Source organism: Schistocerca nitens, chromosome 11 (genome assembly GCF_023898315.1).
Source record: "Schistocerca nitens isolate TAMUIC-IGC-003100 chromosome 11, iqSchNite1.1, whole genome shotgun sequence".
NCBI lineage: Eukaryota > Metazoa > Arthropoda > Insecta > Orthoptera > Acrididae > Schistocerca > Schistocerca nitens.
The window spans coordinates 49,173,771-49,317,949 of record NC_064624.1 but is presented as its reverse complement, the minus strand read 5'-3'; the positions used below and the strand labels follow the sequence as shown (position 1 = coordinate 49,317,949).

General features: G+C 41.2%; 1 protein-coding gene across 1 annotated transcript; it reads right to left on the bottom strand.

Moving 5' to 3' along the window:
• Positions 1–23,136: 23,136 nt before the first annotated feature.
• LOC126213040 (zinc finger protein 708-like) lies at positions 23,137–142,935 on the bottom strand. Its single transcript, XM_049940613.1, has 8 exons — positions 142,918–142,935; positions 141,856–141,944; positions 128,384–128,446; positions 128,210–128,269; positions 101,226–101,318; positions 100,434–100,526; positions 55,010–55,047; positions 23,137–25,316 (listed from the first exon to the last, which is right to left on the bottom strand). Exons 2-8 carry the CDS (start codon positions 141,925–141,927, stop codon positions 23,303–23,305), a joined length of 2,433 nt encoding a protein of 810 aa, XP_049796570.1. The 5' UTR covers positions 141,928–141,944; positions 142,918–142,935; the 3' UTR covers positions 23,137–23,302.
• Positions 142,936–144,179: the final 1,244 nt, after the last annotated feature.

The window sequence follows — 144,179 nt, the reverse complement described above, 5'->3', positions numbered from 1 at the left end:
TCCTTGAACGTGGCTGGGCATTAAGGAATCTTTGTTCAAAATGGGCCATGTGAGGCAGTGGCTGTGGGGGAGCCCTCGGCCAACTCCATATTTCATTCGTAAGTTTGTTCCCCTAATTAGAAATAAGACTACCAATTATAATTTCGTAAGATCAGCAAAGCTCGCAGTCGTCTTGAAAAGTAGTGCCTCCAAATTTTTTATTCTGTCCTCAATATTGGTTGAGATTTTATATGTCATGCATAGCACTTGGTGAACCTTCCGGCTCTTCTGACACAAGCTGCGACCCTCTGCTACTAGAGGGTTCCTAATTGTAGCGTGTAGCATGACAGCATGCAACACAACTATGTCAATGTATGAAGATCCCTAAGAAACGGGAAGTACGAATTCCAAGAGTTTGCCCACACATGGAGCATCCTCACCTGGAGCATTCTCTTCAGCATTACACTGCCAGACCACACACGAGGGCTGAGGCATCTGGAATAATCCGACGCCTGGAGCTCACACTAGTTCTCTCTTTCACAATGGTGTGTGATAATATTTTAATTTTTTAAAAATTTTGGTACCACTTACCACTGGATATGGTCACCAGCTCACACTTTGGGCCGGCCGCGGTGGCCGTGCGGTTCTGGCACTGCAGTCCGGAACCGCGGGACTGCTACGGTCGCAGGTTCGAATCCTGCCTCGGGCATGGGTGTGTGTGATGTCCTTAGGTTAGTTAGGTTTAAGTAGTTCTAAGTTCTAGGGGACTTATGACCTGAGATGTTGAGTCCCATAGTGCTCAGAGCCATTTGAACCATTTGAACCATCACACTTTGGTCTAGTTCATACCATTCTGACAGCGAGAATGGTGTCAAGGCGATGCTTAGGTGAAGCGTTGCTGCCAAGGGAACTCTTTTAGAAAACCCTCCAGCAACAAATCAGAGAACTGCAAATGGTAATGTGGGGTCTGACCTGACTCGCTCTTGGCAGCTAGCATCCGACTGGATCGTCCATCCCTCTCTTGAAAAATAGGCCCTGTTTGTCACCTCCCGAGCGCCACTTGTATCCGGTAGACGTTGATTTCAGAAATAAAAATCAGACAGTTGTTTTGAACCACAATCCACTTGTCATTTTTGAAAAATTCTCTCAATTTTCATGGACTCCCAGACGCCCACATCCTGAAATTGCCTTGCCCTCACCAATTCCTGTACGCAGAAGTCATCTGCAGGATTGTAATACACTGTCCATTTCGACATACTGATATTTTGTTTTGCCGATGGATGCCACGTCTCTGTCATCGAGTTTGTTGCAGGTCGTTAGCGCATAGTAACAAAACAGCGTCCTATACACGTGATGAGATCGGCCAGACTACGCTGTGAATCGTTTTCCCACTTTTTCTTGTCATTCAGATATGTCCACATATGCCGCGCTCCGTGAACACTCGCGTGGACCGCTACTCCCCAACGTTCCGGCCACAGAGGCACATCCTCTACGCTGCACTGCCACCACATCGTTGTGGGAGGCAGCCCCTCCCGAGCCACCGCCTCCGTCGCTATTCTTTCATTCAGCGAGAGTTCCAGTGACCACCGTGGGTCGGTGCCACATTTTAGGGGGCCCTGGTCGTCGTCCCTGCTGTCGACTTGCCGTTACTGACGTCGATGCCGTCGCCGGCGCACCTTTCCCTGCCGAGAAATTAAAGTAAGTCCCGCTATCCATGCTTACACTTTGTCGCCGCTTCTCAGCGAGCTGCCTTTGTTGTAAATCGTTGTAGGTAGGACCTAATTTTCATTCGAATGTTGTGACATCATTCTTGTCAAAGTTACGTGGTTTTCAAGTAACTCCTTTTCCTTCTGGAGGGATTCGTGTTCAAGAGCGACCAAAGTAGCAGCTGCTGAGAATGGCAACACGGACCCTTTCCATACGCCAGCTGAACATATCAATATACTTACCTGTCAGAATTTAGTGTTACAGGAATAATGTGAAGAACTGGCGCGAAGGGATGAAACTGAGCACAGAGCCCGTCGTACAGCTGCAAGTTTTTGAGGAACCCCTACACCATCTGTAGCAGCCATTGCAAGCAGCTCCCCTGCAGCCTCTTTTACGCCTACATTTTCGGGAAAGCAGAATGGAAGTGTTAAAGTGTTACTACTTTCTTATAGAATATTCACGATGTGTGGCATCTTTGGACTTAACCGAATGGAGTTTTGCTAAACATATTGAGGTTAAAGTTGTCAGATGACAGACGTAAGTACGTTGAGTATGTTTTTTCATTATAAGATGCAATAAAATTTGAAGCAATTCAGTTCAATTCAATTTAGTTCATTCCTACGAATTTTACATCTGTTTTCTGGAAACTCTAAACAGGTCATACATATTCGTTAATAATGGTGACACACAATGTTTCATATTGTATATGTAGTAGTAAATCATGTTAACAGCAACCACTTGTAATATTAACGTAGAATCGAAACAGAACATTTTAAAAATAAGAATTAATTTAAAAAAACGAAAATAAGGGGAATTAACTCAAGATCCAAGTCAATGACTTCTGTCTTAAGAACCTCAGGTTTGCCAACTAACTACAGCTACACCTACTTCTGAACCTGTCGTTGCTGCACTGTTCTACATCACCCACATTGGTATGTGCATGACTTAGCAATCCTCATGTCAATGCATACCCGTGTGGGTGGTCTCTTAATTACATGTGTATGTGACTATTATTATCTATAACTGAAAAAATGCTTTTTGTGAACTGTTGACATTATTTTGATACTCATAGCGTCCACCTGATCATGCAGACTGAACGTTAAGCAGTTGCCTTTTGGATATCTTATGTCCTATCATATTGATTTCAGACTTAAAATTTTGGTATCTTTCAATTGTTTGCAGATTGCTATCTAATTATCTGCAATCTCTCTATACCTGAAAAAGGGGACATCTGAGGACGACATGATAACCACAATCCTCCTCTCCACATTCACAGATTCGTGTGTTACTACATCCCACAAGGTGCAGATTTTTGGGATATGGACCGTGTTCTCGACCTCTACCTCGTGCACCATACCTAGTTATGCTATTTGAATATGTTCCTGATGCTTGACTATATGTGTGACACACTCCTTGTAGTGCTCCTAACATCCCAATCAGACAGCTATTCATCTAACTTCGAGGCTCATAAAAGTCTTTTATCAATAATATGCATACCTGTGATCTCATACACATGATCATATTGCTCACACCCTAACCGAAACAGCACTGCCCTGTAACATACCACGATATCCATCAGACATATCCTGATTATCACGAATAAACCCTCTATAGATGTAGTACGAAAGGCACAGTGAGCTCCACTGAATTTGTCGCAGTATTGTTTTGTTGCTCCCTAGTCTAAGATGATGACTCAAGATGCTGGTAGTGACGTCCATAATGGTGTTGAAGTTAACTTCGTGATATAACCATACTACATGAAATGGTAATTTATAGTCAGCAGTCGCAGCACAGGCAATATTATGCATAATTTTGGCCGCTTTCTGAGTAACAGTTTTTTAGTGTTCCAGATAGTTTCTTTTCTCGACTACAAGAAAGCCTAAATATCTACTAGCAGTTCTGCATTTTTCAGATATTCCATCAAGCCTCAGGGAAGGATTCCTACTAAGATAAAGCCTTCCCTTCAGAAGTATGTATGTGGTTCTATGAACAGCATTAGTCAGTTTGTTGCTCTTGCACCGACACTGCATCTGAGGAAGAACATCGCTCGCCTTTGCCTTAAGTCTCGCCATGGAATCTGCAGACACACCTACAAGGATGTCACAGATGTAACTGGGTTCAATACTAAGATCTCAAACCAGTGGACTATTTACAGAACTTTGAGGTTAGCCCTTGGCAATATTTTTAATTACCTTTCTCTGAAGCCCTGGCATACGATTTAGCAGAGCACTACTCCAACAAATGACAAGTCAGCTACTACAGAGACCATTTATCCACTTTAAGGCACAAGATGAATGAAGATTTTGAAGTGTTTGCTGATCAGATATGAGCTGTGTCAGGTGGCACGTATGTGTTAGGGTGGGATGCCACATGTAATGGCGTGTTAATTGAGGTAGCTAGAGCCATAACAATTGACGTCTTCATATGTGGAATAAATCTGCAGATATATAGAAAAGCAAAGGTGGTCTCACCTACTTCACTACATGAAGCAGTAAGACTGATACTTTTTTGCAAGGTGGCTGCAAGGTTCGTCTCTACTCTGTCGCAAAGCAATAAGCTGCGCTACGTTTTTGTAAATTTTACGAATTCCAAACACTGGTATGCAAGTACTGCCTGCCCAAAAGATCAGAGACTGAATCTTCAATAGCTGAATTCTCCACGTATTAATAGGAAAAAGTGTGAGTACACGTTGGGGAAATGGTCAGGGATCAGGAATCACCACCCATCCTCCACGCAATGTGGGCAATGTATCCAGCCCAAGACAGAAGTGTAAATGAGGTGGCAAACAGTTTTAAAGGCCAATATCAGAGGAAGAGCTGCCAAAGTGTCAGTAGACAGAGGGACTCAAATTAAAGCATTATTTGTTTCTCTTAATAATAAGAGTGCACTTAAATCGTTGCGCTGTAACATTAGTTGATTAAGAGTAGAAGTAATACTGCCCACGGGAATATGTTCTGTAAGCTTGCAGATGTATGGTAAGAACTATGGTTTTGTTATGCAACTTGGGAGAAGAAGCAGAAGGGATATCAGTTTAATTCTAGAGAAGGATTTCCTACACTGGCACTGAGTGGTGGCAGATTATGGGACGCATATTATTCGATTCAGTGAGGCAGCTATTTCTGTGGAACTCGCGACCCTCAATCGCTAGGAATTTGTGGAATGAGGCCTCTTCCACAACCTCCAACAGAACTACATACATGGGAATTTGGAATTTACACAACTGGTAACAATCAGCGCCTGGCACAGGACAGACTCCACGATCCAAATACTGCCTAGATTGGACTTTCTCGTTGGTACACTCAGTCTAAACAACGTTCTATACAGGTCATAGATTCATGTGAGAAGTAGTGTAAATAAAATAGAGAGACTGGTAAAGAAGTTTTGTGCTCCAGTATTTATTGATGATTTTCGGTAAGGTGATATAGACATTACACGTGGAACAATACTTGCTAGTGCTCAGGAAGTTGTAGAGGAATAATTTCAGTGAGAAAATAAGTTAAAGTGTAAGAGCAAGAAGCAGCTGACAGAAGGAGAATTTGCACGGTAGCGACCTTACTTAAAAATCAGGCCTGTGGGAAGTTAGCACATTTGCCAGTGTCAGAGAACTTTTTTGCACTTGACATTAAGGGAATATGCTTGGTTGTTCGAGGAACAGCAGTATATGTCCGTCACTGACATTGTACAACACGGAATTCAAACTTAAGACATTAGGCCACTTGCTTACAAACGGGCCAGTTCGGAACCGGACAGATTCCTATTTTATCTACAATCTATTGTTCAGGATGTTACACAACAACTGCTGGCTGCAGGGATAGATCAATCCTCTGCGAACTCCTGCTAGGTTCCTATCGTTGTGGTACCCAAAAAGGCAATCAGTAGAGAGAAAGCCTATCGCCTATGCATTAACGTACAAGCAGTAAACAAGGTAACTACCACTGATACCTACCCTCTACCCCATATCGACGGAACATTAGACAGACTGGGAAACTGTAGGTATTTTACTACCTTTTATATGTATTCTAATTACCACCAAATTCTGATTGCACCAGAATACCTAAAAACCGCATTTGTGGTTCCATGAAGGTTGTATGAGTTTTTGCACATGCCTTTCAGCCTTACAAATGCGCCTGTCACTTTCCAAAGATACGCTGACTTGTTACTAAGATGATTGAAGCCTACAACGTCTTTAGTGTATTTGGATGATATCATATTTTCAAGGAGTACTGAGGAACATTTGGTGAGATTGAGGTACGTTTTACCAAGGTTACAGCATACACATTTGAATTTAAAGTTGTTTTTTCTGCACAATCAAAGGTTAAGTACCTGGGACATATTATCAGTTCAGATGAGGTTAAGACAGATCCACAGCTATCCAAAGCAGTTGAGACTCTTCCAGGCCCACTAATGTTAAGGAGATGCAATTTCTCTTGGCCTCACTAATTATTATCATCTTTGGTAAAGGATTGTGCTATGACACCCAAACGATTAACTAAGTTGTTAAAGTAAGTTGCAGTGCTTGAGCGGAATTGAATTGGCTACGAGGAAACTTAAATATGATTTGACAGGTTCACATTATTAATATACTGATTCTGAAAAGCCTTTTGTCCTTTGAACAGGCACCTCGAATATCCTATAAGTGCTGTTCGTTGTCAGGAATAATTGCTAGCACTTAAATTCGGAGTCAACTATTTTAGATGTTATTTCTACAGAAGAAAATCCACTGTGGTCTCTGGTTATACTGCTCTTTTGTAGAGGCTCAGTTTAAAGGACCCCAGTAGTCATTTGATTCGTTGGGCATTAAAACCATCAAAAAAGGATTATGACGTATGCCACAAACCAAGCTGTTCACACCTGAGTACTGATGCACTGAGTCATAAGGTCAAAATGATTCAGACTGACAATGTTTTAATAGAAGCATTGAGAGATGTACAGTGTCACTGGTACAATTCTCTTCTACATTTTGTCACAGTTGATCATATTCCATGACACATAAATCCCCCTGATCAACAGAGTCATAATTGCAGAAAGAGTTGCAAGCATGTATAATAGCTCAGTATCATGGCACTTTGCAGGCATGTCATAATGGACAAAAACCATGAATGCCAGAATAAACACACGGCATTGATGGGAAGATAGACGGACTAATGTTCAGAAGTACATCCAAAACTACTTGCCTTGTTGTCAGAGGTCAGTCCCGCCAGGAACTTAATTTGCCTTGCAAACACTTCTAGACGCTACAGACGTTGCAAACCCGTTTCAGAATGTTGCCTTAGACAATGTCAAGCCGTTCCCACAGACCACAAAAAATAATAAATATATCCTATCTACACTCCTGGAAATTGAAATAAGAACACCGTGAATTCATTGTCCCAGGTAGGGGAAACTTTATTGACACATTCCTGGGGTCAGATACATCACATGATCACACTGACAGAACCAAAGGCACATAGACACAGGCAACAGAGCATGCACAATGTCGGCACTAGTACAGTGTATATCCACCTTTCGCAGCAATGGAGGCTGCTATTCTCCCATGGAGACGATCGTAGAGATGCTGGATGTAGTCCTGTGGAACGGCTTGCCATGCCATTTCCACCTGGCGCCTCAGTTGGACCAGCTTTCGTGCTGGACGTGCAGACCGCGTGAGACGACGCTTCATCCTGTCCCAAACATGCTCAATGAGGGACAGAACCGGAGATCTTGCTGGCCAGGGTAGTTGACCTACACCTTCTAGAACACGTTGGGTGGCACGGGATACATGCGGACGTGCATTGTCCTGTTGGAACAAGAAGTTCCCTTGCCGGTCTAGGAATGGTAGAACGATGGGTTCGATGACGGTTTGGATGTACCGTGCACTATTCAGTGTCCCCTCGACGATCACCAGTGGTGTACGGACAGTGTAGGAGATCGCTCCCCACACCATGATGCCGGGTGTTGGCCCTGTGTGCCTCGGTCGTATGCAGTCCTGATTGTGGCGCTCACCTGCACGGCGCCAAACACGCATACGACCATCATTGGCACCAAGGCAGAAGCGACTCTCATCGCTGAAGACGACACGTCTCCATTCGTCCCTCCATTCACGCCTGTCGCGACACCACTGGAGGCGGGCTGCACGATGTTGGGGCGTGAGCGGAAGACGGCCTAACGGTGTGCGGGACCGTAGCCCAGCTTCATGGAGACGGTTGCGAATGGTCCTCGCCGATACCCCAGGAGCAACAGTGTCCCTAATTTGCTGGGAAGTGGCGGTGCGGTCCCCTACGGCACTGCGTAGGATCCTACGGTCTTTGCGTGCATCCGTGCGTCGCTGCGGTCTGGTCCCAGGTCGACGGGCACGTGCACCTTCCGCCGACCACTGGCGACAACATCGATGTACTGTGGAGACATCACGCCCCACGTGTTGAGCAATTCGGCGGTACGTCCACCCGCCCTCCCGCATGCCCACTATACGCCCTCGCTCAAAGTCCGTCAACTGCACATACGGTTCACGTCCACGCTGTCGCGGCATGCTACCAGTGTTAAAGACTGCGATGGAGCTCCGTATGCCACAGCAAACTGGCTGACACTGACGGCGGCGGTGCACAAATGCTGCGCAGCTAGCGCCATTCGACGGCCAACACCGCGGTTCCTGGTGTGTCCGCTGTGCCGTGCGTGTGATCATTGCTTGTACAGCCCTCTCGCAGTGTCCGGAGCAAGTATGGTGGGTCTGACACACCGGTGTCAATGTGTTCTTGTTTCCATTTCCAGGAGTGTATAACTGATTTTTTCTTAGATATGTAATTCTAGTACAAGTTGCAGATATGACTACAGGAACAGCTTTGTTAATAGTTAAGTTTTATCATTAGGAAGTCCTGATAATATTTTGACTGAACGGAAGAATAATTTCATATTCACCCTGTTTTTACAAGTGTACAAATTACTACGAAACAAAAAAACAGAGAAACACTCCTTTTCGTCCAAAAGGTAATAGCCACCTCCAATGTGTTCATCAAACAACAGTTCGGCTGTTGTCTTACTACATAAACCACTCAATGACTGGGACAGGTAGGTTGCCTATGTAACTTCTGCGTAAAATAGTCATATACATGAATCAACTAGGCATATATCCTACGAGGAAGTATATGGACGGCCTATGAGCTCCCCATTTTAACATGATAAACTCCAGTCTGTCGTGGATCTGGCAGAAGTTGTCACCTCAAGGTTATCCGGAAGGAGATAAAGCAAAATAAATATAAGCAACCCAGAAAACAAAATGAACGAGGTAACAAAGTGGCTGTGCTTTCTCAGTATAAACCTGGGGACCTACTTTTGATTCGTAAGCCCATGATTAAGAAAGGGAAGACTAAGAAATTCATGCCTCAATACGAAACCCCTTTTTCGATCATACGTGTAACGTCTGTTAATGCAGACCATACAGTGGTAGTACATTCTGTCTGGTTACAACTGTATAATGATAAAGCTCTGCCACCCTCTGCAGTGTCACTTAGTCTAGCTCAAAACAATTTATGCAGAAATGCAGGAAAAAAGGACAAGTTGCTGTCAGCATATACTCAGTATGCCTTGAGGTCATGGGACTGAGGTATTGTTTGTTTAAACGAGTTTCATGTGACATTTTATTCTGTATAGGAGTGATTTCACTGTGGGAAGAAATGTATTTTATTGATGCAGTTGTGAGTAATAATTCTGTCGTCCAGTCAGTCATTTTGACTGACTAGTGCAAATGAATTGTGCTAGACTGTGAACCAGTCTCCAGTTGAGGCTAGTTTGCCATCTCTCTTTTTTACGCAAGAAGCTGCGAGAGTTGCTTTCTAAAGTAGGAGTGTGCCTTGCTGTATTCTAAGTTACTGTATATTAATAGCAAAAGTAACGAGAGCAATGATAACATAAAAGATTAAAGTGTGACCGGAAGTAATTGCTTATACAGTGGACAAGAGTTTAGAGAGATCAGTTGTTTTACAATTATAATGTACCAGTAAAAGAGAATGTGAGAGGCTGCTATTCATCATCATCAGGAGGTTACTATGTTACTCCGTAAAGCTTTAGAAGCTCCTTTAAGTGAGAAACGCACTGTGGTGATACATGAAATGACTGTTAGTTTTGCGTTATGTGCACTAAAGATTTTATACCATGTGAAACGGACTTTTTACGAACGCATTTACACTAGTGAAAGCGAGGTTTAATCAGTACTACATTGCTATAAGATGAGAATTACAGTTTTAAAGTAGAAGAATTATAATGTACCAGTAAAAGAGAATGTGAGAGGCTGCTATTCATCATCATCAGGAGGTTACTATGTTACTCCGTAAAGCTTTAGAAGCTTCTTTAAGTGAGAAACGCACTGTGGTGATACATGAAATGACTGTTAGTTTTGCGTTATGTGCACTAAAGATTTTATACCATGTGAAATGGACTTTTTACGAACGCATTTACACTAGTGAAAGCGAGGTTTAATCAGTACTACATTGCTATAAGATGAGAATTACAGTTCTAAAGTAGAAGAATGTTTTAATTAACGAGCTCATAAGCAGCGTTGAATTGAAATAGATAATTGGAAACGTTAAAAACAAAGTGTCTTTCCAGTAACTGCTATTAATTGAATGGTTTCTTTACAGCAATACATATTTTTCTTTTGCCGAGTTTTGTACGAAAAACACAAACACCATATTTTCACTTATTATCAGATGTCATGCTTCACTATCAAAATTTACTTTAGAATTCATAGTTCTCTTGTCCATAATAGGCAAGTAAAGTTCTTAATTAAATACATGAAGAGACAAGAGATAGGTGCATTCATTTATATAACAGTTAGGAATCGAATTTGGAACAATCAGAGGACCTCTACAGGGTGGTCCATTGATAGTAACCAGGCCAAATATCTCACGAAATAAACGTCAAACGAAAACACTACAAAGAACGAAACTCGTCTAGCTTGATGGGGGAAACCAGATAGTGCTATGGTTGGGCCGCTAGTTGGCGCTGCCATAGGTCAAACGGATATCAACAGCATTTTTTAAAAATAGGAACTCCCATTTTTTATTACATATTCGTGTAGTACGTAAGGAAATATGAATGTTTTAGTTGGACCACTTATTTCGCTTTGTGACAGATGGTGCTGCAATAGTCGCAAACGTATAAGTACGTGGTATCACATAACGTTCTGCCAGTGCGGACGGTATTCGCTTCGTGATACATTACCCGTGTTAAAATGGATCGTTTACCAATTGTGGAAAAGGTCGACATCTTGTTGATGTACAGCTATTATGATCAAAATGCCAAACGGGCGTGTGCTATGTAAGCTGCTCGGTATCCTGGACGATATCATCCAAGTGTCCGGATCGTTCGCCGGAAAGTTACGTTATTAAAGGAAACAGGAAGTGTTCAGCCACATATGAAACGACAACCACGACCTGCAACAAATGACGATGCCCACGTAGGTGTTTTAGCTGTTGCCGCGGCTAATCCGCACATCAGTAGCAGACAAATTGCGCGAGAATCGGGAATCTCAAAAACGTCGGTGTTGAGAATGCTACATCAACATCGATTGCACCCGTACCATATTTCTATGCGGCAGGAATTGCATGGCGACGACTTTGAACGTCGTATACAGTTCTGCCACTGTGCACAACAGAAATTAAGGGACGATGACAGATTTTTTGCACGGGTGCTATTTAGTGACGAAGCGTCATGCACCAACAGTGGTAACGTAAACCGGCATAATATGCACTATTGGGCAACGGAAAATCCACGATGTCTGCGCCAAGTGGAACATCATCGACCTTGGCGGGTTAATGTATGGTGCAGCATTATGGGAGGAAGGATAATTGGCCCCCATTTTATCGATGGCAATGTAAATGGTGCAATGTATGCTGATTTCCTTCGTAATGTTCTGCCGATGTTAGTACAAAATGTTTCACTGCATGACAGCATGGCAATGTACTACCAACATGATGCATGTCCGGCTCATAGCTCGCGTGCGGTTGAAGCGGTATTGAATAGCATATTTCATGACAGGTGGATTGGTCGTCGAAACCATACCACAGCCCGTACGTTCACCGGACATGACGTCCCCGGATTTCTTTCTGTGGGGAAAGTTGAAGGATATTTGCTATCGTGATCCACCGACAACGCCTGACAACATGCGTCAGCGCACTGACGATGCATGTGCAAACATTACAGAAGGCGAACTACTCGCTGTCGAGAGGAATGTCGTTACACGTATTGCCAAATGCACTGAGGTTGACGGACATCATTTTGAGCATTCATTAATGTGGTATTTACAGGTAATCACGCTGTAACAGCATGCGTTCCCAGAAATGATAAGTTCACAAAGGTACATGTATCACATTGGAACAACCGAAATAAAATGTTCAAACGTACCTACGTTCTGTATTTTAATTTAAAAAACCTACCTGTTACCAACTGTTCGTCTAAAATTGCGAGCCATATGTTTGTGACTATTAGAGCGTCATCTATCACAGAGTGAAAAAAAGTGGTCCAAATAAAACATTCATATTTCTTTACGTACTACACAAATATGTAATAAAAAATGGGAGTCCCTATTTTAAAAAACGCAGTTGGTATCCGTTTCACCTATGGCAGCGCCATCAAGCGGGCCAATCATAGCGCCATCTGGTTTGCCCCTTCAAGCTAGACAAGTTTCGTTCTTTGTAGTTTTTTCGTTTGACGCTTATTTAGTGAGATATTTGGCCCAGTCACGATCAATGGACCACCCTGTATATCAAGTGTTTGGAATTAACACTAAGGACTAATTTATGCAATGAGTAACCTATATAGATCCTGTACTTGACACACTCGCTTAAAATCTGGAAACCACAGCTATTTTAAATTACCCAAGATACTCGTAATACACACTGGTGGGAAGTTATAATGTATAAAACAGTATTATCTGGAGGTTGTGCTAGCCTTTTGTAAACAAAGAATAACTCACGCTGCAAAATTTTACTAGTAGTCAGGCAAACGCATGCATATAGTGTAGCATACGTTACTGTTTGGCAGCACCTATGCACGTCAGATGATCTATATTCTTTGTATGTAAAGGATAAAATGGTTCAAATGGCTCTGAGCACTATGGGACTTAACTTCTGAGGTCATCAGTCCCCTAGAACTTAGAACTACTTAAACCTAACTAACCTAAGGACATCACACACATCCATGCCCGAGGCAGGATTCGAACCTGCGACTGTAGCGGTCGCGTGATTCCAGACTGCAGCGCCTAGAACCGCTCGGCCACTACGGCTGCTTAATCCTGGTCTTCGTAATTTGTGGTGGAATGTATCGTACCCCATGTGGACTGATCTTGTGAAACAAGCGATTTATGGTTATGAATTTTGTCATATGACATTATAGAAAATGTATTACGCCTTTAAAAACTACACTTTCCTCGATTCTCCACCTACTTTAGCATAGACTTCAGACTTGAAATTCTGAACATCACAGGTAAGTCCATTGTCAGAAGACACTGCTACGTGTTGAGAACACAGATCCAGCATGACATAAATACGGGGTATCAATAGTAGGTCAGGAGAACGAAAGCATAGATAAGTTGAATTATATAGTGCTTCTGTATCACAAATAACTTCATTACCAGACAATGATACTTGAAACGCACTAAAGACACAGAGGGTGTCAAACGTAGTTTCCCAGCAATGGTTTGTGAAAAGTAATGTTCTATATGAAGTTAAGAGAGAAACAATTTTCAAACAACAGTAGCACCTTCACTGTCGTACTGATGAACAAGAAATACTTACGGTTTTGCAAAGAAGGGTAGATGCATTGATTATTGTAATTACACAGTGATGGGTTAACTGTTCTTGTCACTGCGACAGTTACTGTGAAAGCATGCCATTCATAAATGTTCATTTGCATTTAACTTTAAATATTTCCATGAGTACCTCTTTTTATGCTTTGTGGTACTTTTTTCTGTATTTTGTTTACTGTATTTCATGTGTGATAGAAATGATGTCATGATAGTCACTGTGCTCTGAGACTTGCCAAAAACAGTGAGAGCGTTTGTTGTACTAATATGTGGTAGATTACCTTTCTTTAAGCTTTAACACAGTATTTCATTTGATATACTCTGATCGTCAGTGTGCATCATTCTTATACAACAATGATTTTATTTCTTCCTTTTGTGGGTAAGCCAGTGACTGTGATTTAATATCCTTCTGGGAAAACTTACTTATTACGTGCACTGCAGTGACGCATGTTATCTTTCCATCCACTTTTGGTATCATGAACTACACTGCGTGTACTCTGGCCAAGTAATACAGTACTATTTCTTAATTGTAGTTGAGCTTTTACTGCATCTACCAGTATTCAAATGTGTATGCATAATTAAAACGAGTTATTCCCACAAGACCTGATGGGAGTTACCTGTATTAGAAATGGTTAATATCCAAGTGGACATAATTTTGATACAACTCCACAGATATGAATAAAGGTATGCATGGATCCATGGTTGTACTATTTTGCTGTTAGACAATCCTATGGTGCTTGCACGTGATAATGAAGATTATGCTAGCCTTTTTTTAACCTGGCTATCTGCTAAAAATGCATGTAGAGTCACTGATTCTCATTCTCAGTAAACAAGGAGGAATAGGGACAATCTCTCAATGACATGGTTTCTTACACTATTGCTAATGTGCGACGGACAGTCACCCTGTACTGCTGGAGAAATTCTGTAGTCACATATCATTGCAGTTAGTTTCTTAACCCTTCCCTGTTACTCCTGTCCCCACTATCATGTCCCTCAATCTGTTCTGTCCTTCTTCTTCCGTTAAGAAGGGACTAGTCTGAGCACATCTCGACCATGTGACTCTCATAGTACGATAGGTCCAGTTCTATTTCACTATTCCAGCCAATACTATGAGTTATCGCTGCTGCCTTGTTGCAGTGTCTGCTTTAACTATTCTCCAAAGACTTATTGCACGGTATGTGCCGTCTCTCAATTGGTTAGTCGAGCAAGGAGCCAATGTTATTTTCTAGAGGAATGATTCGGCACATCAGTTGTCAAACAGTAAGTGTTTTATCAGTGACAGGAATATAGCTAAGTACTTCATCTAGGCCACCAATAAACCTACCTATGATTTATCCACATCATCTTGGCTCATATATCTTAGCAATAGGAAAATCACCACTCCATTCATGTGTTTCACAAATTAGATGTATGCCTTGTTAATTATGGGCTTACCACTCCATAAGAGAACTATCTGGAACCTTGATCATTCTTTTAAGATATTCATATGGTATGTTTCAATTGGACAAAGGTGATTCCAGAAAGTTTAGAACTGCTTCCAATGTGCATCATAGTCTGAAAGTAATAGTACTGCTCTCTCTTACACTGTATTTCTTTACAACAACTTACATTTAACATAAGGATGTAAGACCATTGAACAATGATATAGTGTGAGAAATGTGATATGCCTTGTTCGATGTACAGCCACCCTGTTTATTCCATATCATTAACTGCTCAACAATTTATGTGTGAAAGGAACCAATGAGACTCGCTAGATATGCAGTTAGTGTCTTTCAACATCTACCCATGCAAATGAGACAGGAGGATGTTGCTTGGCCTTCTGGTTCCTCCAGAGGCGTCCTCCTAACACGGTGTGGTTAGCCATCACAGACTCTGGTCTGGTCTCAGCACTTACTTATGATTTGTCTTTGTACTATGGTCCTTTCTACCATCATTCATCTTGCTGTCACACAAAAACATGAGTGCCCCACTTGCACACTGAAAACTACAGTACCTCACTTATGGTTGTAGTGGCTCCACTCACACACAACACAAACACCTATGAAACACAACATTCGCTCTTGGAGCCTTACAGAGTGTTCCCTGAACGGGTAACTATCTCTAATTCATACACTATCATGTTATTTTGACTCATCATGTTTCACCTACCAATGACACTGCTTTGAATACTATGCGTACACAGGCAATAATGTTCCACATTGTTTCCAGTCTGAACACTGATCCGTCCTTGGGTATCTATCTCTTTAGTATATTTTTAAAATAATACTGTAGCCTCCATTTGATGCTTATGAACACTTGTGCTACATTACTCGTCGTCATTGAGCAAAAGGGGACCTCAGAGATTATCTCCATATTCCACTGAATGAAATGTGTCATTCAGCAGTACATAATCACATTTATCAAGCAGTTCCTGGCTGATGCACCTGGCACCACAACAATTTCAACCTTGCTCACTCCTTCAAGAAGAAATATGAATAATGATGCCTTTTCCCAATGTGGCCGCCACAAATGTTATCAGTTACGCTCATACTCTAATTAAATACTCACTAACCACAATTTTGTGCATTTATCCCTCCAGTGATGTGTTTTACCTACCAATTAGGCTCTGCTATTTTGATGACATGAGTGCAAACACATCTGATGACCACCATTCCGTGTATGGAAAGATTTAGAATGCTTCAAGCAATCTGTTCAACTGCTCTGTGCTTGCCCATCTCTCACTAAGCATGAGAGCAGTGTCTCTGTATATGCATAAATTACTGATACTGGTTACTTTTGTGACTCTTTCATTTCCACTAATACGTACCACATTATGCATTCACATGTAGTACACTATAAACAGGTATACAGTTGGACACACCCCAGTGCCATACACACCTACAAAGATAATGTACTACTTGCCAGCATTGCATCACTGAGAAAAACTATGAATGCTTTGCCTCTTTTAACTCATTTACTTACCTCATGTACCTATAGGCGTTTCTGCTCATTTCACATTCCTTTACTACCTTTAGCTTTGACATATTTTTATAGCACCAGAATAAAATTCTATGGCTTTACGACACAAATCTTGTATGGCAGCAGCACACTCACTTCGATTCCTACAACTCATAAGTTCATTACACCTTGATAGGCTGATGAGATGACGAAAAACGACTGATTCATCTAGCAACAAGCTCCTGCCCTTCCTATTACTTCCCTTTATGATTAAATGTAAGTTGCAGTAATTGTAGTGCATGATGTCACCTCTTTTCCTGTTAATGTATTTGTTTCTCACTTCATACTGTCATGTTCTGCCATCTGTTTATAATCACCTAATTTAATTAGGACTGGCTTGGACCAGTTAGGTCCCTCAACAGTCACAAGACTAGAATCCTTTTCAAAAATTGACTACTGTGAACACCTGTTTTCAGTCCATTACATAGGCTACCCTGCATGGTGCACAACATGCTGGTTTGCTTGAGACATCACGAGCATGGACAGTTGATCATGATTCCCTTCCTAGTTCACCTCCCATCCTTATTACACCATCTGTTATATTTTAATACATTATAATTATAACTGTAACCAATACCAGCAACTTTAATTTCGTTACAGACAATTGAAGCTGGTTTGGCCATTTTCCTATTAGGTTAGCCCTCTACTCTTTCCCATAGCTCACCAAGGAAGGTATCACCACTGGGTAGGTCTACTGGCTCCTATTTTGACATCCTTGTCCTAAATCTAACATTTCCATATTCATGCCAGTTTACATAATGGACACTTCCAAAATGTGGTTTCATTCTCATTAGATTTTCAGAAAAGTGGGGATAGAAACTCACATTCGATTTAACAACATAGTATATAATTAGTACAGTTACAGTAAACCATACACATTAGCCAACTGTTGACCAAATTCTGCAATATGCTAGGCTATAACGTCTTATGTCCCTTCTAAAAGGATGCCAAAAGCAACTGGCTGTGAATTCAGTCCTCTCAACATTCAGCCCTACTCAACATTAATCATTACTATTTTTTCGAAAGAATACCGAACTTTTAAACTTGTGCAAAGTTTCAAGACAACTAGCACCTGTGAACAAGCTATAAATACTGCTGATCAATCATCTTCACTGTAAAGCCATCGAACCTTGGTACCCTGTTGAAGTTACCTCCACATGAGTGCTAACTTTTGCAGCATGCAAGCAGAAATGACCAGACAATGGGTACTACCATCTCTGTCTTTTCATACTGATTTAATTTTCCTTCACTACATTATAGACTCTGTTCATCATGTGAACAACCAGTAACAGTACCACTCTGCCATGCTATGCGAGTTTCGTTTAATGGATGTGCAGCTGTGCTGAAAACAAATTTGGTATTCCTGATCAGACTGACGCTGATCGCTGTGATAAAGCTCCCCAGCGAGCTTCATTCTTTGTTACGCAGTATCATGAAATTCTAGTATGCTTGCATGTATGGCTCACTCACAATGAAGACAACCTTTCAGCTACCAACTGACAAACCCATAATATAGTCACTGTGCTAATACTGCAATATTAGGGACTTAAAAACGCGATCCAGCGTGACTTGATAACAATTCGCAGGGAACTGTGCAAACTCACCGCTACTCTGGAAATAACCAAAGCCTTACAGATCTTGTTGTATAACACCCAAGCAACAGTTGAATGTTCAAAACCCTGTTCACTACCATTCAGCCATGACTGCAAGAGAGACTCAGCCCTAACTTAGTGCCAGCTGAAACCTTCCAGCAAACCATAACTAATAATTCATTTCATGCATCAGTACACATGCAAATGATCTACTCCATATAGGGATCAACCTTGCTGTATTATTGCACTGATGCTATTGTACAACTGTCATGATCTACAGATGTGTTAAATGTGCAGATATCCCTGCCCATGATTTGCACCAGTTGCAAATTTGAATGTTATCACCTTTTCTTTCCTTGTCGCCTATGTAGCTACTTATGAACGCCATGTTTGGCAAATGGACGTCCTGTTTGTTTGCAAGTGTTGTTCATCAGACTGTCATGTAGTTCGAGTTTCAACTGTGCATTTATAATAATTATTACAAGAGGCCTAACTTATTACTCTGCGCCAATGTCAAGAATTGTGAAATTGCATTGCTTTTAAAGGGTCCTAAATAATTCCGTTGCTCTAGCACAGTTGTTGCAATCCACAAATCTTTATTTATGCCCACTGGGAACAGATTACCGTATTTGGTAGCACAGTCAACTATAGCAGCAGTTCTCTGCTGTAACCATACATTTACACTTCTGACTTATCGAGTTTCTCTAACAGTAGACTTTTATCTAATGTTCTTACTATGATGTATCACACCCACCATTAGCTGATCTGCTCATTTAACTTACACACACAACAGCTTTAAACTTTTTCTGCTAATTTGCCTGAAACACCTTTTGTGATGGCACCAAACCGACAGCCTGTCTACACTACCAAACAAATCAAAGACTCGCTTTCTGCAAACCACTGACGAATACTAGCTTGGGAAAATTGTAAGTTACCACTGACCACAGCAAGGCACACTTCACTGAGTGGAGTAAGCTGGAATACCTACATACAGTGGTTGCCCTGGTGTCATCTCTCTTGCAGTCACTGTAGTTGTCCTCAGAATTGTTATATGGATCATATGTAATCAAGGATATTGTGAAGTATTCAGATCACCAAAACCAGTGGTGCACAGGCAGCAGCTGTTGGGTAATTTTACACTTAACTGGATTTTGGATCCTGGCACAATTCAGTCACGACTCTCGTTTACGACTAAGCATTAGGAGAAGGGATGCTAATATGTATTAGTTTGTTTCCATTGTATGATTTTGTCATTTGTCTTATTCTGTAACATGGGAGAGTTACATTCCACTCAGTTAAGGACCAAACCAATGAGGTGGGATTTAACAATCAGTACCAATTGAGTACATGAAATAAGATTTAATAAAACAATGATAGTGCTACGGTTGTCTTAATGAGATTAGCTTATTATGGATATATAATCAGTTTGTAATGTATCCTTCAATAACTTTGTAATTTTAACTTTTATACTACAAACTGCAGAGATTATAGAAAAAATATGAATCTTATCAATATTATTTAGCTAAACCTCCTTTTGTATTGATATACCCAGCCCGCCTTTGCTGCTGCACCCCTTCGATGCAGTGTTACAGTCTTTCATGATGTTCACAACTGGTAACAACAAATGGTGGCCCCAATTGTGTCATTCCTGACCACAATACTGTATCACTGCCCACGGGAATCACCATTGCAGCAGCCTAGCCACTGCACAGCTGATGCATCTTGACAGCCCCCATGCTGTCCCAGAACGTGGTTGGCACATCAGTTGCCTCTGCACTACAACACCACTGTACCAGTGCATCATCTCACTTGGCTGTATATATTTATACAATAACCAAAATCAGTCAATTCGAACTCATAATTATTGTACTATTATCTGTAACTTCTTAAATACTTTTGATTTTTCTATTCCTGTCCACTTTTTTTAGTGTATTTTGGAAATTCTTTGTTTCCCATATTAGAAGATCCCTTAGCAAGAGCCACCCGTCCAAAGGATCATTTTAAAACATTAAACTACTACTTTTGTAATTTTGAAATAAGTAGCCTGCTGCTATGGGTTGAGAGTGAAATGTGTGTGGTAGAATGACAGACTGAGTGGGAAACACTTCATGAAATATGTTTCACTGCAGAGCTGTGGCTGGCAGGGGCTGGTTCTGTACCAGTTACCACTGTATATGCCTTGTTCGGATTCATACCATTCTGACAGGGAGGATTCTGATGGGTTACACTTCCAGGAAGCATTGCTAGTGAGGAAAAATTCTAGAAACCCACCCAGCAACCAATCAGACAGCTGTTAATGGTCACACAGTGTCATAGAGCATAGCCAGGTTCAATTTGGCTCTCTTGCAACCAGATTTCAGTCTGATCAGATGTGCCCTTCCACCCCATTCTCCAGCACTATGCCCTCAGTCTGTTAGTGACCTTACAGGTAGGAGTTCTGATGTAAACACCAGTCAGAACTTTTAAAGCACTCTTCATTGTTGTTTTTTTAAACAATATGCTTGTTTGCCATTTGTTCCTGGATCCACATCCTACAATTGACTTTTTCTTGACAATTCTTGTACAATAATTTATTCTGTAGTGATTAGCTTAGGTAATTATTTAAATAGGTGCAGTTACACTCTTTAATTTATGGGTATGTACTGTGTTTATGTAGACTCAGTTCTTTGAGTGGTTTTCCACACAACCACTGAATATGTTTATTTTTTGCTTACATCTCTTGTACTAGAGAAACGCTACATAACCCATCTTTAGCTGACACACATAGATATTCAGTCCACATTGTGAACCTTTTTTAACACGTTACTACAAATTTTACTGTTTTGCTTAAAGATTCATAATATGTAAAGTCACCACACTTAGTAGTATATTTTCAGATTCATCTGAATATAAGGCTATTGTCCAGAAGCCTGGTATTTCTTTCCTTTTATTGGAAAATATTTAGTAAAATATTTAAAACTAAATAATAAATAATAAAAATAAAAAATAAACAAAAATATTTAATAAAAATGCATCTGGATGTCCTATCATGAGCACGATGGAATAAATGTAATCACATCTCTACAAAGTGTAGTAAAATAGAACAGTGCCAATCACTTAATTATAACCAACCCCAGTTGTTACACATATGATGGAACATGTACAAAACCACTTTCACCAATAACAAATAGGTAGGGAATCAAAAATAAAAACAATCGTTCTGAAATTAAAAATGAAGCATAAGTACACATTTCCTAAAACGTCATGTTTATTTACACAAATTAAGGAAAATATCCAGAATGGAAACATCTTTGAATATAACACTAGTCATATTTAGTACTCACGTTCTCAGCTCTCACAAGTGTTGTTCTTGCATGTACCTTACACAGTATTAAAGCTTAACAAAGAATTAAGAGCTTTGGTGTATAACACTTATCTACAATATCTCTGAATTATGTACAGAGCTTTGTGAAACAAAAAAATTTCACAAAAAAATATAGCTATTGTGCACTGGTGTAAATGGTAACCAAGCACAATGATTTTGTTAGATTACACATTTTCCCATCTGACCCATTTACATGACGATGCATTGATGAGCAAAAATATCATGCACACTGCCTGTGAGGAGAATGAATGCCATGTTGTACACACATGATGCAGTAAGCAGATTACAAGTATAGCAGATCAGAGATTAAGAAGGAATTGTTCTACCAATTAGATAGGTTGTGAACATGTAAATCCAATGACATAAGTCACTTTAGCAAAGGACAGGTTACAGTGGTATTGCAGTTGGGAACTAGCACCTCAAAAGTGGTGAAGCTGGTTGGCTGGACCTATGCTACTGTTGTGAAGATCCAAAGAAAGTGGTTGAAAGGTGATAAATCCATAACCTTACGAAAAGATGTAATACATCTATACCTCATCACAAATCATGGAGATCAGAGGCTTGTCTGCTCTGTAAATGATGTATCCATCCAATATGAGGCATACCTAATGACAGAAAATAGTGCTGGAGAGGCCATACACATTTTAAAACACATAAATCAGTGTACATTTTTGAACATAGGGCTCCACAACATATGGTCTCTGTATGTTTCCATACTAACCCACCAAATTGTTCAAACTCAACTGCATTGCGCAAGGGATCATTGATGCTGGAATGAAGTTCAATGCTAATGTCAACTGCCAACCGTCAGGCCGAGTGACATTTCTTGTTACACCAGGTGAGATGCCACATCCAGATATGCAGTCATGTAGGTGAATGGCACCAGATCGAGGGCCCGTTATGCTATGGGGCAAGTCACTTGGGCTCCTTTGGGACATCTGATAATAATTGAAGGCATCGTGACAGTTGCAGACTATGTCACCTTTATTGCAAAACATAGATTCCTTCATGCCTGATGTGCTCTCCCACAGTGAAGGCAGCTTTCAGCAGGTAACTGTCCATGTCACAATGACAGAACGACTACACAGTGGTCTGAGTAGCATGGTAACTAACACTGATGTCTCGACCACACCATTTAGCTGATCTGAATGTGTGCAATACAACTGGTGCAACATACATCCAGAAATATGAAAACGACATTTCAAGTCCATATCATGTAGAACTGTTCATGTATTGTGTTCCAAAAGTGGACAAACATGCTCTTAAGTAGATTGTTATATTTGTTGTTACGTTTACAAATGTAGGATTAATATGAACAGAACATAAAAGTACACACTATTAATGACACACACAGCAGATCTCTTGAGAAAACATACATTAGTAAAATAATGCCATAATCACGTTTCTCCAGTGTCGAGTTTACTAGCCTTTGTGAAGGAAGTGCCACGGATATATTTTTGATAACATTGTTTTTAAAGTGCAGTTACAAGTACTACATAATGACTATGTCTGGAATATTAATCAGCAAGTCATCACATTTCCTTGGCCTTATACTGAATATTGCATTCTACTTATGATGACTGACGAAGATAAGGATTTATCACAATCTTCTTGTCTCAAGATCGATAGGAAAAAGCAGCAGTGTTAATGACAAAAACACATTTGATTCATGTCTGTAGTGTATTTAGTAATACAAGTTCTTGACATCACAATCTGTAGATATGGATTTTTATATTGTCACATTATCTGTTATCATTCAATAGTACACACCATTGCACATTTTTTTCCACAATTCTACCACATTTTAATGTTATTTCACAGGAACTGCAATTTATTGTCCCCTGTTACATCCATTACTTTATAGGCCTTGAGGGCACAAACCAGGAAAACCTATTTGTGTAAACCAACACTTACTTGTAGTTTCTTTCTGATGTGAAGTAATGCATGTGTCTTGAGAGTACCCAATTTAGTGAAACTTTTGCCACAGACATCACATTTGTGAGGTCCCCTTCCAATGTGTTCTAATGCATATGTCTTGAGATCGCCTGACATAGCAAATGATTTCCCACTAATCTCACATGTGTGAGGTTTCTTTCTAATGTGAATTAATGCATGGGCTTTGAGAATGCTGGACACAGCAAAAGATTTCCCACAAATCTCACATTTGTGAGGTTGCTTTCCAATGTGAATTAATGTGTGGGCCTTGAGATTGCCTGCCCTAGCAAAAGACTTCCCACAAATATCGCATTCGCGGGATTTCTTTCCAGTGTGAATTAATATATGACTCTTGAGAGCATTCAAGAAAGCAAAGGATTTCTCACAAATATTACATTTGTAAGGTTTCTTCCCAGTGTGAATTAATAAATGTTTCTTGAGATAACTTGACAAAGCAAAACATCTCCCACAAATCTCACATTTGTGAGGTTTGTTTCCAGTGTGAATTAATAGGTGAGACTTCAGATTGCCTGCCTGGGCAAACGATTTGTCACAAATCACACATTTGTGAGGTTTCTCTCCAGTGTGATTTAATAAGTGAGATTTGAGATAGCGTGACCTAGCAAAAGATTTCCCACAAATCTCACATTTGTGAGGTTTCTTTCCAGTGTGAACTAATTCATGTGTCTTGAGACTATCTGACCTACGAAAAGATTTCCCACAAATCTCACATTTGTGAGGTTTCTTTCCAGTGTGAATTAACACATGAGTCTTGAGACTACCTGACTGGGCAAACGATTTGTCACAAATCACACATCTGTGAGGTTTGTTTCCAGTGTGAATTAATTCGTGTGTCTTGAGATTGCTTGACCAAGCAAAACATCTCCCACAAATCTTACATTTGTAAGGTTTCTTCCCAGTGTGAATTAAAATGTGAGTCTTGAGATTACCTGCCCTACCAAAAGAGGTCCCACAAATCTCACATTTGTAAGGTTTCTTTCCAGTGTGAATTAACTTGTGAGTCTTCAGATTGCCTGCCTGGGCAAACGATTTGTCACAAATCACACATTTGTGAGGTTTGTTTCCAGTGTGAATTAATTCATGGCTCTTGAGAATGCTCGACCTAGCAAAACATCTCCCACAAATCTTACATTTATGAGGTTTGTTCCCAGTGTGAAATAATTCTTCTGTCTTGAGATGACCTGACTGAGAAAACCATTCCCCACGAATCTCACATTTGTGGGGTTTCTTTCCACTGTCAAGTAATTTCTCTCTCTTGGGATTACCTGACCTACCACACAATTTACCACAAATACCACATTTGTCTGTACTGTTTGCAGTAAGTAGATCACCCTGGGCACTGACGTTAACAGCTGTAGACAAAGTTCCATAGTCACTTATTTCGTCAGCATCATTTCCCATAGGTATGTTACACACATCATTAGAGGACTTCTTTGAAGCTTTCCAAGTTTCCTTGAATGAAGACCACACATTGTGTTCTGTAACAGAAACTTCTGGGAAACTATCCAAAAGGATACTGCTTTGATGCTCATCACTAAAGCCATATTTTTCATGGTTGCCAGCAGTTAAGACGTGATAATTCTCACTCATTCTCAGATGTTTTTTCAAACTAAATTTAGTGTCAAATATCTCACCACACCACTTACAAACATACAAAGGTGGTTGCATGCCATCAATGTGCATAAACACATGCTTTATGAGTCTATATTTTGAAGGTAAGCCCTGTTGGCAGAAATTACAGCTATATACATGTAATTCCTTTTCCCTTGCACTACAGTCATATTGGGTAGCAACTGAGCATTCTTTATCTAGAGTCACATCTCCTGTATGGGTAACAAACTCGTATGTTGACTTCTCCATATCTATCACGAACTCATCCTGGACCAGTCGATGATGACACGTTTCTTCACATGATATGCCACACTTCCCACCAGTACTCTGAGTCAATCTGAAGAGTGAGGAACAGAATGTTACATGTTGATATATATGTAACAAAGAAACAATATTTGAATGTCCATAAATCCAGTACTATAGGGCACAAGTCATAAAAGTGCATAAGAAATTATATATTTACTGTTAGCGATTTAAAATTATAATATTCCACCAGAAGGAAAGAAGTGATGAGGTAAAAATGGTTTAAAACGAAAATAACCAGAGGAAATTCAATAATGATTAATCTGAGTCACTGTCACTTTGATTTGAAATTTTTACATCAGAATTAAAATAATTGCATGTGTTACAATCTTCTTAAAATACATTGCTACAAGTTAATAGTCTACACAAATTTATTAAATTTATCAAAAGATGTATCACTTACATGTTATAATTCAAAATTCTTAAGTTCAAGGCATTTAAGATTTAAATAAGAGGAATAATTTTTAAATGTTCCTCTTCCATTATCTTAGCTCGTTAAGTGCCTTTTCTTTGTTTTGCAGACACTTTCTGGCAATGATAAATTTATTTCACCTAGTAAACAGATTTAATTTTGGTTTGATTCCCAGTGATTCAGGAACTAGTGCAAACTTCAATATTTTGATTAGGTACCTAGTATGGATGTTAATTAGGTGGATAATGACTGTTCATGAACAAGAATCAATGTCACAGGAATCAAGGGGAAAAACTGCAAACTGATGAATGAATGTCAATGGTACACTTGCAGATGGTTTCAATCTAAGACTGCGTTAAATGATGACTAACTGACAACCTCAGCTGCCGACAGGTGTTGTTGTTATACCTCGATGTGAACAGCTGAAAATGTGTGCCCCGACCGGGACTCGAACCCGGGATCTCCTGCTTACGTGGCAGACGCTCTATCCATCTGAGCAACTGAGGACACAGATGAATACCGCGACTGCAAGGACTTATCCCTTGCACGCATCCCGCGAGACTCACATTCCCAACTGTCCACAATTCTACATATGTGTTGTACCTTATAGACATTTGCCCACCCACTCATTACTCGCGCACGCTTTGGCGATTCCCGTAAGAGTTTGGGCAACCTGTGTGCATTCACACAGACGAAGGTCAATGGCTGGGTAGCCTTTAACTATATATACGAAAACAGTAACTAGCTCTCGAAGGAACAGTTACTGTTGATGACCGTGCAGCTTTTCCCTGGAATACATGATGACTAACTGACAACCTCAGCTGCCGACAGGTGTTGTTGTTATACCTAGATGTGGACAGCTGAAAATGTGTGCCCCGACCGGGACTCGAACCCGGGATCTCTTGCTTACATGGCAGACGCTCTGTCCATCTGAGCCACTGAGGACACAGATGAATAGCATGACTGCAGGGACTTATCCCTTGCACGCTTCCCGTGAGACTCACATTCCCAACTGTCCACAATTCTACCTATGTATTGTACCTTATAGACATTTGCCCACCCACTCATTACTCGCGCACGCTTTGGCCATTCCTGTAAGAGTTTGGGCAACCTGTGGTATAACAACACCACCTGTCGGCAGCTGAGGTTTTCAGTTAGTCATCATTTATTCCAGGGAAAAGCTGCACGGTCATTAACAGTAACAGTTCTTTCGAGAACTAGTTACTGTCTTCGTATATACGACTGCGTTTTTGGAACTGGAACCTATATGAGGCCTTGAACAAATGGAAATACTGTCTGAAAGGATGGAAATGGTTGTAAATTTTCCAGTACATTTTCAGTGAGCCTTTTTGAAATGTTCTACATCTTCCCAACATCTGGTCATCTGACATTGCAGAACACCATTGACTGAAAGACACACATATTAATGGCCACATCATCACCCATTAAACACTGCAGGCTGACACTTCTTACTGAGTGGCAGTGATAACAGCTGATGCATGAGCTACCCCTGTACTATCTGGGTACCATTATTCCACCTGCAGTTAAACCCTTTCCCACAGATCAGAATTGTGATGTCTTTCAGGTCCCCAGTATGTGGAACATGTTGGAAATAAAAGATTACAGATACTGAAGGCGTGCCTGCTCCAGTGTTTTCTTTTGTTCTGACTGTAACTTTTCACTTTTTTGCAATGTGTTGGGTATATAGTTTTGTTTGGCATGGGTCTGGTAAATTTCGAGTGTTCATAAACTTGTAATTGGGATCACACGATTTTTCAACATAACTGAGATCATGGTGCATGTCAGATTCTAGAAGTTGACAAGTGAATCACTAAATGTTGTTATTTCTTTTTAACTCAATTAGATACAACATAGGAAAGTGAAGTAACTGAATATTAATAATGAAGAAAGAAATCGAAAAAAATATGCAAGTAAAGTTTCAAACAAATACCTTTCTGTTTCTCAAAGTACTAGAAATGAGACTTACAATTAAAATTTTATGCTATGTCAGTCAACCGTAAACAAACAAGAATAATGAAGAGAATTTGTCGAAAAGTTCAACAATACATAAATTTTGATGTTACTTATTTATCAATTGTTTTAGAGACCTCCATGTAAGCATTGTGTAGGTACTGGGTACTTGTGTCAAATCCTTAATCTTCACTGCACAACAATTTTTGTTGCAGGTACATTCATACACTATTCATGCAGTGTCAATGAAAGTGCACATATATTTTATCGACACACATACTACACCCTGGACAATAACACTGCTAATGGTTTAGACCACATATGTTATAAACGTTGGCACTACAGCTGTTACCTCTACTTTATTCCTTCATTGTCTCGATTCTCAAACCAAAGAGCTATCATTATGAACAAAAACCCTTTCTTACATTGTATCTATCTACTCTGGTACCCCTCTATCCAACAACTAGTTAGGTCAGGGGATTAATAGGACTTCGCCACCTTTACTTGGTCTTTCGGCCGAAGCTGGTTGCGAAGTCCCACTGCATATATATAAGCTAGTATTACAATGGGGTCACCACTCCCGAAGACTACCAACCCCCCCTCAATAATCAATATACGTTGAAGTACGGTTCTTTTAGTCTCAGAACTCATGGATGATGGTGTTTGGTTTGTGGGGCACTCAACTGCACGGTCGTCAGCACCTGTACAAAGTCCTACTTTCTACATATTCTATTTTTTTACACAGTCAAAGGTAGCCACTGTCACAGATGATGATGAAGAAATGAGGACAATGCAAATACCCAGTCACTGGGCAGAGAAAGTCCCCAACGCGGCCAGGAATCAACCCTGGGACCCCATGATCTAGAAGCAGCAATGCCAGCTACTAGACCATGACTGCAGATAGAACTCATTGAGAATAGTAAGTCTGTTCAGGCTGGTTTGAATCGTTAGAGAGATGTGGGACACGCTGCATGTTGTAAAAGACACTGGCAGCAGTCACCACAGTTACTACATTGTAATAACAATAAACACATACTGTTGATAAAAACCCCTGCTGAGTAGCAATCATATAATGAGTGTGGTATCTCTGCAAGACATCATAGCAACTTTATTATGACTCTACTGAGGACAAAATTGTCTGAACAGCACCCTGTTTTCTTGACAAGAAGTCGATCTGCGGCGTTTCAAGTGATTATAATTAAACTGACAGTGTTCTGGGTGCTGCAGTGTGGGCTCTATACCTTGCAGGATGCTGTAACATTGTATAGGTGTTCATTAACTGGTGTCCTCACCAAGTACACTGAAAAATAATTTTTCAATTTCCGCCACCAGGTGAAAATATGGCGCTGTAAGCAGTGAGAATGAGGTATCAGTGCAGGAAAAAAAAGAGGAGAAACGATCAGACCAATGATAATGGTGGTTCTGATATGTTTATTAGGATATGATCAGAAGTTACATGTTCAAAATGGTCTACTGAATCTACAACATGCTGATCCATGACGACATGGTTAGCAGTTGCCTACAGCACATCCAGTTTAATAAGGTTGATTGTCATTATATGATATCCTTCTCATCAGGAGTATCTGGATACACCCCCAAAAAATCTTTCACATATCCCAACATCCACATGTCGCATCAACTTACGTCAGGGGATCTCGAAGGCCACATATCTTTAAACTACATAGATATAACGTGGATGATACCGAAGGTTTCATGAAACCAATCGTTCACTCAACAACTGACATATCATGCCACCCCATCTCACATCAAAATAATGTCACAGACACTATTATGTTCTTGAAATGATGGAATCTCGTTGCATAACAAGGTCTTTATAAGGTTCAGATGTGGCTTGTGAAATCACACCACACTGTCACGTAAGCTGAGTGGAGTGGATGTTCCTGCACAAGATTTGGGAGGACAACCCCATATGTGACAGTTCTGTGTATTCACAGCCCCATGCAGAGTAAAATATGCCTTGCCCACCCAAAGAATATTCCCCAGCAATAGGTCACTCATTTCCATGCATGCCAAAAATGAAAGCAAAGTCACAGCGTTGTATCCTATCATGGGCTTCCTTTAGTCATGGGGGTTTCTTTAGCAACACATTCTGAGCCTTATAGAGATACTAGTCTACAATGTGCCACAAAATGTAGTGAACTGTTGATTGGGGTGAGGCACAGTCAGAGGCAGAGTGAGAGTGTAAGCACTGTAGCACTTACTGCAGAATTTGAGCCATCTGCTGCATGGTCGGTTGTACTAAAAGCAACTTCAGCAACCACTATGAGTGTCTGCTGCACCACTCAATTCACCTATTTCTTCAAATTTCTTGATTGTATTCTTCAACACATTTATTTCAATAATATTCCTCCAATGCAGTGCCGCTGGTCTGATAAAACAAGTGTCCCACTAGTGCACAGTGTTTCTTGTCAATAGCCACTTCATTGCATATGGAAGGCCTAAACCTTAACTAGGGGGTATACTTTGGCAAGAAAAAGTTTCCCGGATTTCCCAATTAGAAAGGCGCTTTCTAGGCTGAAAAACTTTTTACTGGATGGAAGTACATTCTTCCATATCAAAAGATGGTATCATTTCCCTAGGAGCTGTAAACCTTATCAATCCCTTGAATGGTTATGGATTTATAAACCTGTGCATAACTTCCTGGCAATTTATGAATCTCAGCCTTGCATGGAAACATGTACACTACATATTTTTGTATCACGTAAGTATAAACACAAATTCCATCAATTACATTACGCTAGCTTCCAAAGCACTGAAATTATGATTGTGGCGTGCTTTTGCCAGCCAAGCATTGCTCTTGTCACATGATCTCGCCAAAGACGGCAGAAATATTTAGAGCATAGGCAATGATGTAGTCACCCAATGACAACATGAATGTTAAGATGTGCAAACACACAAACGGAAGAAGTTAATGATTTAAATCAATATACATCAGTACAACTACAAGAAAAGCTTAGTGTTGATATTAATATTGACTTTTCAAAAGTTTTCGCTGTTTTTTTCGAGGTGTGGTAAGGCAGGACCCTAAGAGCACCAGCTTCAATTTTAGCAGCTTTATATTTCTGACAAGCACGATTATGTGTGTGTGTGTGTGTGTGTGTGTGTGTGTGTGTGTGTGTGTGTGTGTGTGTGTGTGTGTGTGTGTTTGTGTGTGTTTGTGTGTGTGTGTGTGTGTGTGTGTGTGTGTGTGTGTGTGTCTGTGTGTGTTTGAGGTTTACGGGCGTTAAACAGCGTGGTCATCAGCGCCCAAACGCATAAAAACAGGAACAGATGCAGCACGATTATAAATGTCACTGATGTGCACTGGACACTTCGTGGGTTACATGGCTGTTTACATGTTCTGTACACCACTGACGTTTCCCATAGTAAAGCTTGTTACATGTGAAATCACTCAAGTACTTACTTCAGTATTGTTTTTGAAAAGGCAACTACACTTTTTGCCAGCATTAATGCATAATTTGTAATCAATGAAAGAACAATAATAATTATGAGAGACTAAACTAGAAACTTGGTCATTTTTGTGTGTATTATCTTTTCAAGATATATGAAATGCAAGTGTGCCACCAAAATTTAAAATTATCGCATAAATTGCTGGTCTTTTGGGACCAAATTTTTCAACATTGCTGGTCCTAAGCGTTAAGTCTTGAATGAGAATATAATGCTCCATGATTTAAGGAATTCATCACACAGTCTGACCCACATCATCATCTTACATTTACATTGAAAGAAACACTTCTGAAACCTACATTCATGATATTTCACCATGTCCTGTTAGAAATGTAAGCAGCTGTGACGTCACTAATCAAAATCAGCCGAGGAATGAGACATACTGAAAGCGGTTCGTTGTTAGAAAATATTGCAGAATTTTTAACATCGATGTCGGCAGATGCCTGTGTGTGCACTCGTTTTGCGTTTTGAATGGCGCATTTTCTTTGCAACAAAAGATTTCTTTTGGTGATACTCCCTCATATTTGTTTTATTGCTGCAGTATTACTCTGCAATGGCGGGATAATGTAATTTTTTTATTAGTGTATCAGGTCTTAGCAATCAGAATTACAAAAATTTAACTGAAAAATATAATAATAAATTACTGCAATTCTGAAACATCCCCAATCCGAATCTGAGCAGATCCGAGTCCTTTTTGTGTGGCTATATTAAAGACAACACCAGCCCGGTTGGCCGTGCGGTCCAACGCACGGCTTTCTGGGCAATAAGGAGCACCTGGTCTGCAGCACAAATCCGCCAGGTGGATTTGTGTCGAGGTCTGGTGATCCGGACAGTCTGTGGATGGTTTTTAGGCGGTTTTCCATCTGCCTTGGTGAATGCCGGCTGGTTCCCCTTATTCCGCCTCAGTTACACTATGTCGGCGATTGCTGTGCAAACAAGCTCTCCACGTATGCGTACATCACCATTACTCTACCACAAAAACATAGGGGTTACACTCGTCTGGTGCGAGACGTTCCCTGGGGGTTCACCGGGGTTCGAACCGCACAATAACCCTGGGTTCGGTGTGGGGTGGCAGAGGGGTGGGCTGTCGTAGTCGTCGTGGGGTTGTGGACCACTGCAGCTGCAGTGGGGATGGAGCCTCTCTGTCTTTTCTAGGTCCCCAGTTAACATACAACACAATATTAAAGACACGGTGTACAGCAGATTCCTCGACTTGCGCCATAGGGTGGTCGGGTTTCGGGTTCCTCTGGATAGGTCAGGAGTCCACTACACGCAGCAAGCAGCTACATGGGTAGCAGGGGTTGTGTGGCGTGGACTGGGCGGTTTTTTTTAGGTTAGATGGCCTCGGGCAAGTACAGAAAGGGCAACAGCCTCAAAGGGTGCGGGGCAAAGTCTGGACATGCGGGGACCAAGCAGCAATCGGTATTGTAATTGTAAACTGTCGAAGCTGCATTGGTAAAGTACCGGAACTTCAAATGCTGATAGAAAGCACTGAAGCTGAAATCGTTATAGGTACAGAAAGCCGGCTGAAGCCAGAGATAAATTCAGCCGAAATTTTTAAAAAGGCACAGATGGTCTTTAGAAAGGATAGACTGCATGCAACCGGTGGTGGCGTGTTTGTCGCTGTTAGTAGTAGTTTATCCTGTAGTGTAGTAGAAGTGGATAGTTCCTGTGAAATATTATGGGTGGAGGTTACACTCAACAACCGAGCTACATTAATAATTGGCTTCTTTTACCGACCTCCCGACTCAGCAGTATTAGTTGCAGAACAACTGAGAGAAAATTTGGAATACATTGAACATAAATTTTCTCAGCATACTATAGTCTTAGGTGGAGATTTCCATTTATCAGATATAGACTGGGACACTCAGATGTTTAGGACAGGTGGTAGGGACAGAGCTTCGACTGACATTATACTGAGTGCACTATCCGAAAATTACCTCGAGCAATTAAACAGAGAACCGACTCGTCGAGATAGCGTCTTGGACCTGCTGATAATAAAAAGACCCGAACTTTTCGGCTCTGTAGGTGCGGAGCAGGGAATCAGTGATCATAAGGCCGTTGCAGCATCCCTGAATATGGAAGTTAATCGGAATATAAAAAAAGGGAGGAAGGTTTATCTGTTTAGCAAGAGTAATAGAAGGCAGATTTCAGACTACCTAACAGATCAAAACGAAAATTTCTGTTCTGACACTGACAATGTTGAGTGTTTATGGAAAAAGTTTAAGGCAATTGTAAAATGCGTTTTGGACAGGTATGTGCCGAGTAAAACTGTGAGGGACGGGAAAAACCCACCGTGGTTCAACAACAAAATTAGGAAGCTACTGCGAAAGCAAAGAGAGCTTCACTCCAAGTTTAAACGCAGCCAAAACCTCTCGGACAAACAGAACCTAAACGATGTCAAAGTTAGCGTAAGGAGGGCTATGCATGAAGCGTTCAGTGAATTCGAAAGTAAAATTCTATATACCGCCTTAACATAAAATCCTAGGAAGTTCTGGTCTTACGTTAAATCAGTAAGTGGCTCGAAACAGCATATCCAGACACTCCAGGATGATGATGGCATTGAAACAGAGGATGACACGCATAAGGCTGAAATACTAAACACCTTTTTCCAAAGCTGTTTCACAGAGGAAGACCGCACTGCAGTTCCTTCTCTAAATCCTCGCACAAACGAAAAAATGGCTGACATCGAAATAAGTGTCCAAGGAACAGAAAAGCAACTGGAATCACTCAATAGAGGAAAGTCCACTGGACCTGATGGGATTCCAATTCGATTCTACACAGAGTACGTGAAAGAACTTGCCCCCCGTCTAACAGCTGTGTACCGCAAGTCTCTAGAGGAACGGAAGGTTCCAAATGATTGGAAAAGAGCACAGGTAGTCCCAGTCTTCAAGAAGGGTCGTCGAGCAGATGCGCAAAACTGTAGACCTATATCTCTCTGACGTCGATCTGTTGTAGAATTTTAGAACATGTTTTTTGCTCGGGTATCATGTCGTTTTTGGAAACCCAGAATCTACTCTGTAGGAATCAACATGGTTTCCGGAAACAGCGATCGTGTGAGACCCAACTCGCTTTATTTGTTCATGAGACCCAGAAAATATGAGATACAGGCTCCCAGGTAGATGCTATTTTCCTTGACTTCCGGAAGGCGTTCGATACAGTTCCGCACTGTCGCCTGATAAAGTACGAGCCTACGGAATATCAGACCAGCTGTGTGGCTGGATTGAAGAGTTTTTAGCAAACAGAACACAGCATGTTGTTATCAATGGAGAGACGTCTACAGACGTTAAAGTAACCTCTGGCGTGTCACTGGGTAGTGTTATGGGACCATTGCTTTTCACAATTATATATATATATATATATATATATATATATATATATATATATATATATATATATGACCTATTAGATAGTGTCGGAAGTTCCATGCGTCTTTTCGCGGATGATGCTGTAGTATACAGAGAAGTTACGGCATTAGAAAATTGTAGCGAAATGCAGGAAGATCTGCAGCGGATAGGCACTTGGTGCAGGGAGTGGCAACTGACCCTTAACATAGACAAATGTAATGTATTGTGAATACATAGAAACAAGGATCCTTTATTGTATGTTTATATGATAGCAGAACAAACACTGGTAGCAGTTACTTCTGTAAAATATCTGGGAGTATGCGTGCGGAACGATTTGAAGTGGAATGATCATATAAAATTAATTGTTGGTAAGGCAGGTACCAGGTTCAGATTCATTGGGAGAGTCCTTAGAAAATGTAGTCCATCAACAAAGGAGGTGGCTTACAAAACACTCATTCGACCTATACTTGAGTATTGCTCAACAGAGTGGCATCCGTACCAGATCGGGTTGACTGAGGAGATAGAGAAGATCCAAAGAATAGCGGCGCATTTCGTCACAGGGTTGTTTGGTAACCGTGAGAGCGTTACGGAGATGTTTAGCAAACTCAAGTGGCAGACTCTGCAAGAGAGGCGCTCTGCATCGCGGTGTAGCTTGCTCGCCAGGTTTCGAGAGGGTGCGTTTCAGGATGAGGTATTGAAGATATTGCTTCCCCCTACTTATACCTCCCGAGGAGATCACATATGTAAAATTAGAGAGATTCGAGCGCACACGGAGGCTTTCAGACAGTCGTTCTTCCCGCGAAACATACGCGACTGGAACAGAAAATGGAGGCAATGACAGTGGCACGTAAAGTGCCCTTCGCCACACACTGTTGGGTGGCTTGCGGAGTATAAATGTAGATGTAGATAGCAGTAACCCCAAAACCTTTACTGAGCTGAAAACCGACATTGAGGGGGTCATCGACGACACTGATGTTCCGATACTTCAGTGGGTATTGCAGATTTATGCACTCTGGCTGTACCACAGCATCGTCAATGCTGGCAGGCATATCAAACATGCCATAATCTAAATCAGAATATCTGTAGAAAAGTTTACATGTTGAATAAAGTGTGTAAACGCTGTAGTTTGCAACTAATTTACGATTTTTTTCATACATTTTGATAATTATCACCTATCTTTGCTAAGTGACAGACTGGGCACTGGACTAAGTGCTCCATATCCATCACTGCTACCTGTGTTTTGACTGAGCTATTCAATTACAAATGTTGGTGTGGCTTTCTGCCCTAGTTGAGAGTGAGGTTATTATTTCCTTTGTCATAATCGTAGGAAGTTGAAATCACTGTGAATGTTCATCATCCTTCCCCCACAGTATCTCCCTGATATCCTTTACTCTCTGATTCTTTCATGGAAACAATTTGTGATAAAGAGAAAAATTAAGGGAGCACCCATTGAAGCTTTCCGCTTTTGGTGAGGTTTGTTTACTGGAGAGTGTACGTCATCCGTGTACGTACACACACACACACACACACACACACACACACACACACACACACACACACACACACACACACACACACACACATACTCTCTCTCTCTCTCTTTAGAACCTTTTAGTCTAAATAAGTGTACAGTCCCTGCCTGGTTTCGTGATATGATATTACATTACATTACATTACATGAGTTTAACTTTAGGTTTCTTTACACAACGAATATTTTCTATTTTACAATTACTATTTTATAATTAAAAATTCATCTGCTGAGTAGGCGATGTCATCATTCATAAATTCTTTTGATTTATTTTTAGATGCTGGTTGGCTATCTGTCAGGCTGTTAATGCTACCTGGTAAACGACCAAACAATTTTGTGGGAGCACAATTCATCTCTTCCAGTGCCAAAGTCAGATTTAGCCCACTGCACTTTTCTGTTATCTTTGAACTGTGATTCATCATTAATAACAAGTTCCGTAAGTTAATGTACATATTGTAAATGTACTGCTGATACCTCCAGTTCCTTAAGTATCTGCAAGGTGATCTTGGGTGCTCTCCACCTATTATTATGATTATGCACTTTTGTGCAATGAATACTTTTTCTCTTAATGACGAGTTAATTTACTGATATGTTTGTCACCAAAATTTCAATAACCCTTAAAGCATAAGATGCTGAACTGAAATGTTTCATCAGCTCATTGATGCATTTCTTCAAATTAATTTTTCATCAATGCACACACCCAGAAATTTCGAATATTCTGCTTAGCAACAGAATTCTGTTCCAAATCTATATTTATCAATGGTATTAAGCCATTTACTGCACAGAACAGTATATACCGTTTTCTCAAAATGTTTTGTGAGATTATCTGCAGACTACCACTTCAATTCCTGAATGACATAATTCACAATTTCCTCAGCTAATTATTGTTTGGGTGTGATTACTGCATCATTAGAAAAAGAACTAGTTTTGCGTCTTCATGAATGTAGAGTGCCAAGTCATTGACATATATTAAAAAAAATTTGGGGAACAAAACGAACACTGTGGGACATTGTTCTTGATACCTCCCCGGTTAGAGGACCGCTGACTTTACTGTTACTGTTAATTTCTACCTTCTGGATTATTCCACTTAAATATGAATTAAACCATTAGTGCATTTCCTACTCACAACAGGCTTTCAGTACTCTGCTGGAAGTGCTATCAGTTCCATGCGAGCTTTTACTTTGAGTGAATTTATTATTTTCCTAATTTCAGTTGAGGTGGGTTGAATTTCCATTCTATCAAATTGCATAGGTACTGCTTCTTCCATGTACAACCTATTATTTCCTAATAAACATCTGGATCCTATTTTCTTTACACCATTTACAAAATGATTATTGAAATTACTTCTTACTTCTGGTTTTTGTTAAACTTTTCATTGAGTTTGATAGAAATACAGTCTTCCTGTGATTTCGACTGTCCTGTTGCCTTTCTAGCAATATCCCAAAGTGTTTTTTATCAGAGGTACGAATCTGAGACATGCACACAATTCTTGACTTTTTAATACCATTTCTTAATACAGTGCAACAGTTTCTTTTTAATGCTTGGCTCTTTCTGGTTAATTATCCTTCTGGCTGTAATATAAATTTCCATTTTCTGTATGCAACATATTCTTATCTGTTTACTAAGTCACAGCTTTTTAGATTGTTTCTTACGATTACGTTTTGTTGTTTCCTTAGGGAAATTATTTTCACATTAAATTTGAAATTGGCATCAGATTCCCTGTAGATCTCATCCCATACTCTTGCTAGCTTAGCAATTGTTAAATTAAATGTGCTATTTTGGATGACTGTTTTGCATTATTTGCATGGAACTATGTGATGTAGTATAACTAGCTCTGCATCATGATCAGATGGACCATTGTCAAAAGAAAAAGTATTTATTTGATTAAATTTATATTCAGTTTATAACATCTCTCTGAGTGCTGTTTTCCTGTACTACCTGTGCAGCAAAATCACTAATTTATGTCACATTGAAAGAACAAAGTAATTACTTAAGGTCGTTCTTTCTATCACATTCTTTCGGAAAATCTACACACACACACACACACACACACACACACACACACACACACACACACACACACACACAATAATATGCTTCTCTCTTACTACCAGATGGCACAATAAAGAATATAAGTATTTCAGAAATCGTTGGAAATTTCTGAATGGGGGCCTACACACAGCTACAATTATAAAAATGCCATTTAATTTATGCTCACAGGCACATGCGTCTGCATGTTGCTCTAAGCATCTTTTCTTTTTTTTTTTTTTTTACTTTCTAAACTTTTCATAGATCTGCACGACAGGCAGTAAGTGTTTCCTTTGCTGTACAGTACTTTCAACCCATCATTGCTTTTTGAAGCTTGTCACATATTGTTTATTACACTACTTTGTTTGAGCCACATCAGATCAAAATAAATAATACAGAAACGATTATTTCTTTTCCTGATGCTTTGAATTTACCTCAGAGGAGGAGCACTATTTACTGCAGTATTGGATCCTCCAATGTAGTGCATCTTTCATCACTGCATTTGCTGTACGTGTGTGACAAAGGTTTCAGAATTCTTCCTCTTGATAGGTCGCCCCTGTGAAAGCTATTTTACAATTTAAAACTAAACCTACATTTTGCCTTTTAGGATTATCGCTATGGTCCTGAAATTTCAATACACTACAATGAAGAACATCTTCCTGGAGATCGTCCAATTCCGTTTCCTGGACACAGGTTTCCATCGACTGCACTTCTGCAAATATTCTCAGTAAACACCAGATAACTATGTTGTTGAACTCAGGAGAGTTGATAAGACTTCCTCTCTTTCCCCTTTCTTTAAGGCCATGAAGAAATTCGTTTACCATGTATATAACACTTTCTGCTGGCTCTGTGTGTTTTGGAACCTAGTCATCTTAACTCAGAAATAAAAACTGCAATACTAATAAATGAAAATCTCTGTTCTCTTATCAAATATACGCTTCTGTCCAGTGTGCACACTGACAGTGACTGTCAAAAAATCTGCAAAGCCATGTCAACAGCAGCATGAATTAAGCAAAGCATTACCATATGACCTTGTCTGTCTGGTACCCACTGCTTATTATGCTATTCGGAAGGCACCTGTGGTGGAAATGACACTGCAGCGAAGGTATGAGCTTAGAGACATGCACCAAGTCAAAATAGGCCAAAGAGAGCTTGTTGGCATCCAAAAAATGGAGGGAAGATGAAGGCTGTGAAAACTGGCATAACACTCTCAACCACCACTTGTATGATGTAGAGCAGCACAAACTTTATGCAAGAAAGCAATCTTGTTGCCTTTCACAAGTTACGTTGGAAAAGTTTTTGCAAGCCCAGTGCATGTTGTGACTTGGCAAGACAGCCAAGCCACTATGAGGTAGCTGAAAGGCACGCGTTTAAGCTCACGCAGGCTGGCGTGAGGTCTGGAACAGCTAAAGGAGTTGAGTCTACTAAAAAAAGTACGTAGCTTCTGGAATACTTAACGTTAATCCATAATTGGTGAACATCGGTCTGACGGTACATGCATCACAAGATAAATAGCAATTGATAATGGCTCCTTGCTAGGTCATAGCAAATGACGTAGCTGAAGGCTATGCTACCTATCGTCTCGGCAAATGAGAGCGTAATTTGTCAGTGAACCATCGCTAGCAAAGTCGGCTGTACAACTGGGGCGAGTGCTAGGAAGTCTCTCTAGACCTGCCGTGTGGCGGCACTCGGTCTGAAATCACTGGTAGTGGCGACACGCGGGTCCGACGTACACTAACGGACCGCGGCCGATTTAAAGGCTACCACCTAGCAAGTGTGGTGTCTGGCGGTGACACCACACATGTCTTGGCCAAGTGATACATGATATAGGGTCATTGCGCAAGGGTTTAACAAAGCAGGATGACCATGTGATAATGGGTGGAACAGAAACCAATATTGACATCGATCAAGTCTACAATACTGAGTATGACCTGTTAAAATAGCATCTACAACGAATTGTACAGATGTGGGCTTGGTTGCTGCTTTCATGTGGGCGGAGAGAGAGAGAGAGAGAGAGAGAGAGAGAGAGAGAGAGAGAGAGAGAGAGAGAGAGGGGGGGGGGGGGAGAGAGAGGGGGGGAGGGAGAGAGAGAGGGGGAGGGAGGGAGAGAAGACAGTAACGGAACTAGGGCCTGAGGTGCACAGGATGAAAAGGGGATATTTGGGCGGAAGTTGGAAGGAAACCAATGACAGGACCTTCCTGCCTCCTCCATGTGCTTCTGCTGATTGTACATGTAGCAGCTCCTGTTCCAAGTGGCCTCTGCTCTGCATTCACAGGGTCAAAATTCCGCTTAGTTGAGGTGCATGTCATTTTTCACTGATATCAGCGTTAGCATCCAGCCATGAACACGACCACACCCATGGCCACTGCTCCAGCAACTTACGAAAGCACACACTGTCCCGTTCTCCTTACATCTCTGAGCCCATCATGTCATATCACATTACTACAACTAACATGAATTAAGTGTTGCGTACGTTTGAATTGTTTAAAATGCCTGTCCATACAACGAACGTTTAAGTACTGATGTACCTGCAACTCTTATTATGTTTCGTTACTATTGTGTCAGTAGTGGGTGGTACTTTCTTTTTTAAATATCTATGTACAACTCTCTCACAGCATTTGCATCTTGATAATAACTGATGAAGACGTCTACTATGTATTATATACAGTTAATACACTTTTTGGCCATGGCATGCTGTAATGGGAGTGGTGGTGATGAAGATACTGAAGCAACTTGCTGCTATTGCTGTTGTATTCCAGAAAATGAAATGAGGGTACAGTTGGTAAATATGTGAAGAGCAACTGGCTTTGAGACAGTTATCAGCCACACCACCTAAACGTTCTAAGCCAACGAGCATAGACATATGTATGTGAGGAATTGAGTCAAAAACCTTCTGTAAATCGAAAAATATGGAATCCATGTAATGTCATCTGTCCAAATCAGCCATTACTTTGCGAGAATACAGAGCTTGTTATGTTTCACAAGAATTATGTTTGTCGAATATGTGTTGGCTGTTTGTCAATAAATGATGTCTTCAAGGTAATTCATAATGTTCAAACAGATAATATTTTCCAAAAACCTATTGCAAAGCGACTTTAGTGGAATATGTCGGCATTTCATCAGATTACTCCCATTTCCTTTCTGGGTTCTGGTGTAATTTGTGTAAATATCCTGTCTTCGGGTACCTATCTTTCTGCAGTTGAAGAGTTGTATATGACTGCTAAGTATAGAGCTATTGTATCAGCATATTCTGATAGGAACCTGAATGGTGTACAATCTGGACCACAGGCATTGCTTTTCTTAAGCGTTTTAAGCTGCTCCACTACGTTTAGGATACCCACTTCCAAGTTACTCATGTAGGCAGTTATTCTTTATCAGAATTTAGGAATACTTACTTTGCTTTTCCTGTGAAGGAATTTAGGAAATTCGTCTTCACTAACTCGCTTTAGTAGCACTGTCGTCTGTAACTTTACCATTGTTATCACGCACTGAAGGTACTAATGCACCATGTCAGCTGTATACTTTACATACAACCAGAATTTCTTCGGGTTTTCATCCAGATTACGAGACGGAGTGTCGTTCTGGAAACTATTAAAAGGCTCTCTCATTAAAATTCGAGATAAATTTCGAGCTTCTGTGAAACTCCGCCATACTTGTGGTTCTTGCACTCTTTTAAATTTGGCATGTGTATTTCATTGCTTCTGCACCAAAGGGCTGACTTGTTTCGTGTCAGCACCACCTCTTAATTTGACACTTATCTCTCAGTTATTACTTATTTTACTTTAAACAACATCTGGACTATGTTTAGAAAAATTTATCTGGAGGAGTGGAAACTGTCTCTTCGGAATGTGTCAAGCGAATTTTTATCTGCTTTTTCAAGCGCATAAATTTTGTGTTTATTTTAGTGAGTTTCGATGTTACAGTGTTCACTCTTGTGAATTCTTCATGGCTCCAGAACACTGCGGTCACTAATCGCTTTATCTGTTATGCTCCCTGTTTGGTCAGGGTTATTAAGGTATCAATGATGTTTTCGCAACCATTTACACTTCAATTGGGCTCCTGAGCTCTTTGTTCGAAATAATTTTCAGAAAGGCCGTTCAGAACGGTTTCGAACGACGTTTTATGCCTACCACTGACATTAAACATTTATTTTCGCCAATATATAGAGGGTAGATTGAAATCCCCACTAACTATAATTGTACGATTGGCATACCTATTTGAAATGACAAGTTTTCTTTGAACTCTTCACCAACTGTTTCATCGAAGTCACAGTGTCGGTAAAGGGAATTTATTAATTTACTCCAGTCAGTAGGTATAAGCTCCACCCGTACTAATCATAACGTGTTGGCTTTCAGGCAGCATCTTCATCTTCATTAGTTAAAACGTCTGGCCTCAGAGGCTGTGGTCGATCTGTGAAACTACTACTTCATGACATTTCATTGCCAACTGCCGGCAACAACTTCCGAGGTGAGTCAACGACTGGCTATCAGGCCGTGCAGGTGCCAACATTGCCTGTCCACGACTGATTTCCAGTATGATAATGAGTTCCACGAACAAACATAAGGCATGGCCACGGGCATCCCTCTGAGTCCAGATGTTGATAATCTTTTCATGGAATTTTTTGAACAACAGGCGCTGCAGTCTGGCAGTAAAACCCCTTTAAAGTGGTATCGATATGTGGATGAGACTTCTGTGATATGGTTCAAATGGCTCTGAGCACTATGGGACTCAACTGCTGAGGTCATAAATCCCCTAGAACTTAGAACAAGTTAAACCTAACTAACCTAAGGACATCACAAAAATCCATGCCTGAGGCAGGATTCGAACCTGCGACCGTAGCGGTCTTGCGGTTACAGACTGCAGCGCCTTTAACCGCATGGCCACTTTGGCCGGCTCTGTGATATGGAATCACAGTGAAGAGAACTGTATGGTTTCTTGGTGTATCTGAATAGTATTAATCCAAAGATACAATTTACTATAGAGGAACAGAGAAATGGACAACTAAATTTTTTGGATGTATCAGTAATTAAACAGGCAGATGGGAGTCTAGGGCAGAAAGTGTATAGAAATGAAACACACACCGACCATTACCTCCATAAGGATCTGAACCATCATCCCAGGCAGAAGAGAGGTGTTATTAGAACACTGGTAGAGAGAGATAGTGAGATCTGTGAGCCAGTTTATTTGCAAGATGATCTAAATCATTTGCGAATGACTTAAGAAAAATGGATATGCTGACAACGAGATATATCATTTGCGAATGACTTAAGAAAAATGGATATGCTGACAACGAGATATATCAAGCACTTCATCCCAGAAGGAAAGTATGTGACAACATTCAGCAAGAACAACTGTCAGCTGGAAAAGTTTTTGTTCCATTTATTTATTAATATATATTACGAACCGTATTGGGAAACTTCTGGCCAAGTTTCTAGTTGAAATAGTCTTTAGATCCACAAAGAGGATTAGTGAGTGGAAACATAGGCTTCTGAGGCCGTCGTCACAGTCAATAAAATTCTTCTGCGTTTGAGGCCGCATTTTCAATTATAAAATCTTGTAGTTGACAATGCGACCTCGAACCCAGAAGAATTTTACTGACCAAGATTAGTCAGTGCTTAAGATCGGCGAAAGACACACGACACCTCTTAAGCAACTCCTGAGGTGTATGAAATTCCGTGTGGCTGTGGCAAGGTTTATGTTGGAGCAAAGATAAGAAGTGTCGATACCTGCTAAACTGAACACAAAACTGTCATTTGGGATGTACCAACAAATCAGCTGAAGTAGAACAAGTTTTTAATGACGGTGATCATGAAACAAAATTTAGTGAGAGAAGAGTATTCGCCAGAACACCAATTATTTTGCAAGTATGTATACGAAAGCTATAGAAATTCACGACCACCACAATAATTTCAACAGAACAAAGGAAGGCTTAAAGTTAGACAGGATATGGTGGTCCACTTTGTTCCAACGACGTGACGATCGATTACATTCAATCCAGAATAATGGCGTCAGTCAGAGATAGACTTACAGTCGGCCCCATGTGACGTATGGTGATGCCCTCTATGCACTCTATATAAATGGGATCTCCACGACCTGGCTGATATCATTGACTCACCTCCGAAGATGTTGCCCGCAGTTGGCTACGAAACATCAGGAAGAAGTTGTTTTACAGATAGACCACAGCCTCTCAGCCCCTAACTTTTAATTGATCACCTGTACTACCTCACAGGAACTATCCACTTAAATTTCACTACAAGGTATACTACTTCGAATAGCAATGAACACTACACCACCAACTGTATTTCAACTATTCTTTATAAACATCGTTAGGTCTCTTGAAAAATTTCAGCTGAACTTATTTCCATACATTTATTGTGGTTGTATCTATCCTCTTTCGGTGTTGTACTTGCATCCTTTGAAACTGAAGACATTTCTGCACTTACCTGAGACTCTCTAACCTAAAAAAAAGACCAGACTCCTCTACACATTCCGCATACTCGTGGAACTGCTTCCTTTGTGTAGTTGACTCCTGACCCACTTAGCAGAACCCACAAATTCACCACCATTTGGCGCTAGGCGACGTATCTGCAACCTACACAGTTGCAGAACAGTCTGTGACTGATTCAGACCTTCACTCCACTCTGCACCAAAGAACCACTTTCAGTTCTGAGCATGATGCTACAGATGGTGAGCTCCACCTTCATCTCACAAGCAAGACTGGCAGTCTTTACTAGTTAGTCGTCTGAAACCAGAGACAACCTGTTCCAATCCGATGTGGCACATATTGTTAGCACCAACGTGAGCCACCACTATGCCATGCTTTTCCGCTATGCTATGCCATGCTTTTCCGCTATGCTATGCCATGCTTTTCCACTATGCTATGCTTTTTATGGCATCCGGAAGCACCCATTTCTTATCTGTAAAGACACCTGCCAGTATGCACACGGAATGCACATTGGATTTCTTCCCCTCATATGCAGTCTTATCTCTAAATAGTACCATTATACACCTAACATCAGAGCTTCCAATTACCAATAATACTACTCTCTTAGAATGCTCAGTCTTGCATGCTGACAGGACTCCTCTCGAACATGGCAAGTGACTTCATCTGGCTCATGAATTTCACTAGCCATAGAAAGCACCCAAATCTATTCATCAGACGAAATAAGCAGGCTCTCCAATCGGCACCATGGAAATTCTTTCACTGCCACCCACATACAGGAATGACTTCCCACTCAACCACAAGTGAGAAGTCAATCTCAGTGTGGGCTGTGTCCAAGGTGACCGCAGCAGTGGACAACACTGCCTGGAGCTGTGAGCGAAGAATCACCAACTTGATTCTCATCTGAACACCACAATTACTATATCTGTCCATACCAGAACTGGCATAGTAAATACACGAACATACACGAAATATAGGAGTTGAAGGTAAGGAACGCTGACAAAATTTAAAAGAAGTCGCTTCTTACAAAAACATGTGTCAGCTCACAGTACTCTGATGTGCTACTGCTGTTACTATGAGAGCTACCACTGGATTGGGTGATTTAAGTGCTGCAAGTAACACAAAACAAATGGGTGATGCAATGTAGACAGTGGTCCTATGCACTACACAGTTAATAAAGTGTATAAATGTGTCTGATAAATACACAAATGTGCACAAAATACGGAATCTGAAGCTAAATAACAATAATAAAATAATAATACAATGATAATAATAATAAAATAATATACAATTATAATACTAGTAGATGTCACGAAAATATAGTTACAGCAATTGATAAATAGCTTGCTCGCTTGTGACAAACATCAAAGGATAACGATGTCAAGCCACGTATCAGAAGTCCCTATTGTGAGCCTGTTCAAGTATTAATGCTAATGAAGAGAGAAAATGAGCAAATAAACCACTAACTAACAATATGTGCTTTCGTTGCAGCAAAGGTGAAGATGTTGCAGCAGCAGGCATCAACATAATGTTGTTCAATCAAACCTACTGTTTGAATACCAGTGGGTGTAAGCATGTTATTGTCAGTGTAATATCGAATAGAGAGTTCTAATAAATGGAATTTCTTGAAAAGCATCGATTTAGTGATGACAAAGTAATATTCGACTTGGATGAATGACACTGACCATGCAATGTGTCAAAGCAGATTTCAGCATTGTTCCACAGAAAAGTTTGCTCTCCCTTGATGTTACTGAGTCATCGTATGATCTCTGTACGGGATTCAGTTGGTACAGTTAAAATATTTAATAACAGACGGAGCACACATCTACAAGAGCAGATTTTTAACATTTTAATGAAATGCATTACAGGATAAGCTAGGGTGTGGGCAAAAATGGCAGTCACATATCCTCCAATTCAACGACACATTGTGCAGTAATCTACTTTTGATAGCTTGCCAAACTATCCACTCATTGGAAACTACCATAGCTCCACTCCATGATGCATTCTGCGCACTGATGGAAATGGAAGTGTATTATTCAACGTTACCAGATGTGCGCACTGAATTACGATCTAAAATAAGTTTGTTGGTAAGGAAGAGTTTATAAAACCCCTCTATTTCAATGTAAATAAACAATTACCACCATAACCAAGTGGACAAAATAGTCTCACCACAAGGGTCTTTAAATGATTGGTCCTGCAATGATGAAGGTAGAAACCAGAAGAACAACACAAATGGTTCATTACTTCCATTGGGGCTTCATGCTGCAGATCATAATTTAGTTATTACACTGTTGACATTCTGTGGGAGTCCACTTAGAGCATGTATATATTTTTCAAAAATTCTGCTTCAGTCAAAATATCAGCTACTGCAGAAGATTTTGCACGGAGTTAAGGCACTAACATACTGAACTACCAGCAAAAGCAATGATATTCCACCACCTGAAAATGTAAAACCAAACAGCACATTCTTATTTGTTAACATCTCAGTGAAATTCAGGATATCTGCAGATATTTCTGCTTTGATCGCCACATGCAAGCCAATATATTTTATTTCAGCGAGACATACTTAAGCGTACCACAGCTGTTGGTCTGAACTTCTGAACAGGACAATCTGAATTTAAAGCATATTTTCCAAGCATGTGTAGGAGCTCACATGTCACTCAATGAATTCGTTATATGTGAGGACTGCCAGATTAACTCTCAGTATAGCTTGCTGGTTACAGATAACTAGTAAATTGAATGAGGGTCAATAGAAACAAAACTTCAACAAGTTTCTTCACAAAGGCAATGCATCAAAACGTACCTGTGTCAGTATATTGTACACTATGTACAAATTTGCACATGTGCTGCACATACATTCAGAGGACGCAACGCAAGTGCGTTTGACAAAAAAATGGAGCCAATCAACACTAAATTAACGGAACTGAAGGTCTTGTTAAGCGAGGTGCTACAAATGATGTGTTGTTGACTGCTTGAATACAGCAATGTGAACTGTGTGTCAATGAGAAATTAAAGAATTCAATGCAAAACTAACATATATGTGGAACAACAATGTGATAGCTAAGACACTTCACTCCCATCACCACCAATTGTCTCAAAGTATATGGAAGTTGTAAACTTTCAAAAATCGCTTAGTTTACAGCAGCATGTTGGCAAAAAAGTGTAATGTTAAAAACTGAGGTGCGGATGGCAATTTGACAGGAGTTACTTTTGTGAAGGTTAGGTCAACAGCAACGAGATGAGCATCTCTCAAACAGTTAGCCAGTGTGGAGATGCTGACAATAGAGGACACCATATACAGTGCCTCCATGTGTGGGAAATACGGGAGTTATACTGACAGATGGTGGGGCTTATAAACCAAACTGCACCTTCCAGTGGCTACTGGGACACATTGCCTATGCTATTTTTGAGATACAACAGAGTGACGCCGTGCACCGACAGGCTGAAAGAGCTGTCAGGGACTGTGGATAAAAGCAGAAACAGGAGGAGGAGTAATGCTGAGTTAAGACAGAACATATGGGGGTCATCAGGGCAAAACCATATTTGTTAGGTAAGCACTCAATATGCTTAACCAAGAAGGCAATAAGAATAGGCAACAAGTAATTTCAAAGATTGCCTAGGTTGTTACAGTTAATAATTTCGAAAATGTCAAATGTTAAAAATATATCCTGAAACTCTAAAAACATGTGGTCCAATATTATGCATGGCCAACGCATGTAAAACCCCAAAAGGATGAACGGAAGTCCCACAGAGCGAGAAATAGAGCAGTAGCAGCTCCACATAGTGCAGGTAAAATAGTCGAAGTTCAGCCTGAGACACTGAACAATCTACCTCTAGTAACTAAATGAAATCATAGCTCGATTACGACTGCTTACAGCTTCAGCTGGTAAAGAGAATGCAGATCACATGAACAAAATATTATCGATCTTACCTGAGCTTAGAAAAATATACATCGCCGAGTAATTGAGGAGAGAGTTGTTCATGAGCTTTACAAACCTGCATGCAGAATATTTCTGATAATACGAGGAATGGATTATGTATGTATACACAAGACTACTAACAATCAAATAATGGTTTCAAGTACATTCTCAGGATCACAGACACATTCCAATTTCGCTTGGGCCTTACCTTTGAAAGGAAAGATAGGGAAGGAGGTTTGAGAGGTTTCTGAACAGTTGTTGCACACAGGACTAATCGACTGTCCAACAACCTTGAGACATGATGGAAGTGAATTTTACGACAGGCAGTTCAAAACAGAATTGGAATGATGTGGGATAAATCACTATTCAACATTCTCCCATTTGGAAGCTAGTATTGCCAATTGGTTGAACTGAACAATCAAAAACCGAATGTGGAAGCAATTGATCTTCAACATATGTGCAAATGGTTGAACATACAGCCACAAATCATTGACAAGTATAATCGCATTATTCACCACAGAATTAAGAACAAACCTACTGAAGTCACAAATGAATTACGGGAAAGCTTTGAACCCAATATTATCCTCATAGAGCTGGTCATAAGATGTCGAGGGAACAGGACTTTGATGAAATGGGTTAGTTTCTCATCAAAGCTCAACAGCTGGGTGAACACTCACAATCCTATGTAATATGAACAGCAAAGCTCAAACCATGCAGTAGTGGGACATGAGTGCTAGGAAATGTATCAACAAAGTTGGAGGTGGTATTCTCGAGAATCTGCCATCAGAAGTTTGTATCTCTGGATACAATTTCTGTGGAGCTGTAACAAAATTGAAATAGCATCTAGCTTATGGTGATAAGGGCTTTAAGGTTCTGGACAATGTATGCAAAGAGGACAACACTGCTTACACTACAAATAAATCTCATCATATTGCAGACCAAATGCTCACTCATTGATAAGGCTGTGCAGGTATTTTATTGATAAGTCAGTGTTTGCTCGAACTTAAATTGGGTACCGGACTAACCTTCAAGCAATACTGAATGCAGCTCACTGCATACTAAAGAAGAAAAACCTATGGGATGTTTAAAAAATTGGTATATATGAAGACAGTAACTGTTCTCGAGAGAACAGATACTGTAGATGACTGTGCAGCTTTTCCCTGGAATAAATGATAACTAACTGAATAATGGGGGACAGCTGAAAATGTGTGCTCCGACCGGGACTCGAACCCGGGATCTCCTGCTTACATGGCAGACGCTCTATCCATCTGAGCCACCGAGGACACAGATGAATAGCGCGACTGCAGGGACTTATCCCTTGCACGCTTCCCGTGTGACTCACATTCCCAACTGTCCACAATTCTACCTATGTAATGTACCTTATAGACATTTCCAGGGAAAAGCTGCACGGTCATCTACAGTATTGGTTCTTTCGAGAACAGTTACTGTCTTCATATATATAGTTAAAGGCTACTCAGCCATTGACCTTCGTCTGTGTGAATGCGCACAGGTTGCCCAAACTCTTACGGGAATCACCAAAGCGTGCGCGAGTAATGAGTGAATGGGCAAATGTCTATAAGGTACATCACATAGGTAGAATTGTGGACAGTTGGGAATGTGAGTCTCACAAGAAGCGTGCAAGGGATAAGTCCCTGCAGTCGTGCTATGCATCTGTGTCTTCGGTGTCTCAGATGGATAGAGAATCTGCCATGTAAGCAGGAGATCCCGGGTTCAAGTCCTGGTCAGGACACACATTTTCAGCTGTCCACATCGAGGTATACCAACACCTGTCGGCAGCTGAGGGTTTCAGTTAGTCATCATGTAAAAAATTGGTGACAGCGGCAAAGGGTGCCTTGAGGCAGAAAGAAGGAAGGAAACTATGTGTTAAAACGCCCAGGTTACTACCAATACCAAAGACATCTGGTGGAATAATTTCGTTTCTGATGCCTCCATTTGCTGTGATGTCAGCCACTGGTTTCATTATCTAGGAGAGCTGAAATCATATTTCGAGCAGTACAGAGCGCCCGAAAATGCGAAAATTAATTACAAACAGCAAAAGGCATAATATGACCATGGAGGCCATCGCTACCGTTAAAGGCCTATCTTTACAAAACAGGAAATGGCTTGGGCTGTACATTTAAAAAAAGGCCCACAGCAATGGTACTGGAAAGATGGATTAAAAACATAAGAGCTGCTTAAACTCGTCAGAAAATTTAAAATAACGAGATTCCACAGCGTTTTTATGTAGGATACACTGCCTGAGACAATGTGGAAATACAAGAAACGTGGAACTGTCAATTTAGATGTTGTTCGGGGTATGGAGCTCTTGGTGATTTAAGGCCACCTGAAGAATTGTGTTGTCACTTCACCAATAGGAACCAGCTACTGTACAATGTTCGACTCTACCATGACATCAGTTGATACCTCTGAGGATATTTCTGCATGATACTTTTCCTGAAAATTGCATAAAAACAAGAAGTATGCAAGTCTCCAGATCTGAATCTATGATGTAACGACGTTCACTCCAATCCTAATTGATCTAAATTGAAAGCAAACTACTTTCCTCCAACATATGAGCATGGGGTAGTGATGTGCTGCATTGACTGGTCTGGAAACACACAAAAGCATGGCTAACGTCACTGAATTAATAATAAATTGCATCTAGGGAATGGGGAAATTGTGGCAATACCTCCTGGCTCATGCAACACTGACAATTCATATGCATACTTGAAACGTTTTCTTAAAGGATTTGAGGTACATGCAAACATTAATATGTTGAAATCAGAGATAAAAGCAAAACACATTGAGGACCTTAGTCACAAATATTCAATAGGATGGCTACTAGGTTTCTCGAAGGGTCAAGTGATGGTGTATAATACTGATAAAATTTTTTAGTTATCAACCTGTGGCCATATCGCCTGTCAGTACAATTCGTGTGGAGTGTAATATTGCAACGAATTTTCTAACTTGACAACAGATTATTCCATACTATTTATGCATTTTTTCCTACAGTGTGACCTGCTTATACAAGTGAAGAAAATGAAGTCCACAATGAACATGGGCTTCTACATGAAGCCAAGGTGGCGAAAGGTTCACAACAATCAGCAATGTGGCAAGTATCGTGAAGTTACACTGCCGAAGCAGAAGCCAAAAGTGAACTCCGGGGGGTAACAAAGGAGTATGGCGTGCCCCATACTGGCAGAAAAGGGAGTCATTGAATAAGAGGGAATAGGACAAGTGGCCAGGTGTGAAACGGCATGCCTATTCAATGAGGACATCATGCCAGGATGACTAGCAGTTCAGCGTCTTCTGCATAGACTCAACTGGGCTTGTAAAAAGCCGCCAGTAGCGAAACATATTCCATGATGGTGGAGTGTGTTAATACTACACATGATGGACAGAGGTGCAGAGGAATGAACTAAACACCCACAGTCTAGTTATGAATGGGCATGGGATAAAAAAATGGAGGAGGGTGGTCTGATCCTCTACCCTGGAAGTACCACTTAGGAGATGTAGGACACTGAGGGACTGGGTACTATGTACAGCCAGGTAAGAATACATGAGATGACCAAGAAAGTTTCTTATCAGACATGAGCCCCAGGAATTTTCTAGTCTCAGCGAGTCGAAGAACAAAAGGTGCAAGATTTAAAGAGGGTGTAAGATACTCATTCCGCCTCCAAATATTCATATAAAAGGTTTTGGCAGTGGAAAAGTGAAAGCCACTGCCCATGCCTCACGAGAAAAGACGATACAAACGACGCTGAACACGCCGCTCAAGGAGACAAGTTGATGTCGAACTGCAACAGATTGTAAAATCATTGACGAAAAGGGAGCTGAGATGCCTGGTGGGAGAGTCCACACTATGGTTAATTGGGATAGCAAAGATAATGATACTCAGTACGAGCATTCAGGCTTCTCCTTTTCCTGGATAAATGTGTTTTACACAGCGAAACCATATAAACCTTGAGAAAACTTTATCTTTCAGAACTTCTTGTAGTAAATGGGGCAAATACCTCTGAAGCCCCACATGTACAGACTACAGAGAATACCAGCCCTCTAGCAGATGCATCAGGATGATGGTTCAAAATGTGTAGAGCACATTTCTGCAAGCAAATCACATCGCTGCATGCCTCAGTCCACCAGGGACCAGGACATGCTACAGTAAACTTGAAGTGCATGGTATTGAACATACTGCAGCAGTAAGGATAACGTTCAGAAGACACTTTACCTGGTCATCGCATCTGTGTACAGGTCATGAGGGAGGAGTAAAGCCTCCAGTCGGCCTTGGAAAGCTGCCAATTGGATTTGCACTTAGGTGGGATAGGAGTCGGCGAATGGATAGCACATAGAACGTTATCACTTGAATGGAATCTGAAAGGAACGTGGGTGCTCCAATGGTAAGAGAGATGATTCAGAAGGTCAGTTAACAGGGAAGCTCTTGGACAGGTTCTCCATGAGCCCCAAAGCAGATGGTGGGCATTAAAGTCGCCAAGCAGCAAAAAGGAGTAAGGGAGCTGAACAATGAGCTAGAGCAAGTCCAACTTGGTAACAGCAAATGATGGTGGGGTGTAGATGTTACAAAGAGAAAAGGTGAAATGAGGAAGGAGAATGCAGACTGCAACAGCTATCAGTGGAATGTTTAATGAGATGGATCACCAGCATGGTCCCCCTGCGAGGTGGAATGGTGTCCTTGGGAGAAAGGTTATAGAGGACCTGAAGGATTTTTTTTTTCTTGGAAGCAGAAAACAAGCGGACACTGAAATTCCAAGGGCAGCTGTAATTCCTCCTTGTTGGATCCAATGCCAGGAACGTTTCGTTGGAGAGAGTTATAATGGGGATTGGGGAGGAGGGAACAAATGAAGGTTAGTCACCCTGATGGCGGCTGGGTACCAGCCTTCAAAATTCACTGCTACAGGGGGCAGAGGCTGGAGAATACTGTTCCATGAGATCTACGAACATACTGGCATTCTCCCTTGGTCATCCAGTGAATTCCATGGCATAAAATCGGTAGGCAGTGGGCACCAGCAAAACGGAGGTCAGCTGGGTGAGGGTGTATGTGCCAAAAGCACTGAAGGGGATCTCCAAGTCAGGAAAGGAGAAAACCGTTTGTTTTTTGTTTCATTTCTTAGAGCTTTCTAGTTGGAAGATGAAAACCATGTTTTTGGCTGTAGAAAGTCTTTGCACGAGTATTGCTTTTGATCTTTCAGCCTGACAGTTGTGCAGCAGGTGATTTCGCCACCAGGGCAAAGATCTGATGTCTTGTTGCGCAGCTGTAGGAGGAGTTGGGATGCTACTGTGGCCCGAGTGATTTCACTACTGCAATACTGAACTTCAGGGTGTAAGTCTCAGTGGGCATATTCTCCATTATGCATGGCATAGCAAAAACGGTACTATAAATGCCAGATGGTAAAATGCACGGTATAAGACTAGCTAACAACTGCAAGTAACAGGGTGGGGTATTATGTCTTTGACTCGGATCTCCTGGATGGGAACAGGATAAATCTTGAGGAGTGATGCTGTAAGCAGTTGTTGGGCTTGAAAATCGCAATACATCTTCAGAAGCAAAGTTGCATTACATAAATGAGAAAAGAATTTCACAGGGCCTGCAACTGCAACAACACCTTTCGGAATAATGCATGCATAAAACGTAGCAAAGGACTTACCACCTCTGGTATGTGATACCATGAGGAACTTACATGCAGCTGAGAGGGACTTCAAATCTTTAACCTCATTCTGTTTATGTTTAGTAGACACACTAAGATGGTGATATTGAGTCACTGAAAAAGAAAATCCCCCATTATTGCCTAAGTGACTGCTCACACCTCAGGCCACACCTCCCGAACTCCAGGCAGAGGGACCAATTGGCATTTGGAAAGGTAACAGCTTAGGCAGTCACCCCTCTCTGTGCCTGGCCTGTATCAGAGGGTATGTGCAAACCGTACCTGTTGACCTGGAGCTTGGAATGACGCATTACCTTGTGAATTATGCATTACCTTGTCACCTGTAATGTGTGTAATGAATGGGCAAGCCTTCAGGAACACACTGGGATGGAGGAGAAACAAAGAGAATGAGGATTCAAAGATTAAGTCTTCACAACCTTACTGAAACTGGCACCAGCTAATTATGTTTCTTCTTGATGGTGGCCCATAAACTGTCACCACTACAAGCTTGTGTGTTTCCTGAGCATTGAAAGAGCTGTTCAACACTATATTCATTAACCTAGAAGGCTGGGAATCAGCTCAAATTTTTGGGTATATAGCCACTCTTTCTTCTTTCTTGTTCAACGACAGTATGACATTAGCTTGTGCCCATCAAGATGAATCTGTTGAATTTCATGTGATGTTCTGCATTAAGCACAATACAGCTGCTGATATACCACCTGAACTTTCATTTTCCTGTACAGATATTAGACATTTGCTCTATTTCTCTACCAACAGTCACATAATGGTTGTTGCAGAGAATAGCATTACTGACCATACTATCTTGTAATGTTGTTGCTTATTGGTAACACTCAATAATTACAGTAGTGCATTTTATATCTGAAGTACTTTCACAAGTAATAATAATTTTTATTTCTCACGAAGTTCTGCAGTGAAATATGAAAACTTACCTTGCACTATCAGATGAGTATCTTGTTGAGGTTTCCACCTGAAATATTTGAAGAAATAACCAGTGATTTACAACAGATAAGACAGTAAACAGATTTCTATTAATGCCCACCAACATGTGATTGGTCCACAAAATGCTGTAAGTGAGGCTTCAAAATATCATTAAAGAGGACATGATAAACTGTTGCAGTTAATGAAACAGAATGATAGTAAGAATTCACTCTCCATTTTCTCACTTTGTTTTCAGTACCGTAAATAACTACACAGGCCAATAATTCAGTTGTGCCCATACTTCTTATTAGACACTTCACAAAGGAAAGTGACAATAAGCATCTTTAATTTGTCATGCTTTTACACCTTGTGTACGATTTTCATTCACTTTTGTTTATTATGAAAACTGCCACTCACTGACAGATGAATCGACCATCATAAGTGAAACATTTAGGTCTCTGTCCTCTGGGCAGCCCATACCAACTTGTAGATGTGAGGAGTGACTTCTAAACCCAACAGCAAGTTAAAAAAATGGCTCTGAGCACTATGGGACTTGACTTCTGAGGTCATCAGTCCGCTAGAACTTAGCACTACTTAAACCTAACTAACCTAAAGACATCACACACATCCATACCCAAGGCAGGATTCAAACCTGCATGTTCTAAAGATTGGGAGGTAGCAGTGTAGTACTTCTGGAGACTATGGCATATTGCAACCACAAACAAATGTGCACAGTCAGTGGCAAGAACAGGAAATAACAGTAATCAAAAAGCCAAGGTCCAGTCATCCTTGAAGAAGAGCAAGGAGGGCGGACAGAATGATTTGTAAACAACAGCTGCTGCTCCAAGAGAAACATCTCAACAAAACAGGGATCATCTGAAGCAACATAAGGGACTGAGCTGACACACGTCTACTGTAAAAAATCACTTAGTAACAGGTGATTTACATGATAAATGACATAAACCCACTCATAAATTCAAAAAATTTGGACTGGATAGAGTTCCCAAGGAAACCCCGTACTTGGAATGCCAAAGACAAGTCTAAGGTTTTATGGAGTGACAAAAGTTAATTTAACGATTTTATTTTCTGATGGTGTCCAGTATACAGGGTGAGTCACTAACTATTGCCACCAAGAATAATTCTGAAATTATGGTAGGAGTTGAGAAGTTTGTGGGACAAAAGTTGCAGGATAGAATGGGGGCCATAATATGACGTTGGTTTTATGTTGCTTCAGAGATATAAAGGTCAACTTTTTTTAAGTGGGTTGCTATGGTTTGTTATATATTTTCTGATAGCAGCTATGGAGACAAATTCAATTGTGTGTAACAGTAAGGTCTTTGAAGGTCAACAAAGCGTCATAAAGGTGGCATGAACGTCCACTTACAGGTGTTCAAAGTGATGGTCATTGGTATGAATGTAGTGCTGCAATGCTCATATCATGGATTGAGTGGTATTCCCTATCACATTGACACTTGTCGAAGAACATGCTCTGACAATTATCTCTCATATACTTTCAGGTGTAGCTGGAATGTCTTCATAAACAATCTCCTTCACAAATACCCTGGGATCAATGTTGGGGCCACTCCTGTTCCCTATTTATATAAATGATATGCTCTGTAGTATTATGGGTAGTTAAAATATTTATGTTTGCTGACGACAATAGCTTGGTAGTAAAGGATGTTGTGTGCAACATTGGCTCAGTTTCAAATAGTGCAGTACATGACCTCAGTTCATGGCCTGTAGGAAATAAACTAATGCTAAATCACAATGAGACTCAGCTTTTATGGTTTCTAACATACAATTCAACAAAACTTGACGTTTTGATTTCACAGAATGGGCCTATGATTAGTGAAACTGAACAGTTCAAATTTCTAGGTGTTCAGATAGATAGTAAGCTGTATTGCAAAGCCAACATTCAGGATCTTGTTCAAAGACTTAATACTGCCATTTTTACTATTCGAACGGTATCAGAAGTGAGCGATCGTTCGACATGAAGATTAGTGTACTTTGCTTATTTTCATTCGCTTATGTTGTATGGTATTATATTCTGGGGTAACTCTTCGCATTCTAAAAGGTTATTTTTGGCTCACAAACGGGCGGTTCTGATAACAAGTGGTGTGAGTCATGCGCCTCTTGTCCACTTCAGTTCACGAGTCTGGGTATTTTGACATTGGCCTCTGAATATACAGGGTGGTCCATTGATAGTGACCGGGCCAAATATCTCACGAAATAAGCGTTCAACGAAAAAACTTCAAAGAACGAAATTCGTCTAGCTTTAAGGGGGAAACAGATGGCGCTATGGTTGGCCCGCTACATGGTGCTGCCATTGGTCAAACGGATATCAACTGCGTTTTTTAAAAATAGGAACCCCCATTTTTATTACATATTCGTGTAGTATCTAAACAAATATGAATGTTTTAGTGGGACCACTTATTTCGCTTTGTGACAGATGGCGCTGCAATAGTCACAAACTTGTAAATACGTGGTATCACGTATCATTCCGCCAGTGCAGACGGTATTTGCTTCGTGATACATTACCCGTGTTAAAATGGACCGTTTACCAATTGCGGAAAAGGTCGATATCGTGTTGATGTATGGCTATTGTGGTATGTATGCTGCTCGGTATCCTGGACGACATCATCCAAGCGTCCGGACCGTTCGCTGGATAGTTACGTTATTTAAGGAAACAGGAAGTGTTCAGCCATATGTGAAACGTCAACCACGACCTGCAACAAATGTTGCCCACGTAGGTGTTTTAGCTGTTGTCACGGCTAATCTGCACATCAGTACCAGACAAATTGCGCGAGAATCGGGAATCTCAAAAACGTCGGTGTTGAGAATGCTACATCAAAATCGATTGCACCCGTACCATATTTCTATGCGCCAGGAATTGCATGGCGACGACTTTGAACGTCATGTACTGTTCTGCAACTGGGCACAAGATAAATTACGGGACAATGACAGATTTTTTGCACGCGTTCTATTTAGCAACGAAGCATCATTCACCAACAGCATTAACGTAAACCAGCATAATATGCACTATTGGGCAACGGTAAATCCATGATGGCTGCTCCAAGTGGAACATCAGCGACCTTGGCGGGTTAATGTATGGTGTGGCACTATGGGAGGAAGGATAATTGGCCCCCATTTAATCGATGGTGCAATGTATGCTGATTTCCCTCGTAATGTTCTACCGATGTTACACAAAGTGTTTCACTGCATGACAGAATGGCAATGTACTTCCAACATTATGGATGTCCGGCTCATAGCTCGCGTGCGCTTGAAGCGGTATTGAATAAAATATTTCGTGACGGGTGGATTGGTCGTCGAAACCATACCAAGGACCGCACGTTCACCGGATCCAACGTCCCCAGATTTCTTTCTATGGGGAAAGTTGGACATTTGCTATCGTTATCCACCGACAATGCCTGACAACATGCATCAGCACACTGCCGATGCATGTGCAAACATTACGGAAGGCGAACTACTCGCTTTTGAGAGGAATGTCTTTACATGTATTGCCAAATGCATTGAGGTTGACTGACATCATTTTGAGCATTTATTAATGTGGTATTTACAGGCAATCACGCTGAAATAGCATGCGTTCTCAGAAATGGTAAGTTCACAAAATGTTCAAACGGTCGAGTGTTCTGTATTTTAATATTAAGAAACCTACCGTTACCAACTGTTCGTCTATAATTGTGAGCCATATGTCTATTACAGCGCCATCTATCACAAAGCGAAAAAAGCGGTCCAACTAAAACATTTCTTTACGTACCTACACGAATATGTTATAAAAAATGGGGATTCATATTTTAAAAAACGCAGTTGATATCCGTTTGACCTACCGCAGCGCCGTCTATCGGGCAACAATAGCGCCATCTGGTTTCCGCTCCAAGCTAGACTAGTTTCATTCTTTGTAGTTTTTTAGTTTGACGCCTATTTCGTGAGATATTTGGCCCGGCCACGATCAATGGACTACCCTGTATATATTCCTTATTGCCGTTTCTTGTTACCAATATTAGTTAATTCTCAAGAATAAGCAGCTTTCACTAGGTTAATACTCGCCAGAAATCAAACCTGCGTTTGGATCAGACTTTCTTAACCCTTGTGCCAAAAGCTGTGCAGTAAACTGCTGCATCTGTTTTCAATAAGGTACCACCCGAATTCAAAACTCTTTATCAGTAATCCACGCGCTTTCAAATCGAAACTGCAGTTCTGGGTCACTCTTTGTATTGTCAAGGAGTTCCTTGAAAAATTAAGCTGATTGTTATAGTATTGGTGATAATATTTACTTACACATATGGACCGACATTTTCAGGTACATGAGTATTTATTTTATCTCATTACTTTTATGTTGTTATTTCATGTACTGACACGTTCCATGACCTTTGAGATTTGCTCCTCAATTTGGTCCTGTGGAACTTCACGTGTAAATAAAATAATAATAATAATAATAATAATAATAACAATCCACAGGTGTCAAGCGGCGACGACACATCACCTCTGTGTCAAATCCAACGATTTGGGAATTGTCTCTGCAACTCAATTCTAACAATCAGCGAAAAATGTGCCGGACACCCATCATGTTAATACCACATTCTGCTCCTTGTTCCTACAGGTTTTTGTTCCAATAACAGACCTACTGTTTCTTGCAGGAATGTGGTGTACTTCCTAGTATTAAGACTGCCTTCTATGACATAGGGGCCTATAATTCTGTCCTCCAGAATCCCACACTACACCATCACTGACCTTGTGTGCACCTTGGAGCAACCAACATGGATTTTCAGTTGCACAGTAATGAATGTTATGCAAATTAACATTTCCATGGTTCATGAATGTAGTCTTGTCAGTAAATAAAATTGAATTAATAAATGTGTCATTCCTCTGAATCTGAAGTTGAGCCACCAGCAGAATTTAATGCGATGCATACAATCCATACAAGTTAATTCTTGGTGGAGATTGATATGGTAAGAGTGGTATTTATGTGTGATTTGAGACTTTCTCGGCGTATTCCATTCGTGAAATCTTCTCGGCTGATCACCCGAGAAGATTTCACGAGTGGTATTTATGGTGATGCAGAACATGAACAACACTACTCTGGCTCATGCCAGATTCTCTTGTGATTTGATGCAAAGTAGCACAAGGATCTTGAACCACAGTGCAACAGTACCAGCTCTCACTGAATTTCATTGGCATTCTCCATAAATGAGAAGCATATCGACCTGTTCTTCAAAGGAATACATCATTCACATTCACTTGATTCAACGATAGTAGTCTTACTGTTCCTGGTAGTGTTCTATTGCAAAACAGTCGAATGGTGTTTACATGTCACTGGCACGTTAGATGGATATGCCCTATTTGGCGAATATTTACTATTTGCATGAGATATGAGAGAGAATTGTAAGAGCATGTGTTTCGGTAAGTGCTGATGTGATAAGGAATACCAGTCAATCCATGACAAGAAGATTGCAGCACTGCATTGATACCAATGACCATCACTTCGAACACCTTCTGTAAATGGACGTTCATGCCACCTTTTTGCTCTTCGTTGACATTCAAAGATCTTATTGTTGCACATCATTGGATTCATCTCGATAGCCGCTATCAGAAAGTAAGTACCAAACTATAGCATCCCATTAAAAAAAACAAAGTTGACCTTCATATCTCTGATGTGACCCCATCTAGCAACAAAACACCAATGTCATATTATGGCCCCCGTTGTACCATGCAACATTTGTCCCACAAACTTTTCAGCTACTCTCATACTTTTGGAGTTATTCTAGGTGGCAATAGTTACTCACCCTGTATGCATAACAATAAAGCTAAAGGGAAAAAACAAGGATCATGTGTAGATCACTAGGCATGGTGGTTGAATTGTCATGTTGTGGGGATGTTTCCTGTACAGTCACATTTTAGAAAAGAATATGTTCCATGTAGGAGACACAATATGTCACATAACTGGCTATTTCAGCAGATCATGATTCGAAACACACCTCCACCTATTTTCTAAAAAATTCTTTTCAGACCAACAACAAACTTTTTAAGTGCCCAAGCCGGTGCCCGGATCTAAATTCAACTGAGCGCCTCTGATATGAGCTGAATTGATGTGTTCATGGTAGAAGCTACTTAAACAAGGTTTAATTTGTTATTATCTTACTGGATCCATGGTCTGAACTCTGAATTAACGTGTTACAAAAGCTTGTGGATTCACTGCCAAATTGATATGCAGCTGTAATCAAAGCCCATGGGTATGCAACAAATACTGATTTGTTCTTCAGATCTCAAAATAGAATTATTTTTACACACTTAGACCTACAAATTACTTTTGATTCAGAAGAATTACTTCTCTCTTGATGTAACATAACCTTGTTTAAACTATATGTAGACTTTTAATAAATAGATTACAATTTCGTATTTTTCAACTACCCAATGGCAGTTTTTTCCATTACACAGTTATGTTTGTGTAGTTGTGACTAATGCTTTCTATAAAACATTTTTGATGCTACTGCAATAGGACTGTGTTTAGACCCATGGTGAGAAGAAAGGAGCAGATAGTAAACAACAGTTGCAGAGTACAAATACTGTTTTGTTCTGCAAATCACTATCTGCAATCTGATGACCCTCTGGACAGCAGCAACAATCCTTAATTGCATTGTTTGATGTCAGCTCATCACATCAAATCAAACTCCTTTCAAAGAAAACAACTACCATATTTTATTGACTGTAAGGTGAATCTTAATTTTCAAGTAATTTTTAAGAAAATTAAATTTTTATAATTTTTTTATTATGTTGCAAAGTCAGCATAAAAATTTCTTAGTTTATAAAACCAAAATGACCTTTAAAAATCACTTAAATTCGTTATCTGACCTTTCCTCTTTCCTCAGCATCACTGTCCTCTTTATATATAAGATGGTCTTCACTACCATTAAGAGCTTTATTTCTTGAAAGATTTAACAATGATATTTTCTCTCACCCAAGATGACAACTGCTTTATTGACTGACACACTTGTTTCTTTGTAGATCGTTTTAGAACTCCATTTGTCATGAACTCATGTTGGGCTTAATCCATCATGCATTTGGTCCATTCCCCTTCCATAGACTTTAAATACACTGAAATGCTACAGAAAACTGGTATAAGCATGCATATTCGAAGACTGAGATGTGTACCCAAGCAGAATATGACACTGGTCAGCAACGCCCATATAAGACAACATATGTCTGGCGCAGCTGTTATATCAGTTACTATAGATCTTATCTAATCTCTAATCTACTGCTGCAACAATGGCAGGTAATTGAGATGTAACTGAGTCCAAATATGATGTTATAGCCAGAGCATGAGTGATGGGACACAGCATTTCTGAGTGTAAAGATGGAATCTGTTAAAATATAAAATTTCTGATAACGCTGTTGCCAGAAAAAGATACTACATGAACGAAACTAAGAAAAAATTAAGACAATCATTCAGTGTGATGGGAGTGCAATCCTTGTGCAAATTGCTGAATGTTTCAATACTGGGGCATCAGAAAGTATCAGCATGCAAACCATTGAACAAAACATCACTGATATGGGCTTTTGGAGCCAAAGGTCCACTCGTGCACCCTGGATGACTGCACGACAGAAAGCATTACGCCTCACTTTGGCCTGTCAATAGTGACATTGTACTGTTGATGACTGGAAACATGTTGCCTGGTCACATGGGTATCGTTCCAAATTTTATTGAGCAGATGGATGTGTACAGGTACGGAAACAGCCTCATGAATCTCTGGACCCTGCCTGTCAGCAGGGAACTGTTCAAGGTGGTGGAGGCTCTGTAATGGCGTGGGGCGAGTGCTGGAGTGATACAGGACATCTGATACATTTGGATATGACTGACAGGTGACACATACATTAGTATCCTGTCTGATCACCTGCATCCATTCACGTCCATTGTACAATCTGACAGACTTGGGCAATTCCAGCAGTAGAATGTGACACCCCACACGTCCAGAATTGCTACAGAGTGGCTCCAAGAACACTCTACTGAGAAACACTTCTGCTGACCACCAGATTCCCCTGGCATTAACATTACTGAGCATAACTGGGATGTCTCGCGACATTCTCCTCAGAAAAGATATCTAATCCCTCATACTCTTTCTGATTTATGGTCAGCACTGCAAGATTCTTGGTGTCAATTCTCCCCCAGCACTACTTCAGACATTAGCTGAGTCCATGCCACATTGTCTTGCAGCACTTCTGCATGCTCACTGGAGCCTGTAATGGTTCCTTATTTACGTGACCATTACGGCACTCCAACCCCAGTTCTCGATACCAGTAATATCTTACTACTATTCTGCGAAGTAACAGACTTTTAGTGACAATATTCACATTTGGTTTTATTAATGTAAAGGCACTCTGATGTATCGATATATTACAATGGAATGGTTCTTGTGTGTATTCATTTCTGTGAGACTGTCATAATCCTTGACTTAGTTGTAACTGTTTCGGTGTGAATGCGCACAGAGCAGTCTTTGTTTCACTTTGCAGAAGTTGTTATTTCGCTTTGTAAAAGAACATTCAAGTCTTGTGTTTGGTTAAATTGGAAATTAAATAAATGAAGATTGATACAAAACTGTTTTCTTGATGATGTGACAATTAAGAAGTATATGTGAATTTACATTTAGTTTAATAAAAATGTGGATCGTGAACACCAAGCCAAATATTATTTCTATCATACAATTTTTCTTATCAGGGACTGTTTGATCATTAACAATTTCCTGAAAAACGCATTTGTTATGTCTTCAAATGTTGCTAAAATACAGATCTGGACTTTCTAGCAGTCAAAGTGGAGTCACCCTAGAATCAACAAGATGAGCCATAACAACTTCAACAAAATCTACATAGGAATCCATTCAAGGTAAGTGCCAAAATTAATGACTTTTTTACAGTGACTTCATTATTTCCATTCTGACAATACCATCCACAGACAATAAATTTGTTGTTGCCCGATAAAGCGAACATATGCTGTGGGAACAACATTATTGATCTGATTTCTAACCTACTTTGCAAGTGGTGGTATTGTTAAGAGGCCCTACCTGATATACCAGCTTCTATGGCTCTGCAGTGCAGTGTATTTGTCAAGACTTCAAAAAGTTGCAATTGTGAAGTAAGTCATCCTGCAATAACAGCAAGATCTGTATTTAACAGCTTCAATTTCTCTTTCACAGAATATTACAAATGAGTACTAAAGTGATATAGCACAAGAAGAGAATTCTTCTTCAATGAAGTGACTTTCCTTTGCTTCAACACTCTGTTAATCCACAATTTCATATCAGTCTACTCCATCCCAGCCTCGTCATGTACGTGAACAACACCTGGAAGTATTCAGAAGGTTTTGACACTGTTTAGCACTTGAAGATGATCACTGGATGAAGTTTAGTACAATCAACACAACATCAAAGGACAACAGTTTAGTGCATTTTTTTATGTTCACTTGTTTTTATAGTTACCTTTTTTAGCACATTTCATGACAACAATTGTTACTTGACAGATCAAATCCTTATTCATTGTTTAGCTTAGTTCCACATTGGTTTTTTTTCATTGTTGTACAATAATGTGATGGAAAGGTAATACTCTCTCTTCATACGTTTATGGCATTTTATGAGATGTTTTGGCCTTGGAGTGCATGCTAAGTCCTTGACACTCCAGAAACCTGTAGCACCAACCAACTCCACCCTTAACATCTGTCAACTTCCAATGTAGCACTAACTTACATGCATGTTTTTTGAGTCATCTTTGCAGTAACTCCAATACCATTTACATGGTGTGCTTAAATCCATTTCAATACATCATCTAGTTTTGGTCATTTTGTGTTCAGTTCTCTATTTGAACATTTAGCCTTCCTAATGTTTTTCAGTTCTCCGTTACTAGCCTGCCAATAGCAAGTGGCTTTTTCTGTTGCTGGAGGACTGAAATGCTGCTCAGCTCCTCTGTTTCCACATTGTTTTTCATATGCTATTATTTCTATTTACAGCCTACATCATATGAATACCTTTTATTTTTTCCATTGTGAAACTAGCTACTAAAGAAAATATTATTCTGTTACCAAAAACACAAAAGACTTTCATTTCAAGTTCGCCGGCATTGTAGACTGCAGTGACACATCACAGGCTAGACAATGATCTGGGTTTGTGATATTGGGGCAGGAGGGAGACACTGTTAGCAAGCTTGTGAATCCCAGTAACTGATGTTCGTTGCATCAGTGCACTGCTGCTGCCACTTTAATCCAAAGTTGCTAGATAGAAATCGATTTCCTGCAGCATTGAATATATGGCCATTTTTAAGGCAACCAGGAATTTTGACTCAAACATTGAACTTGTTATATTAAATTCACGTATAACACACACCTTAATTTTGGAGGCAATTTTTTGAAGAAACAAATGAATTTTACAAACTGTAATATATGGTATCAAGTCTTTATAAGCAACACTGGAGATTAATTTGAACAAATAATTAAGGTAACTGAAAATTTGTCATGCATTCAAAATTTCAAGTACTACAAGTGAGATAGTAATGTGAATCTAACATCAAATGCACATGATTGATTGAAACACAAACATCTATACATTTAATCTTTTGCTCTGGTGAGCTATGTTCCTCCCAAGCCAAGAGAAATGCCAGTAACCTGCTATCCATTGGGAATACTTTCCTGTGAGAATAAGCCGATGACTGTGCAGCATTATTTAAATTCACATTCATACAAATTTTGCACTAGCATCTTCGAGAAATTTTAGAACTTCAAGGTCAATGCTATGATGGCAAGTACCATTTTTGCCACACATTTAAACATAATCAAAAACACATTGATGAACAAAAGATGAATGCGGCGAAAATAAGTGAGGAACAGCAATAAACAAAGGATTCAACAAATCAAATTTTCTAACTCTGCTGACTTCTCTCAACAATTCAGATGCATAGCCAACTGCTAATTTGTCACTTTCCAGCAATAAAATATTATTCACAAATATTACATAGAAAAACACTAAAATTGAATTCAACAGTACTATATCAAACTGTGCATCTGAACTTCAGGAGTTAAATATAGCAGTGTACAGTTTTTCATTAATCAATTTTTATAAACACTGATTACAATAACGTTAAACTGTACTACTGGTAAGCCAAAACTGCCAGAAGCATAAGCAATACATCAAACTGTAAAGTGAATACATAGTTTGTCTGGAACTCAACTGGACCCAGCCTATCTAAAATTTCACTAAGACTACTCAAATCATTTGATCAAAGCTAAATATACTCCACAATTCTATACACCAAGAGACTGCATATTTTACACTACACCCTTACCTTTATCCTTAGTGAATGTGTGTAAGGTACGTTTTTGACAAATTAAGTATTATGCAGTGTGTTCAAAACATGTCAAGTTCAATTGGTTGTAATTTAAACTTGGTATGTGCAGTAGTAACCTAAAGCACCATGTAAATGAGCAGGAAATTATGATCTCAAACTGGTAAGAAACACTTGTTTGTACACAAATATTTCCACATATTTACTTATTTTAACAGCTGCTTATGATCACAGTTTATCATGTTTCACTGATATTTAATGTAATATTTATCTTAGAATGTTTCATAAGGTTCTAAAGCAACCAGCATGGGGAGGTGCCTATCTCAAGCCAGGCTTCACAAAATCATCACTATAGTACCAACTAATCAAGAAGGTATGTTGAGGAAGGGGATGGATAATATGCAAATACAGCACATGACACACTGGAACTGCTCCTCAAAACTCATTTTCCTCAATATGCTCTGGCGGATAACATAGACCAGAATGTGACCCCTGAAAGACAACGGTTCTCAGGCACTCAAAGAGAGGATTGGAAGTCGGCCAAGGAGTGTGTCGATTTACGTAAAATCCAATGGGCGGTGGGAAGATTCTAACCAGTAACGTCACCTGGCCCACATGGAATCTTTCCAGCTCTCTTGAAAGAAGCAGTAGAGAATCCTGTGCAGGTTATTCAGGGTTAAGCTAGAATCTGGAGTCATTCCCAATGTCTGGAGGGCAGTGAAGGTTGTCTTTTTGCAAAGCCAAGGAGGATTGATCATATCAAAGCCAAGGATATGAGACAAATCAGTCTGGTTAGTGTACATGTTGGGGAGAGGATGCTAACTAGGGCTCCTCTACATTAAAACCAAAACACACATCAAACATTTAAATCATGTGAGACAGCTCTCTGTCAATTTGTTGGAGGGTACAGAAAGCACTTCGCTTTCAAGAAACAGCCCTCTGCATCCTCCTGGACATCGAGGGGGCTTTTAGTAAGACAATCTTCAATTCCATGGTTAGGGCAGCAGAGGTGCATGACCTAGTGACCACTATATGTAGGTGGCCTAGGGCCATGCTTAGCGGAAGGAGGGTAGAGGCCACCATGATGAATGAAAATATGGTAATTAACACCACTAGAGGTTGTCCACAAGGAGTTTTATCCACTTTATTGTTGAATATAGTGGTGAACGAATTCATTGGGGAACTAAATTACAGACAATGCTTTTGCCACGGATACGCAGATGACCTTGCCATAGTAATACTTGTCAAATTTACTGAGAGTTAGGAATATGGCACAAGGTGCACTGGATATTGTGGAAGACTGGTGCATTAAACAGGACCTAAGCATTAATCATAAGAAGACTGTTGTGGCACCAATCACAGGCATATCCTACACTTAAGTTGGAACATAAAGCTTTTTGATGAAACTCTACCCGTGAAGGGGATAGTGAAAGATCTAGGGGTAACCTTAGATGAGAAACTAACATGGACCCCTCACATTAAGAGCATCTGCTCGAAGGCAAAAGGTACTCTACTGAGTACCAGAGGGGCCTGTGGCAAAAATTGGGGCCTAAGACCCTCAGGTATGCACTGGATATAACCACAGTGGTTAGATTTACAATCTCCTATGGGGCTGTAGTGTTGTGGAAGAAGGTACAACAGCAGGTTGCAGGTAAGGAGCTTGCTAAGGTGCAAAGATTGGCCTGCTTCACCATAGCAAGCAGAATTAGAAGCACACCAACTGCTGGGATGGGAGGCATGCTGGACATGCCTCCACTACAACTTATGGTTTAGATGACAGCAGCAGTTGATGCATACATACTCAAAACTGGTGAAAACTGGATCTCATTGGTATATCTAGACTCTCACACTAAAATAGTGAGTTAGGAAAATATAGGAATGGCTGGGGAAATGCCAGCCTATTATATAACAATTCCCAACTGCTTCAACAAGCCTTACAATACAATAACTGGAAGCAGGGAGCAGTGGGAAAAACAATTAGACACCATACGGGGGACACTGCCTGGTTCACTGAAAAGTCAAAATCAGACCAAGGTGTTTGAGGCCAGGGTGTACGTGGTTCAGCCAAGACTGGAGGCCATCATCCTTCTATGAAAACTGGTCTCTGTATTTCGAGCTGAAATTACTACTATCAGGGTGTGTCTGGAGGAGATTATGCATAGCATCTACATCTATTTAGACAACCAGGCAGCCCGGAAATCATTGGCAGCTCCTGCACCAAGATCTAAGAATGTCACAGGGCTCTGGTGGAGCTAGGGGGAAGCAATAGGGTAAACCTAATGTGGGCCCCTGGCCACTCAGTGATTGGTGGCAACGAATAAACCGGCAGATTGGCCAGGATGGGGGCAAAGACTCCATTCATTGGACCGGAACGTATCCTGACAATTACCAAGGCTTTGATCAAACTAGAACTACGGAACTGGCTTAGAAGACAGCACACAGAACACTGGACCAAGATCTATAGCAAAAACATGATAAGGTAATGTTGTCATAGCCGTGTTTTGAAATAATATCTCTAATTCTGGGCTTCAACAGGAAAGAGATTAAACTTATGGTAGGACTGATGACCAGCCATGAGAATTTCAAACACCACCTACATACAATGGGTATAATGGAAGAAGACCCTGAATGTAGCATCTGTGATGAGAGTGAAGAAACTGCTGCACGGCATTGGAGAACAAGAGAGACATAATTTTTGGGGCAACTAGAAGTGAAGAAATTGGGTCTAATAAAGAACTGGTAAAGGAACTCCTAGCACTATATAAGGGCACTGCTTGGCATTACTAGAATTACAGGGAGCAATACTGCAAAACAAACTGTTTTGATGTAGGTTGTGCCAGATTAGACCAAAGCTGTTTTAGATTCTCTGCAAAAATCAAATCAAATCGAATCAATAATCCTTAGTGAATTTGTGTTTAGGTATTTTTTTTTATGAATTAACTATTACGCAGTGTGACCAAGATAGGTCCACTTCAATTGGTTGTAATTTTAACTTGGTATGTGCTACATAGTAACCTAAAGCACCATGTAAATGAGCAGGAAATTATGATCTCACCTGATATGACACACTTGTTGGTATAGAAATATTTCCTTGTATTTGCTTATTTTAACAGTTGCATATGATGGCAGTTTATCATGTTTTCATTGGTATTTAATGTAATATTTATCTTAGAATGTTTGGTAAGCTTCTAAAGTGACCAGCATGGGAAGGTGATTATTTCAAGTTGTTTAGTTTTAACAAAAACTATGTACTTTCAGTCATTGTTATTTTAATTTACTTTTGTAAGATGGTTTGAAGATGACTAGCATGGTATAGTTTCTTGAGGTTTTAAATAAGCAGTGCCTCATAGTCTTTGGTAATATATTTGTGTTTCTCATGTAGTCTGGGCTGGTGAACAGTTACTGTTAAGTCTGCGTAGGTTTTGACAGTAGTTGAATTGAAGTCTCTGGGCAGCCAACCAGTTGTGCCATTTCAGTTCTCTAAAATTGCATAGATGATACGATTTCAGCAAAACGTGAGGATTTTCACATTTTCTCATTACATTCAATTGTTGTAGGTTTTTGTGACTGAAGAACTTTCACTTTGCGCAACTGATAGTTCTGTTTTGTGCTGAACTTTGATCAGTGACACAGAATCACAGATGAACTTATATTAACCCATAGTTGTAACTTAGATTTTAGTTCTGGTTTCGAAGCAGCTTATGTAACTGAGGAATCTGTCAAATATCCCTAATTATTCACATAACTGAACTGCATTATCTTCAGTCTGAAGTATTCAACCTTGCTATGTAAATCTATATAATTCAAAATAATGATTTTAAGTATGGCTATTTCTACTTTTGTCTTACATTGACAGTATACACCATTCAATTTAACTTTGCCACTGTGTTTATATTTCCTTATTATTTAGTTTTCACTGCATTTAAATTCAGTTTAAACATCTTGTTTAAGTATACCTTAACAATTGCGATGTATGCGTAACTTCATACTCTTAAAAGGTGCTTGACTGACAAAATCTAGTGTAGCGGATGGTGCTTTTAACAGGGTAGATACTCAGTGGTGGATGGCCTTGACCCATGCATGGGACTGTAGAAGGACTCTCAGACATCAGATCTGTTCACTAGCCTGAAACTCAATACATCATAGGACCAATTTCGTAACATTAACATTACGCATCTTGATTGTTATTCTCAGTAAGGAGTCCTAACAGTGTCACCAGTTGGACTGAGATCACCATCAGTCACCCTACTGGCACACAAACTGAAGATAACACACACTTGGCCAAAATATACAGTTTGCTCTTCCAAACCTATTTCATCATGGGATATTGTAATGAAGTTCCTTCTTTCAGTACCGGCAACAACACCAAACTGACAGATTTTGAGATAATCAATTTCTGTCAATTTTCTACTGTGTAGCCACTTAATAGAAAAAAAACACACCTGGACAATATGAGGTGGCTGTACAATACTGCTCATATTACACTGAACTTGTTCCTTCTATAACACTAGCTTATCAAACACGTCTGAGGCCATGAAAGTTTCCTAGTGATTGGAAGAAGGCACCAATTAATCATATTCTGAATTAGTGTCACTTGATAGATGAACATAATCATAGAAAAATGAAGCATGTGAATGAATAATGCTGTCTTACAAATTTCGGACTTTTTATGAATGTGACAAAAACTGTTAATAACAAAGTAATAGCAGATCTGTATTGTTTGCAGGGGCAGACTATTGAAAATGGTTGTGCTTTTCAAAATTGCACTAAAGATAGGTTTTAGAAAATAAATAACTATTAAAACGAAAAAAATTACAGCAACTGATTTATGGCATTACTGCTGATCACTCTGTATTTTGCTGTAATGATAAGGTTGCCTAGAATTCCAAAGTTTTAAATAGGAAAATTATAGCAAGATAGAAACTAATATTTATTTTAAACTGATTAATTTGGTCCTAAAAAAGTTATAGAACATGAGTCTGTTATCAAGTTGAGACCCAAAGCTGGCACATTACACACAGTTGGCACACTGAATGTTTTCATAAAATACCTTTATTTTGATTCCATGTACTTCTTCATGTACAATAGATCACTTTTCTTCGTGTTACAAGTATCAGTACACCACTGTAGAGCAACCAAAAATCAAAACACAACAGAATTTCTTTTAATTCATGTTCACAACCATGTTACAAAATAAAATGTCTTTCATGTGAATGAAGCTAGCATATGCCTCAAGGATTGTTACTGCATAACTTCAGCCAGAGCACACTGGTAATTTTCTAATCAGGCGCTGTTTTGAGAACCAGTTCAACAGATCCTATGCCCTTCAATTCCTGCATCATCTCCTGAATGGTCAATTTTGAAGGTTGTACAGAGGCCTAAGCTATGACATGTTTCCATTCTAAGGGAGCCATAACTTATGACACATTCTTTTCTCAATCATTGCAGTGTTCCTGTCACAAGGTAGGAAACTGTGACTTTAGCATAAAAACTTTTTGTGTGTTTCTTCACAGTACTAGCAGTCGACCAGATAGAAATAAAGTGCTAAAATTGTCCAGTTATTGTTCTGCCCAACATGGTGGTCAGACCATATAATTAGTTTGTGTTCTATACCTTCTTCAAGCATCACAAATTTAATCCGACAGGAAACTATTTTGACTGAACCACACCTTGCATCAGATCCAGCCCCTAAATTTACGGTGTTATTTAAGTACTGAAGTCATGAACCATGAAATTATATGATGGTAGCTATCTCTGGCAGAATACCATGGAATGTGTCAATGTATGACAAAGTAGAACCTGTTGTACATCCACATATGTTACATATATATTGTTGTTCCTTAGTAGCCATTTCTGATATTATTTTTTTTTTTTTTTTTTTTTTTTTTTTAGCAGTTTACATGCTCAGTCTTCTTTTGCGTGACAACTGACATAAGTTCTATGTTGTGCATTTGTATCTCATCTGAATCTGCAAGCATAAAGAATCTATACATTCTGCAGAGTCTGAGATTGTGGTACAGACATTCATTTGAAGATTTATTCCTACTTTGAGGAACTGAAACTGAATTCCTAAATCAGATACCTCTCATCATTTGATAAGGCTGTGGCTTACACAATTATTTTCCTCAACGATCTTCAGGAGTGGTCACTCCTCTTTCCTGTTTATGTTGAAGAGAGAGTTTTCATTGCTGGGTGATGCAGAATATGTCAAGCAATCATTTTAACGGATTTCTTTTGAATGGACTTCATATTTGAAACTAGCTTGTTTCCATGAAGTACCATCTGTCGTACCTTCCTTTCGTCTGGCTGGCACGACTATTTATGTGGAGTGTATGAAGTAAATTGATTTCATTGTGCACCAAGGCATGGTAATCTATGTACAGCTTTACCTTAATTTACATACTTCTGTTCTAGAATCCTCCTTTTGAACACAATTCTGTATTGCATACGATACTGAATCATGCTGTCAATATTACTACCCAATATTCAACTGAATTATCGTACTCCAAATTCTCTTTTAATAATATAGCAGTGTGTATTCTACTTTTTCATCACTGATAAAGATAGAACTGTAGTAAGTTTTATCCATGTTACTTATTTTTACTGTAATATTGCCAGAAGATGCACATAAGATATGTTGTTAGAGCCATGTACTCTACAGGGATAATAAGCTGCTGTTCAGCACAGTGGTTATTCTATAGACGTATGTCCTTTTACAAAACCAATGAAACCAATCCAGCATTATTCCACTCACTTGTGTTGGTGACTGTTTTGCATAAACTACCTTTCCTATTGTGATTTATATTCCGATCCACCATCATGAAGTCCTCTCCTCTTAATATCCTGCCTGTTACCCAAGTTAATTCTCCTATTTGTTGCACTATTTGCACTTTTCAAACCACTTGCTGTAAGCATCACCTTGCTCCACTATGCATTTCGTGTAACACCTTGCAAGCAGACAATATGGTGGTCATCTCACACTGTGGTCACATTGTGTCCTTCAGTACCTTGTCTCCACTGGTTCTGCATCTGCCTCACTGTTGTTGCAGCTTGCCTTGTGTGAGGCAAAACATGACAGAACGACCAATAATTCTGCCCCATGAACACACATACATCCCGATATTCCAGCTTGTGGAACTGGAAAGGAATAGTGGCACTTGGTTACATGTTGCTATTTCATATGACATCTCTGCACCAAGTGCTGTGTAATACTGACCTGTCCTATCACACAAAAGAGGGCTATACTGGGCCTATGGGCACACCACCTCTCTGCCATTTTAATCACGTATTATGTTACTACTGTTGTACAGTCCTTTTGTTGTGGCAAGGTGCAAACCACTGCTTCTGAATGTGTTACTTTTTAGAAGCACATGCAGTCTGCGAACACTTATTTATTTCACAGGAACCAAACATTGTATAGATATCATACATATCTCATTTTGAAGAGAAACACCAAAATGTTTTTTTGATGACTACCGCCACAGCATAATTTGGTAATATGCTGATAGTCAGTACTAGTTGCAAATACGGCAAGTTCAGCTGCGAGTGAGCTTTCTGTGTGCTGGAGTTTGAAAAAACCAAGTGTGCTACAGCTGTTCAACAAATGTTGAAAACCAAGTACGGTAAGAAGACACCAACAATGAAGGCCATTTACCACTGACACAACAAATTCGTTACAACAGGTTGCTTGTGCCCGGCAAAGAGAGGGGACATGCCAGTGTGAGTGAAGTGAATGTGGAGCACGTACGAGAGACATGCTGGGATGGATATGGCAAGAATTTGATTACCGTATTGATGTCTGCTGCGTTACTCATGGTTCGCATATCGAGTGTTTGTAAAAAAAGAAAAACTGCCAGTTTCTTTTCAAAATGCAATGGGTGTGATATCAGTACAATGTTTAGTTCTTGTGCAATAAACAACTGAAAGTGTTCCTGGACTTTATGTACACAATGTATTTTAACAATATTACTGTATCCATATTCTGGAGCTACATATACACACCTCAAGATGAAAATAAGTAACCTAGCCAACTTCAGACTTATGAAATTAAGTTACCTATTTTTGATCTACATTTTGATCACCCCAATTATGTTAAGAACAGTGCACCTCCTGCAAAATGTACTTCACTTTAACAGCACCAGCTGTAAATTCGAAAGAAACAAAGTGACAGCTATACTACTACTACTGTAACATGACCTTCACTCATTTACACTACTTGTGACTTGCAACATAAGAATATTTGAAGTAAAGAGATCTGTCTCCAGTTACAGATGAGAAACCACACACTTTTAGACAGTGAACAAACATAAAAGCAGCACCAAAACAGTATTTCACAAACACTTCATACACTCAACAGTGTAGTGTTGTTGCTCACACATGATGATGCTAGAGTGGGGTGGAGTAACAGACAACTTATGCACGTTCATCTTTAAAAGCTGTATTTCAGATCATTACAACTGCAAAATATTAGAATTATGGCGCAAATTTCAGTGTCAGATCAACTGCAGCGCTGATGTCTTGCAAGCATCATATTTTATGGAATCAAGTAATGGAGAATCCTGCATGGAATGTAACAATATTATGAAGAGCAAAGTTGATTGACTGGTAGGTTTTGGGTATAAAGGGACCAAACTACAGGGTCATCAGTCCCTTTTTCCTGATGGAAGCAAGGCTCAAGGTACAAAAACACCCAACACCACACCTAGAACAAGAAAGAATGGAACAAACAACAGAGAAAACATACACCATAAGGAAAAGTAGAAGAGGGTACTCAAAACACAGAGCATGTGGTCTGGGCTGGCTGATCATAACAATAAGAGGATGAGCCAGCCACTCTGCAACACATTAAAATGTTCACCCCAAAAAAGACAAGGCGAGATGAAAACATGTAGGGAATAGATGACCATGAAGACAAACAAATGCAAAGAAAGTGCGACAGAGTTAAAATGGAGGGAGAGTGATGACCTCAGAGGGAGGCTAAGTGCCCATCCATAGATCGTACAATAAAACCCCCCTCAAGAATAAAACATAAAACTAAATCTGCTGTTGAAGCACTGTTGCCCAACACCGAAGGTAGGATGCTGTAAAGGTTAAAAGTCCACCACAGAGTGGCTAGAAGTGGGCAGTCCAGCAAGATGTGGATGACAGTCATATGTCAGCCACAGTGACAACGAGGTGGGTCCTTGCGACAGCAGAGTGCCTGCGAGAGGCACACATTCGTAGTCTCCTTCAGGGCACAGAGTTTGTTGTGCGTACTGAGATTATGCCATACCATCTCCCAAACCTGAAAAATATTGTGACATAATAAGGATTGCAGGTCAGTTACAGGGATGCTGATCTCCATAAGTGGTTTCCAGCCTGTCGGAATGTTCATTTCCTGGGATTTTGACATGCCCTGGGGTCCACACAAACAACACGGAACAACTGGACCATTCCTGGGCATAGATGGACTCCTGGATGGACACCACCACGGAACAGTTGGGGTAGCACTAGTCAATAGCTTGTAAGGCAGCTCAATGATTCAGCACAGAGAAGAAACGACTCAACAGGACATGAGTGGATGCACGCAATAGCACGAGAAATGGCTGCCAGCTCTGCAGTCAAAAGACTGCAGCTGTCTGGTAAGGAGTGCTGTTCAGTATGTCCCACATGAACATACCTAAAGCCAACATGACCATCACCCATCAAGCTATCAGTGTAATCCACTTCATGGTCACGGTACACGTCAAGAATCGAGAGGAAGTGACAGCAATGAGCTGCAGGGTTAACTGAGTCCTTAGGGCCCTGTGAAATGTCCAGGCGAAGCTTCGGACTCAGTGTACACCATGGAGGTTTACGTGAATGGATCTTGAGCATAGGTGGTAAAATCAAGGACGCCACTTCAGACACAAGAAATCAGATGCGAACTGCCATCTTAAGCCCTGACCTGGGCCTCTGATGTAGGAGATGAAATGCTGTGGATGGGAAAAGGAGACGGTAATTCGGCTGCTCAGGAGAACTATGAATGTGTGCAACGTAACTGGCGAGCAGTTGCGCACACCTAATCTTCATTGGAGGCACTCCAGCCTGGTCACTGGACTCGTCCTGAAACCTTGCTGCTAGTCAAACGCCACAGTGGTGCACTGGGTCTAGTAAACGCCGAGGGAGCTGCCAAACAATAAACCAGACTCCCATAGTCAAGAAGGGACTGAACAAGGGCTTGATAGAGCTGCAGCAACATAGAGTGATCTGCACCCCAGTTGGTGTCGCTCAGGCAGCAGAGGACATTGAGGTGCTGCCAGTACTTCCGCTTCAGCTGATGAAGATGAGGAAGCTATGTCGATCGGGCACTGATATCCAGTCGTAAGAATCGCTATGTATCCATTACAGTGAGTGGTGGATCATCATTAAAGTAAAGTTCTGGTTCCAGATGAATAGTACGATGATGACAGAAGTGCGTGACACACGACTTCGCAGCTGAAAAGTGGAAGCCATGAGCTAGAACCCATGCCTGCACCTTGTGAATGGTTCCCTGTAGGCGCTGCTCAGAAACACCAGTACTAGTGGAGCAGTACGAAATGCATAAGTCATCTGCATACAGAGACGGTGAGACCAACAGCCTGACAGCTGCTGCAAGACCGTTAATGGTCACTAAAAATAGAGATACACTCAATACAGAGCCCTGCAAGACCCCATTCTCCTGTATATGTGGGGAAACTATAGGAGGAAACCAACTTGGACATGGAAAATACGGAGTGATAGGAAATTTTGGATAAAAATCGGGAGCATGCCTCACAGACCCTACTCACATAATGTGGCAAGGATATGATGTTGCCAGGTTATGTCTTCAGCTTTTCGTAAATCAAACAGGATGGCTACCAGGTGTTGGCATCTGGAAAAGCCTGTTCCGATGGCAGACTCAAGGGAAACTATCAATGGTAGAGTGACCCTGGCGGAAACCGCCCTCACATGCAGCCAGCAGGCCATGTGATTCCAGGACCCAACACAACCACTGACTTACTGTATGTTCTAACAGCTTACGAAGAATGTTGGTGAGGCTGATGGGCCGATAGCTATCCACATTAAGTGGGTTTTAACTGGGTTTGGGCACTGAAATAATGGTGCTCTCCCGCCATTACGATGCAAAGATGACATCGCTCCACATCTAGTTGGAGATGATGAGATGTTGCTTGTAGTCAAACAAGAGATCTTTCATCATCTGACTGTGGGTCCGATCTGGCCCAGGAGCTGTGGCAGGGCAATGTGAAAGGACGATGAGGAACTCCCACTCTGAAAATCGAGCATTATAGGGTTCAATGTAACGTTCAGTGAACTGGAGGGCTTTCCTTTCCATCTGCCATCTGAGGGTGCAAAATGCTGGGAGGCTCAACTATAGTGCTCAGTAAATTGCTCAGCAATTGTGTTTGCGACAGTAGGTAACACGCCATTGATGTTAATGACAGTAACACCTGTCGGGGTCTGGTACCAACAAACACATCTGATCTTCGTCCAGACTTGGGATAGGGACGTATGGCACTAAATGGACGAGACATCCCTCTCCTAACACGCCTGTTTCTGTCTCTTTATTAGCTGGTGAACGCACGTACAAGCCCTTTAAAAGCTATGCTCTTTAGTGGCTTCGGCGATTTCCGGCGACCCTCAAGGTACAGACTGTCGCCGGGGCCGCCCTATAGAACAAGGGATCGTGTTTTCTGCCACAGAAACGATAGTTCTAGTGACCTGCTCAACTACCACATCGATGGTACCATGTGAAGTAGTTTCAATGGTGACAGCAGAGATGAAAGCTTCCTAGTCTGCCTTGTTTAAAGACCATCTCTGTAGACGTCCTGGGGAATGGCGCTGGGGGAATGACAGGAAGATCAGAAAGTAGTCACTACAACACCAGTCATCATGGGATCTCCAGTGGACAGATGGGAGAAGTTCTGGGATAAATCAATGGCGGAGTAAGTGTGATGAGCCACGCTGAAATGTGTGGGGCGCCCAGTATTTGAGAGACAGAGGTCGAAATGAGGCACTGTAATTTCAACATATCCACCTCAGCCAGTAAGCACAGTGCCAAGGAGTTAAGGACTTGAAAATCTCCAAAAAGTAGGTAAGGTTTTGGGAGTTGTTGAATCAGTACACCTAATGCATTCAGGGGTACTGCACCATCTGGAAAAAGATATACACTGCAGACAGTTATTTCCTGCATCATCCTTATCCTGACAGCAACAGCTTCAAGAGTGGTTTGAAGGGGCACAGGTTCACTGCACACTGAGTTCAGGACATAAACTCCACCTGACACACTATTATCGTCAGTACAGTTCTTGTAATATCCCCTACAGCCATGAAGGGCAGGGATCTGCATTACTGGGATCCAGGTTTCCTGGAGGACAATGCAGAAAGCAGGTGTAAAACTAAACAATGCCATGGCTGAGTTAGGTGGTGGAAAAAAACTGCAGCTGTTCCACTGGAGAATGATGTTATCGTGAGGCCAAGAAGGCATGAAGCACGCAAGGAGGCAGGTTATGCCTCAGAGTCACCTGCCACCACCGACTGAGTATTTGTATGCATTCCTATTGTGGATGAATCATCAGTGAGATCCAGGTCCTCAGGAGATGCTGAGCTCTCCACCTCATCTGCAGGTGCAGAATTGGTAGGTAGTGGTGGTGGTGGTGGTGGTGGTGGTGGGTGTGTTGAGGCCACAGGAGGGTTCTTTTTCTTAGCAGACTTCTTTGCTTCTTTGCCTTCTCACTTCTCTTAATGGGCTTGCTGGGAATACTTCTCTAAAGTAGCTTCAGGCATCGAAGAAGACCGTGAAGCTCTTCGTCCAGCAGCTTTTGGCTCCTTTAGCCACTGGTTAGTGTCCTCTGTGGCATTAGTGGAGACCTTGGGAGACAGGGTCCAAATGGACCCCTTCCTCACGAGACAAGCCAGAAGAGGCTGTTGCTTCTCCGGCTGGGAGGAGGGCACTTATGTCCCCTGCATTTGGGGGAATCCTTGCTCCCAAAGTAGGCACTTGTGATGGCAATGGTAATGTAGCTGCAGCATATATGGACGTCAACCAAACGGGGTGGAATCGTCCAAATTTACGTTTAGCCTCTTGGTAAGTCAACTGGTCCAGGGCCTTGTACTCCATGATTTTCCGCTCCTTTTGGAGTACTGTGCAGTCTGTCTAGCTAGGGGAGTGCTGCTCCCTGCCGCTGTTACAAGTGGGAGGAGGTGTACAGGGAGTCTCGACATGTAGCGTTGGAAATGCATCAGGAAGACATGTGCCCAAATTTCCAGCACTTATTGCACCACATAGGGGGAGGGACGTATGGTTTAACATCACAGTGGTAAACCATCACCTTGACCTTCTCAGACAATGACTCACCCTCAAACGCCAAGATGAAGGCACAGGTAGCGCCCCTGTTGTCTTTGGGTCTCCTGTAAATGCACCAGATGAAATGAACACCCACCATTCTAGATTGGCGTGGAGCTTGTTGTCAGACTGCAAGAGGTCGCGATGGAAAATAATCCCCTGGACCATGGTGAGGCTTTTATGGGGAGTGACACAAACAGGAATATCACCCAGCCCGTCAGAAGCGAGTAATGCCCGGGATTGGGCTGGGGATGCTGTCTGAATCGAGACTGCACCTCTTCTCATCTTTGACAGCGCTGTCACTTCCCCAAACTTACCCTCAAGATAACAAAAAATAGCGGCTTCGTACACAGAAAGGAGTCCCTGTCCAATCTGCTACAGACTAAATGACGAGGCGAAAAGGAGTCCCTGGCCAATCTGCTAAAGACTAAATGATGAGGCGAAAAGGAGTCCCTGTCCAATCTGCTACAGACTAAATGACGAGGCGAATATGGCTCTCTTCTTTCTGTAACCCTACGACCCTCCCATCGCATAGCAATGGAGGGAAATGATTTAGGATCATATCTGTCAGCATTGTACTCGATTTTGCCCTTCTTAAAGACTGCTGGCGCCATACAGTCACCAGCAAGAGGTGACTTAGTCTGCTTAATTGGGGGTCATCTGCCGTGATGCCACCCACTCCGATCAGGGGCTCTCCCCATGGGCACCACACAGCCACAGCAAAGGCCACCTGGCATGATGGCTGTTGCTGGGAGTCCTGATGCCCCAAGAAGACAAGCATCTACTCCTTGGCATACATAGGCAGTTTACAGCTCAAGCATCAGCAGTGCGATCCCTGTGTTGTCAGGGGACTACCACCAAATGGTTACATGGTGGCCCTACCACAACAGACTGGCTACTGTACTGGATATTGGGCGCCGAGAAATCCAATATTGTCATGGGGGTGGAAGAGTACAGGAGTCAATGGTAGAGGACATACCCGGGAAAGTGTCCTCGCCCAAATAATTCTACTGCAGGTGGAGATGCAAAGCCATGACAAGAGGCTCAGGAGATCGTATCTAAGGGCACTATGGATAACTCATGCACCACGTCCTTCCCCAAATGGCCTGCGCTTCTGTAGAATTTGGAAAGTGGCAAGTCAAATCATAAAATGAGACCTTAACTTATAGAGCTGGAAAGTGAGACACTCCTGTTAGTCACATCTTACAACAGGCAGAGATATCTCAAGCCTATTATAACCACTGGACCAGCAGGGGGAAGCAAAGTTGACACTTGCCATATTGCGAAGATGCTAAGTCATAGATAGGCACAACAAAAAGAGTGTCACAAATAAAACTTTTGGCCCATAGTTCCTCCATCGAAAATAAGTGACACACACACACACACACACACACACACACACACACACACACACACACACACACGACTGCAGTCTGAGGCAATGCTGTGAAGAACAGCACCACTGCATGATGGGAGTAGTGGCTGAGCAAGGGTACAAGAAGGCTGGGGTGGAGAGGCATAGTAGGGTAGGGGTGACATACAGTGCAGTGCTGCTGGGGAGCATGCAAGGATGAGGTGGAAAGAGGGTATGGCAGTTATGTGCTATCAGGCGGGCAGGGGAGAGGCGGGCAGGGGAGAGGCGGGCAGGGGAGAGGCGGGCAGGGGAGAGGCGGGCAGGGGAGAGGCGGGCAGGGGAGAGGCGGGCAGGGGAGAGGCGGGCAGGGGAGAGGCGGGCAGGGGAGAGGCGGGCAGGGGAGAGGCGGGCAGGGGAGAGGCGGGCAGGGGAGAGTTGGGTAAGGGGAGACGTGGGCAGGTGGCTACAAAAAAAGGAGAGAAGTAAAATGACTGGGTGTGATGGTGGAATGAGGGCTGTATGGTGCAGGAATGGTACAGGAAGCTGGATGAGTGAGGACAATGACTAATGAAGGTTGAGGCCAAGAGGGTTACATGAATGCAGGCAAAGTTCCCACCTACACAATTCAGAAAAGCTGGTGTTAGTGGGAAAGGTCCATATGGCACAGACTGTGAAGCAGTCATTCAAATGAAGGATGTCATGGCTGGCAGCATGCTCAGCAACCAAGTGGTCCACTTTTTTCGGTGGCCAGCCATGCGTACAGATGGCTAGTTGGTTGTCATGTCCACACAGAATGCAGCACAGCGGTTGCAGCTTAGATTGTAGATCACGACTGGGTTCAGAGGTAGGCCTGTCTTCGATGGGATAGGTGTTTGTGGTGGTGGTCAGAGGATGTATGGAGCATGTCTTGCATCTAGGTCTATTAGAGAGGTATGAGCCATGAGGTAAGGGGTTGGAGCAGGAGTTTTGTAGGAATGGACAAGTAGATTGTGTAGGTTTGGTGGACGGTGGAATACCACTGTGGGAGGTGTGTTAAGGATAGTGGGCAGAAAATTTCTCACTTCAGGGCATGATGAGAGGTAGTCAGAACCCTGATGGAGAACATAATTCAGTTGCTCCAGTCCTGTGTGGTACTGAGTTACAAGGGAAATTCTCCTCTGTGGCCAGACAATGGGTGGCTGGAAAGATAAGGCATGAGAGATTTGTTTTTGTACAAGATTGAGAGGATAATAATGATCGGTCAAGTCTCCAGTGAGACATTCAGTATATTTTACAGACTAGAAGATTCTTTGGGCTATGAGGCACACTTTCATTCTTAACCAGTTCTTTAAAAGTAACATTTTTACAATTTTTAATATTAGATTGCAAAGCCAGGCTAAAAAAATTCTTAGTGTATAAAACCAAACTGACCTAAAGGCCCCTGAATATCAAAATTTAGCTTCTCCTTCATGACCACTGTCTTCTTCATGTAAGAGATGGTCTTCACTGCCTGCTAGATCATTACTTATGCTGTACTACTTGAAATATGTGACCATAATGTCTTCTCTTACTCTATACTATGACTTTTTCCACTGACACACATGTTTGATTCTAGGTCCTTTCAATTGTGTCTCTGGTGTGAGCCCTTGTTGGGTTTTTCCTGCAGCATGTCAACTGAATTTGGTCAGAAAATACACCAGAGCAGAAGTGAGCTGCAACAGAGTCAGCCACAGATGGGTGGGAGTATTACATGCTGCAAAGCAAAACACAACCAACTGGCGTTGTGAAGCTGATACAGTTGGATGTGGTACAGCAACAGCCAATGCTGCAGTACATTAGTGGAAGTTCGGGAGCCTTTCCTCACCTGCCAACAGTCATGTTAAAATATTTGCCTGAAGCCCTCAACGAACATAGTCAAATGTATAAACATTCAGCCATTCGTGTACTAAATGATTCTTGTCTTAATATCAGAGCCAACAACACCCACAAGTCTGTGACACCCAGAGTGACATCCTAGAATGTAGTGTGGGGTCTGCCGTTTGACCATTAGACAGCCTGCCATGATGCACGAGGGAGCTGGTTGCTCACTGGAGGAAGTTCACGGCTATAATCAGGCGCACCACTGTGGTGTCATCACTGTCGCAACCAGAGACACTGCTGACAGCAGCACTGAGTGACCCCACATTTAGCCTTGCACTGTCAGCAATGCCAGACGTCTACTATTTCAAATGAGAGGCAATTGGAAGCTTCTAACAAGCTGTTCCTGATGTACTATGGTTGAGGTTTGGACAAAAGAAAGTAATTAGACATATCTACAGTTGTCCTGACATTTCATTTCACTCTCCACATGACAATCCAAGGGTCATGCAACACTGATGTCAGAAGTTTGCCTCCTCCTTAGAGCAATGTTTGAACCTACACCCTATGTTACAGAGAATAAAGGGGTAATAGAAAAAACATCTGACAGTCATGAATTTTATGAAGTAGATTTTATTGCAAATAGAGAACCAGTGGATTTTTCTACCCTTAGAGGCAAGGAAAGGCATGATTAGTTAGTGACTGTTAGATGTGCACAGTGTAACCTTGAGGGTCACGAAGAGCAATGTATGAAATCACTTCTAGGAAAATGTTACACATGTAATCATTTGGGCCGCATGTGTATGCAGTGCTGGGAGTCAATATGGCTCATAATTACATCTAAGAAGCAAGTTAACGTATTTTGTCTTCTTGTCTTGTGAATGTTAGTTCTCAAACTGAGTGTTGTCAAGGACAAAGCTTCAATAGAACCAGAGACACAAGGTGTGCCATAACCAGAAGCAGTATGCATATTGTTAGGAAAGGTAGCAGAAATACCAGCAGATTATAAAGAACTTCATGGGTTGACAGAATCACGATCGTTAAACGGAGTGTAAATCTGTCAGACAAAAGTTGAATTGTTCCTTGCCCTGGTAAAACAATTGACAATGAGCAGGTCTTCACCTTCTGTATCTGGCTCAGATGCAAGGTTGGTCTAATGAAGTATTATTGACTGTTACAAAACTGAGAGTAACAGGAGACTTATTTAGGATATATAGAAGCTCTGAAGGGAGCCATAACATTCAAAGAATTTAAAGAAAGGTTAATTCAAAGACATATGGAGCAAAATAGTGCCAGAACAATTAGAGGTAATAACTAAGAGAAATACAGGAACTGTGGAAGAATTTGCAGACAGAATAAGGAAAATTAATGGGAGAACCTGTACACTGGGGCAGGTTGCTGAAGTCAACGACATTATTTCGCAAGAAGCAGAGCAGAGGATCTTCAATGCTTTTTTGAGAGGGCTGCATGCAGAAATAACACAATGTGTTGTGGACAGGGTGTCCAACAGATTTGTGCACAGCAGTGTGGCTAACTACAAAGTGTGAGGAGTTCAATTTGTTGACTGGAATGCAGGGCAGATGGTCAGTGTTTGCAGCTAATAGAAGACATTTCAAGTTTGGATGAACAGGCCCTAAAGGATGACATGTTGTCAGCCTCAGGGTGATGTGAATAAAGTAAGAAGACGTAACAGTTTTAAAAGTAGAGGAGCAGGAGAAATAAGATATTAAACACTAGCTGGGACTCTTTGTCCACCTATGGTGATTCCCAGTAAGACTAGATGAAACAAAACTGTATACAGAAGTAGATGCGATAAGATCTGTATGCGATAAGAAGAGTAGTAGGAAGAAAAGGATTCCATGACGATATTGGATGCAGGGATCATGTTTCAGCTGTCACAAGTGATCTGGTGAAAAGTAAGCACTTGGACCCACCACAGTACAGACTGCATGGAGTGGGAATAAAGACTTCACACCATTAGGATGGTGGACATAGGCATCCACCCGGATACAGCTTAATTTAAACAATAATTAGAGATTATGCAACACACAATTAAAGGCTATGACATGATTCTGGGACTAGATTTCTTTATTCAGCATTGCGCCATAATTAACTTCCAGCTACCTAGTGTGGAACATGACAGAAAAATGCTTCAGTTAGGTTAAGTCATGATAGAGACGTGGCAAGGAGGGTTTGTTGCAAAAGATGAACTAATTAAACCATGAACAACCAAACTAAGACTTGATTTTCATGATTATGAATCTAAGGGTACTGTGAAATTACTTTGGGTCAGTGATGAGTCTAGCTTACCAATAGGAATTTTGTGTTTGGTGGAACCATTAGAAGAGAATGAGGTATTAGAACAGGTGGGTTGTTTAATTAACAGACATATCATGCACATACCGATTTCTATGTAACATTTCAGCACAGAGGGCATATGATTAACAAACCAGTTGTTAATCGCTAACATGAATATCTTAGAGGAAGAAGAATGGGACATGTGGGGTGTCAGAAAAGGAGAATTGCCAGATATTACTGAAACTGTATGGGGAGCAAAAGTAAAGCGCCTAGAGGAAAGCAATAGGGAACAGATGAAAAAACTACTTTTGGAAATTCAATGATTTATTTTTTTCCTAAAGGACCATTATCAGGTACGCATATTGCACAACACTGCATACCAATAGGAAATGAATCATCAGTCTAAGACAAATCATATAGAATAGCTAGCAACTTTCACCCAATTTTGGTATTATAAATCGATCAACAGCTGAATGATGGAATAATTGAAGAACGTAATAGTCAATGGTGGGCAGGAATAGTTGTGCCAAAAATATAGATTGTGTTTGATTATAGACACCTAAATGCGAAAACCGTAGCGGATGCCTACCCTTTCCCACACATCACAGAAACTATGGATCATTCTGAGCAATGTTAATATTTTTCAACAATGGATTTGAAATGAATCACCAGATAGAGCCTGCACCACACGACTGACACAAATCCGAATTTCTGGCACCCTGGGGACACTACCAAATCAGAAGGGTGCCATCCTCAATCAAAAATGCACCTGTAACATTTCAGAGATTGTCGGATGCAATACTAATAAGTTTGAAACTATGGAAATCCTCTGTGCATCTTGATGACATAATCGTCTATGGAAGTGATATCAAACTGCACATTCAGTGATTAAGGGAAGTATTCCTAAGGTTAAAAGCAGTGAAGGTCACACTGAGTACAAGAAAGTGTGATTTTGCTATGGAATAGGACATATCAGAAGATGAGTTAAGACAGACCCAAGATTAATTAGAGCTGTATGTGAATTTCCTATAACATAATCTGTAAAAGAGTAGCAATCATTCTGGTCTTGTGTACTATTACCACCAGTTCATAAAAGGATGTGCAGATATTGCCAGAAGGTTACACAATTTAAAAGGGTACTAAATTTGTGTGGTCAGAACAGTGCCAACATTCCTTTGAGTTTAAAGAAGCTTTAGCATTGAGTCCAATTGTGGCATTTCCTGATTCTAATAGAGAATTTATTTTATTATGTGATGCATAAAACCATGCACCAGGCTGTGTCTTATCAGAAGAGATGGAATGCATAGAACATCCAGTAGCTTACGCTCAAGACAACTGAATTCTGCAGAATGAAATTATTCCATAAGGGAGAATTGAATGTTAACCTTATTTATGGATTCACACATTTCAAATTTTAACTGTACGGTAAAACATTTAGAGTAATAACAGATAATGCGGCATTAAAATGGTTGTTGTTGGGGTTAAAGAATCCTTCCCAATAGGTTGACACGATGCACAGCAAGGCTAAGTGAATAAGATTTTGAACTTATGCATAAAACTGAGAAGAAAGATGGAAATGCAGAAAGCTGAAGTAGAAAAGCAGCAGTATTACATATTACTCAGAATATCAGTGAACTGCAAACACAAGTAGAAGTCTTAGATAGGGAAGTAGTTATTTAAATGGTTGCAGTCTGTGGAACGTAGAGTTTCAGCTAGGGGTAAATTTGTTGCAAGAAGAGAAATATTTAAAGGTTCTAAGGAAAGTACAGAAGGAACTATCACCAAAGCTGAGGTTGGTTTCAGCACCTGAGCACAAAGACTTGCCTTTAATTTGGAGTAGCCAAGGCGTAAGTGAGAACAGATGGAAGAAAAGTTTCCATTTCTATAACAGTAGCAGGGAAACAAGCACATCATGACCGCTACGTAATTCGTGTATTGCTCGTCAACTGGGGAATACTGAAGAAATTTGTGAGAGTAATAACTCCGTGACTGTTATTAACTGCTAAAGACAAGGGGAGATCTGTAGAAATGGAGGAAGAAAAGTTACAAAAATGCCACCGAGAGAAAATCATAGTCTGTCCGAGTATGGTAATAAGAGTGGGGCAGGATTCCTGTGCAGTGAAATCGCTAATGGGACAAAGGAGGAAAGAGAATGCAATTAAAAAGTGGTCCAGCCAGTATTTTACTTTCAGCAGGTCGAGGCACATGGGTGGGACCCTAGCTCTGACAAGATGGTAGTAGCATCTAGATGTTTCAAGAAGTAAAGGGGTACATCAGCAACGAGGGCAGGATGAAAGGTGAATGTTTTCTTATTAAATGGAACAGTGTGCAACATAATGGGGCCTACTTTCTGCCTGTCCACAATGGTTGCTGGGAGAACTCACTTGAGTATTTCCCAGCCACATTTGTACTGTCCAGAGGAGCCCACACAAGTGCCACCTGCTGCAAACCTAACCAGCTTAAATCAATCTCTAGGGCCAGAACTAATGCAATCTATGAACACAGTTCTGAACCAGCAGGAGGGACCAATCTTCCCAGAAACCCTATTGCAGCATGTAAATTCATATTGTGAAGATCAGCACCAGAAAGAGACAACACTGACTATTGTCATACCAAAGACTGCAGCGGCACTTACTCCAATGGGTCTGATGTTCTTCTGGTACATAAAAGACAAAGAACATGACCCAGTTTGGACCCAGCCATAGTTCAGATCCCACTGGGTTGGATAACCAGAGCATAAAAGCAGCAGAATGAAGCAGAATGCACAGTGATATTCTACAAAGAATAACTGATTTATTGCCGCTTTTAAGTGGGAAGTAGAGAGTTAGAAAAAACTGTGCAAGGAGCATAGTAATGAAATTAGTACCATGTTGTTCCAGTAAGGTGCAGGGCAAGGGGCCCTATGGAAATGTGTAAGATTCAGTGAAAGGTTTAAGGTAACTGTTAGAATGATACTTAGGAGGTGAAATAAGGCTGGAAATAACAGTCACCAGTAACTCTGTCCCTCAGATTGACCAAAATATACTTCTCATTACACCAGAGTCTTGATTAAAATGTCAATGTACTGTATCAACCATAATTGGTAAAAAAAATACACCAGAGCAGAAGTGAGTTGAAACAGAGCCAGTTGCAGATGGGTATGAGTGCTATACACTTCAAAGCAAAACATGGCCAACTTGCTTCACAAAGCAGAGCCAGCTGGGCATAGTAGAGCAACAGTCAATGCCGCAACATGCTAGTGGAAAGGTGGAAGCTTTTCATCACTTGCCACTTGCCTTAAACCCTAAACAAACAATTTGGAAAGCTGAAGTACTCATCGGATTGTACACTACATAATTCTTGTCCCTTTATCACAACCTACACCACACACCTGTGACAGACAGTGACATCTCAGAATGCAGCATGGGATTCACCATTTGAACACAAGACAGGGCAGCCTGCCCTGGGTCACAAGCAAGCTGCCTGCTCACTCCAGACATTGCCTTCTGTGAAGATGTGTCAGAGTTACATATACAGCAGGTCTCCAACAATAAAGGCAACTCTGGCAAAGTCATTTACACAGTGTTTACTTTGATACAACATATCCAGCGAACGCTGCAAGCCCATATGCCAGTTTCCGTGCAGTACTCAGGTGGTCTGTTGTGACCTGACAGCCAAATAACAGTCCTCTCTTCGTAAGTCACACATGGTCAACCCTGACTTGGACTTTGGGATACAGTTTGAGTCTCTATGAACTGTTGTCCCATACAAGAAACAACAACATCATTCACACTAAGCCATCATGTCACATCAATTTTTGACTATCTGGCTTCCTTTCTTTCTATGGCTCTCCACTGCCGGGTCTAGTACGCATTTCCTTTGTGTCCAACTGCACTGTCTGTAGCTGTGTACATGGTGATTGTGAATGTGGGGCTACACAACAAACACTAACCCATTTCATACAATTACTGACATCACTGGCATAGTTATCAATTGACCAGACTGCCGTCTTCCATGCAGAACACGATCGTATGGACATCTGGTTTACAGTTTGTAGGATTGTATCGTGAAAGAAAAACAGGGCAGGGAAGTAGTTGTTTGTTGCTTTAATTGTGGATACCATGTAGTTTTCACCATTCTGTATTCAGTCCTCAATTTGCACATGTAGTCTTCTTCATTTTTTCAGTTCTTCCTTACTTGGAAGTCAATCACGAATGGCTCTTTCTGGTGGAGAAGGACCAAAATACCACTCAGCTGCTTTGTTTCCATATTGTTCTGCATATGCTATTAGCTTCAATTTATAGCCCACATCATACGAAACCCCTATTTTTTTCATTAGGAAACTACTAAATAAAATACTCCTCTGTTACCTGTAACACAAATCACTTTCAGTTCAAGTTCACTGGCACTGTAGACTGCAATGACACATCATTGGCTAGACAGTGTTCTGGGTTTGTAATGGCAGGACATGAGGGGGACAGTGTTAGCAAGCTTGTGAGGCTCCACAACTTGTTCATCGCATCAGTGCACTGCTGCTGCCAGTTGACTCCAGTGTTGCCAGATAGGTTTCCCACAGCATTGCATATATGGCCTTTTTTAAGCCTGGCAGGAATTTTAAACCAAACATTGGACATTTATACATTACTTTTGAGAGTAAGACACACCTGAATGTTATTGGAAATTTAATGAAGAAAAAAAGTGTCATAATCCATAAAGTATGGTATGCTTTTGTTCTCTAAAATATAAGGTCAAATTGATGATGTATCTTTGTAAGTGACACTCTTTGGGTGTAAGTGAGCTGCCCTTCTTTCCCAACCTTCCTGTATTTATTACTAACTCTTTCCAGATAAGGGAACTGCTAATTCCAAAAGCTATGGAAGTTCCTTGTACTTTTGTGCGCATGTATTGCCAGAACTAGCTATTTCACCTCCTGAAGCTAGGTGAAGGTCAGCCATCTTGCCTGGCCAATTTGTAGTTTTGAACAATTCCAAAATGTGAACATGAGAGTAAAATATAATTTTCTGAACCTTTTTGCATCATGGTTTATCTGTAGTATCTATTTTCCTGTCTGCGGAGGAAAAACTTAAATAATTTCCCACATCTAATTTTTGGAAGTTAGAAGTAGGGGTTACAATGATAAGAATCTTTGTCTTCACAATACATACCTAACCTACTGATCAGTATGACACTTCCTATGTGCTGATTTGAACTGTGTAGACCATGTTACAAAGTACATTTTGTCTGGCTACAGTGCTAGAGGCATTTTAAGTTTGAATTCATAATGTTTGCTGCCATATATGCAACTAAAAATACTGATTAAGTTTAACGTCAAGGATTCTTACTACTTAGAAGGTGGGTCAGGAAGAAAGTTTATATTTTTTGTTCGTTAACTTTAACCTACCCATTTTTTAAAAAATGTGCTGTAAAAGAAAGATTTTACAGGGGATTTCTTTTATGGATGAAACAATAAAAGTTTCATTTGCTGAATAATTTACATGGTAATACATCTGCATATGAAGGCTCGTGCAATTGTTACACATTATTAATACTAGCTTTCTGTTAAAGATAATGGATAGTAAATTTGAGAGAGAGAGAGAGAGAGAGAGAGAGAGAGAGAGAGAGAGAGAGAGAGAGAGAGAGAGAGAGAGAAATGTTGCAAAACTATAAACAAATCAATTACAGTTGGTTCAATATAGAGAAAGTGACAAGAAAATATCACAAGACTTCAGAAGAAAGGAAAGAGAGCAACTTAGCAAATGTATGGATTTAAAGTAAAGAAAAAGTGAAAGAAAGAGTTGTGAACTCCCAAACCTCACTCCACGTTAAATAATGAAATTTACTTATCAATAAGTAAAATGGGAAAAAAATGAATTGACGTTGACAGGCAACAAAAATATGAAGTAGTTAATGGTACCATCACTGATGTAGTGTCAGAAATTGATAAGCAAATTTTATATTTAATATTTCACTGCTTCATTAAAATCTCACAATCTGCTGAATTGGGGATATGTGCAAAATGGATCTCTCAAATCTGGAGATCTGCAGACAGACTTTGTAGATAATGCTTCTCGGCATAATGAGACAAAGGTCGAAGTGCTCATGATCACATGAACAAGTACAGGCTTCACCGGTTTTGCTTGGATGCTGCGGAAACATTTTATCATGCCATCACCACTAATGAGATCTAACACATGAAAGTTTCTATTGCTGTGTTCTTATATACAGGGTGATTCAAAAAGAATACCACAACTTTAGGAATTTAAAATTCTGCAACGACAAAAGGCAGAGCTAAGCACTATCTGTCGGCGAATTAAGGGAGCTATAAAGTTTCATTTAGTTGTGCATTTGTTTGCTTGAGGCGCTGTTGACTAGGCGTCAGCGTCAGTTGATGCCAAGATGGCGACCGCTCAACAGAAAGCTTTTTGTGTTATTGATACGGCAGAAGTGAATTGACGATAGTTGTTCAGCATGCATTTCGAACGAAGTATGGTGTTAAACCTCCTGATAGGTGGCGTATTAAACATTGGTATAAACAGTTTACAGAGAATGGGTATTTGTGCAAAGGGAAAAGTTCTGGACGGCCGAGAACAAGTGATGAAAATGTAGCATGCATCCAGCAAGCATTTGTTCGCAGCCCACGAAAATCGACTCGCAGAGCTAGCAGAGCACTGCAAATTCCACAATCAACTGTATGGAGAGTCCTACGAAAAAGTTTAGTTATGAAACCCTATCGTCTGAAATTGGTTCAAGCACTGTCTGCAGCGGATAAGATTAAAAGAATCGATTTCTGTGATTTTATCCTTGCTCAAATGGAAACAGATGAATCTTTCGTTTCAAAGATTGTGTTTAGTGATGAAGCAACATTCCACACTAACGGGAAAGTCAACCGCCACAATGTCTGTAAATGGGGCACTGAGAATCCACGAGAAACAACTCAGTATGAACGTGACTTGCCTAAGGTGAACGTTTTCTGTGCCATTTCAGCCAATAAAGTTTTTGGTCCCTCTTTCTTCGAAGGTGCTACTGTAACTGGACTACAGTATCTGGAGATGTTAGAGAATTGGCTATTCCCTCAGCTCGAACAAGCAGCACAACAATTCATATTTCAGAAGGATGGAGCGCCACCACATTGGCACTTATCTGTCCGTAACTACCTGAACGTCAACTACCCAAGGCGATGGATCGGCCGCCAGGCAGCCCGTGACAGAGCACTTCATCACTGGCCTCCAAGAAGCCCTGATCTTACCCCCTGCGATTTTTTCTTATGGGGCTATGTTAAGGATATGGTGTTTCGGCCACCTCTCCCAGCCACCATTGATGATTTGAAATGAGAAATAACAGCAGCTATCCAAACTGTTACGCCTTATATGCTACAGAGAGTGTGGAACGAGTTGGAGTATCGGGTTGATATTGCTCGTGTGTCTGGAGGGGGCCATTGTGAACATCTCTGAACTTGTTTTTGAGTGAAAAAAAAACCTTTTTAAATACTCTTTGTAATGATGTATAGGTGGCGGTGGTTAGTGTTTAACGTCCCGTCGACAATGAGGTCATTAGAGACGGAGCGCCAGCTCGGGTTAGGGAAGGATCGGGAAGGAAATCAGCCGTGCCCATTCAAAGGCATTCTTTTTGAATCACCCTGTATATTACAGCTGAAGTAAAGAAAATGATCTCATGTCTCATGTCTCAAAAAAGTTTACAATTTGTTGAGATGGTTGTACTCTCCTATTAGAAAACAAGTACATGTTATCCAGTTTGTGTTCGAAAGTATTTAAAGTGAAAATGGACTGTTATTCTTTGCAGCATGTCATGGCAAAGTTGTGATGGATGCTATTTTGGTACAAAATGAGGAGAGGAGTGTGGAACCAGACAAAACACAGAAAATTGTATGCTGGCTGAGATACAGATTTTTGTAAATGAGCACAAACTCTGATTCAAGCAAAAACCATGTTTTATGATACTGGAAGATGGTTTCTGTACAACTTGGTGAGCATAACTTACATTCAGGTCAAACGTTTCGCTCATATTCAAAATAATAATAATTTTTTACCTTCAGCTATCAAAATATTGTCGTCACTCCAACCCTGAAGCTTGAAAAAACCAAACATCTTTTCATAACTGAGGATGCAACTCATCGAAGATGTGCTGGGTATTCGGAGGTGCAAAATGATTTTTGCTAGGATCAAATGCTGCAGACGAAGACACAATAGCAACAAATGCTGTCAAGGGTGTGCATATTGAACTGATAAATCCTGGATTGTTTGTCATGGCAGAAATTTTAAATGAGAGAGGTATAAAACAATTGATGGCATCTCTGAAAATGCAGAGGCTATGGTAATGTTTTTTAAACCCATTACAAAGGCTACAATGTATTCACACAATACAAAAGTGACAGCACTTTATGTTATAACTGAACAGATTTGAATATTAATAAATTAACCAATGATTATTCAAAAAGCCATAGATATTACTTATGTCTTTAGAATTGGGACCTACAACTGTGTTACGAGATAAATCTTTTTTTTTAATAAGAAAATGTAATATAATTAAAAATTGAAAGACTTATGTATTTAAATCATACAAGTTATGTATAGTTTTAGTTTTTTATTGTATCAAAAATTGCATTATGAATAATGCTATTTGTGTGAGGCATGTATAGAATCTATGATGTCCCAAATGCAATTAGTTTTTGACTTTTATCTTCAAGATTTCAAGTTTTAGATATAATTACTGCATGCCTAATGTAACACTCCTTGTGTATTCCTATTTTAAAGGAAGGGTGCAATTCAAATAATTTATGATTTAAACATAATTTTAAAAAATTCTTTCAGGAGCTATTTTAATTCCACACAGCCAACCGTGTGAACACATTATCAATCATTTAGAAAAGTAATGTTACTATAACAATTAAAGGAACTCAATTTTCATACATGTGACTGCCCAAGAGGAAACTTGGAAACACTCTTTCCTCAGCTGAATTGTACTTTCGATTCAACTGGCATTTAACGAGTGACTATACTGTTGTATTCCATTAAGAAATAGTTGTATCTCTATCCGCTGCAACTATCAGGCCTACTGATCATACAACATATTCAAATTATTTCCAACATCAACTGGTGGATATTTAGTGCTTCAGCCATTTCTACAAGGAAGTAAACAAATTTATTAACTAATTTACAGGTTCTTCATTGCATTTTATTCATGTGAAATTACTTTTAGAAACAATGTTCATTTTTGATAATATTTCAATGCACCCTTTGAATTGTTCATTAAAATTATTTCAACCAATACTGTACCTCAGAACAAGAGTAATTAGTTTTCATGTTGGATAACTATCACAACGCAGCTGACCCATCACTACTCCTCAAATGTTCTGAGAAAAAATGGTGCACAGATTACATTAACCTCTCAACAGAGCCATGTCATTTTATGACAAGAAATTAAGAATCTTCTGACATTTATTCGGCTATAACCTCACTTGGGGACCATATATATTTTGAGAAAATATTAAAATCTTTATGAACTTGACAACTAAAGACAATATGATTCATCATTGAAGACTGCACACATGCACTGAGTTAACTGTGTTGCAAAAGATATGTACAATACCAATCCGTGTTAGCACCATCTCTACCCAGACAAACTGCTTAACAGACCAAGTGTTATTTTGAACATTATACATATTGGTTAGACAAAGATGAATGGAAACAGTTTACCAGTAAAATGAAAAAAAGGTTACGCCCATGTACCCATTTGTTCCAAGTATTTGGATGGTACATGCTTAATTAGATTTTTCTGTAAGTTTAATAGATAGCAGATACAAATAAGGGAGACTTAAATAATCAATGAAACGTTCTCCTTCACTGTTTACAGCGGTCTCCCAATCCTGGGATGACTTCCATTCTGTAACTGTAGAAGTCACATGGTTTTAAGGTGAAGAAAACTTTGAACAAGGTTCACAGTGTATTTACATCTTGAAAGGAAATCCCTTGAAGGTTGTTCAATAGAGAGCAGAAAGGGAGAAAATCTGAGGGTGCAAGATCATTTGAATTAGGTGGGTGTGCAATGATTTCGAAACCCAAATCGTGTACTGTTTTTTTGTCAGTCTAGCAGACTGCGGGCAGGCATTATCCTGGAGTAGTGTCTTCCTGGTCATTGTTCATGTACTGCATCTGCAACACATCTCAGTTGTTGACAGTAAATGTCAGCAGTAATCAGTGGTTACATCTCAAGGATGCAATTCGAAGTACACCACACAGGATGTACAACATTGTCTTTTATGGATGCTTTTTGTTGCTGCTTTGTTTGGGCTCAACCATTCCTTTCTTTTCCTTATTTTAGCACAAAGCCACCATTTCTCATCAGCATAATGATACAGTTTAGGGATGATTAGTGTTGCTCACAAGCAACTGATGACAGGCAAGCAAGAATGTAAATATGGCCATCCAGTTTTGTGATTTTGGTTTAGTGCATGTGGTATCCATACACCCTATTTTTGAGCCTTCTCCATTGCATGAAAATGTCAGAGTCATGAAATGATCACAGTTCATTCATTTTCCAGTTCTCAAGTACAGTAACATGGCTCATTTTGAATTAATGCATTTAAATTATCTTCATCAAACCCTGAAGCTAAGTCAATAATGGCAAAACAATTCTCCTTAGAATTACAAACCCATATTCTTGCAAAGCTCTGTCCAATAACATTAAACATAAACAGGGCACAAATGTTTCTGGCTGCCTCCACTGCTATTACCCCTGTACAGAATCCAAACAAATGAATATGTCAACAGCACTCCTATTTCTCCACTTGGCACTCCACTTTCTAGTGACTACAGTTCCACTAAGTATCTCCAAATGACAAACGAAGAATAAGTAAACTCAAATATATGTAAACTCCAAAAGCAACAGTGAACTACAAATAAAAAATGACAATTCATAAATAAATCCTCAGCAACTGGAATACAAACATGCAAAACGAAAATGCTATCAACTGAAGCACCAGCATAATATTTAGAAAAAACTGAGATAATAGCAGGACATGAAAACAATAATTTCTTAACAGTAGCTGAAAAAAATGTGTGTGGGGGGGGGGGGGGGGGGGAGTGACCACTGAAATTACATCCATAAGACTCAGTCACGAAGTCTATACTTTACCAGACATCAGTTCCATCAGATGAATGGTCAAATCAATCACAAGAATCATCTAGTGGCAGAAGCAGGAACTCTTCTTGCTATGATCTAACAATCTAATTACTAAAATATTGTGCTGAATTACAGCATAACTGAAATATGCAGTAGAAGCGGAGAAAACCTACTGGCAATACATTACAACCTTGATCTCCCTTTACTTGGGAAACTACAGTGTTACTGTGTTAAAAGAATTATACTTACAAGAACTGAATTTTAGCTTAACAATAAAAAACTGTGTCATAGTACTAAATGATACCTTGGCAGGAAACCTGGATACAAAATGGGGAAAGAATACATACAATTCCCACAGGGCTCAGCATTTGATTCATCCTGACCTACATAAAAGTTGAGCTAAAACCATTGCAGGTGCATTCAAAGTCTGCAATGCTTGCTGATGACAAGAACACTGATAACTGGCAAACACTTTCTTACTACAAACAGCCAGGAGAATAATGGAACATGCTTGCAACTGGTTTACAGGCAACAGAACAAAAATTTAACATTTATACTTACAAAAACACACATATTGCAATTCCAAACAAATCCAAATGACTTACAGATACAAGGAGATATCAATGACAGACACTAGATGAGGATCCATGAGTGAAGTTCTTGGGCATTCGGATTGATGATAAATTAAGGAGGCACCAGCATGAGAATGAGTTACCCAAAAAGCACATACCTTTCTGCCTTGCAATTAATCAATGTTCCTCCAGAGTATCAACTTGTAGAAATGCTTCCTAGCATCCTTTCACTCAGTAGTATCATATAGGATAATCTTATAGGGCATGGCAGCTATGAACAAATTAGTATTTACAAGCTTGTAGTACGAATGTGATGTGATGTTGACAACTGAAAACCTTGCATAAACCTCTTCATTGACCTAGAGAATCTTTCATCTCTCAGTAATGTTTATTTCTTCCAGTAGCAGGCCACTTCTGATTGCTTTACATGTTATAAAATGAGTCTTCAAGGGATGACTAACTGGTAGCTGCAACATTAATAAGGGTAATGTGCTGTGCAATATGAGACAGGAAGCTTTTTGGTAGTGATCATGATTTGTAATTCAAAGTATGTAATGTGATGAACAGTTTAGTGGGATTAGCACTGAACTGAATCTGAAGAGAAGGGGTTTATGGAACAAATTTAAGAAAGTTGACAATATTAGAAAACAAATAGATGATCCAACAACAGAAGAGATGGAAAATTATCAGACATACAATTTTTCATATCGATGGTGTACCACTGCATTGGAACCTGCACAGAACAGCACTTCTTAACAGTAAGCACCCTGAGTGATTTATGAGCTAATAGGGCTGCAGACCTGACCTTGAAATTTGCTACAGCTCACAGTATGGTATCTTTTTTTATTGGTAAGAGTTTGTGAAAGGCTCCACCTATGTGCCTCCTCTTCCAACAACTTTGGATGAACTATGATGCTACATGGGAACAGCAGTGAGTTTCCTAAACTGACATGCTTGCAAATGCATGGATCAAGTCTATCGCCTGGATGCTTATATGTGTTGAAAGGAATTTTGATATTTGTGATCAGTAAATAACGAATACGATCCTAAACACAGCTGTGAAAAGCACCTTAATGTTGTATGTGCACACATATAAAATGTAAGCAACAGGAAAATCATATGGTTCCTTCGTAAATAAAGGCTATGCAGGCATGTATAGAAGTAAAAATGTGAACCCAATTCTGTACCTTTATTTATGACAAAGTTATAGCCTTGTGAAATCTGATGATTTTAAACATCATGAAGAATTGCTTATACACGTATAACTTCTTTCAGTAAAATTTGTTTTGATGGGTTGCATCAATTATTGAATGTTTCATAATTTTTTTCATAAAATTAAATTTCTTTTCAACACTGTAACTAACCTCTGCTCCAGCTAGAGTTGGGGTGTGAATGATATTCATTTGTTCATTCTTTGATTTACACACTGCATTCCATAAATGAAAATGTGGATGGATGTGGAATGAGCCAGGCTGCAAATCTGAAGGCAGAAGCTCCCACAGGAATTTACCGTTGCGAAGAATACTTACAACCAGCTGTTTATGATGCGTTAATCTACCAAAACTGTTAATTACGGGAATTGCTAATAGATTATTTTGTATATATGTATACATACTTTGACTACTATTAAAAACATCACTGTCGCTATTAAATTAGTCAGCTACTTATTTTGCCTAGTATCTCCAAATACATCAATACTTTGCTATCCACCTAATGGCGCGTGGCAAAGGGTACCCCATAACCCTGCTGGTCATTTCCTTTCCCATTCCACTCCCAAATATGAGACAAGAAGACTGGATATGTGCCTCCATGACAGCCCTGATCTCTCAGTTTTTATCTTCATAGTCCTTATGTGCAATTTAAGAAACAACAAAATCGTTCAGCAGTCAGCTTCCAATGGCAGTTCTCTAAATTTCTCAATACTGTTCCTCAAAAGAACAACCCCTTTTTCTCTGGGAAATCTTGTTTGATGTCCTGAAGCATCTCCGTAACACTTGTGTGTTGTTTGAACCTACCAGTAACACATGTAGCAGCCTGCCACTGAATTGCTCCTCCAACAAAGTGTTACTTTGCTACACTGCTTACTCTAGCTTCTCATACAATTACCAAATAATTCCCAATTCCACAATTAATAGAGAATATTGCTGGCCGTGTGCCAGTATCAGAATGGCCAGTCCTATTTTTCTGCATCATTATTAAGCACTAGCATTTTATGTTCTCCATACCACGAAGACTGTATGTCGTGCTAGCTGACAGAACTACGATGTCCACCTCACAGCTGCATGTGCTACTCAAGATCACTGTTATGGTCACACATCCTGCTCTTAAATTTGCTGCTCAGGTGTCTACCACTATTTAATTTAAGTTACATATTTTCAGAGTTACAAGTGGGGTACACGTCAGTGATTTCAGTGCCAACAACATGACATGGTTTTCCAGACCACACAACCAGCAACACACTGTTCTGCACACTTGCTATGGGAGCAGCACTACCTGCAGTGGACACTATCCCTGAACCTCTGGCCCCGGTGCCATGGAGGCATCTTGTTTGACCTGTGATCTCTTGGGATGCATACGAAGGCCAGTATGGCCTTTTGTATTTTCATGGTACATGGCCACCAACTACAGTCCAGCCACTTTGACAACTACAGCTATGCCCTAGGACACACTACAGTTCACTGTTTTGGTCAAACTCCTCATATGCACATCCATGACTACTATGCATGGCATTCTTATTTCTGCAAAACCCTTTTTGTGGAACACTACTACTGTTTCACTTACTGTCTTGTCTGCTTGTGATGCAATGCATCCCTTTAATTTGTTTCAAATGGCATAGTATGAGTCTATGTGACGGTAAGTCTTGACCTGTTAGCTGTGAATCAGCTACACTCCTTTACATACTCTGAGCTGTCCCTAGCATGATAGCTTGGTTCCTTGACCTGTATGCTTGTATAATCACCACACATTTCAGTGCCTGAAGTATCCTTTATAACCTCAACAAGTTGTTTTATGAACAATGAGCTGAAGAATGAGCCAGTACCTAACGTTCTGCAATTGTGTGTTGAATGTTCCCCTGTCTTTGCCTTATTTCAGGTTGTGCCCAAACTATCAGGGCTGATCTGCAACACAAATTGTATCTCTATTTTTCAAACCCCCAAAAAATTTTTGGACAAACTGAAGAATAACTATGATTCACACAAAAGATAAGAATAGCCAATGTTCTTTTGAATTGTATTTATCAGAAGTTATTGAAAGGAGGAATATTTCTCAAATGACCTACACTATTAGAACTTACACTTCATCTAAATGTGAATTCTGTTTATCCATCACACACAGCAATTATACAATATAGTTGATATCAACAAGGTCAGCCACCAGTCCCCTTCCACTTCTATTTAAAACAGCATGTACCAGGTGACATGAAAGTCAGGTGCAGGAGTACAAGAATACTCTACAATTACGAACAGAAACAAGTTCCAGAAAACTGACAATCTGTAACAATTCCACTGCAATGCATCCTATATTCTACACTATTGCTTGACTAGAAGCAATAAATCAGAGATGTAAATACTTACAATAATCTCTGTTACATTCATTTCCAAATTTAGTTCAGGATCCTCCTTGATAATATCAGTGGACCAAGATATTCCCAATGGATCTCTAACAGACTGAAAGAAGAAAACAACCTGAATTATAACTGCTGACTAACTTCTGTACGCATGACAAATTTTTGGTCATTAATCAAATGAATATGGCATTCCACACATTATCAGCAAAATTAACCAAATTTAATGCTATTTATACAGCTTCTTGCTCTGTTACATGTATTTTCAGTGCCTGCTCTTTAGGAAACAATTACAATTTATGTCATGTGTACTGGACGAAAATCATACAGAATTACATACAGCCAAAGCAGGATTTCAGTAATGATGTAAATACTACAGTGAATAATGACTGGGAACTACCCATCACATATCAAAGTTCCACATCATCTGTCAAGGTACTGTGAGAAAGAGACATAACAACATTAACATTTACTTCCAAAAGCAAGTCTTCTTTGATCTGTTGACACCGAGTATGTACTGAAAGCATTAATTACATAGAATCATAATAAAAAATTAATGCAAGGTTAATGGTTTGTAAGGATCTGCTTGTTACAAGTGCTGTTAAAATACCATCGGTAATAACCTACAAATAGCACATGTAAATAGTGTCAACTGGAAGACCACAAAAAGTCTTGAAAATAACTGGTGTCATAGGTTACAATTGTTCACCATCCATGAAAATTCAGCTTGAATTGCCCATTTTTGTATCATGACATTCATACTCCACTTTTTAAACAATACATTGCTTGCATGAAAACTTACATCATGCTCAGATCCAACAGCATTTTGTTCCTGTTTCGGATCTTGCTTTACCAAAACAGTAGCTCCATCAGTCTTTAATGGGTCTTCAGGAAACTGAAAAAAGGAAAACATTATGGCTCAAGGCTTCTGTCTTTATTCCTACATGGCTCCCTCAAAGAGTGGTGGGGGTGCGGAGGGCGAGGGGGTGTAAAGGGGGAGAGAGCGAGGGGGGCTAGCAAGGAGGGGTAGCCAGGGGGGGTAGCCAGGGGGGGGTAGCCAGGTGGGGTAGCGAGGGGGGTAGCGAGGGGGGTAGCCAGGGGGGCTAGCGAGGGGGGGTAGCCAGGGGGGGCTAGCGAGGGGGGTAGCCAGGTGGGCTAGCGAGGGGGGGGGGTAGCCAGGTGGGCTAGCGAGGTGGGGGTAGCCAGGTGGGCTAGCGAGGGGGGGGTAGCCAGGGGGGCTAGCAGGGGGGGGTAGCAAGGGGGGTAGCGAGGGGGGTAGCGCGGGGGAGTAGCGCGGGGGGGTAGCGCGGGGAGGTAGCGAGGGGGGGAGCGAGGGGGGGAGCGAGGGGGGGAGCGAGGGGGGGAGCGAGGGGGGGAGCGAGGGGGGGAGCGAGGGGGGGTAGCAAGGGGGGCCAGCGGGAGGGGTAGCGAGGGGGGCCAGCGGGAGGGGTAGCGAGGGGGGCCAGCGGGAGGGGTAGCGAGGGGGGCCAGCGGGAGGGGTGGCGAGGGGGGCAGCAGGAGAGGTAGCGAGGGGCGGGGGGTAGCGAGGGGAGCGGTGGGAAGGGGGGCTAGCGGGGGGGGGGGGGCAGCGCGGGGGGGGGAGCGGAGCGGGGGGTAGCGAGGGCGGCAGTGGAGGGGTAGCGAGGGCGGCAGTGGAGGGGTAGCGAGGGCGGCAGTGGAGGGGTAGCGAGGGCGGCAGTGGAGGGGTAGCGAGGGCGGCAGTGGAGGGGTAGCGAGGGCGGCAGTGGAGGGGTAGCGAGGGCGGCAGTGGAGGGGTAGCGAGGGCGGCAGTGGTAGGGGGGTTAGCGGGGGAAGCGAGGGAGGTAGCAGAGGGGGGAGGTAGCGGGGGGGGGGGGGGGGCGTGTAGCGGGGGGCGGGTGGTAGCAGGGCGGCGGGGGGTAGCAAGGAGGAGCGGGGGGGTAGCAAAGGGACGGGATGTAGCGAGGGACGGGGGGTAGCGAGGGAGGGCGGGGGGGGGGGGTAGCGAGGGGTCGGGGGGCAGCGAGGGGGAGTAGCGAGGGAGGTAGCGATGGGTGGGAGGTGGCGATGGGTGGGGGGTAGCGAAGGGTGGGGGGTAGCGACGTGGGGGGGGGGCGTTGTAGCGACTTGGGGGGGGTTGTAGCGACGCGGGGGGGGGCGGATATCGACGGGGGGCGGATATCGACGGGGGGCAGATATCGACGGGGGGCGGATATCGACGGGGGGCGGATATCGACGGGGGGCGGATATCGACGGGGGGCGGATATCGACGGGGGGAGCGACGGAGGGGGGGAGCGACGGAAGGGGGGAGCGACGGAAGGGGGAGCGACGGAAGGGGGAGCGACGGAGGGGGGGAGCGACGGAGGGCGGGAGCGACGGAAGGGGGAGCGACGGAGGGGGGGAGCGACGGAGGGGGGAGCGACGGAGGGGGGGGAGCGACGGAGGGGGGAGCGACGGAGGGGGGAGCGACGGAGGGGGGAGCGACGGAGGGGGAGCGAGTTGGGGGAGCGATGGGGGAGTGAGGGGGAGGGGGAGATGGAGGGGGAGAGGAATAGGGGGAGGGGGAGAGGAATAGGGGGAGGGGGAGAGCGAGGGGGAGAGGGAGGGGAGAGGAATAGGGGGAGGGGGAGCGAGGGGGTGTAGAGGCCGGGGCACTGTAGAGGCCGAGGCGGCGTGGAGGGGGAGGCGGCGTAGAGGGGGAGGGGGCGTGGAGGGAGGGGCGTGGAGGGGGAGGGGGCGTGGAGGGGGGGCGTGGAGGGGGAGTGGGCGTGGAGGGGGAGGGGGCGTGGACGGGGAGAGGGCGTAGAGTGGGAGGGGGCGTAGAGTGGGAGGGGGCGTAGAGGGGGAGGGGGCGTAGAGGGGAGGGGGCCTAGAGGGGATGGGGCGTAGAGGGGAGGGGGCGTAGAGGGGAGGGGGCGTAGAGGGGAGGGGGCGTAGAGGGGAGGGGGCGTGGAGGGGGAGGTGGCGTAGAGGGGTAAAGCATAGAGGGGGAGGTGGCGTAGAGGGGTAAAGCATAGAGGGGGAGGTGGCGTAGAGGGGTAAAGCATAGAGGGGGAGGTGGCGTAGAGGGGTAAAGCATAGAGGGGGAGGGGGCGTAGAGGGGGGGCGTAGAGGGCGAGGGGGCGGAGAGAGTTGGATGGAGAGGCAGAGACAGGGGAAGCAGAGGGAGAGGGGAGTGGATGGAGAGAGAGAGGGAAAGGGAGAGGGGGTGGATGGAGAGTGAGAGGGGGTGGATGGAGAGTGAGAGCGAGGGGGGGTAGCGAGGGGGCGGGGGTTTAGCGAGGGGGCGGGGGGGTAGCGAGGGGGCGGGGGGGGTAGCGAGGGGGCATGGGGTAGCGAGGGGGCTGGGGGTAGCGAGGGGGCGGGGGGTAGCGAGGGGGCGGGGGGGTAGCGAGGTGGTGGGGGGTAGTGAGGGGGCGGGGGGTAGCGAGGGGGCGGGGGGTAGCGAGGGGGCGGGGTGTAGCGAGGGGGCGGGGGGTAGCGAGGGGGCGGGGTGTAGCGAGGGGGCGGGGCGTAGCGAGGGGGCGGTAGGTAGCGAGGGGGCGGTAGGGAGCGAGGGGGCGGTAGGGAGCGAGGGGGCGGTAGGGAGCGAGGGGGTATTAGGGAGCGAGGGGGCGGTAGGGAGCGAGGGGCGGTAGGGAGCGAGGGTAGGTAGCGAGCGAGGGGCGGTAGGGAGCGAGGGGCGGTAGGGAGCGAGGGGCGGTAGGGAGCGAGGGGGGGTACCGAGGGGCGGTTAGCGAGGGGGGGAGCGAGTTGGGGGAGCGAGTTGGGGGAGCGAGTTGGGGGAGCGAGTTGGGGGAGCGAGTTGGGGGAGCGAGTTGGGGGAGCGAGTTGGGGGAGCGAGTTGGGGGAGCGAGTTGGGGGAGCGAGTTGGGGGAGCGAGTTGGGGGGGGAGAGGGGGGGAGAGCGAGGGCGAGAGCGAGGGGGAGAGCGAGGGGGAGAGCGAGGGGGAGAGCGAGGGGGAGAGCGAGGGGGAGAGGAATAGGGGGAGGGGGAGAGGAATAGGGGGAGAGGAATAGGGGTGGGGGAGAGCGAGGGGAGAGGAATAGGGGGTGGGGAGGGCGAGGGGGTGTAGAGAGGGACGGGGAGTGGCCAAGGGGCTGTAGAGGGGGATAGGCCGAGGGGTTGTAGAGGGGGAGAGGCCGAGGGGGTGTAGAGGGGGATAGGCCAAGGGGTTGTAGAGGGGGAGAGGCCGAGGGTGTGTAGAGGGGGAGAGGCCGAGGGGTTTAGAGGGGGAGAGGCCTAGGGGTTTAGAGGGGGAGAGGCCGAGGGGTTTAGATGGGGAGAGGCCGAGGGGGTTTAGAGGGAGAGAGGCCGACGGGGTGTAGAGGGGGACGGGCAGGGCGAGGGGGTGTAGAGGCGGAGAGGGTGTAGAGGGGGAGGGGGCATAGAGAGGTGGATGGAGAGGCAGTGACGGGGGAAGCAGAGGGAGAGGGGAGTGGATGGAGAGGGAGAGGGAAAGGGAGAGGGGGCGGATGGAGAGTGAGAGGGGGGCGGAGAGGGAGAGGGGGCGGATGGAGAGGGAGAGGGGGCGGATGGAGTGGGAGAGGGGGGCGGATGGAGATGGAGAGGGGGCGGATGGAGAGGGAGAGGGGGGTGGAGGGAGAGGGGGGTGGATGGAGAGGGAGAGGGGGGCGGATGGAGAGGGAGAGGGGGGCGGATGGAGAGGGAGAGGGGGGCGGATGTAAAGGGAGAGGGGGGCGGATGGAGAGGGAGAGGGGGTGGATGGAGAGGGAGAGGGGGTGGATGGAGAGGGAGAGAAAGTTTCAAACATATATTGTGTAGAAGCTGTCAAGACCAAAATACTAATAATCACATATATTCATCAATTAGAAACAAGCAGTGTGGATACGTGGTGCGACATCTCAAATATTTGAAACCAAATCTTTATTTATTCTTGAAAGCAAGCACAACAGTAAGTGAGGGCCGCAAAATATCAATCAAAATTTCTTCTTACATACCGAGCAGCAACGAGCATGGACAGTAACCATACATATTTTGAAAGTGGATGTGTCCTATCATCTCCTAAACCACTGGTTCGACTTCAACCAAGCCAGGTACACATATTACTATCTAGACTAAAATACTAAGAAGGTAAGAAGTAGCAACCTCCTATGGAGGTGGGCAGGATGATGTGGCATGAGGAAGGGAAGAACAGACAGACAGGGAGGTGGCAGGAACAAATGGACAGAGGTGGTTGGCTGATTGAATGATTACAGGCACCAAACTACTAGACCATCCATCCCTCGTTCCTCAAACAGGCACACAGGTCTACGTGACAGTTGATAAGAGCCTACCACACACAATCCAGAGCAAGAAAACCCCGACGTTTATGAGAGGTCAATAAAACTGATAAGGGACAAAAAGAAAAAGGGAGACCGAGGACGAAAGACAGGCAAGGTGCCCCATATAGGGAGCAACCAGAAGCACTGGAGAGCAGAATGCAATGAGGGGACATACATCGCACAGTCCCCACCACTTACCAGAAATACTCCACTCAGAAACTGCCTTGGAAAGACTAGCAACACAGAAGGGGCAAGAGAAGTAAAGGGACAAAAGATTAATGCAAGAGGGAGGAAGAAGAGTAAAAGAGCAGGTAGGCTGAGAACGGGGCCGGTCCACCAAGTTCAGACAGCCGCAGTCTGGTCTGAGCAGAGGAGGCTACAGAGTGTTCTGCCAACCCCTCAATGGGCTTAAAGAGAGCAGTAAAAGCCCTCCTCATGAAGTAAATATAAAACTAAGTCAGCCACTGAGGCATCATCTCCTAACACCAGGGGTAGCATGTCAGGGAGATTGAGATTCCACCAGAGCGGCTTGGTTGGACAGTACAGCAAAATGTACACCACTGTTTAATGGGAATTACTACAGTGGGTTGGCACTGGAGGAGATGACTGTGAGTCAACCAGATACAGCTGATGTGGACCTGGCAAAGGATGGCAGAATGCTTGTGAGGGGCATGCATGGAGGACCTCCATAGATGTCTCCTTATCACTGGTTGTATGAAGTCACAGTGATCCATTACATATTTCAGGTTCCTAAAACTTGATTGTGTAATATTGATCAGAGGTCTGTTTCCATAATACTAATTACCAGAGCCAGTTTACTGGTAGCTCGTTTGGGCAAGCTACCAACAAGTTCATTCCCAGGCATCCAAACATGAACCAGAGTCCAAACAATTGTCACTGAGCATCCACATTTCTCAAGGGCATACTGGAAATACTGGTTAGGAATATGCAAGGGATGCTGAGGGTAATACTGCTTGAAAGCTTTCGAACTAGTGAAGAGGTTGCTGCAGATGAAGCACCCACCAGTGGAGGAAAGGATATGCTCAAGAGCATGAGAGATGGCTACCAACACTATGGCTTCCAACAAGGGAGGCAGTTCAGTATGACCTGTAACAGCGTAAGCAAAGCCCATGTGATCAGCAATCATGAAGCAATCAGTATAGACTACTGCTAAACTCAAGGATGTACCAAGGATGGAGAAAAACTGGTGGTAGAGGGCCTCAGGAGGGACTGTGTCTTTCAGACCACATGATGGGTCAAGACAAATCTGTGACCAATGGGTTCCCCACAGAGGTGTATGTGAGTGGGCCCAGAGGAGAGGTGGAGGAAGAAGTAACTGGAGGGGATCAAAATCCCTGATCCGGGCCACCATTGTATAAGATGGGTTTGCATGTTTGGAAAGAGAGGATGATAGTTTGGATGCTTAGGAGAGTTGCAAACATAGGTAGCATAACTGAGAAGTTGTTGGCACCTGATACACAGTGAGTGGACCCCAGCCTCCATGAGTAATCTGTCCACAGGACTAGTTCAAAAGGCTCCTGTTGCAAATCAAATCCCACAATGGTGCATCAGATCCTGTATCCACAATGCTGAGGATGATGCTGAATCATATGCCAGACTCCCAGAACCAAGACAGGATTGTATCATGGCTTTGTAAAGCTGCAGAAGGGTAGTGCACTACACACCCCTGCTGGTATTACTCACGTGACAAAGTGTACTGAGGTGCAGCAAGCACTTTCACTTACAATGCAAAATACTGGGAATTCATGTCAATCAAGAATCAAAGACCAGTCCTAAAAAGCAGTAAGTTTCTGCCACATTGAGTAGTTTGTCGGGAAGATAAAGTTCTGGTTGTGGATGAACCATACGATGTTGACAGAAAACCATGACATGGGTCTTGGCACCTAAAAACCAAAATCCATAGGTGAGTGCCCATGACAGTGTCTTTCATATGGCACCTTGCTGTCTACATTCAGCGACACCCACACTAGAGGGGCTATAGTAAGAGGCAAAAATAGTCAGCATCCAAGGATGGTGATACTGATGACTTCACAGCTGGAGGTGACCATTGATGGCTTGCAGAAAGACAAGGACCCTCAGTACAGAGCCCCGCGGGACTCCATTCTCTTGGATGTGGGGACTGTTGAGCGAGGCACCAACTAGAACCCAGAACACACACTGTGACAGGAAATTCTAGATAAAAATTGGGAATGGATCCCACAGATCCCACTTGTGTAAGATAGCAAGGATATGGTGTCACTTCCTGGAGGCATACAGCTTTTGCAGGTTGAAGAAGGAGGCAATAAAGCATTGACATTGAGCAAAAGCTGATTGGCTGGCAGACTGCAGGCAAACCAGATCATCAGTAGTGGAACAGCCTTGGCGAAAATCACACTGGGATGCAGTTAGAAGATTACAAGACTCAAGGAGCCACACAGCTGCCAGCTCACTGATCATTCAACTAAATTATGGAGAATATAGGCGAAACTAACTGGGCGAAAACTGCTCACATGTAAAGGCACTTACCCAGTTTCAGCACTGTGATAATGGTGCTTTCTAATTGTTGCAATGGGAACTGGCTCTCGCTCCAGATGCAAATGGCAAGGATATGATGCTGACAATCCACTGAAAGGTGCTTGATCATTTGGTTGTGGTTGTGGATGTGACCTGGCTCTGGGACTGTATCAGGGCAGAGGGCTAGGACACTGATGAATTCCCACTCAATGAATGGGGCTTTATACAGCTCTAGGTGGCATGTAGTAAAAGATAATTGCTTTTGCTCCAACCATTGCTTGAGAATATGAGACAGGTTGATAATTCACAGATGCTGAGACTTGGGCATATGCAGAGCAAATTGTTCAGCAATAGTGCCTGGGTCAGTGAAGACAGTGCAATTTCAAGGCAGTAGCAGATACACCTACTAGTGTATCATATATGTAGACACATCTCATCTTAGGTCAAACCTGCGAAGGAGAGGTATGTGACCAGAATGAGATTTTCACTCTGCAGCGGAGTGTGCACTGATATGAAGACAACAGGAGATGAGGTACTGGCGGAAGTAAAGCTGTGAGGACAGGGCGTGGGCCATGCTTGGGTATGCTCAGATGGTAGAGCACTTGCCCACAAAAGGCAAAGGTCCTGAGTTCAAGTCTCGGTCCCACACAAAGTTTTAATCTGCCAGGAAGTTTCATATTAGAGATATGTGGTCCGATGGTTGAAACATGCTGCTCCCAGCATTCTTGTTTACATCATTTCATCAGGTGGCAGACAACGGGCATAAAGCCACTTAAAGTAAATAAGATGCTTCATTGGTCAGTGCCACTTATGGTGCTGGAGCACCTACCTACCATCGCTAATGGCCTCTGCAATCTCTGATGACCACCAAGGTACTCTCTTCGGTCAGAGAAGAACACGAACAGGCGATTGTTAAATCAGCTGCCAAATGAACGGCTGTAATTATATTCCGGACTGTGTTGTTGATGCTTCTATGCAGTGGGGAGAAAAGGCCAACAGCAACGCCAAAAGCACTCCCGTCAGCAATGGTGAGAGCCCATCTGGGCATGCATACAGGGTAGTGATGCTGAGGTAGGGACAGGGAGATTTTGGAATGGTCACAACCACACAGGTCATCATGAACTCCCCATTGGATGGATGGGGCAAGCCAAGGGCTGCAGATGAAAAGGTTAATGACCAAGAAAATTCTGTGTAACATGCTGAAGAGTGTGGCGGTATCAGTGTTCAAGACGCAGAGTTAAAGTTGTGCCAATAAGTTTCCGAGGTCCTTATGATGACCAGTGATCATGGTTAAAACCCACAAAGGGTTGTGTGTACTGCACTTGTCCAAGATTAGGAAAGATTGGGGGGGGGGGGGGGGGGGGAAGAGGAGGGGACCTGAGAAACCAATGCAAATGATATGTCATAAGATGCTTTGTCATCAAGAGGGAGGTAAACACTGCAGACAGTAATATGCTGAAATGCACTTACCTAAGCAGGCACAGCCTCCAAAGGTGTACCAAGGGGCTGAAGTTTGCTGGAGAGTGTATCCACAACATATGTGCAAACGCCATTCCAAGTTCCATTGTGTGGTGAGAACTGGGTCATCAGGGGTTGCTGGATTCTCTGTATTGGCCACAGGAGTTCAACAGGTGGGATCTGCCAGCGTGGGAGTACTGAAAGGTCCTCCTCCTTCAAGTACTTTTCTTGTCTTTCCTCTCCTTGGAGGATTTTCATGATGCCAAGGGCTTCTCTGAATCAGTTTCAGGTGAAGATAATGATCATGAAGCAGAGCAACCAACAGCCAGTGGCTTCTTCAGACACTTGCTGGTGTCCAGTTTTAGATCAGTGCAACCCATGGAATGAAGTGTCCCCAAGGACCCCTTCCTGGCAAGAGCAGCCAGAAGAAGCGTATTTGTCTCAGGCTTCGAGGTGGGGACAAATGTCCCTGGTGGATGGGAAGCTATCAATCCCAAAACATGTGTGCAAAAAGCAGCAGGAGGGGAGCCCCCAAACCATCAGGGGGCAGGGATGGATAAGTGGCCCTGAGGGCCCAATACAGAAAGAGTAATAGGCAGGAGTACCATCGGCAAAGGGGAAATGTCTTTGTAGCTGTAGCATATGACATTGTGTACATGCTGGGGACAACAGCTTGCACTTCCTTTTGGCCTCTTTGTCAGTAGGTTTGTCTTGAGTCATGTATTCTCGTATCTTATTCACTCTCTAGAAAACAGTGTAATCTGGTGAGCATGGAGTGTGGTGCTTTCCACAGTGGACACAGATGGGGAGAGGGGCACACAGGACATTTGCAAGTGATACTTATGCACAATCTCTACAGATAAGGTTAGAGCTGCTGCAGTGCAGAGACATACTTAAATTCCAGACATTTTAAGCACCACATGAGGGGGGAGGGGGGGCGGTAGGGGGAGACCTATGCTTTCACATCGCATCAGTTTACTATCACCTTGACCTTTTGCGTCAATGCATCACCCTAGAAGGCCCTTGGGGAGGGAAGGGGACAAGGACAGAGAATGGAGTGAAAGGTAATTGAGGTCAAGGAGGTTAGAACTGGAGTAAACGAATAGCCAGATGAAGCCAAGAAGTCCTCTAGTTTTCCTTAAATGAAAGTTCCTTCACTCTGAAAAACAATGCCACATCATTATTGTACAAAATAGATAACATGTAAGATATCATAACAACTTTCTGCGTCTCTCCAGTATCACTATTACGGTAGTGAAGTGGTGAATTATGGATGCCATGTAAGCTATAAATTTAATTATTTTACAGTTGAGTGTAATTGTGAATTTGACCTAAATCTGTACAAATAAAAATAAATATAATCGTTTTGCTTGCACCACTAGCAATCTTCAGGACTCACAGCGAACAACTCACGTATGCCATCTGGGCACCCATGGTGGTTGTCCTAGGAATCCGAAACTACAGAGAAATTTTCTGCAATGATGAACAGGCACAACAAATGGCCTTTGATGTAAAAAGTGGTGAACACTTGTTTTATGTGGAGTAGAGTACAATTTCACAGCTGGTTTACTCTCCACTTTTCCTATTCAAATTGGTATAATGATGCAGCCACACTCTTGGTACATTTATAGCTGTCAGTGAACATCTATGCACGCCACCAAAGTTAAGTTTACAGCAACTGCCCTCTTGTTACATCCATATTTGTTCTTCGATTATTTTTCTGAGATCTCCTACCTGATGGATGGACTTTCTCTGCATCCACCATATCCAGTATCACAAATTTATCCCTTACAAAAGTTGTGGCATAAAAACTTTATTTTTGGGCCGCTTATCTGTAAGATTCTCATGGCATTTCCTATATAAAAAAAAGAAAAAAGCTAATTGAGTGGTACAACGTGTGCAGAACAAATACAGCACTTCTGCAGTAGCAATAAAAGCAGATGCATAAATATATTTGTGTTAATTTCCTTTTACTGTGTGTGTGGAAACCAACATTGTAAGCTTTTTTCTGTCAGTATTTAGCTTTTCCTTGTTTGTGGGAATGTGAGAGCTTTACCCTCATTTACTAATTTTGTCATTCATCTTAACCGTGCTGTAGCTGTCACTGCCATGTGACTTAGACAAGCACCTGTTGCAACTTAGGTTGGTGGAGGGGGGGGGGGAGGGAACATAACCAATGTGACCTACTAGTGGCCAAAAGTATATTTGACATTCTCGCAGCAAATTTTCTCAAACAACTGAGCCACATATATATATGAGAAGCAGAGTTGCTGCCAGGTATTCTGTTTGAAAACTACAATCTTCACAATAACTTAAAAGTGATAAAAAGTGAACAACTGCATTACTGGCTGTTACCACGGACTTCAGTCAGTATTGAGCTTTGTATTCTTAGAAATATGGGGAGTGTGGATGAGTGTGTTTTAGTGCTAAGTGTACCAGTGTTGCATTTTTCAGTGTGAATAAAGTGTTTGAGAATAATTGGCATCTAATTTACCTACCGTAACAATATTATCAAATGGATCAGTATGTAACACAGAAAAAAAGTAGAAACATCTGATAATTCTGGTCACCATTCAGCCACGAAAATACCACCAGATGTAAAGGCAGAGCCCAGCACTTCATCGAAACTTCCACAAAAAGGTTCATTGACTGATTCCTTTAAACCTATGGATATTGGTAATTATTTGAATATATTAGTATCAGGAAAAATTAGTGCTGATATAAAACACAAGCTTCTTGCAGCCCCAAGGAAACCTGTAAATGGTTATGTCTTTCCTACTTCTGAGCACAACAAGGGAGTTCCGGTTGAATGTAGACATGTGCATGATAATCATTTTGAACAATATCCACGGCTGGTGTTCTCACAAGTTAATAAGGGACTTCTTTGCATTAACTGTCCAATTTTTGTGAATAATAAAATGGCTGGAGGAAAGAAATCCATTATAGCCAAGAAACTTGTGACTGAACCACTAACAAAGTTTGCCAAACTTGGTAAAGATGGTGACCCTGAGACTCACTCTCAGCTCAAGCACCATGTTGAAGTGTCAACAGGTGCAAGATCATTTTGGCAACACGAGGAACGCAAACTTGAGGTCATAAATCAATTGTCCAGACACAGAATGGAAAGCATAAGGGAAACAGACCGTCTTGTACCTATAATAAAAACAATCATATTTCATGGAAAGCAAAATATTCCCCTACAGGGGCACACAGATTATGAGAGTATATTAGAAAACGATAATGATCGTGAAAGTATAGTGAGTAACACGGGAAACTTTAGAGCTCTTATAAGATTTAGAATTGACACTGAAGACTTGCAACTAAAACATCATCTTGAAACCACTAAAGCAAATGCCACTTCCATACGTAAAACAATGTGTAACGAACTTAATTCATGCTGTGAAACAGTGATGTTATCGAGATTACTGGAGGAAATCAAAGACTCTCATTATTACAGCATAATCTTTGATGAGACTATGGACATAGTGCGCATTGCCCAATTGAGTTTAGCTGCTAGTATCAATGAAGATAAGGATTGTAGTGGAAACATTCATGATGAATCTCAAGAGTGTCAACATGAAGAGCGTATTGTTACTGGTGAAGTATTAAGTACAACGATTCTAGGGAGAATGGAAAGCCTTTCTCTGTCCCTGGAGAACTGTGTGGGTATAGAATGCGATGGTTGCTCAGTTAGTATGTCAGAATTGATATGAACTGTGGCTACAATATTAAAGAAAGCTATCAACGAGCAAGTAGCACCATGTTGAGGTCATCAGCTCAACCTTGCTGTCTCTCGCAGATGCGAAGTTGCAAGTGTGAGAAACTCACTTGGTACTATTGAAGAAGTATCATTCTTTACAGTGTCTAGCAAGCGGTTTGCAGCCTTGAAGAGTCACCTACAACACTTGCTCCACTCACACTGTCAAATGAGATGGGTTGAGCGACATGGTGCTGTTATTCAATTCGCAGCTGATCTCCAAATAGTTTGCCAAGTTCTTCAAGAAATACAGTTTTGAAGGGATAGAACAGCAGCTGGCAAAACCAATATTTTTGCTTGAGTTCTCTGTTATTGTGAGTTTCTGATCACTCTGTTTACACTGAGTGACACTATGTGCATAACATATCAAGTCAGCCAAATCTTGCAAGTCTCTATCTTTGACGTCACAATGGCAGAAGTAAAATTAGATTCGATGTTCAAGGTGTATGACGACATGAGAGCTAATGCTGATATCCGCTTTGCTTGTATTGTTAGAGGCAAAGGCAGTTATCATAGAGTTAGACATGAAGGTAAGTGTTCCTTGTCTTACTGGCAGACAAAGACACTGGGAAAACTGCGATCATAATGATGATGCTATGACACATTGGAAAAAAACTTTTTATTCCAACACTGGACAATGTTACAACTGGCATGAGAGAATGTTTTGCCGAAGAAAATATTTATCATATAAAATTCAACATACTTTTGCCTTCACAACTACTGAAACATGATGGTAGTGATCCAGTGCGCAAAGTGAATGAGTGTTTAACTGAACTACCATGCTTGTAGAAGAATCACTCTGTGATTAAAAAGAGACTAACAAGACAGATTCTTCAATACAAGCAATGACCATAAATGCCCTTAATGATTGGGATTTGTTATGCAAGCATGGTCTCTCTGTCCTAGGTCTGACTATCCTTCTTTGCACACAGTGTACAAAATATTTGCCTGTCTACCAGCATCTGTTGCTACAGTAGAAAGAAGTTTTTAGACTTTGTGGTGTACAAAGACATTTTGCCAGGAAGAATAGGTGCACAGAATTCATCATTTTAGGAACACTACCACAATTGTATCTTTTTTATAGCATAAGATGGCATTGTCTTCTATATGTGTATAGTCCCTTCCAGGTTTTTCTTTATCTGCCACTATCTCATATGAGATCTGGTGCAAGTTCTGTTGGGCAGCTCTGAACTGTAGCTCGTTTGCAACAACAAAATCTGTTGGTTGGGCTCAGAGGACATCCTAGGCTCACTTTTTGTGTGTTGGCTGAAGAGGCAATGAACATTTCTTAGTGAGACAAAGAACACCTTTTAATTTGTAGAGTCAAGCTGCAGATGAACTACTATCACCAAATTTGGAGCAGAGTTTAAGACTCAGATCAGACCTTTTATTAGTTTTGTGATCTCCACTACATATTCTGTGGAACATGGTAGGGTCCTCAAGTAGCAGCAATGAGTATGTTTCGGAGATGTAATCTCATCTTTACAAAACTGTAATGTGTATATTTGTGCAGTCTATTGCACAGTCGTCTTTTGTTTGTTTTGAATGGCCAGCAAATGCTTGTCACACAACTTCAAACTGCAGTATGTAACACCAGCAGAGCACTGTACAGGATGCACAATTACCTACTGAAAGAAAAGCATATTTTATTCACACCAGTAGAAGATATCAGGTATCGGTAGTCAATCACTTAATGCTCCTAGTATGCATTGTTGCTGCTGATGCAGTGATGCAACTGCACTATCAGTGAGTGTTGACCATAATGGCACAGTGAGAGGAGGAGTACTGCACTGGCTGAATGTTTGTTGCCATCATTGTGTGTTGACCCCAGCAAGCAAAATTATACCATATTGTGAAAATTGTTTTTATCAAGAAATGATCGTAAGTACGGAATGCCAATATTACACATTCAGGTCCACAACACTGCCCAAAGGACTGCTGTAAGGAAATCACGTTCATATTGTTGGAACAGGATATGACAATACATCTTAATGTCTGAAAGAACAGACCCAACATATATAATTAAGGTGATGTCAGACAATGATCCTTGCAATGTAGATGCACACCAAACTTTAACTCTTACAGGAACCAATTAGACACCATGTATACTGAGGATCATGAGCATGAGCACTGCATTAGTGGTGTGTGAATAAGTTGAAAATTGGGTGTGACAGGAAGCACGCTAGAGTAGTCCATGCAGATGTGATGACCATTGTGTCTAGATGGCATAGTCGTCACTGCATTGCCTAGTCAGCATGAAACTCTGTTTCAAATCTTGGTTCAGCACAAATTTTAAACTCTCCCCATTGATGTAAATTAATGCCCATAGACAACTAATGTCTCTACTTCCTTTGTGCCCCGAGTCATTGTGCTATAGGATCAAAATACTATCTGTCCCCTTGGACATGTCCAAAAGATTAGACAACACATGCATATTTCATGTGTCGAGATTAGATATTAATAAAATTTATTTTGCAGTGATAGTGACTCCTTCCATTTATGTTTAACCAAAAATATGTAGCTTTACTTCGGGCTACATTTCATAACCTTGTTTAGTCAAAAATCTTTGCTCCTGACTGTAGCATTACTGAGCTGAAACAACACCCATAGCAGTCAAAACCAATTTGCATGTATGCATTGGGTTCCCACTACTTAAAACAAGGATTAATTTTGAACATTATTCGACAGCTAACAATACCGTAATTTAATCGGGGTTGTTTCAGAATCAAGTTACAAATGTAGCGCTCTCTCTCTCTCTCTAATTTTATAATTACATTCCTTCCATGTCTCTGTAGTCAAGAGGTGAAATCTCATATTTTTGTAACTTTAAAGCACATTTGCAGTCTGTTGCACAGTTCTCAATTCGTAATGCATTAGCCTCCACTGGTGAAACATAAAAACAATATCAAGTTATATATTGCTTTCTCTGTGTGTTTTATATTTAATTCTTGAATAGTAGTACTGGAATGGATATCACATGTGCACGTCGTGTGCAGATGGAGAAGCTGGCCTTAGTTCACGAACAGCTGAAGATGCTTTTTGCCATGTCCAGCAGCGTTCAGACTGCTTCCTATTGTAGTAGTGGTGGCTGAGAATTTGGCTTGTCACATGGGATGACTAAGGTGCCACCTATTTTGCCCATTGGCTCTGCTGTCAAGACACTTTGTGGTGTGCACAATGTGGCTGAGTTGTCCTCACCAAATGGTGAGGGATGGGTCGTCACAGTCAGTGCTGTTTGAGGGAGAGAGTGATGTGGAGGCTGCCTCACCCATTGACCTTGTGAGTGGACTGGCAGGTGTTCATTCATCAGGGTCCAGACAGGCTCAAGTGGAGAGAAGTTTTCTAGTTAATCAGGACCTCCAACGTAAAACGCATTATGGAGCTCCTTAGGGAAATGGTGTCCAGTACTGGAAATTAATCCTATGTGTTCTGAATATGTCTGCCAGGGAGCCTCATCTGAGATGTGGAAAATGTCCTGCATGTGGCTATCAAACACATAGGGTGTGTTTGGGTTCTGAGGCCATCTTCAGTTTATATTGAGAGGTAGCACAAATGGCGAAGAGCACCTGTGTCACACATAAGTGCATGCAGCACACACGGTTTGTATCAGCATTCCCAGAACTGATTCGAGTCCTTTGGTGTGGTGTGAGTGGAGGGTGTCTCAACCAAAGGCTTCATCAATTCTCTGACTGTCCAGACTGCAGACTGCTGGACATGTGTTATGAGGTGGAGAATTCTAGGAATACTTGATGGGTCAGGGAGGCACTACACAAAGCAAGCTTTTTTTTTTAGGCTAGGCAGTTGTTTGGGGTCCTCTGATGAATGCATGCTAGTCAGTGCAGAGATACAGAAATCAGACTGCATACAAAGTAAAGACCATACTACTATCAAAATATTAACAGTAAATTCTTGATGTATTTGTAGATCCTGAATTTAATGCCCTCCGGGAAAGTTGTCATGATCAAAATACTTCTGGAACTGAGAGCTGGCTGAATCCTGAAGTAGAAACACTTGAAATATCTAGCAAAGCAAGGAATGTACACTGAAGAGACAGGGGAGACACCACTGGGATGGGAGTGTCAGAAGAGACGAGGGGAGAGGAAGGAAGAGAATGAATATGGATAAAATGTGTGCTAAAAATTAAAGCACATGCTATTGGTGGTAACTCCTCACACACTAGTGCAAGTAGGATTCTCAGATTCATTAATCTTTTTGAACAGTTGATTTGTCGGGAAAATTTCAAATTTTATATCAGACTAAACAGTTTCACATGACCAGTAATTATGGGATCAATTTCCATTCTTGCAGATGAAATTATTTTTCTCAAGAGCCATCATACAGAATTACAATCTCATTCAAGATTTTTACACCAGCTAGGTATGTCTGTAGTTTTGCACGTATTTCCTGTGACCTTTCTTACAAACTGGAATGACCTTTGCCTTTTTCTATACATGTGACAAACCACTGTTTCGTAAATGAACAATTCAGATGGCAGAAAGGGGCCAGTTCAGCACCATTTTTTGTGTAACTGAATCTGCTAACTACACTTTACGGTCATGTGACCTCCCCTGTGTTCAGCATCTACTTTTGGTGTGTATTTCATATGGCATTTAAGATCATGTAACTATTTATTCTGGTTTCTTTTTTTTTTTGTATTATGACCCCAATGCTATCATTGCATAATGAGAATAACTCTCTACTATGTTGCTAAATACTTTTGCCCTTTCCTAGTATTTGGTGGCTCAATGGGTTATTGTGACACTACAAATCCAATGGTCCTTGATCATTGAATGGCAAGTATTTTGTAACTGGTTGGGTGAATCAGTTCAGAGGTGGAAAGAGGGTAACAGCATACAGTAGTCAGTAGGAGTGTGTGTAGTAGATAACATCAGTGTTTAAAACCTCCGGGCTGATGACAGCTTTATCTCTAGTTCAATTTTATGACAAAAGGAGATGACCGATCCTTGGCTCTGTCATATACTCCAGTTAACACCTTATTAGCCTTACGAAGGGGCTTTCCAAACTTAAAAAGCATGAGAATGCATTCCACATGGAATCTGCAACTTGATTAGCTTCTTTCTGGCTGCAGTGCATTTACGTCTGCATAAAAACTCTGCATGCCACCAAATGGTGCATGTTGGATGGCACCTTGTAGTACTACTACTACTACTACTACTACTACTACTAGGCATTTGTATGGTGTTGTATATTAGTGTCCTTTACAAATGAACCACAGTTTTCCCAATAAAAAAAAGTTGATCATTACCCATCCTACTACTATCCTTGTGTGCTTGTTCCACTTCATATCACTTTGCAATGTTATGCCTAAACATTTTATTGACCAGACTGTCAATCTGTACAGTACCATTGTTGTATTCTGACATTATGGAATTGTTTTTCCTACTCATCTGCATCCATTTGAATCTTTCTACACCTGCTATTCATCACGCCAAATGAAAAGTCTGTCCAAGTCATCTTGCATCCTCGTAGTCACTCAGTGATGACCCTTTCCCACACACAATGCCATCAACAGACAGACACAGAATGCTGTTCATCAGATCATTTCATTTCATGTATATATAATGAGAATGACCTTATAAAACATCTCGCTATTGAGGTCAAAGTAATGGCCTCTGTTACTTGAGAGGTCTTCACACCATTGACATATTGGGGAACCTATTCCATATGCTCATACCTCCATTGAAAGTATGCAGTGGGGCACAGTGTCAAATGCTTTCCGGAAATGTAGGAATGTGGAATCTAGCCTGTTGCCAATCATCCATGGTTTGCAGTACATAATTTGAAAGACCAAGATGAGTATTGCACAAAATCCATGCAGATTTGGGTATAGAAACTTATCTGTCTCAAAGAAATTAGTTATATTTGAACTGAGGATATTGTAAGGGGTCCGTAGGCCCTTACTATAAATTTGCATTCGGCACAGGTCGATAGGCAAACAATCGATTGTGTCGTATTGCGAGAGCGAGTGGGGAGTTGAGAGTGTGCCATGTTGCGGGTAGAGGTGTGTGGAGGCCAGTTGTTGAAATGCAACGCTTTAACGGTAAAGGGAGTTGCCATCGTCGTGGTTTAACCCCTTTGTACTAGAATAATACCGGGAAAGTGACGAAGTATAATTACGGAAGTGGTCAGTGACATTTCTAGTGCTGATATTTTGGTTTCGCATCTACCGTGCCGGCATCTCCTTGGATTGCAGTGTTGGTTTGCAGTGATGGATTAGCGTGTGACGATAATGGAAAATGAAGAAGCCTGTGCTGAGATTAGCCGTAATTAGATATGTATGACGAAGGCAGTGGCTGTCTCCTCCTTTTTGTGTTTTTGAGACGAATATAGGTTCGTAATTAGTGAAACTGTGTTGGTGTTTCTCTTGTTACCAGACATTTCATTATTACGGTATTGAGAAGGACATACTGGAAAGTAACAACTCCCATAGCAGTCAATTCCGATTGCCAGCCCCATTAGGTACACGGTCACATTAATAATAATTATTGGGCTGCTATTCGATCAGATCAGGTCGGGATAAATAAACGGAGGTGTTAAACTTTGGCTTACCGTGAAAGGACAAGTGCAATCTTCGGACGAATAGTAAGAACAATAGGTAATTTTATCTTGCTTAACAAGAGAAAATATTTTTCCAATTTCGGATGAAGACAGAGTATAAACTTTAAAATCGCGACAAGAAACAGTGCATTTTGAACAATACGAAGTAATAGCATCTTACGATTGTGAATAAACTGTTTTTTTTTCTTCGCCATATTAGATGAGAGTAGTAGTGTCGATAAACTGTGTTATAATGTGCAAACGCGTAAATCCGCACGAAAAACTGTGAAAAGTGAACACCAAAGAAAGACACGTGTCAACATTACAACAACAAAACGAGCCAAGAATTCTTCATGAAAGCTTTTAAAGAAGTGTTTAGTAGTAATATTATGACCGAAATTGCTTTTTGAATAATGAAAATCTAGCAACTTCATGTGGACCCATAAACTGTTATGCAGGCAACAATTTATGTGGCGACGCAATTGTTGAATGACATCACGCAGACCCGTGCAGCAGCTGCGCCAAAGAGCTTAGATCCGTGAGGTGATTTCACACGTCATCCCAACTACCTGTGCAAGGAGTAGGTCAGGTGCGGACACACTACACTGACAGCGATCAGCGCGACTTTGAGACACCGAGCGCCAACCCGGCATCTAGCAGCCGAACTATGAACTACGCCTGCCTGCAGCGCCACGGAGCGGCCGACTGAGAACTATGATGACTCGCCACAGATCTTCAGTGTGACTTCACGCGGCTCCGGCGGCAGTACAGCGCCACGCCCACTTCAAACGTCAAAACATCACAACTCGTGGTAACGTCAGTTGGTGAGTGAAGATAACTGGTTAGCATAACATTAAATTGCAGTATACTGTCTTCACGATAAATAAACAGTTTTAAGCTGTGTTTCACCTTAGGAGAAGTGCCCAATTACAGTAATTTCCGAAAAGTTTGCGAAACATACTCTGAAATATAGCATACTTATTTATGCATGTCTAAAGGGTGATTATACAGATATGCTCATTGTTTTTGGGGATTTTACATTTATAGATTTAATGAATGGTGTGATTTGTTTTATTTAAAACATTTTACATAAACTGTGTACGTGAAAATTGATATTTGAAATTATTAGGTTTTGAGAGTCGTTATGTTCAATACTCATATGTATTGTATCAATTTTGGGATTAACTGAAGATACTGCAGTTACTGTTTGATTAGTTTAGTGGTAATTAGGAGTGTTTTGGGTTACTAGAGGTTATTTTATATTACTTGCCTGTGCATTAAAAATAAACCAAACATGTCTACTGAAGATAAGCATGTTTGTGAGGCAGCAGTTGAAAGGAAAGGGATAGGACAGGAAGACAGAGATGATTCAGGAATCAGTGATTATGGATTGTCATTAGAAAGCCCATTAGCACGTTCAACTAGTTACCCCGAGACACCGGGACAAACGACGAGAGATAAGCCAGTTTCAGAGGGTGCGGATATACGGTCGATGTTAGCAGACTGGCTAAAGGAAACCAAGGCAACATTAGAGAAAGGTTTACAAGAAACGAGAGAATCATTAAAGGAAGATTTACAAGAAACTAGAGAAAGGGAAGAAATATTCTGCAAATCATTAAAGGAAGATTTTCAAGAAACCAAAGAACGCTTAGGAAAGTCATTTAAGGAAACTATAGCACAAGAGATCAAAACATTGCAAATGAAGATAGAATATAATCTGAAGAAGGAAATGCAGGAGTTACAAGAATGATTGAAGATGAACATCAACGAGACAGAGAGTAAGCTACAGAAGAGTATAGACCAAGTCCAGGGAGATGTGGAGAAGATGGAAGGAACGTTAACAAGAAAGATAGAAGACGATATTGAAGAAACTAAAGCCGAATTAGGAGAAAGGATCACCGAAGTGGAAACAAATTGCAATCATCGAATCGCCGAGGTGACACAGATGCAGAAACAATGCAATGATGTGGTTAAGGGGATAGGAGATAGGCAAAACCAACTGGCTGTCAATCTGAGAAATGCTATAGCCGTGCAACGAGAAGTGGATAACAAGAGGGTTGCAATGGAGGTCAGGCAATTACAACAGGGAGTGCAACAATTGGAGAGCAAGACAGAAGAAATTCATAAACGAATTAGCAATGCCACTTTAACCATTGGGGAAGGTAGAGGCGTTACCTTGATGAGCAGTGATAATCGGTACGTCCAAAATAATACAGGGCAGAAATTTAAACTGAAAGGAGGGTTGCACCCAATGATATTTATGAAATGGTTAAAAGGAGTTTTCCCAGCACATTTTAAAGATGCAGACAAGATTCAATTTGCAATAGATAGGATGGAAGGTGAGGCCTTCACTTGGGGAGTCAGGAAGAAGGAAGGGACTACTAGTTATGATCAGTTTGAAGGGGAATTCTTGAAGAAATACTGGTCCAAAAGTCATCAGTGTGCAGCACTTGAGGACCTACTACATCGCAAGTCACTTAATACATGGAGAGGAATGTTGAGAGAGTTTGCCGAACATTTGTGGGAATTGAACGAGACCTTGGAACAACCCCTGAGTGATGACATAATGATATCAGCGATAAAAAGAAGATTGAGCTGGAGAATGCAAGAAAACTTTTTTGGAAGCTTGATTAAAGATAAAGGTACTTTAATGGAAGTATTGGGGCAATTAGAAGCTATTTGTGCACAGGGAAATGACCAAATGCATGGTCAGAACCAAGATGGAAATAATTACCATGAAAGTCACTTTAATGGCCCACCAAATTACAGTGGTAGAGGTGGGGGTAATGGACATAGGAACCATGGCAATGGTCGACAGTTTCATCACAATCATGGGAGAGATGATGACGATAATGACAGGAATTATGAGAGAAGAGATGATAGACAAAGGGATCAAGAGATACAAATTGAAGAAAGTAAGGTGTAGGGAGCCAGCAACTCTTTTGCTGGTATACCAAGTGGCGACTGGTACATTTCCAGCTGGGTGAGACTTTATTTCTTATTTCAAGTTTCACTCCTCTGCCATCTTTATCTATCCTTAGGTTAAGAAAGTTAGTGTAGTAGTTAGGATTGGTAGTGGTCATCCAAGTAATTCAGTCAGGAACCATGGAGCATATTTATAGTTGACTTAAAATAAGAATAAGTAGTTACTGTTGATGTAGTGTGTGAGGTGTTAAAGAATCAATAAGTTAAAAGCTCAGTTTAGTGTCAGTATATTACAAAATTATTAGTGCCAGAAGTAATAAAATGAGAACCAGATAAGAAAGCTAATGTTTACAAAATGCCGTGGGAAGCTAATTGGTCAAACAAGAATTTGTGTAATCTTATAGAGTTGTTTTATGAGGCATGAAAAGGTCAAGGAATTGTAAGAAAATTGAAGTAATGTATCAGCTTATAATTAAGATGATCGTATAAAGAAACAAATACATGAGGAGATAGTTGCTCGAATAAATGATGTGAAATATGATGAATGGAGAGGCTAAGGAGCCTGGAGTAGTATTTTTATGTAGTTATTGCAGTGAATATGGAGGGTTGATGTAGTTTGAAGATGTATATTTATTTGCAGTTGAAGTTGCTGTTAAGTTGAGGGAGCTATATGTAATGAAGTGTATTGAGTATGAGATGTTTGAAGTATTGAAGTATATGGAGGATTGATGTGGGTTGAAAATATATATTTATTTGCAGCTAAAGGTGCTGTTAAGTTGAGGGAGTTATATGTAATGAAATTATGGAATATGAGATGTTTGAAGTATTGAAGTATGTCATTTAGCACATGAGCAACATCTGTTTGCAAGTTATTTGTAGGTATACATGTTTATCTGAAGTATGCTGAATAAAACAGAAAGTGTAACTCATGAGTAGTGAGTAATTCATGTATCCAATTAGCTATCAAAGTCAAGTATGGTTGTACTTACATCAAGCTTTAGAAGCAGAATTCTGGCACTGTGTAATGAATAATAAATATCTATATAGCAGATCTGAATTAATGTCAATGTAACAGGAAATACTGTACCTCTCATCTGAGCATTAGTGATAACAAGTCACATATGACAGTATAAATGTTTGGCAAAATGAAATGAACAGTAATTAAAAATTTTTCATTGTGTGGCCACATTAGTTATTGTGTTGCAAATAGTTATGTAAGACATACTTAATGGTATAATGGAGCATTTCATATTATGGAATCTGTAGAGGTATGAGGGATTGTAAAATAATTGCATAAGTCAAGGAGTAAATGCTATATTTAGTTTTGATATTCAATTTCGCTTGTGTTAAAAACTCAAATGAATAAGTTGTGAATTTCTTCCTTAACTTTAATGCGTGTTGGCCAAGTGAGTTATAAGTTAGAGTGATAGTAGTATGGACGGCAGGAACCCCGCTGAAAGGACAGCATACCAAAGGGGTAGCTGGCATTCAACTAGTTTGTTTTCTTGTCTTTGCTGTAGCAAGTTATAACAAATATGTAGTTAATGAGTCGTACAAACCTTTGAAAGTGAAGATTTTTGGTAATTGAATGTAAGATAAGTTTATAAAAATATTTATCATGCTATGTTAATTAAGATAGATTGATGTTGTGTGTTACATTCAATATGGACTATAGAGGATTATTGCTGCTTGATAAAAAATTGTGATTTGGACAATGCCATGTTTATGAGATGTAATAATCTTTTGTAGAATATTATTGTGGAGGCAGCCCACTACTGGAGTCGAGGGATTATTTGGTGAATTGATTTCATTAATTATTTACACTGTATGTTTTGTTCAGGTGTAATAATGTCTAATTTCTTTGCCGATTCTTTTACACCAGAGGCTCCAAAGAAGTTTTTGAGGGTGGGGATGTAAGGGGTCCATAGCCCCTTACTATAAATTTGCACTCGGCACAGGTCGATAGGGCAAACAATTGATTGTGTCGTGTTGCGAGAGCGAGTGTGGAGTTGAGAGTGTGCCATGTTGCGGGTAGAGGTGTGTGGAGGCCAGTTGTTGAAAGGCAATGCTTTAACAGTAAAGGGAGTTGCCATCGTTGTGGTTTAACCCCTTTGTACTAGAATAATACCGGGAAAGTGAAGAAGTATAATTACGGAAGTGGTCAGTGACATTTCTAGTGCCCATATTTTGGTTTCGCATCTACCGCGCCGGCATCTCCTTGGATTGCAGTGATGGATTAGCGTGTGACGATAATGGAAAATGAAGAAGCCTGTGCTGAGATTAGCCGTAATTAGATATATATGACGAAGGCAGTGGCTGTCTCCTCCTTTTTGTGTTTTTGAGACGAATATATGAGGTGTGGCTAGAAAAAAAACGGACTAGTACTGGTGAAACAATAAAACGAATGCAATATGGCTGAAAGTCGCGTGGCCTGTCACGTGACTCTCGCTCCGCTTACTGCTCGAGTTTCATCTGCCTCCTGGACTCAGTCTGCCCGTGGCGTCTGTTTTAAGTAGTTGACGTTTTGTCTGTGCGTCGGAAAATGTTGAGTGTACAGAAAGAACAGCGTGTTAACATCAAATTTTGTTTCAAACTAGGAAAATCTGCAAGTGAAACGTTTGTAATGTTACAACAAGTGTACGGCGATGATTGTTTATCGCGAACACAAGTGTTTGAGTGGTTTAAACGATTTGAAGATGGCCGCGAAGACACCAGTGATGACACTCGCACTGGCAGACCTTTGTCAGCAAAAACTGATGCAAACATTGAAAAAATCGGTACACTTGTTCGACAAGATCGCCGTTTAACAATCAGAGCAGTGTCTGAGTTAACAGGAGTTGACAAGGAAAGTGTTAGGCAGATTCTTCATGAAAGTTTCAACATGAACAAAGTGTGTTCAAAAATGGTTCCAAAGTGTCTCACAATTGAACAGAAGGAACGCCGAAGAATGATTTGTTCTGACATCCTGGAAAACATTGAAAGTGATCCCACCTTCTTACAAAATGTTATTACTTGCGATGAATCATGGTTTTTTACTTACGATCCCAAAACTAAACGCTAATCGATGCATTGGAAAACTCCTGGTTCTCCACGACAAAAAAAAGCACGAATGTCAAAAACGAAATTCAAGGCAATGATGATTGTTTTTTTTGACATCAAAGGGATTGTGCACACTGATTGGGTACCAGAGGGACAAACAGTGAATCAGCATTACTACATTAGCGTCCTGGCTACCCTACGTGAGCGAGTACGGAGAAAACGGAACGATTTGTGGAGAAAAAAGTCATGGATCCTTCACCAAGACAATGCCCCAGCTCACAGTGCGTTGTCAGTGAAGACGTTTTTGGCAAAACATAACATTCCCATTTTAGATCATCCACCCTACTCACCTGATTTCGCCCCCTGTGACTTTTTTCTTTTCCCTAAAGTCAAGACAGCTTTGAAAGGAACTAGATTTGAGACTGTTGAAACAGTAAAAGAAAAAGCGACGGAAGTAATGTATGGACTAACTGAAAATGATCTGCAGCATTGCTATGAACAGTGGAAAAATCGTATGGAGCGGTGTAGCAACCGAGGAGGAGAGTACATTGAAGGAGATAACATGAAATTGTAAATAAATGTTTTTTCCAGCATCAGTCCGGTTTTTTTCTAGCCGCACCTCGTAGGTTCGTAATTAGTGAAACTGTGTTGGTGTTTTTCTTGTTACCAGACATTTCATTATTACAGTATTGAGAAGGACGTACTGGGAAGTAACAACTCCCATAGCAGTCAATTCCGATTGCCAGCCCCATTAGGTACACGGTCACATTAATAATAATTATTGGGCTGCTATTCGATCAGATCAGGTTGGGATAAATAAACGGAGGTGTTACAATATGTTAAGAAACTCTGGAGCAAATAAATGTTATGATATTGGTCTGTAATACGCAGGCACATTCCTTTACTATTCTTATATACAGAAGCCACCAGAACTTTTTCCCAGACACCTGGGTCTTTGCACTAGGTGAGAGATTTGCAGTAAATGCAAGCTAATTAAGAGGTCAATGCTGCAGAGTACTCTCTGGATAAATGCTTTCAGATTCTGTCTGGACATGGCAACTATTTTGTTTTCAACTCTTCGAGTTGCTTCTCTACTCCAGGGATCCTATTCCTATGTCCCCAATACATGAGTGTGTGACAATGAGATAACAATGTCTGTATGATCCTCCTGCACAAACTTGAAAACTCAGTACAGAGAGGGGTTAGTGATCATCATCTGCTTTCCTCCAAAGGTATACCAGGCTGGTAAATGACTGCCTGTATAGATATCTCTGACCCAATGATATTATGTAGAACCAGAAAAGTCTCATGTTCTTTGTAAAATCAGTTGCTCATGTATGATTGTGGTAGTTGTATGCTTGAAACACATATCTTTTTACAAACACATGAATTTCCATTAACTATTGCCGGTCACCACTGTACATACTTTTTTTGAACTGAGAGTACAACTGTGCTTCCTCAGCATTTTCTAATTTTGTTATTAAACTAAGGGGGTTTTTTCTGTCTGCAATCCAGTTACTCACCACATACTTATTCATTGTGTAATTTAGAGTCCATTTAATGTTTGCCCATATTCCTATATGTAAATCATATTGGAAGTAAATGACATTCACTCATTGCCTAAATGGGATGGTGACAACTACTTCCCTGCTCTTTCTAGCAAATTTATTCTCCTACACTTCTTTAAGGATCCATTAAATCCATTTACCATTGTTGATTTGCTGGCATCATGATCACTAACCCCTCTATGCACTAATACCATCTATAAGGACATGCTTGTTCATAGTTACAAGGTCTAAAGTATTTCAATTTTGTGTGGGCTGTCGAAGTAGCAGCTTACAACAGTTTTCAGACAACTGTTCAAAAGTACTTCACAAGACTGCCTGTCCATACCACTTGCAATGTATGCACAGACATCTTAGTCTCTACTCAGTAGGTTAGGATCACCTTTTTCTGCACTACTTTGTGTAGATTTTTCTTGAATTATTCTGTAACTGTCACAGCAGTATAACATGGTGAATAAAAACATCCAATGCTGGTGTTCACATACACAGACCCATCAAGGAAACTGCTCATTAAAACAGGAAATCATAGCTTGAGTCTTGCTACCAATTATCATATAACTTCGCCAATGCTATCTCATGTAATTCTGATTTGTGCTTATAATGTAAAGAAGCAATTCTACAAACACATAAGCTAAACTGTTTCACCAGCTCAAAGGTAATATTTAAATCCACATGGGGTAAAATGTAACAAAATATTCTATTTTACCTGTTTCCTCGTTTCCAACCTGGAGCATACTGTAATACTGTAACTCTTGTCATCTTTATCCTAAAATAAAAACAGGACTGCTAAAGTGAACACACTCACAATTGAGAACCATCTCATTTTCACCACAACTCAGCAATGATTAATTCCATGCAGTCATATAAATTCTAAAATTACCTCTTCCTTCGCACCCTCCTCCAACTCTTCTTTTACATTCATGCTGATTGGGTATACTTGGGCCTGTGGCAAAAATAACAAACTGTAATAAAAACAATTTTGTCAAAACAAAAATTTTGTGAAAAACTGACATACTGAGCCTGTGGCTGTATACAAAGTATAGGTTGATTCTTACACATAAGATTACAGCAACCATCCACTTTTTATAAAATGGTTCAAATGGCTCTGAGCACTATGGGACTTAACTGCTGTGGTCATCAGTCCCTTAGAACTTAGAACAACTTAAACATAACTAACCTAAGGACATCACACACATCAATGCCCGAGGCAGGATTCGAACCTGCGACTGTATCGGCCACACGGTTCCGGACTGTAGCGCCTATAGCCACTCCAGCCAGCTCACTTTTTATAATGCTATTTATTCACTTAAGTAGCACAATTACCGATTTCAAACCGATTGGTCGATCTTCATACGGCTAGTTCACTTTTTACATTACATTTTGAGTTTTGTTTCCCCATCTGACAAAACTTCTTTGGAGTGGTAACGCCCTACAACCGAAACAATATGTGAGACAGTGTCTTTTTAATCGTAATTGTGCCTCACGATAATTTTAAGTGACGTAAACAAATTGTCATTAAATGGAAGATTTTTTGGTTACTTACAATGAAGAAATCATGTCATTGCGTTCCACTGAAGGTTGTTTAATATCTTGCAACATCGATAACTGTATAATGCATTTTTTTGTGAATATATATGCACAGAATGTAATGCACCACTTGCACAGAAGTTTTGTCATGTGGATGTATGCATACAAAGATGACGATATTACATCCATAACAATGCCAAAGTCTTCCACTCTCAGAGATATTTCATTATGTACTTGCATATGGTGGATATTTACAAATTGCTAATGTTACATTACTTACTACTTACATTGAAAGAGAACTGATTACAATGAAAATAAACAAATGGAGCAGTCAGTTATAAAGTGTTACTGCAGTGATATTATGTAAATATTATGGTATACATCGGAACAAAGTTAATGAGAAGGGCGAGACCTACATAAATAAATGTTACAACTATGGACACATTATTGCATACACTGAAAGCAGTAAATGGGTTCGGATGGATGTGCATATATAAATATTGCAAATATTTTAAAAATGGACCTTTATTTATTTATTTACTTTTTTTGTACTTTAAATTGGAAAGCAGGTGAATGAAATTTTGAAGAAAGACAGCATTGGCTAACTCTGTTTGTTCATAGAGGAGATTTTGTGGTGATTTGCTTTCATATGCATATAATTCAATCTCCTCAAGCAAATGGAATGTCATGGGGTGACCTTTCCTCACCTTTCATTTATTTACTGCTAAAAGTTGGTTCTGAGTACTAAATACTGGTTTTCCTTTTCAAATGGCATTCTTGAGCTTCCATGCATGCACATTCACTTACTGAATCACTTACGCAGTTTCTACAGTATACCTTAATACAATTTTCACTGTGTCTGAAGCCAGTTAAATCAATCTGTGCACTCTCATTCTCTATTAATTACTTAACTGCTCATTGGGGGCAAGATTTACAGAGACTTGCTCTGTCTAACTGAAGGCAGCTCCACAAATCAGTGCACCGGTTTACTTTATTAAATTATCTGCATGCACTTTGAAGTGTATTTTAAAACTTTCCTTTTTCTAGTGGTTCGAAGGCAGCTATAAATTCCTCCGTCTTCCAGTATAGCTATTCAGTTTTAACCTTTGAGATGAGTTATGCAACTGTCTTGTCTTAAAGAGACATCTGTTTCCAAATAAGTATTTGGTCATTTCTTGAAGCATTTTCTTTAGTTGCAGTTTGTGAAGGTGGAAATTTTGAATCTAAAATCTAAGAACTGGTGTCAGACACAGCTTTTGTCTTTAACTATTGCCTTATTTAAATTATCACTGAACTAAGGTGTGTAATGTTTTAAATTTTAAAAGTTCAGAGTGTTGTTTGTAAACCTGTTAATGTATCTGATTTAGTTATTTTTCTTAAATAAATAGGTTTTAATAAACAATGGTGACTCATGTGAAGCCCAATCCATCCAGTATTTCCACTTAATTTCCCCTTTTCCTGCTGTATGTTTGGTTGGTAACAGAGGATGGTTATTTTCCTGGAAGTAAAGGGGGAAGGTAACCTCATACTGTCATTCACAATGATATATGTGTGTGTGTGGGAAGGTAACCTCATACTGTCATTCACAATGATATGTGTGTGTGTGTGTGTGTGTGTGTGTGTGTGTGTGTGTGTGTGTGTGTGTGTGTGTACCCACTGCTGAACATGAGATCCCATGACTGTCCCAGTTTGTCCTTATTGAAGAAGCAACGGTTAATCTACAAATTTAAAGTGCATCAGTTTCCATGTAAGGGCAGTGTTGCCAAACTTGAGGCTCGTCTGCATGCCAGTGTGGACAACTGCTTGGTGATTAGTACCAACTGCACCGTGGAGGTATATGTTGCACTAGCTGACTGAGCTCCGGGCATGACAACCTTGTGTCAGAATGTAGAGTGTTTAGGAAATAGTCAACCCCACCGTAAGCAAAGACACACAATTCAGGCACAATTGATCCATTGGGATAATCACTTATGTGGTATTCCAAAATGTAATCTCTATTCTAAGCCAGTTATATTGGCTCTGCAGTTACAGGGGTAGGTGCATGACTTGCAACATGGGGTCAGTCACCTTGATTTAAGAAAATTAAGAGCAATAGGTGGTGAACAAGATTCTCCCACCAACAAATAACTCCTGGAAGTAGTAGCAATGCCACAGACACCTCTCAGGACCAGAATGGAATTCATTTGGGAAATTACCTTACCAAATAATGTTACTGCTTGAAGCTATAATGGAACTTTCAATTTAGAATTTAAAGACAGGTGAAATCCATTCTGTGGATCATGGTCAAATTTACATTTCATGCTGACACTTTGGCCATCTCCAATAATGTTGTTCTTCAGGCATTGTACCCCGTGTTAAGCTGTGTTTTCAGTCGAATTTTACACAAAAGTGCTACAATGAGGGAGTTGTGGAAATCAATTATTGGGCTGACATTGTCATCTCATATTAAGAGGCTGCTCAAGCATAAACATTTTTGGCTAGTGCAGTTTCCTCATGAACCTTTTCCTAGGTACATAGATGAATGCATATGGCTATTCCATCCTTGGAATTGCAAGTAACAGAGATACAAATACTCAATAATATATTACAGAAAATGCAGCCACACAACCGTTTATTGATCACCTTCGCTAATAAATGCAGATCTTTTACTGAATTAGAGGCTTTCGTGTCCGCCATTGAAACCTGAGTTTCGCAGACCAGCAGTGATGGGGGCTTAAGTGTCATTATCAGGATGGGGATCGAGATTCCAGGCAATTTAAAAGGGGACCACCCATACGGAACAAGCGTAGGATGTGTTTCCAGTGTAACAAAGAGGGGTATTTGGTATGGCAATGTCAGGTTCCATGGAAATAGAATCAAAGAGCTGACATCACAAGGAATGGAAGAGGCATGGTAGTGCTCTACTGCCGAAGTGCTGTGTCTGTGCCAAGTCCGAGGTAGGGGAACCCCTGCCTTACCTTTGGGCACAACTTAACCAGGAACCAGTGTGCACCCTCCTCAACCTGGCAGTTCAGTTTCTCATTTAGATTATCTATGGTATTTGGAGTTCTGCCATATCTGTGAATTGTCTCATTTGCATCTGTCCTCCCAATGTTGAGCTCTCACTGGGCAGATGTAGCCGCTGATTAGCAAAACTGAGTATTGGAAAATTTTCTTGGCCTGTGAAGTGGACAGTAATTATAAATCTTTCAGTGAACTTAATTTTGGAATGTGTTTTTGTAAGTGGTAGTGTGTTGGTGTTAGATTGTCAAGGCAGGGTTGTTTATTTTTAATTTAACCGAGCTGAAAAATTCACATTGTGCTCCTGTCTGGTTGCCACAGGAATTCGTAATGTGTTACTGCAATGTTCACAATTTGAGCTCTGTCACCTTGGTCCAGTAGAGGTGAAGCAGGTACTGGAAGCTCTTGATTGTTTACCGTAGGTGTTGACTAACAGATTGGACATCACCAATAAAATCCAGTACAAGATTCGCCTTACAAATGACATTCCAGAGAGGCAGGATCTTTACAGGCTCTCTCCATTAAAGACGAAATGTATATGTGCTTTAATTAATAACATGTTGTTCGATGAAGTCATCAGGCCCTCAACCTCAGCCTATGCTTCTGCCATATTCTCAGTATCTACGGGCAGCAGTTGGGTGCTTCATCCAGTTGTGGGTTATCATGCAGTTAATGAGAAGGTAGTTTTGGAATCTGTGCCACTTACCAAACTGCATAATTCCTTTACTTGGTTCAGTTGGGATCAGTATCATGTTAACAGATGATTCCAAGCATATCACTGCCTTCTGTGCAGACTGGAAACTCTACGATTTTAACAGGGTGCCCTTTGGTTGCCATTATGTCTTGCCTTCTAGATTTTGTTATTGGTGATTTCACGTTCCAGTGTGTCTGTATTTAGCTAGATGGAATGGTAATTTACAGTTCTAGTCTGTCTCAACACTTGCAACATCTTGAGGCAGCCCTGGTTTATCAGAGGGAGGTAGGACTTACTGTGAAACCATCTAAAATGACACTGGCACATAGGTTTCATTATTGGGACATCTTAGTTGACTCTTATTGCATTAGAATTGACCAGGAGCAAACTAGTAATTTGCGAAAAATTCCAGCTCCTAGAAATAAGAAAGGTGTGGCACACTTCATAGGCATGACGATTCTTTTTCGAAATTTTGTGCCCAATTTTACCTTCACGATTTAAGAAATTTCAAATGGGATGAAAGTCATCCGGAATCTTCTGAAGTGATTCAGGTGGCACTTAGCAACCCACTAGTGTTAGCCATACCCAATTTTGAGCTCCTGTTCCTCTTGCAGACAGACACCTAACTATTTTGGATTAGAAAGTGGCAGGTGTCCTCCTGCAGGAACAGAATGGGAGAGGAGGTGTTGCGGGTTGATGCCCTATAACCTATGCATCTTGGAAATTTTCATCTGCGGGGATGGAGTATTCTATGTATGAATGGAAAGCCTTGGTGGTTTTGTTTGCCCTTGAGAAATTGAGAATTTATTTGGAACACCAGGAATTTTGTTTTGAGCTCTTAGTTAGGTTTTGGCTCATTATTTCCTTAACACCCTCTTAGACAATCATTTGGGCATTTATAAAACTGCTGTCAAGGTCAGACCACACATCACTGGTCTTCCCAGTGTATGGAAGCCCAGAGGTTGGTGGGGGCCACCAAGGTCATTCAATATGTCACCTTGTCCTCCCTGTATAAGGATGTCCAGAGGTTGGTGGGGGAGTGAGAGCAATAAGTGAGCTGATATCAACCCCAATTCCCTCATGGGGCTTTTAGAGTCTACCCATTAGGAATGCCTGATGCATAAATTTCTTAATGGTTATATAGGTCTGCTTCCTCATGTGTGTGGGGGTATTAGGCACCTATTAGTTATCATGGACGACTTTTCTCGTTTTTTTGACTCATTCCAAGCAGAGGAGTGACCATCCTGGTAGCTATCCATCATGTGTTATGAATTTTTTTCTATTTACAGGCCACCCAGGATGCTTGTTAGCTTTTGTTTCCCAGCTATTCATGACATTCTGCACTAACAATTCACAGCAAGGTTCAGACGAAGTGGGACAAGTCAGTACCATGGCTCAATTTTGTCTTTTACACTGCACAACTCAAGTCCCTGGAGGCTACTCCAGTATCCCTTATGCTAGCACATCTGGCCAATTCTCCTCTTGTCAACCTGTGGTCAATCAATTACTTGCTTCCAGAACAAGTCACCCTAGCAGTAACACAGCACAACTGGAGCTAGGCTGGGTAAATACTAAAATTGCACATTACAAGCTAGCCATCTGCTACAATCAGGGACTAAATGATTGAGTGTAAAGGTTGGGGACAGAGTGCAAGTTTGAAACTAATATTGCTCAAAAATGGGAGTTGGGGCACTAGCAAGATAGCTCCTCAGTACTTTGGACCCTGTGAGATTGTCAGGGTGGTGAGCCTGGCAAACCTTCTGGTTCTGAATTTACACAAAAGTAATGCATCATGCATGCACATTACACACTCGAAGGAGAGTCAGATGTAAAGGGCTCCTGAGTGGTAGGGAAGGGGGAATTTGGTTTGGTGGGGGAGGTTGAGCCATGGTGCACACCCTCTTTGAATTACAGCCCAATGTGTCAGGCAGATGTCACTTCTCACAGCTCTGAGCTCATGGTGCCAGTGGGCATTGTGGAGCCAAACGGTGTGGAGGAACAGCAGTGGATCTCACAGACAGTTGGTGTCTTAAAGGTGTACTGGAGGGTGAACCATGCAGGGCTCATGGGCAGCATGCGCTTTTTGGCTGAACTTTATGCGCCACTTTATCACCATCACTACAAAACAAAAAAACAATCTTCTTTCAATAATGGTAACTGCCATAGTCTGATCAGCCCCAACATTATCATCACTCATCTAAAAGCTGGTATGTCCACCTCTGGCACAGGTAACGGAGGGGAGACATTGTAGCATGGAAGCAATGAGGCCTTGGTAGATAACTGGATGACATTGGCACCATATCTGTACACTCAGGTCACCTGATTCCCATAAATTCTGAAAGGGGGAATGATCTCTGAAGTTACGTTAAATCACATCCCAAATGTGTTCGACCAGGTTCACAGCTCGTGAGTTGGGTGGCCATCACATCAATTGGAACTCACCACTGTGTTCCTCAAACCATTCTATCACACTCATGGCCTTGTGAAATGATGCATTATTTTGATGAAAAATGACACTGCCAGTGGGAAATATGATCGACATGAAGGGGTGGACCTAACACGAACCATGGACCTTGCCACTGGTAGGGAGGCTTGTGTGCCTCAGCAATAGAGAGAGCCATTCGTTAGGTGCAACCCCAATGGAGGGGTGTCTGTTGAGGGGCTAGATGAATGTGTGGTCCCTGAAAAGGGGCAGCAGTCTTTGCAGTAGTTGCAGGGGCAACAGTCAGGATGAATGACTGATCTGACCTTGTAACATTAACCAAAGAACCCTGCTGTGCTGGTGCTGTGGACAAATGAAAGCAAGGGGAAACTATGGCCATAATTTTTGCTTACGTGATGCAGCTTTAATGTGTGGTTAAATCATGATGGCATCCTCTTGGGTAAAATATTCCAGAGGTAAAATAGTCCCCCATTCAGATCTCCGGGTGGGGGTAACTCAGGACCATGTCATTATCAGGAGAAAGAAAACTGGCATTCTACGGATTGGAAAGTGAAACGTCAGATCCCTTAATCAGGAAGGTAGATTTAAAAATGGAAATGGATGTGTTAAAGCTAGATATAGTGGGAATTAGTGAAGTTCGATGACATGAGGAACAAGACTTCTGGTCAGATGAATACAGAATTACATATACAAAATCAAATAGGGGTAATGGAGGAGTAGGATTAATAATGAATAAAAATAGGAGCACAGGTAAGCTACTACAAACAGCATAGTGAACACATTGTTGTAGCCAAGATACACACAAAGCCAACACCTACCATAGTAGTACAAGTTTATATGCCAACTAGCTCCACCGATGAAGAGATTGAAAAAAGGAATGATGAGATGAAAGAAATTATTCAGATAGTGAAGGGAGACGAAAGTTTAATAGTGATGGGGGAGTGGAATTCAATATTAGGAAGAGAGGAGGAGGAGCAGGAGGAGGAGGAGGAGGAGGAGGAAGAGGAATAAAAGGAAAAGTAGTATGTGAATATGGGTAAGGAATGAAAGAGGAAGCTGTCTGGTAGAATTCTGCACAGAGCATAACTTCATCACAAAATATGTGCTCAAAAGTATCCGTACACGCCCAAAAACATACTTTTTCATATTAGGTGCATTGTGCTACCACCTACTGATATTGTGAGAGCACAATCTGGCACTCTGTGGAACTCATCGACTTCGAACGTGGTCAGGTGATTGAGGGTCACTTGTGTCACACATCTGTATGTGAGATTTCCACACTCCTGAACATCCCTAGGTCCACTGTTTCCGACGTGATTGTGAAGTGAAAACGCGAAGAGACACTTGCAGCACTGAAGCATACAGGCCAATCTCGTCTGTTGACTGACAGATACCGCTAACAGTTGAAGATAGTCGTAATGTGTAATAGGCAGACATCTGTCCAGATCTGAAGGAAATGCAAAAAGGTAGGACTTTTAAGAGATGGGATCTGGATAAACTGAAAGAATCAGAGGCTGTAGAGAGTTTCAGAGAGCATTAGGGAACCACTAACAAAAACCTGAGAAAGAGATACAGTAGATGAGTAAAGGGTAGCTTTGAGAGATGGAATAGTAAAGGCAGCAGAGGATCAAGTAGGTCAAAAGATGAGGCTAGTAGAAATCCTTGGGTAACAGAATAGATTTTGAATTTAATAGATGAAAGGAGAAAATATAATAATGCAGTAAATGAAGCAAGCAAAAAGGACTACAAATGTCTCAAAAATGAGATTGACTGGAAGTGCAAAATGGCTAAGCAGGGATGGTTATAGGACAAATTTAAGGATGTAGTGGCATACATGACTAGGGGTTGGATGGATACAGCCTACTGGAATACTGAAGAGACCTTTGGAGAAAAGAGAACCACCTGTAATAATACCAAGAGCTCTGATGGGAAACCAGTTCCAAGCAAAGAAGGGAAGGCAAAAAGGTGAAAGGAGTTTATAGAAGGTCCATACAAGGGTGATGTACTTGTGGGCAATATTATGGAAATGGAAGATGACGTAGACAAGGATGAAATGGGAGATACGATACTACATGAAGAGTTTGACAGTGCTGAAAGACCTAAGTTGAAACAAGGCCCTGGGAGTAGACAACATCCACTGAAACTACCGACAGCCTTGACAAAACTCTGCCATCTGGTGAGCAAGATGTATGAGAAAGGCGAAATACCCTCAGACTTCATGAAGAATATAATAGTTGCAATCCCAAAGAAATCAAGTGTTGACAGGTGTGAAAATTACCAAACTATCAGTTTAATAAGTCACAGCTGTACAATACTAACATGAATGCTTTATAGACGAATGGAAAAACTGTTAGAAGCCGACCTCATGGAAGATTAGTTTGGATTCCGTAAAGATGTTGGAACATGTGAGGCAATACTGACCCTACAACTTATCTAGAAGACAGATTAAAGAAAGGCAAACCTACATTGGTAGCATTTGTAGACTCAGAGAAAGCTTTTGACAATATTGACTGGAATACTCTCTCTGAAATTCTGAAGGTGGCAGTTGTCAAATACGGGGAGTGAAAAGCTATTTACAATTTGTACAGAAACCAGATGGCAGTTATAGAAGTGAAGTACTGAAAGAGAAGCAGTGGTTGGGAAGGGAGTGAGACAGAGTTTAACCTTTCCCCAATGTTATTCAATCTGTATACTGAGCAACCAATAAAGGAAACAAAAAAAAAAAAAAAAAAAAATTCTGAGTAGGTATTATAATCCACGGAGAAGAAATAAAAACTTTGAGGTTTGCCAACGACATTGAAATTCTGTCAGACACAGCAAAGGACCTGGAACAGCAGCTGAGCGGAATGGACAGTGCCTTCAAAGGGGGATATAAAAGCAAAACAATGATAATGGAATGTAGTGTAATTAAATCAGGTGACGACGACAGTATTAGATTAGGAAATAAGCCACTTAAGGTAGCAAATGAGTTTTGCTATTTGGGGATCAAAATAACTGATGATTGAAGTAGAGAGTACATACAATGTAGAGTGGCAATGGCAAGGAAAGCGTTTCTGAAGAAGAGAAATTTGTTAACATCGAGTATAGATTTAAGTGTCAAGAAGTCGTTTCTGAAAGTATTTGTATGGAGTGTATCCACATATGGGAGTGAAAAATGGACGATAAATAGTTTAGACAAGAAGAGAACAGAAGCTTTCGAAACATGGTTCTAGAGAGGAATGCTGTAGATTCGATGGGTATATCATGTAACAAATGAGGAGATACTGAATAGAATTGGGGAGAAGAGCAATTTGTAGCACAACTTGACCAGAAGGAGGGGTTTGTTTGTAGGACACATTCTGAGGCATCAAGGGATCATCGATTTAGTATTGGAGGGAAGTGTTGAGGGTAAAAACAAAGATGGAGACCAAGGCATGAATACTAAACAGATTCAGGAGGATGTGGGTTGCAGTAATTACTCTAAGACGATGAAGCTTGCACAGGATAGAGTAGCATGGAGAGCTGCATCAATCCAGTCTTGGGACTGAGGTTAACAACAACAGAAGGGGTTGGATGTGCTTTGCAACCTGTTTACAATACTCCTTTTCTGAAAGGGCCCTGCACGAGCTCCATTGGATCATGGGTGCCCACATGGATGTTTCCCAGAGTATAATGGAGGCCCCACCACTACAGCACTGAAGGAGCTGTTCCCCTTGTGGGTGACAGAAATGCACCCTCCCAAATACATGATGAAGGTATCAGGATTTGCCAGACCATGCAGTGCTCTACCATTGTGCAAACATCCAGTGCAAATTGTTACATGCGTATTTCAGTTGTAGTTGTCAATGTCATGGCATTAACACTGGCACATTGGTGAGTCATCAACTGCACAGATTCATCATTCGAAGTGTTTGCAGCATTGTGCATTCAAACACACTTGTACTCTGTCCATGATTAATATCTGATGTTAGTTACCCCACAGTTTGCTGCCTGTCTTGTTTTACCAATATGCCCAGCCTATAATGTCTACCATCTGTCATGAAGGGTACTTGCCCAACCCCAGTGTCTGGACATGATGTCACCTTTGTTTCACGCTGTGTTGAAGGCAACTGCCACAGCACTCTTCAAACACCAAACAAGCTGTGCAGCTTCCAAAATGCTCATCCCAAGCCACCAGGCCATCAAAATCTGCTCTAGGTCAGACTCGGACAGATTGTGTGCAGTCCCTATTTTACACCCTGTCAGCATGCTCACTGATACTCCATTCACTGCACATGTCTGACTAGAAGACAAGGTGGTGCTATTGCCTGGATGAGTTTATATTGATAGCAAATCCGTGGTCATGTTTTGGCTGATGTGTATATGGATTTAGTATTACAACTTCCAAATGGATGCTGGGCAATGCCAAGGGAACCATTCCACAACATTCAAGGCAATTTTCAAATGCAGCAATTTATTGCAAGGGTGTACCAGAAATTAATGCCTCCAAAATTTTGATTCTGTTCTTAATATCAGTTGTCATGCACATTACTCTGTTGATGTTACCATTTTGCTGATGCAATATGCAGCAGCCTCCTGCTGTAGGGTTTGAACTGCAGTGTGTAACATGCGTGTGTATGATTTAACCATGTCAGCACATGAGAAAACCCTCAGAAAACAGAGAAAAAATTCAAATAGTTCATCCACATGTGGAGCACCCTCTCCTTCAGCAGGACAATGCCAGACCATACACAACTTTTTTTGCACCTGAAACAGTCTGACGTCTGATTCATTATTATTAATCATCTTCCATAGTGAGCCAATTTGAGGCAATGAATTTTCAAATGTTTCCAAAATCTAAAGAACACCTTCAAAGACTTCACTTTGATAGTGATGAATTTGTGTGAGCAGAGGTGAGGATGTGGGTCTGCCAACAAAGTCAAACATTCTACAGTGATGACACCAACAGCCTGGTGTCTCATTAGGAGAAAAGTGTCCAGTGCCATGGTGACTATGTTTGAAATAAATTTTAAATAAATATGTAAACACAAAGAATAAAGACGTAAAATGTCAATAAAGTCTGTTTTAATTAAAATTCTTCAAAAATTTTCAAATAAAAATTGTGTGCCAGTACTTTCCAGCGTGTGCTAATGCCAAAAATATACATCAATTAAAAATTAAGCTATAATTAACAGGCACAGAAGGCGGCTTTCAACTAATATAATATGAACATGCATCTCTTAAGGTCACAGGGAAGTTCAGTCCATCAACTAACACAGAACATAGTGTATGAGAAGTTTTCTTGTAGGTAGAAGTTACATTACGGGCACCATTTGGATTTTTTTGGTTAACATTAGGCTGTGCTACTGGTCAATTTGTTACCGCATACTTTACTTGGTCAATGACTATTCAAGTTGCTTTTCATTCACATGACGTGTGTTGTGCATACATATCATTCTGTATGCCAAACCATTATTATGTCAGCAGTCAAAGCCAAAGCCTGAACTATGTTGGGTCTAACCACTCTTTTACCGTATTTCATACAATTTGGTGTATATACTTTCCTACCATTTCCTCACAGTGATAGTTTTGGATTATTGTTGTGATACTGCTTGTCGAATGAATTGCAAGCTGATCACATAGTTTGTACAAACTATAATGAAGCACTTACATATATTCAAATGCAAATGCTGCATTAATGCTATCACAGTACTTCTGCAGTTGCACTCTAGATGGATGTTGAAACAGATTTTTTCAGCACAGACAGTACACAAGTAGTTTGTGTGATTATGTAAGGACCTTCAATTCTGGTTGGCACAATAAAAATACTAGTGGCACCAAGTGAAATTGTTTGCCTGCTGAGTACCCTACAAATGGTTGCACTGTATTGGATTTTAAGTGACATGTATATGTAAGATAATTTTCCACCAGTAAGTGTAACATTCTGGCAGTTTCACAAACAATGAGTAACAACATGCAGCAAACACAGAAAGTGGTTATGAACAAACCTGTCAGTATTTAATGTGTAGCCCCATGGCTTCATAGATACTTTACTGCCAACATAAAAATTCATTCTGCACCTATGGGCTGTGTAACTGTTTAAGCTTCCATGTGATTTGTCTGAAATTTAACTTTACTGCTGACAGTTCCACTTACACTTTGTTCACATATTCGAAGTCAACACCTAATGTTAAGAGTACTACAGAATTTACTTCTCAGATTAGTGACCATGTGAATGTCACTTCAAAATTATTTACAAATAATTTATTTTATACCATCAATAAATAAATTACAACTCTCATTCCATACCACAATACACTGCAATAATGCATTAACTGCAGCCATACCATTTATAAATTTAATGGCACTGCTAACATTTACAATAGTCAGTTATTCTTAAGTTGCTCATTAAGGTTGTCATTTAAAAGAAGCACATCGGAGCAGAATATACCCACTTTATCAGCATAATTTGGTTGTGCATCAAAAAAAGTTTTCCATGTTTACTGAACATTAAATTTAAACTCTTGCTCAATTCTATGTGAGGATTTAATACAAGGATTATTTCAATGCACTGTGCAAAACGCCATATTTAAGACAAAGTTCACCAGTTATTTTTAGTAAATGGAATTACTCATGTTTCCAGCTGTATGATATCAATTGTATGCATTCACACACCATACTGCTCACAGAAATAAATGAAACACTTAAGAAATACAAGTAAACCACTTACCATGAAGCATAACTCAGTTTGTACTTCATCTGTTCCCTCTTGTTTTATCCACATAGTTGGCGCCTGGTCCATGGCTTCAATTCTACAGTCTGAAAAGAAAAAAAAAAGCATTCAGATAAGAACAGCTGTAGGTCTACTCAGTTTCCATTGTTACCATGTGGTATAGCTCTAATGCAGTATTTTCACTCGCCTGCTGGGTACAGTAAGAGGGTGATTACACAGGAAACAGATTCAAAGTGGTTAAGGAAAGGAATTTTCCTTGATATAAACTCATTCACATTTCTCAGGTCATGAAGAGTGAGAACAATCATAAAATAATATGCGCTGGAAACAGAGAATTTACAGAATGAGATTTTCACTCTGCAGCGGAGTTTGCGCTGATATGAAACTTCCTGGCAGATAAAAAAACTGTGTGCCCTACCGAGACTCGAACTCGGGACCTTTGCCTTTCGCGGGCAAGTGCTCTACCATCTGAGCTACCGAAGCACGACTCACGCCCGGTCCTCACAGCTTTACTTCTGCCAGTATCTCGTCTCCTACCTTCCAAACTTTACAGAAGCTCTCCTGCGAACCATGCAGAACTAGCACTCCTGAAAGAAAGGATATTGCGGAGACACGGCTTAGCCACAGCCTGGGGGATGTTTCCAGAATGAGATTTTCACTCTGCAGCGGAGTTTGCGCTGATATGAAACTTCCTGGCAGGATGTTAGACGAATTACAGTTAATTTGTACCTTGTATTTCGCCAGTTCGTAAATAACGTTACAGTACTCTTCTACAGAACTCCATTAAAACCCACACGCTACAACAAACTGTATTTACACATGATTTGACGAATAGTAACGACACTAGTGATCAAAGCACAATGAAAACTAACAAAATGCAACAGAACTACAGCATTTCCTTTCATGCGAACATACTCGATCCATGAAATGATGTAACTGTAGGCACTTGAAAAATGTTTACGTCAGCCCTAAAATCTGGAGCCGCTAAATGTCTACATCACAATAAATTAACATCACAATCATTATTACAGGTAAGTAAGTCAACATAACCGCACTAACATTGTGAATGGTTGAACTTCACTGTCCGCCTTTTCTCGTCAGATGATGGCGGAGATTACTGCATAAACAAACTGCTCCTGACAACACTTCACAATCTCAGCCGTTTCTTTTACGAAGTTAAAGGTAGCGATTTTACCGGACACACCAAAAAACAAGTACAAATAACTCAAGTATGTGGCTGTTATGAAGATAACCTGAAAAAATTACAACATTCACACACCATCACCAAGTACACCATAGGTGATGTGATCACTATTAAATACAGAACAAAATCTCATTCTTATGTACCCATAAAAAAAATAATAAAAAGAACAGCAGCCTCAAACATAGCTATTACAGCGTCATCACAACATATCGCGAACTATTACACTCATCAGATGCAACTGTTATTGTGATAGAATGAATTTACTTCCCGAAACAATTTTCTTCGCTTATTCTTGTTTACGGTATATAAGCGCTCATAAATTACCTTGAGAATGTCACACACATTTTCCCGCCAAAACACGACGTTGCAGCTCACTGCACAGTACACAACACATTGAAACCAGCTACACCAAAGATCTTGCAGCAAGACAAACCACTTTGCCGTGGGCTATGAGATAAGCAGTATGGAAAAAAAGGGAAGATAAAATGCAAAATTAAATTCCATAGAATACCTACTCTACCCCTTTGGTAATTCCTTATCGCTATTTTAGTTCAACAACTAGGTAACTTAAAATAGCTGTTATTGAAGAAATGCGTTTGAAAATTTCTGGGAATCTTAAATCTTCACTGTACCGTGTGGGAAGCACTGATCTGAACAGTTTTCCTTTGTTACAGTCACGACGGGCATGTATAAGGTGCTTGACAATGAGATCTAGTTGATTTTTCTTGTTTGAGTTATGAGCCCTTAACTCTTCGTCAAAGTTTTCTTTAAATCGCATACCAAATAGAAGTTCTTTTATGACATTCCCATCCGAAGAAGAATGGAAGATTAGATTTAACGTTCCATCTACACAAAGGCCATTAGAGACAATGCACATGCTCGGATTGTGTTAAGGATGGGGAAGGAAATTGGCTGTGCCATTTCAAATGAAACATCCCAACTTCTGCTTGGAGCGATTTAGGCAAGTCATGGAAAACCTAAAACTCTATGGTCAGATACTGGTTTGAAACATAGTTCTCCCAATTGCGAGTCCAGTGTGTTAACCACTGCATTTCCTCACTCGGTCTAAGCTATCTAACTGGTTTCCTGTTCACATCTTCTTTCGTAACAGCAACAT

Excerpts from the sequence above, each read along its gene's own strand:
- LOC126213040 (XM_049940613.1), bottom strand. The coding sequence starts at position 141,927 with ATGGACCAGGCGCCAACTATGTGGATAAAACAAGAGGGAACAGATGAA. Across the intron at positions 55,048-100,433 it reads TGAATGTAACAGAGATTATT|GTGGAAACCTCAACAAGATA; the intron begins GTAAGTATTTAC and ends CAAATATTTCAG. Across the intron at positions 25,317-55,009 it reads TACTCATCTGATAGTGCAAG|ATTGACTCAGAGTACTGGTG; the intron begins GTAAGTTTTCAT and ends CTCACTCTTCAG.